The sequence below is a fragment of the Panthera tigris genome, chromosome B1, assembly GCF_018350195.1.
Source record: "Panthera tigris isolate Pti1 chromosome B1, P.tigris_Pti1_mat1.1, whole genome shotgun sequence".
Lineage (NCBI taxonomy): Eukaryota > Metazoa > Chordata > Mammalia > Carnivora > Felidae > Panthera > Panthera tigris.
The window spans coordinates 203,472,033-203,609,883 of record NC_056663.1 but is presented as its reverse complement, the minus strand read 5'-3'; the positions used below and the strand labels follow the sequence as shown (position 1 = coordinate 203,609,883).

At 58.1% G+C, this 137,851-nt stretch overlaps 3 protein-coding genes and 1 long non-coding RNA gene across 10 annotated transcripts; 3 read left to right on the top strand and 1 right to left on the bottom strand.

Moving 5' to 3' along the window:
• The first annotated feature begins 19,961 nt into the window (after positions 1-19,961).
• MAEA (macrophage erythroblast attacher, E3 ubiquitin ligase) lies at positions 19,962-57,329 on the top strand. Of its 6 annotated transcripts, XM_042985171.1 has the most exons (11): positions 20,002-20,087; positions 22,839-22,994; positions 41,103-41,285; positions 43,239-43,442; positions 47,676-47,798; positions 48,403-48,516; positions 51,080-51,156; positions 52,045-52,153; positions 54,909-55,042; positions 55,719-55,914; positions 56,549-57,329. In XM_042985171.1, exons 2-11 carry the CDS (start codon positions 22,989-22,991, stop codon positions 56,642-56,644), a joined length of 1,242 nt encoding a protein of 413 aa, XP_042841105.1. In that variant the 5' UTR covers positions 20,002-20,087; positions 22,839-22,988; the 3' UTR covers positions 56,645-57,329. The 6 variants fall into 6 exon arrangements, with proteins under 6 accessions (XP_042841109.1, XP_042841110.1, XP_042841104.1 ...); XM_042985170.1 differs by lacking the exon at positions 22,839-22,994 and having other exon boundaries at positions 19,971-20,087; XM_042985173.1 differs by lacking the exons at positions 20,002-20,087; positions 22,839-22,994 and adding an exon at positions 38,971-39,124.
• An 8,450-nt stretch (positions 57,330-65,779) lies between these two features.
• Positions 65,780-94,754, top strand: UVSSA (UV stimulated scaffold protein A). 2 transcript variants are annotated; one of them, XM_042985168.1, is made up of 14 exons: positions 65,780-65,979; positions 67,593-67,692; positions 68,672-69,002; positions 69,569-69,689; positions 70,365-70,730; positions 71,549-71,661; positions 71,795-71,923; positions 79,916-80,027; positions 85,855-85,993; positions 86,386-86,511; positions 87,189-87,372; positions 87,782-87,893; positions 90,692-90,866; positions 92,469-94,754. In XM_042985168.1, exons 2-14 carry the CDS (start codon positions 67,595-67,597, stop codon positions 92,560-92,562), a joined length of 2,100 nt encoding a protein of 699 aa, XP_042841102.1. In that variant the 5' UTR covers positions 65,780-65,979; positions 67,593-67,594; the 3' UTR covers positions 92,563-94,754. The 2 variants fall into 2 exon arrangements, with proteins under 2 accessions (XP_042841102.1, XP_042841103.1); XM_042985169.1 differs by lacking the exon at positions 65,780-65,979 and adding an exon at positions 66,279-66,800.
• A 10,979-nt stretch (positions 94,755-105,733) lies between these two features.
• NKX1-1 (NK1 homeobox 1) lies at positions 105,734-109,216 on the bottom strand. The gene is made up of 2 exons (XM_042982767.1): positions 108,748-109,216; positions 105,734-106,617 (listed from the first exon to the last, which is right to left on the bottom strand). The coding sequence occupies exons 1-2, from the start codon at positions 109,214-109,216 to the stop codon at positions 105,734-105,736; spliced, it is 1,353 nt and encodes a 450-aa protein (XP_042838701.1).
• A 4,467-nt stretch (positions 109,217-113,683) lies between these two features.
• Positions 113,684-121,671, top strand: LOC122237800. Its single transcript, XR_006216440.1, has 4 exons — positions 113,684-113,998; positions 116,562-116,632; positions 116,834-117,010; positions 120,997-121,671. It is a non-coding gene; the product is annotated as an uncharacterized LOC122237800 (long non-coding RNA).
• Positions 121,672-137,851: the final 16,180 nt, after the last annotated feature.

Genomic DNA, 137,851 nt, shown 5'->3' with positions numbered 1-137,851 from the left:
AGGAAAATGAAAATCTCTCACGTAAACAAGCCTGGATTCTCCACAAGATTAGGGCTTTGTGTCCCCCTTTCTGCTCCCTGGCCTTCCGGAGGTTTCCATCCTGGAGGTGCCCCGGAGGGATCCGGCCATCACATGTGCCCTCCACATCGGCCAAGGCGCTGCTGCATCACCTCCCGACCCCTTCAGAAATCCCACGAGGCCCTTCTTCCCAGCCCGGAGTCACAGGAACACAGCGGCCGCGGAAGCCAAAAACCGGTCCCCGTGGGACGGGTGCGTGGCTCCACGGGAGGGGAGACTCGGGTGAGATATTTAGGTTGTTCCGAAACGGACCCGCGAGGGTGACTTCGGCTTCCTGTGACGGAATCTCTGCCCGAAGTGGCTTCAGTGCAGGTGCCTCGCCCACAGGGGTCGGAGGTCACAAGGCTGCAGGGGTGCGGAGCGCATCCGGTCACAGGGCAGGCCTTTGCAGCAGCTCCTCTGGGAAGGCATCACGAAATCACCCAGCCGGGGCAAGAGCTTGGACCGCCTCCTACCGGCCGCCTTCCCTGGGTGAAGAAGACTTCCGCGGACACCACCTGCCCCCACCAGCAGGTGTCCTTCAGGTCCCCTTGGCCAGAACTGGGAGGACCTCAGCCCAGCCCCTTCTCACGCACTCCCGAGCTGCCCCGCCTGGGCATTAACTTCAAAAACAAAACTGCCAGCTATTTCCCCAGCAAGACTGGCTTTATTCGGGAACAGCAGAGGCCAACACAGGCCAAGCAACTCTAGGCGGAAAAACCCTAGACGGGCCACGACGATACGGTTCAGGAGGCTCGTTTATAAGGAAGGGAGGGTGGAGTGGGCAGGAGGGCTGTTGTAAACAGAAAGTTCATTGGAGCAAACTCTGAGCTGGAAGTGTGGTGCCTTCTCATTGGCTGGGCTGTGGCAGTCTCTCATTGGCTGAGATGTGATGATCTCTCACTGGCTGGGCTGTGGCAGTCTCTCATTGGCTGGATTGTTGCTGGGGGAGGAGGAAACCTTCCATCCTCCTGCTGAGCTTGTAAAGTGGTAGCTACAATGGAATCCACCCGCAAGGTGCGTCCCTTCCTGTTGGGTCTGCAATTGACCGGGAGCGGTAGGGCTGAGAGCTCCCCCTGCTGGCCACCCGACTCCATTCTAAATGAGGTTTCCTCTCACTAATTTTCACGTGGGCAAGTCCCTGCTACACCCCGTGCCCGGGGGTGGTGCTGCCCGGAGAAAAGGCCAGCGTGGGCGCTGGTCCAGCTGGTAGGGGACCCAGGATGGCGTCCAGGTGATGAGGGAAGGAGGGCCTGGGTGAAAGCTGCCTGGCAATTGGGCCTCCCAGACAAGACCCAGTGAGAGACCCCTGGTGATTGTGGAGGGTGCTGTGGCGACATCGGGAGGAGGCGTTGTGAAACCCTGGCTGTTAGAAAAGCCAGTCACCTGCAAAGCCGCACTGAATAGAGAGATGGCACGTTTCCTGCAGCTTCTCTTAGCTCCTCCTTGCTTCTCTGTTCCTGTCCCTGATGGCGAGGCCCCGCCCACTCGTCCCGCCCCCGGCTTCTCACGGACTCTGTGCTCCACCTCAAGGCTGGTGCCCACCTTCATGCCGCCTTGCAGTCCCACATACCTACACCTGGCACCTCCTGGACCCAAGCCCAACAAGGGGCTGGCCAGATTGCTCAGTTACGTGTTGTCATTCAGCAGTTGGGAGTAGGGCACCGAAAATCAGAGTACAAGGGACCCTCACCCATCCAGGGAGAGCCCTTCTTGATTTCCAAGGCCACAACCTGGCTCAGCACAGGGTGAACGAGTCCCCTAGGGGACTCGACACCTACCACCCAGATCAGCACAGGGTGAAGAGTCCCACTGACGTCCAGCTAATCAGGAATCCTCTGGCTGGGAGCCCTCTGACCCAGCCCAGCCCAAGGAGAACAAGTCTCCAGGAGCCTCCAACACAGCTCAGTTCAGGGAAAATGAGTCTCAAGGACTCCCAGACCAGGCACCCTGCAACCCGGCTCAGCACAGGTAGAATGCATCCACAGGACACCTGGCCAGCCGGAGCCCTCTGACCCGGCTCAGTACAGGTTGAACGAGTGCCCAGGAAACATGGCTGACAGGGAACCCTCCGACCCAACTCAGCACAGGGCGAATGCATGCACAGGACACGTGGCTGTCTGAGAGCCCTCTGAGGCAGCTCAACATGGAGTGGATGTGTCTCCCAGACCCTCTACTGATCAGGAATTTGACCCAGCACAGCGCAGGGCCAAAGATTCTGCTGGACACCTGGCCAACCAGGAGCCCTTCAACACAGCTTAGTGCAGGGCATAGGAGTCCCGTGAACCTCTGTGTTCCCGTGGAGGAGCCAGGTCAGGCGCCGTCTATGAAGGCAGAGGTTCCTTCCTCTGTTGGAGGCTGGCTCCCACGTGTCACTCAGTCATGGCTGGATGCCAAGGCCTGGCTGTTGGAGCCCTTTCAAGCGCAGTCCTGTTGGGTTGCTGTGTGGACTTGCTGGTGGGCACACGGCCAGTAGTCCTCGGCCTGGGACCGACTTCAACCTGGTGTCCCGGTGCCATGCCATTTCGGGAGCCTTTATCTTTTGGGGAGTTGTCTTCAGAGGAACCAAAGGGTACCAGCCATAAACTAAGAGACCGAGCAGAAGTTGGAAGAGCCGTCCACGGGAATGAAACTCATTGATACATCTCTGACCAATTTTGGCAGAAAGCTTGAATTTATGAAAACAGCTTTTTAAAAAATTTTTTTAATGTTCGTTTATTTTGAAAGACAGAGACAGAGACAGAGAGTGAGCCAGGGAGCCAGGGCAGAGAGAGAGGGAGACACAGGATCCGAAGCAGACTCCAGGCTCCGAGCTGTCAGCATGGAGCCAGATGTGGGGCTTGAACTCACGAACCGTGAGATCATGACCTGAGCCAAAGTCGGACGCTTCACCGACTGAGCCACCCAGGTGCCCCAGAAAGCGGCTTTTAATACAAGCAGGGAAAGGAATCGATGTCTCTTTCAGAAGGAGTCTAAGCTAGAGGTTTCACTTCTCACGTGTGAAGAAGAAAATCAAGTTGAGAAATCTGCTTTGTCACTTGGTGTCACAAGGGGGACACAGTTTAAAGGCCTTGCCAGAGACCCAGGCCTCCCCGGACGCAGCACGAGATGAGGAAAGGGACTGGGAGTGAGCTGTGGAGACCCAGGCCCTGAGCTTGGGGGAGGAGTCCTGGCTAAGCTCCTCCTGGAGAAGAGGATGAGGTCTTAGGTCGGGCCGGCAGCACGGGCAGAGGCAGGCCCCGTGCCGGGAGCTGGACGGCTTCCTTGGCAACACACAGGGCTTTCCTGGAAGTCTGCCTTCCAGGGAAAGTCCTCAGAGGGGTGAGACCTGCACACCCCCAACCAGGAGGGCGTAGAGGGGGAGCCGGGGCTGGGTGAGGGCCACCTCTGGGATGTATATGACTTTTAAATAAAGAATTTCACATAATCATTTCAAAATAATTTAAGATAAACGGTCCCGGGGTAGCCCAGGACTGCGGTCACCACCACACCTCATGCGTCCCCGCCTCCTCCAGATGGGGGACAGGGGCCTCCGGGCCAGAGACCCAGGCCTGAGACCTGCTCTGAGAAAGTGTGGGGAGCTGACACTGAGCACGATCTGTCTGTCCTGTCAACCCTTTCACACCCATTGACTCCTGTGGAACACAGGCCACCGCTGAGGTCAGCACCATCCTGATAGGAAAGGAAAGGAAAGCAGGTGTTTCTGCATGAACCATTTCTTGCCCGAGACCTCCCAGCTGGATCGTGGTAAAACTTGGGTTTGGACCCAGACGTTACAGCTCCAAACTCTGGCCACAAGAGTAGGAGCATCTCAGCTGCAGGCCTGGGGCCCTCCCTGCCTCTGGGCCAGGGGTTGTGGGCTCAGGGCAGCAGGCAGACATGGGAGTGAGGGGCTGGAGGGTGGCTCTGCCCTGACAAGGAAGCACTGTGGGATTGGAGGAGACACGTGGGATTTATGCCAGCTGCTCTAGGTGCAGGGGTGGGTGGGCAGAGTAAGGCAGAGCAGGGGACAGGTGGGAATGGGTGCATCTCAGAGACTGTAGGGTGCCTGTGGACGTGGAAGATGTCCTCTTAGCTCCAGGGATGTGCGGTGGGAGCTGAGAGGACGCACGGGTCCCTGAGAGCCAGGGCCGCCTGTGGCTGCAGCCAAGGAGGAGGAGGACAGCCCAGCGCTGGGGACCCTGGGCAGAGCTGGAGGCAGCACGCTCGGGGGACCTGGGCACGAACTGGTGGGAGCCATGAGGAAGCTGGCTTTTTGGGGTGAGGCGAACTCGAGATGGACGTGGGACGAGGGAGGCTTGCCTCCAGGATGGATGGTGTCTGAGCTGATTCGAGGGCGGCTGGTCTCGGGAGCCGGTGGGGAGGCTGGTGGAGTCCAGATCACTCCAGCCTGAGAGGACAGTGGAAAGTTTGTGTGATCCCAGGGCTGGGGGTCTCCTCTGCTCAGCTGATCTGACCCTGCTCACCGTACCCCGGGTCCTGGGGCCGGGGCCGGCACCTCACCTTGGGGGTGTGACCCAGAGCTGTTCACCCCGTGAGTCCCCAGTTCCTTCATCTGTAAAATGCAAACAACTCTGGATGGGGTGGGCGGGAGGCAGGAGATGGCGGAGGTGGGAGGGGATTGGCAGGTGCAGGACACAGATGGAGACCCGAGGAAGGAGGCACGGAGGGAGGGTCCCGGCCCTTCCTTGCTGAAGCCGGAGCAACAGCTCTGGGAGGAGAGCACCCCAGGTGCTGCCTTTGTCTCACACGGCTGGTGTCTCACTCCACCAGCCTCCCCACCGGCTCCCGGGGGCCTCCTCTGCCGTCTTGGTCATGGCTCGCGGGTCACGGGCCACAGCACCAGACCTCTCCTGCTTCCTCCACTGTTGCTTGGCACCAGCAGGTCAGAGTCCTTGGACCCGTGGGGAAGCTTTGAGCTCCAGGGAGCAGCGACGGGACCGCTCGCTTCAGGGAACTCTTCTGGGCTGTGTTGACGGGCATGCAAGTAGTGTGTATATTGTGATGTATTTATAGAGTCACAGGAAGCTGCAGAAAGTACAGGGAGCTCCCTTCAGAAAGGCATCCTTCCTTCATTTTGCCGCAGCGTCACATCTCACATCACTGCAGAACGTCATTAATGCAAGGAAACCAACGCTGGCTCATTGGGCGTGTCCGGCTGTCGGTTTATCGCGTACACTCAGGTAGCCAACGACACGATCCGGGTGTGGACAGTTCCAACAGCACAGAGATCTCCCTCAGGCCACCCACTCCTGCCCCTGTGATCCCTGCCTGTGGCAGTCGCCGATGCGTTCTCCACCTTGGAAGCTTTGCCCTTTGGAGAGTGTCCCCTGAGCGGGGTCCTGTAGCTGGGACCTTGAGGTTGGCTGTTCTTTTCACTCAACACTTGCCCCTGAAATCTATCCAAGTTGTATGTGTTGTATGCTTCAGCAACGTGCAGTGGCTTCTTTATCACTGAGGAGCCCTTGTGTGGATGGGCCACAGTTTGTTCATCCGGTCACCTTTCAAGTTTCCGGTCTTTGCCATTACCAATAGGCCCACAGTGAACATCTGCGCACAGTGTTTTGTGGGATATCGTTTTCATTCTCTGGGCTAAATGTTCATGAGTGTGATTGCTGGGCCGTAGGGTTCGTGTTTAGCTTTTGAAGAGCCTATCAAACTGTCTGACCAGGGGGGCTGTGCCGTGTACTTTCCCACCAGCAGTATACGAGAGAGCTGCATTTTCCCCAACATTTGACATTTTTCCCTTATTTTACCCAGCTGACAGGTGGGTGGTGATATCTCATTCAGGTTTTCGTCTGCATTTTCCTAATGGCTCGTGATGTTGAACACTTTCGTGTGTGTGCTTAATTGCCATCTGGATATCGTCTTTGGTGAAAAGTCTGTCTTTTGAAGATTTTCTATTTGGCCAGTTTGCAGTTTTCCTGTTGACTTTTGAGAGTTCTTTATATATTCTAGATACAAGTCCTCTTTTCAGATATGTGGTTTGCAAACAATGTTTTCCTAGTCTGTAGCTTGTCTTTTCATCCTCCTAACAGGATCTTTACCAGAGCGACACTTTTTAACTTTGGTAAATTCCAGTTTATCAAGTGTTTTCTGTTGTAGGTTGTGCTTTTAGTACCATGTTTAGAAGCCACCGGTCTCCAGGTCCTGAAGATTTTCTCCTGCACTTCCCTTTGAAAGCATTACAGTTGCACATTTTACTTTGAATCTATACTGTGATCAGTTTGAGTTCACGTTTGTATAAGGAACAAAGTTTAGGTCAAGGTATGTTTGTTTATTTGCTTTGATGTTGTTTCTTTGCCAATGGATGTCCAATGGCTCTGGCGCCATTTGTTGAAAAGCTTATCCTTCTCATGAAGTGGATTATTCACCTTTGTCAAAATTCAGTGAGTCACACTGGCAGAGGCCTGCTTCTGGGTCCTCCCTTCTCTTCCGCTCATCTCTATCTTTTCCTCCACCACCAGCACATGGTCTCGAGATGCAGCATACTGATTCCTCCCATTTTATTCCCTTTCAAAACTGTTTTAGCTCTCCTAGTTCCTTTGCATTTCCGTATAGACTTTAGAATAATCTTGTCTATATCTATAAAATAAATACTGCTGGAGTTTCTTTAGGAGATGTGTGAAGCCAGTATATCGATCTAGGGAGACCTGACATCTTTACAGTGTTGTGTCTTCCAACCCACGAGCATGGTGTCTCTCCTTCACTTAGATGTTTGATTTCTTTCATCAGTGCTGTGTAAATTTCAGCAGGTAAGTCTTGTACATGTTTTTTAGATTTGTACCTAAGTGTTTTAATGATTATAAATTTTTAAAGATTGTGATTTTGGTTTCCATGTGTTCATTGCTAGTAGATAGAAATAAGGTTGATGTTTGTATGTTTATCTTGTTTCCTGAAACCTTGCTGAACTCACGTATTCTAAAGAGGATTTTTTCCCCCAGTCTGTATGACTCCCTGACCCCCTTTCCTTGCCTTACTGCACAGGCTGGAACTTCAAGCACTATGTTGAATAAGAGTGGTGAGTTCAGAAGACTTCTGTGCCTTGTTCCTGATCTTAGAGAAAAAGCATCAGTCTCTCATTATTCTGTATAATGGTACCTGGGGGTTTATAGAGGGTTTTCATCAAGGTCGGGAATTCCCCTCTATTCTGATGTGTTCTAAGTTTTTATCCTAAATGACTGCTGAATTTAGAATTGCAAGAAATGCTTTTTCTGCATCAACTGATGTGCATTTGTGATTTTTCCTTTTTAGCCTGTTGATAGAGTGGATTAATATTGATTGATTTTCGAGTATGAAAACTTTCTCACATCTGGAATAAGCCCCATGTGGTCATGGTACCTGATTGTTTTTATACAGTGTTGAGTTCTAGTTGATAACGTTCTGGTGGGGATTTTGGCATCTCTATTAACGAAGGATATTCATCTGAGGTCTCCTTTTCTATACTATCTGACAAGTTGAGTTTCAGGGTGATACCAGCTTCATCAAACAAATTAGGAATTTCTCCCTTGTTTTCCTTCCATTTCCTGGAAAATATTATGTAAAACTAATGGTAACTCTTCCTCAAATGTTTAGAAGAATTCTCCAGTGAAACAACCTAGGCCTGGAGATATCTTTTTGTTTGTTTGTTTGAGCTTAAAAATTATATATTGAATTTCTTTGTTATAGGGGTATTCACAATACCTATTTCAAAAGTAGTTTGTGCTTTTTTTGAGAACTTGGTCCATTTCACCTAAGGTGTAAAATTTGTGTAGGCGGAATATTTCCTCCTCATTCTTTTGATGTTTGCAGAGTCTGAGCCGATACCCCTGGTTCAACCCTGATATCGATCATTTGTTTCTTCTCTTTTTCTGTATCAATTTTGCTAGAGGTTTGTCCACTTTATTGCCTGCTGTTTCATTGATTCTGTTTCTTTTTTCAATTTTATTGATTTCTGCTTATTTTTATTGTTTCCTTCTGCTGGTCTTGGGTTTATTTTGCTCTTCTTTTTCCTATTACTTTAGGTGCAATTTTAGAGGATTGATTTAAGACTTTTCCTCTTTTTTAAAGTAAGCATTTAATGCTGTAACTATCCCTCATAACACCGCTTTAACTGTGTCCCACAAATTTTAATAACATATTTTATTATAATTTAATTCATCAATTTTAATTTCCCTGGAGACTTGATTTTAATGTTCATTCATTTTTGAGAGAGAGACAGACAGAGTGTGAGCAGGGGAGGGACATAGAGAGAGAGGGAGACACAGAATCGGAAGCAGGCTCCAGGCGTTGAGCTGTTAGCACAGAGCCCGATGCGGGGCTTGAATTCATGAACTGTGAGATCGTGGCCTGAGCCTAAGTTGGATGTTTAATCGACTGAGCCACCCAGGAGCCCCTGGGGACTTGCTTTTTGACCCATGTATCATACATAAGTGTGTTGTTCAGTTCCCAAGTTCTTGGAGATTGTTTTGTAATCTTTCTATTATTTCTTAGTATGATTCCATTGTAGATGGAGAACATACTCTGTATGATTTCAATTATTTTAAATTTGTTGAGATTTGTTTTATGACCCAAGATATGTCCCATATTGTTATATGTTCTGTGGGCACTTGAAAACAGTAGGAACTTTGCTGTTGTTGAGTGCAGTGTTCTATAAATATCTATGTCAATAAGCTAAACTTGTACTTTCCACTAATCTACTTGCTGTCTCTCTGGATCTGCCTATGTGGACGTTTCACATCAATGGAACCATACAGTATGTGACCTTTTGTGTCTGGCCCCTTCCACTCGGCATGTTTCCAAGGTGCATCATGCTGTGTGTGTATAGCAGGTGTCAGTACTTGGTTCCTTTGCGCGGCTGAATAATTTTCCGTTGTAGGGATGGGCCACATTTTGTTTACCCATCAGCTGATACTTGGATTGTTTCCACCTTCTGGCTATCGTGGAATTGCTGGATCATGTAATTCTATGTTTGAATCTTTGAGGAACCTCCACAGTTTTCCACAAAACAGCGCACCATTTTACATTTCAGCCAGCATAGTGGGAGAGTCCTGCTTTCCACTCTGTCACTAACACTTGTTGTTTTCTGGCTTGGGATTATTTTGTTATTTGCCCTTTGGGGATTATGGATGTCCTAGTGGGTGTGAAGTGACATTCTATTATGGTTTTGATTTGCATTTCCCCAGTGACTAAGGTATGGGAGGTAGAATGTATGCATCACCCTCTTAGGGTTTGTGACTAGGACTGACCTGAGCCAGAGTAGCAGAAGAAAAGCATATATGTTTGACTTAATTAAAATTTACATGTCCATGGGAGTCCTCACAGGAAAATAAAGATCCAAAGAAGTGATGAGGCCTAGGTGTTTATAAAGCAGGTAAACAAAGAGAAGCGACTGTGGGAACGTAGCTAAAAGGTGTGCAGAGGGTGAAGGCAGAGGAAAGCTTTTAACAAGGTCTATCCACACAGAATCCCCTCACCTTGACTCCTCGTTTCCGGTGACAAGAACGTTTCTTTCCATTTGGTGCGGGGGGGGGGGGGGGGGTGTGGGGGAGGCTGCCTTCCACATGGAGTCCCCACTCCTGCTTTCAGGAGGAAATGTTTGGGGGGAGGTCAGAGTCTTGTTTGGGGGAGGTTAGAGCCTTGTTAGGGGGTGAGAGCCTTGTTGGGGGGTCAGAGTCTTGTTTGGGGGAGGTCAGAGCCTTGTTAGGGAGTCAGAGCCTTGTTGGGGCGGTCAGAGCCTTATTGGGGGGGGTCAGAGCCTTGTTTGGGGGGGTCAGAGCCTTGTTGGGGGGAGGTCAGAGCCTTGTTGGGGGGTCATAGCCTTATTGGGGGGTCACAGCCTTGTTTAGGGGGTCACAGCCTTGTTGGGGGGTCATAGCCTTGTTGGGGGGGTCAGAGCCTTGTTTTGGGGAGGTCAGAGCCTTATTGGGGGCGTCACAGCCTTGTTTGGGGGGTCAGAGGCTTGTTTGGGGTGTCAGAGCCTTATTGGGGGGGGTCACAGCCTTTCTTGCACCTGCTGTTTTTCAAGTGCCTTTGGTGCAAATGACCAATATGCGGAAGTGACATCTTTTGGAGCAGCTGTCCCGAGCAGCTTCACTGATGACGTTGAGCATCTTGTCATGTACTTACCAGCCACCTGTGAATCTTCTTTGGAGAAACATCTGTCCAAGTGCTTTGTCCACTTCTTAATGAGGTTGTCTGTCCTTTTGTCACTGAGTTGTAAGAGTTCCTTATCTATCTGTGTCAGATGTATGATCTGCAAACATTTTCTCCCCTCTGTAGGTTGCCTTCTCTTGATAATGTCCTTTGATGCACAAAAGTTTTTAATTTTAGTGAAGTACAATCTATTTTTTTTTAACTTTGTTACTAGTGCTTTTGGTGTCACAGCTAAGAATCCAACACCAAACTGAGGCCTAGATTTCTTGAGTGCAGTCTTGCCCTGGCATCTCTGTCCTCACCTGTCACTGGTGCTGCTGCACCTTCCGTCTCCACGCGCTCTGCCCGCGTGGTGGCCTCCATAATGACGTCCAGGACCTGTCCATTCTTTCCCGGTTGGCTCTGCTTAACGTGGCCACCCCTGCACTTCTCCAATTCCTTAGCCAGCTCTAAAATTCAGGAGTGGGCCCACTCACTGTGCCATCCACCCTCAGGTGAGCGGTCAGGGTCAGCCCTCATGGGCCCCAGAAGCAGGCTCCAGACTGGTTAAGTGGGGCTCTACAGCCACAGGCGTCTGGAGCAGGTTCTAGCAAAGGAGAGGGCATGTGGATGGGCATGGCCCCTTGGCCTTGAAGACTCCTTTTTCATGGAGACAAGCATAACCCCAGACGGACACCGAGGGAAGTACTGGGTCTGGTGTCCACAGACACATGCACATTGCAAGGCAGTGCCACGCAGCTTTGATCCCCCGTGAGGAAGAGGGCTCCACGCATGAACACGCCAACCGTAAATGTGGGAGTGTCCACAGCTCCACCGGGGAGAGGGTCCTCGGAGGCTGTCTCGTCAACCTGCTCGAAAGGGGCTACGTAACTACTACTCTGCCTGTGAACTGAAGTGAACGAAATAAACCCGTCAAGGTGCATTAGCGGTTTAGCATGGAAATAAAATCAGAATTCAAAGAGCGACCATGTGAAATTGTGGAAAATCTAGAAGGAGTCATTACCCTTAGAATGCAGAAGGGGCTCTCGGCTAGCGACAGTGACACAGCCACTTTTATTGTAGTAAAGAGCCAGTAAATCCCAATGAGCTGAAGGAGTCGGAGTATCATCCCCACTAAATGTGTCGGACGGGATCACAGCACGCAGCAGGTGCGATCACAGGCTTGACCACGTTACCCGTCTCTCCTTGGGCATTGACACTGACCTTCAGAGAGGACTTCCGCCTCCACATAAGGTGTAGACGGTTGCAGGGACCGTTGCTCCAACCCTGCCACTGAGATTTCGCCAGATTTGGCACAACGGTGTCACATCAATGTCCTTTGTTTGTCTGTTTGTTCTGAACTTTGCCAAGAGCTAAGGATGTGATGATAAAGTAGATTCTGGAGAGGAACGTGGCTGTTGTGGGAGAGAAGAGACCCGCGGCTGCTTCTCACTTCCGCAGGGAGGCGGTGAGACCGCCGCGGTCAGGAGCAGGACGGCGCCGGCAGAACTTGGAGCTGACAGGTGAGGACGGTACGTGGCTGGTGTGGGCATTAGCGCGCGGGGAGCCCGCTCACCCAGGTGGGGCCTGCACCCCTCGGGCTCCCCCTCAGGGCCTGCGGAGCTGAGGCCGGAGAGCACCCTCCCGGACAAGGGCTGTGCCGAGCGCTTGCAAAGTTGGGGGCAGCACAAAGGGCGCAGAGGGACATCCTGATGGGAAGAGCTGGGGGCGGGACAAGAGTGCCGCCTGGCAGAGAGAGAGATCCCACGGCTCAGAAAGCTGGCGTCCAGCTGGAAAGCCCAGAGACCCGCACGGTCTCACCGGAGCTCAGACCCCAGGGCCTGCCGCCAGAGCCTGTCCCTTTGCTCTCATTAAAAAGCGAAGTACAGCCGACACCCACGTGGCATTAGGTGCAGGTGCATGACGGTGACCCACCACCCGTCTCGGTCCCGCCGTGCTCACAGGCGTGGCCACCACCCGTCACCACACCACGCCATCACAGCACCGCCGACCGTATCCTCTACGCCGCACCTTTCATCCCCTCCGCCGGTTCCTTCCATACCCAGGAGCCTCCACCTCCCACCCTCCCCCGTTTTGCCTGCCTCCCCTCCCCCTTCAATTTTTTATTATAATACGATATAAATCCCATGAAACTTACCGTCTTAACCATTGTTAACTACATGGTTCAGTAGCATTTAATACATTCCTAGTGTCCCATCCTCCACGTCCAGAGCTCTTTTCCACCTGTAAAACGGACACTCTGTCCCCGTCGAACACTGACTCCAACCCCCTCTCCCAGCCCCTAGTACTCAGCATTCTGCTTTCTGTCCCTACGATCTGACTTCCCTAGTGGCCTCATACCAGTGGAGTCGTGCGTGATTTGTCTTTCTGCGACTGGCTCATTCCATTGAGCATCGCGTCCTCCAGGCTCATCCGTGTTGCAGCAGGTGTCAGAACGTTTCTCATTTGAGGCTGAATGACATGCCATTTGTCGTAACGCGTTCATCTGTCCACGCGCGCTTGGGTTGCGTCTGCTTCTTAGCTATCGTGAATAATGCTGCGGTGAACAGCGGGTGCAGACATCTCCTCAAGACCCTGCCCGGAATTCTTTCAGGCAAATGCCTGGAAGTGGAACTGCTGGAACACGCGACAGACCATCTTTAATTCTTCGAGTAACCCCAACACTGTTTTCCACACGGCTGCACCATTTATATCCCCGCCGACCGTGTGCAGGGTTCCAGTCCCCACACCCGTCAACGATTGCTATTTTCGGGTAGCAGCCACTCCACCACGTGTGAGGTGGGACCTCATTGTGGTTTTGACTTGCGTTTCCCTGACGTTTGTCGCTGTTAAGCATCTTTTCATGGCTTGTTGGCCATTTGCATAACTTCTGTGAGGAAGGTCTGTTCAAGTTCTTTACCCATTTTTGAGTCAAGTTCCTTGTTGTTGGGCTTTAGGGGTTCTCTACATATTCCGCATCTTCACCCCTTATGAGAAATGTGATCTGCCAATATTTTCTCCCATTCTGCGGGGTGCCTTTTTACTCTGTTGAGAGTGTCTTTTGATGCACATAAAGTTTTTCATGAAATGTAATTTGTTTTGTTTTGTTTTTGCCTGTGCCTTTGCTATTCTACCCAAGAAATCATTGTCGGGGTGCGTGGGTGGCTCAGTCGGTGAAGCGTCCACCTTCGGCTCAGGTCATGATCTCGCGGTCCGTGAGTTCGAGCCCCGCGTCGGGCTCGGTGCTGACAGCTCAGAGCCTGGAGCCTGCTTCGGATTCTGTGTCTCGCTCGCTCTCTATCCCTCTCCTGCTCATGCTCTGTCTCTCTCAGAAATAAACATTAAAAAAATTTTTTTAAAAATAGAAATCATTGCCAAATGTTGGGAAGCTTTAGTCCTATGTTTTCCTCTAAGAGTTTTGTGGTATTAGGTCTTACATTTAGGTCTCTGATCCGTATTGAGTTAATTTTTTCATATGAGGTAAGGCTCCAATGTCATTCTTCTGCTTGTGGATGTGCAGTTTCCCTGGAACCTTAGAATCAGTTAGGAAATGTTCCCTCATTTTCAATGTTTTGAGAGTTTGAAAATAATTGGTATTAGTTCTTTCTTCATTTAATTTTTTAAAATATTTTATTGTGTTTCTTTATGACTTTATTTATTATTTAGAGCACATAAGCAGGGGAGAGGCAGAGAGAGACGGAGAGAGAATTCCAAGCAGGCTCCGTGCTGTCAGCTTGGAGCCTGACATGGCCTTGATCCCATGAACCATGAGATCGTGACCTGAGCTGAAATCAACAGTTGGAAGCTTAACTGACTGAGCCACCCGGGTGCTCCTTATGATTTTATTTTCAAATAATCTCGACACCCAATGTGGGACTAAAATTCACAACCCCAAGATCAAGAGTCCCGTGTTCTACTGAGTGAGCCACCCAGGCACCCCAGTGTTAGCTCTTTAGATGTTTGGTAGAATTCACCAGTGAAGCCATCAGTTCTAGGGCTTTTCTTTGTCAAGAGACTTTTTACTATTCATTCAATTTACTTACTAATTATGTCAATCAGACTTTCTGTCTCTTCATGATTTATTCTTGGTGGGTTTTGTATTTCTAAGAATCTGTCCATTTCATTTAGGTTATCCAGTTTCTCAGTGTACAATCATTCATAGTACTGTCTTATGATCCTTTTTATTTCTGTCACATTTGTTTGAATGTTTCCACTTTCATTTCTGATATTAGTAACTTGTCTTTTTTGACTAGTCCATCCAGCTGCAGTTTTGTCAATTATGTTGGTCTTTCCAAAGAACCAAATTTTGTTTTGATTTTCTCTGTTGTTTTTCTATCCTCCATTTCATTTTTCTCTGCTCTCATCCTTACTATTTCCTTTCTTCTGCTAGCTCTGTGCTTAGTCTGTTCTTTCTCTAATTCCTTAAGTTGTGAAGTTAAGGTCATTGACTTGAGATCACTCATCTTTTTAATGTGCTTAGAATTATAAATTTTCCCTAAGCACCACTGTCAATGAATTCATTAGTTTGGGTAAGTTGTGTTTTCTTTTCCATTCATCTTTGATTATTTTCTAATTTTCTTCATGATTTATTCTTTGATTCATTGGTTGTTTAAAAATGTGCTGTTTGGACAACACATTGAGCCTCCGGTGTTTAAAGTCCAAAGTTGTTGACTATATTTATAGCCTCTACAAACTTACAGCTTATAAGCATAAAATGAAGAATTCAGCCATAAGCATTCCTTTTATTCCAGAAATACCTGTGAGAACCAGAATAGCTTCAAGACTTAAACCAGTTGAGTTTTGAGACGAGAGAACATGGAAGAAATCATAAATCCCCTGCAAGTTGCTCAGATGGTGATGGGCATATCTGGTCCTCATCAGTAAATGGAAACATTTTAAGTCGGTACAGTAAAAGGAGATGTTAAATATCAAAACTAATCATAAATATGTGAAATGTTTTTAGCTTTCTTTGTACAATTTCTAAAATCTGAGTTTGTATTTAAGTTTTATATATATATATATATATATATATATATAATATATGTATATGTAAAGATATATAAAAAATAGAAGTGGATTGTTTAGTTTCCATAATTTTGTGAAGTTTCTAGTTTTCCTTCCATTACTGATTTCAATCTTCATTCTGTTATGGTCGGAAAGATACCTTGTATTATATCTATCTTCTAAAAAAATCCACTAAGACTTGGGGCACCTGGGTGGATCAGCCAGTTAAGCATTCGACTTTGGCTCAGGTCATGATCTCATGGTTTGTGGGTTTAAGCCCCTTGTCGGGCTCTGTGCTGACAGCTCTGAGCCTGGAGCCTGCTTTGGATTCTGTGTCTCCCTCTCTGCCCCTCCCAGGCTCGCACTCTCTTTTTCTCTCTCAAAAATAAATATTTAAAAATTAAAAAAAAAAAGAAATTGGGAGCCTTGAATAGCAGTTCAGAGTTTTCTGATACACCTCCATTACCCTGCTTTTTGCCAGCTATTATGACCAGTGCATTTTGGAGGCCATGCTTCACAACTGAGACTTAAAGATCCTTTTATGGAGAGTTCTCCAGTTGAGTAGAAATCCTTCTATAAAAGTTGGCTGTGATTTGAAGCTATACTACAAAGCTATAGTAGTTAAAATAGTGTAGTAGTGGCATAAAAATAGGCGCATAGACCAACGGAACAGAATAGAGACCAGAAATAAACCTCACATATACAGTCAACTAATATTTGATAAGGAGCCAAGAACATACAGGAAGGGAAGGGCAGTCTACTCAGAACATGGGAAAACTGGATGAGCACAGGCAGCAGCATGAAATTGGGTCTCCTCCCTACACCACTCACAAATAGTAACTCAAAATGCCTCAGATTTAAACATAAGACCTGATACTCTAAAATTCCTAAAAGGAAACAGGGAAGAAGTTGCTCAACATGGGTTTGGCAACGATTTTGTTTTATGACACCAAAAGCACAAACAACAAAAGGAAAAAAAATCAACAAGTGGGACAACACCAAACTGAAAAGCTTCTGCACAGCAAAAAACCATCAACGAAATGCAAAGACAATATGCAGAATGGAAGACAATTTTGTAAACCATACATTTGCACTTAATATCCAAAATATGTAATGAAATCATAAACTCAACCACAAAAAGCCCCAAACCATCCAACTTAAAAATGGCCAGAGGAGGGCACCGGGGTGGCTAAGTCACTTGGGCGTCCGACTCTTGGTTTCGGCTCAGGTCACGATCTCACAGTTTTGTGGGTTCGAGCCCCACATGGAGCCCCGCGCTGACAGCACAGAGCCTGCTTGGGATTCCCTCTCTCCCTCCCTCTTTGCTCTTCCCCCACTCGCACTGACTCTATGTCTCTCGAAATAAATAAACTTTTAAAAAAAATGGACAGAGAAACTAAATGGACTATAACTGAATTTTCCAAAGAAGACTTCCAAACAACTGACAGGCACATCACCAGAGAAATGCAAATCAAAAGCATGATGAGATATTTCCTCATACCTGTCAGAATGGCCATCATCAAAAAGACAAGGGATAACAAGCGATGGTGAGGACGTGCACTGTTGTGGGACTGTAAACTGGTTCAGCCACCATTGAGAATAGTATGAGGTGGCTCCAAAAATTAAAAACAGAGCTATTACATGATTCAGCAATCCAACTTATGGGTATACATCCAAAGGAAATGAAAACAGGATACCCAAGAGAAACACACATGCCCTTGTGGAGGGACAGTTGAGTCACAATAGTCAGGATATGAAATAACCTAAGTGTCCGTCAATGGATGATGAGAAGATGTTGTGCGCGCGCGCGCGCACACACACACACACACACACACACACACACACACACACACAGTGGACTACTATTTGGCCATGAGAGAAGAGGAAAGTCTGCCATTGTCAACAATGGATGGACCTTGAGGACATTATGCTAAATGAAAGAAGTCAAATACGTCATGATTCATGTCTTTCATGTGCGGAAACTAAAAAAGCTGAAATCACGAAAGCGGAGAGTAAAATGGTTACCAGGGGTTGCAGGGTGGGGGAATGGGAGAGAGATTGTTTAAAGGTACATACTTGGAGCTTGGAAGTAAGTAAGTCCCAGAGACCTACTGCACAGTGCAGTGATTACAGACAACAAAAATGTATCATGAGCATTAAACCTGCTAGGTGATTGGACCTGAATTGCTCCCAACACTAGAAGAAATGATAGTTATGTGACCCATAGAGGTGTTCCTAATTCTAAAATGGCAGTCGTATTACAATATAAGTGTGTCAAATCAATACATTGTACACCTTAAACTTACACACAATGTTGTTTGTCAAATATCTCTACAAAAAAACGTCGGGGGGTTCTGTTACTCTAGGAAAGACTTCATGTCTCTCTGAATGTTTAAAAGGCGTTTCCTGTTGGGAAAAAGCATAAAGATAATGAGGACTTATTTCACTGACAACTTAGAGTGCAACGTATGAACCTTAAAACCAAAACCACCAGCTATTTTACTAGCAAAACTGGGTTTATTCGGGAATAGCAGAAATCTACAATCCAGGACAAGTGATCCAAGGAAAAACCATAGACAAGTGAGAATAAGGTACGGGAGACTCTTTTCTAGTTTTTTTTTTTTTTTTAATTTTTCTATGTCTATTTATTTTGAGAGAGAAAGAAAGTGTGAGCAGGGAAGGGGCAGAGAGAGAGAGGGAGACACAGAATCAGAAGCAGGCTCCAGGCTCTGAGCTGTAGCACAGAGTCCCATGCGGGGCTCGAACCCACTAGCCTCAAGATCACGACCTGAGCCAAAGTGGGACACTGAACCGACTGAGCTACCCAGATGCCCCCAGGAGGCTCTCTTATAGAGAAAAGGAGGGCTGTTGTAAACAGAAAGTCCACTGGAGGAAACTGGGACCTGGAAGTGTGATGGCTTTTCATTGGCTGATCCACGGCAGTCTCTCACTGGCTGGGCCGTGGCTGGCTCTCATTGCCTGGGTTGTTGCTGGGGGAGGAAGAAACCTTCCCTCCTCCCACTGGGTTAGTAAAGCGGTAGCTGCAGTGGAATCCACCTGCAAGGTGCGTCCCTTCCTGTTGGGGCTGCAACTGACCGGAGTGGTAGGGCTGAGAGCTCCCCCTGCTGGCCACCCGATTCCACTCTAAACCACGTTTCCTTTCAACTTTAACAGTATTTTATTTTTTAAAAATTCTTTTTTTTTAACGTTTATTTATTTTTGAGACAGAGAGAGACAGAGCATGAACGGGGGAGGGTCAGAGAGAGGGAGACACAGAATCCGAAACAGGCTCCAGGCGCTGAGCGGTCAGCGCAGAGCCCGACGCGGGGCTCGAACTCACGGACCGCGAGATCATGACCTGAGCCGAAGTCGGCCGCTTAACCGACTGAGCCACCCAGGCGCCCCTAACAGTATTTTATTTTTAAACTTCTGAAACTTGAGAACAAGACAACCTAGTTAAATAATACAGTTTTCCAAAGCTGCGCACGCTCATTTCAAGCTCAATTTTTTGCCCTGAAATACAGAAACAACTTCCTAAAACTCCTAGACGGGGGCACTACTACTCTGATGATCTGTGATTAGATCTGTGATCAATCACAGTTGGTAACATCCCTGTTTCTCCTTGGTAAGGGTTTTAAAAATTCTAGAATAGTGCATTCTTCTAGTCTTACCCCAATTTCACTCCAAATGTCTCCTAGAGGCATATGCCATGCACAGGAATCTATCTCCCTCCTTCTCACTTTCACAAGCTTCAGAAACCGGCATCAGACACACTCACCGTGCTACATCGATTCACAACGGTGGGAAGGCTTGATTAGTATTGAGCTGTCAGCCCCTTCTGATGATCCTGATGAACTCACCCTCGCAGATGGCCTCGGGTACAAGGAACTTGGTGTGAGCCTGGACAGGAAGCTGCTTCTCCCCGCGGCTCCCACTCCCACAGTATCCGCCTCCCTTGTGTCAAACCTTAGGTGTTTTTTTCAACGCTAAGCTTAAGTTTCAAAAAAATCGTTTCAGGAATAAGTGTGCAACACGAGAAACGGTTTAATTGGGAAGCTTCTAATTAATGAAAACTAATTTCATTTCTATTTAAAAAGGGGAATGAAAGGACTAGTTATTTTGAAAGGATAGAATGTGGAATGGTTGAAAGGGAACTGGAGTACCTTGCTAGGTGCCAGGGCCGTGTGACATTGGTGAGGACACAAAGGCACACAGGCCCTTGTTCTACTTTGGGCGCTTCTTTCCTGAAAATCAGTTAACAAAAATTTCCTTTCCTTTTCCGATAGGAAACGTCAGGACTCCAGCAGCTGCCACTCTGCGGAAATGCAGCCCAATGGAAAGTAGTCGCCTGACACGCACGGTGGCCTGCAGACCTCTCGGCTACTACCGTAAGGGGTCACGACGGCGAGGGTCACTGTCCCATGCAGAGGGTCACTGTTTCGGGGGCCGCCCCCGCGGGAGCCCAGTCGCGCCCACGGCTGCGCCACTCGACGAGCCTCAGCCTCCCGACCCCAGGGAGCGCCCCGGACCGCCCGCGCCCCGAGGCTGGGACCGACGGGAGCGTCCCCGGCCGCGAGTTCAAGGAGGAACCCGCCCAGACAGGCTTCCCGCTGATTGGCCGAACGCGAGGAGGGCCAGAGGTGATTGGTCCGGCCGGACGCCTCTCCGCGCGCACGCCGCGGTCGCGCCTTCTTCCGCCGCCACAGTCTGGTGGGCGGACGCGATTGGAGCAGGCGCGTCGGCCCGCCCGGGCGCGCCCCGCCCCCGCCGGAGAGCGCGACGTCACTACCCGGCGTGCCGCGCGCGGCGCTTCCCCCACCCGCTAATGTTTTGGCCGATTCAAGATGGCGGTGCAGGAGTCAGCTGCTCAGCTTTCCATGACCCTGAAGGTGCAGGAGTACCCGACCCTCAAGGTGGGGTCTGCGGGCCGGGGTAGCGGCCGCGCTTGGCCGGGGCCCGCGGGCCGCAGGGGTTCCGAGGAGAAGGAGGTGGGGCAGGGTGGGGGCCGGGGCGCGGCCTGGGGCACCGGGCGGGGTCTGGGGGTCTGCGCGTCCGGGCTTCCGAGGTCTCGGGGTCTGCGGAGCTGGTCTTCCGGGCTCCCCGGGGCCTGGGGGTCTGCAGGGCCGGCCTCCCCGGGGTCTGGGGGTGGTCTGCGGGGCTGGGCTCCCCCGGGTGTGGGGGTCTGCAGGGCCGGCCTCCCCCGGGTCTGGGGACCCGCGAGACCGGCCTCCCGGGCTCCCTAGGGCCGGTGGGGTCTGGGGTCCTGCAGGCCCGGCGGGTGTGGCGTGTGGCCGCCCATGCCCCTGCCCGGCCTTAGAGGACTTCGTGGCAGGGCGTGGAGCGCGTCTGTCTGGCGCCCCGCTTCGCCCTCTGGAGTCCGATTGTGGCCCCTTCATCCTAAAGAAAAAAACAAACAAACAAAAAAAAAAAAAACCACAAAAAAAGCATGAACTGCCCCAGTGACGTTTCCGGCGGTAGGCAGGCTGGTGACTTTGAGGGCCGGGGTGGAGGCCGGCGTTTCCAGGGTGTGGGGTCGCGGGCGCAAGAGTGCCCGATGTGGCTCGCGGTGGGTGTCCCGGAAGCTTAACGTCAGAGGGTGTTGGTATGTTGGTTTCCAGTCGCTAATTAGGAGCCTACAGGGAGAGACCTAACGACCTAATGGGAACCCATCTTGTGGGGCGTCACCAAACCTGAAAGACAGCCCTTGCCACTCGGTTGCCGGTTGTGTGACCTTGGATGGCCGCTTAGCCAAGTCGCCTTCCTTGAGTCTGAAGCCCGCGGCTCTCATAGGAGGGGCTGCACTGGCTCCTTACCTAGTTCGCAGAGGAGTTGATGAGAACAAAGCATCAGGAAACAAGTCCCTTAGGAGACGAAGGCCGCGACATTCCCAGGAGAACTGTGGCTAGGCATTTGTGATTCCAAATTCCTTTCCTGAGAGGCCGGGTAGCTTTTTCCTCCTCGTGGCAGAGCCCAGAGCCCAGTGTCCCCATCCACCTCAGTGGTGACAGGTGGCGGCGATGGGTGCGGTGAGCGCTGAGCCCGGGGAGGGGGGGGGGGGCCGGGTTTGAATACTGCCCCGCCTTGCCCGTCACTTACTGAGAGACCACCCTGAGATCGTTTACTCCTGTCAGAGGCGTGATGGCAGCAGCGTCACCTTGGGTGAATTGAGGGACCCCGCAATGCTTGCAGTGGTGCCGGCACTCTTTGGAAGGTACATGGGATAGCTGTCGCTGTTCGTCGGAGGGCCCTGCACAGTCCTCACCAGAAAGCAGAAGTGAGGCTTTGTTGCTTTTCTTTAACCGGCTGTGGAGCGGTGGTGTTTCTCGGCGCCTTGTCTGACCCAGGAGGACAGGAGAGCGCTGTTGACACGAACCAGCTGCCTGTTCGCCAGGCCCTTTCGAGATTAGGTGCTGGGCGGTGGTATCTCCAACTCCTTGAAGGCCCCGTGGCTCACATCGTGCCACCTGAGGCCCCGACCAGGCATCATTTGGGTTGATGTTTATCTCCCTCCACCAAAAACAAAAAAAAAAAGGCTTTATTTGGGGAGCTGTTGATTGCTGGCCTGTTGTCTCACTCAGTCCACCACCAGGCCTGTCGTGGGGCTGACAGAATTGTGGCAGAGTTCGTCATTTGTGGTGCTGGCTGGTGAGTGTGGGCAACATCAGGCAGGAAGGGATTTCCCTTTCGAGTTCTTTCTGTTGTTTCACAGCCGTGAATGTGATTTGATTTCTAGAATTATTAAATAGTCTTTGATTAAAAATAGTCCTGCAGGTATTCATACGGGTAAAGAGATATTGTAGTGTCATTTCGAGTGAGCTCGCCAGATTGAAAAGAGTTTTACTTCTGCTTTAGATGGATTTTTTTCTGGTGCGCTTGCGGGGCTCGGTCAATTAAGCCTCTGAATCTCGAGTTAGGCTCGGGCGTGACCTCATGGTTTGTGAGTTTGAGCCCCCATGGGGCTCTGTGCTGGCAGCGCAGAACCTGCTTGGGATTCCCTCTCTCCCTGTCTCTGCCCCACCCATGTTTTTTCTTTCTCTCAAAATAAATAAACTTAAAAAAAAAGGATTTTTCAAATGTTTTTGAGAGCACGCACACGCACGCAAAAGAGAGCATGTGGGCAGGTGAGGGGGGAGGGGCAGAGAGAGAGAGAGAGAGAGAGAGAGAGAGAGAGAATCCCAAGCAGGATTCTGCGCTGACAACACAGAGTCCCACACCGGGTTCGGTCTCACCAGCCAGGAGATCACGACCTGAGCTGAAATCCAGAGTCGGACACGTAACCGACTGAGCCACCCGGGCACCCAGCTTTAGAAAGCTTTGAAATTTTTTTTAACGTTTCTTTATTATTGAGAAACCGAGAGAGACAGAGCACAAGCGGGGGAGGGACAGAGAGAGGAGGAGACACAGAATCCGAAGCGGGCTCCGGGCTCCACGCTGCAGCACAGAGCCTAACGCGGGACTCGAACCCACAAACCGCGAGATCGTGACCTGAGCTGAAGTTGGATGCTTAACCGACTGAGCCGCCCAGGCGCCCCTAGAAAGCTTTTAGATGAATTTTTGCGATCAGAGAAGCTATTTCCACCATATCCTCTCACAGATTTAGATCACCTATGACAAATTTTCTGTTGACACGTGTGTCCCTGTTGAGAGTTAACATTTTTTTCTAGAAGTTTTCGGGAGTGATTCCTAGTGCACGATGAGGAAGTTTCACCGGGAAGCTAGGGACCCTTGCCTTAGGAACGCACGCTAATACAGAATTCCACAGAATTGCACAGAACGCTGGAAGGCCTGACACTTCGGAGCTGTGCCGGTCACAGATGCAGGTGCCGCGGGCGGGAGGGACGCCGAATCCGCGCCAGGGCGGGGGGGACTGAGGGCTGAGGGGCTGGTGTTCTGAGAGGCCGGTGCTCGCTTCTCCGGTTCAAGGGTGCGTTGGGCAGCAGGGTGGGGGGAGCAGGGCCGAGCCCCCCCGTTGCTGTCCCGACGGCCGTTCCTCCTCACACGTGACGGGACAGGGGTCTTCGCGATTCAGAACATCGGCCAGTCGGGCCAGGTTCCTCACAGCCTCGGGGCCGGGAGGGGGCTCGTGGGCCCTGGTGGGCACCGCGCTCATCCGCTGGCGAAGCGGGGCGAGAGTGGCATGGCCGTGAGGCGCTGCTGCCCGCACGTGCCCACCCGGGCACCCGCTCCTTCGGGAGCCCTCCGGTGTGCGGCGGGCGACGTGGCCAGCACAGGCGCGTTCGGGCTGGGCGACGGCGTAGCGGGGGCCCGGCAGCGCCTCTAGCTTCTGCCCACCAGATGCCAGCGGCATGCCCGCAGGATGCCTCCAGGTACTGCCAGACGTCCCGGGGGGGGGGGGGGGGGGGGGGGCAGAAGCGCCCCGGTGCGAGCCACCGGCCGGGAGTTTGCTCTGCGGAACCTGTTTTTATGTTCTGACCACAGCAGGGAGAGGGGGGTCGGTGGGACACGAGCCCTGTGTCCTGGGCCTGGTGGAGGCTTTTCCTGTCAGCGCCCTGAACCAGAGGCCCTGCTGTAATTGCATTTTAAAAAGCGTTCTCTCATAAGAGTACCTTATGTTTATTTTCCAAATCATTCTGATCATCCTGTTAATATTTTGGCGCATTCTGGTTTTTTTTTCCCCTCAGAGAGCTGAACTACGATAATTTTTTAGAGACCTTTACCACTACCCAAGTTGGGCGGGGTTTTCATCACAGCCCAGGAGAAGGGGTCTAGAATCGGTCCTTGGGAGACCTGGCTCCGGACCCTGATTCCTCATCTGGAGTCTCGCCTGGGACCTCGTCCGGGCCCTCCCAGCCAGGGGGTCCCCCACCTGAGCCGGTTCAGTGCCCCCTCCCAGCTGGCCCCTCTCCCTAACTCGTGACAGGCTGGGGCCTGGGACAGTGCTCCCAGCGGGGTCTGTGGGCCTACCTCCCGGGTCCCGGGTCCTCTATGGCAGTGTTTCAGCGTCCCGGGCTTGTGCCAGCGCGAGGCCCAGAGTTCCAGGTTTCGGTGAACTTTCCCAGACTCAGCTGGGGATTTAGGGACTGCGGGTTCTCAAGTTTGAGGAAGGGTGGTCAGCACGAGCGTTTGGTCTTAAGGGACAGATATCCTGATTGTGCTGAGCCCTAGAGAGTGGCAGTCGGCTGGGTCTTTACTTCCTTTCCCTTGAGATCATTTGGTTGACTGAATGAGCCCTTCCCTCCCCCAGAAGGTGGTTGTATTACTTGAATCCGGCCTGGGGCCTGGTTCCCTTCCTCTGGTGGGACCTCCAGAGCCTTCCGGAGTCCCACCTGCTCTTCCCTGCAAGAGCCCCGTGTTGCCTTCGCCTTCCAGAACCCCCCAGAGCTAGAGCGTGGTCGAAATCCTCCCGGCCTTCCGCTCTGGTCTCTGCACCGCTGCTCAGATCCTTGACCACAGACAAGACACTTGGGGGCACAGGTCGACGTGCCCGCTCTGCTCATGATGCTGAGAGCCTCGTGCTGGGAGAGGAAGGGCTGTGGCAGCTGGAGGCATGGGAAGCCCGGCGCCAGGCAGGCAGCAGCCAGAGGTCCTGGGCGTGAGGTCCGAAGGCGGGGCTTGCTGGTACCGCCCCCCTCTCGGAGCCCCCGCGAGGCACCCCAGGGCAGAGGTGCCAGCTCCTTCGGCCCGCACTCCTTGCTGCTCCCGGAGAACTCTGTCCCCATCCTGGTGCCACCGGGCTTGGCGGGAGGGAGCTGTTAAACAAGTAGGTGCCAGCCTTTCAGATCCTGGAACCGCGCGTGGAGTCAGGCGAGCGTGGGGCCGTGGGGGGTGCGATGGCCCTCCGGGGGCGGCCAGGGCACGCGCACTTGGGGGAAAAGCTCCGCGGGCTGTGTTGGAGCCTAGGCGGACCCTGGCACCATTGGCATCCAGTCCCACCGGAGCCGTAGGGCCCAGGATGTCCCCAGAGCCTCACGGAGGTTGTGACAGCGGGGCCCCGAGGGCCCAGACCTCCCCACGGACCGCGTGTGCGGCTCAGCAGGAGTGGGGAGCAAGCCGGGGAGACCCCCGAGCACTAGAGGAAGGAGGAGGCCGGCCGGTGTGTGCGGCGCGGCACCCCCCTTGGGGCTTTGGATGAGTGGGGCCGCTTGGTGCTGACCTAATCAGGGCAGGGCACGGTCTCCAGAGGTAGCTGCTGGTTTTCACGGCTGTGCGTTGTTTTAGTCTTTACACTTGGGGGCCACTCTTGAGAGCTTTCTGAGGAAACCGATGTATTCGCTGTTTGGATAACAACTAAGTAATAGTAACTAAGTGTTGTTAAGTAGTTTAATAACTGAAGTGTGGCCGAATGTGGCTAAGGGAGGAACACACCCAGCTGTGCAGATGGCCTCGCTGACTGTCCCCTCCTCGTTGTGCCCCCCGCTTCCCGCACGTTCCTCCCAGCTCCTCCCACACGACGGTTGCCGCCCTCCCCTCGTGGTCCGCTCGCCCTCCTGGCCCGTGGCTCCCGCACTCTCGTCTCTTCCCTCCTGCCTCTGTTTCCCCTTTTCGCTGGCTCGCTCCACCAGCGTGCACAGGGCTCTGGTCGCCCCGTGCCCTCCAGCGGCTGCTTCCTCTCTCTGCCCCCTCCTCCCGCATGTCTGTTCGGTCTGAGTCAGAAGTGCCCCTAGGTCACAGTCCCCTCGCCTTCGGTATAAGTGCCAGTCGCCAGGCGGTTGCCTCCTCCTCTCGGCCCCCGGGGCGCCATTCTCTCGCTTCCTCTCACGGTTTGTCTTCTGCAGATGCCTTTGCTCTTCCCTTGGCATCCTCCGGCCCGGGGTGACCGTGGCAGCCGCCAGCCCTGGGGAGGTCTCTGTGCCGCGGCCTGCCACTCCCCCCTGGCCTCCCCTGGACTCCCGCCTGCTGGGTCTCTTCGTACATCTGGGCAAGGCCTGGAGGACACGGCCCGCAAAACCATGCCCTGCCCTGCTCCTTGGCCCCCGGCCGGCCCATCCCATGTGGAGCCCGCGCTCTCCTGCCGCTCGTTCAGGGTCCCTTCAAAACCTGGGGGTGTTCCTGACGCCTGTGTTTCCCACGATCCTTGTGATCCCCTGCTGATCTGCCCTGGCTGTGGGACCGCGGCCGCCGTGTCGCGGGCAGCACAGAGAGGGAGAGGAGGGGAGAAGGTGCCAGCTCCCTCCGTGGGGCCTCCCAGAAGTGCTGTTCAGCATTTGTGCTTAAGCTCGGAGGCCAGGGCTTGGGCTTGGCTGTATCTAGCTTCAAAGGGACCTTAAAAAAAACAGCCTGGCTGTGGGCTTGTTGCCGCCCTGGGCCTGAATGAAATTGGGGTTTGTGGCTCCTGCTGTGATCTGTCCCTTCCTCTGTTTTGCTTTCTTTATGGCTTTAATCACAGCCTGACGGAACTACCTCTGTCTGCTTGCTTTTGTCGGAGGCCCCATTAGAAGCCATGCTGCCCGCCGGCGCTCTGGCCGGGCCTCCCGTGATCCTGATGGTGTCTTCCAGGGAGCACCCACTGATGGTCCCTCCTCCCTGCACAGGGTCCTGTTGGGCCCCCAGGACTGCACCCTGGCCAGGTTCCTCCCCAGCTCACAGCTGCCCCCTCCTCCCGGCTGTGACCATGCGCCGTCTTGGTGATCGTGTGTGATCTCGTGCGCTCCGAGGACGCTCCGTGCGTACCAGTCACTGCCAAAAGGTCATCTCCCCCACCCCGGAGCCCAGGGTCCAGGGTCACCTGGATCTCTGTGACGTAGCTCAGCATGAGTAGATCTGAACTTCTTAACTTGTCCGCCTCCTCCCCGTCTTCCCGGTCTCAGGCTAGGGCCGTGACCCCTCTGTCCTCACAGCTTAACATCTGTATGTCGTTCTGTGGCTCCCCAGCGTCTCAGAATCTCCCGCAGCTCACTGCCTTCCTCCTGCCACCGTGGCCGCAGCCCCCATTGTGTCTGTGGGTTGAGGTGGCCTCCTAACCGGTCCCTGCTCTGCCCGAGCCCGGCACAGCTACCACAAGGCCGCCCCAGACAGCACCTTCCCCGTTCTCCGTGGGTCCAGCGTGGGTTTGGGCCCCGACCCCTGCCTCTGCCCCCACCTCCTCTTCCTCACCCTCCTCTGCTCCCCTGGGCATTTGCCACGGTGGCCTCCCTGCTGCTAGAAGATGTGCTGGTGGCTCCTCAGAGCCTCTGTACCCGTTTGCTTTGCCCGGAACCCTCTTCCTCCAGGGGGTCATCTGTCTTACTCCCTCACGGTCTCGGATCTTTGCTTCGGGATCTCCCTCAAGGTGGGATCACCTTATTCCAACTGGGAGCCTCATCATCTCCCTCTCTGTTTTTCTTCTTCGCCATTACTGGCATCTGAGACATTCTGGATTTTGCTTCTGTCTGTTTCTGACCCCTGGGATTGTAAACTTTGTGGAGGGCAGAGAAGAAATAATTCATTTAACAAGTGAACCATTAGGGGCACCTGGGTGGCTCAGTCACTTAAGCATCCAGCTTTGGCTCGGGTCATGGTTTCGTGGTTCATGAGTTTGAGCCCCGTGTCAGGTGGAGCTTGAATCCCTCTTCAGGATTCACTGTCTCTTCCTCTCTCTGCCCCTTGTGGGACGGTCTCTCTCTCCCTCCCTCTCTCTCTCCCTCTGCCTCCCTCTCTCTCTCTCCCTCTGCCTCCCTCCCTCCCTCTCTCTCTCCTTCCCTCCCTCCCCCACCCTCTCTCTGCCCCCATGGGATGCTCTCTCTCTTTCCCCCTCTCTCTGCCCCTCGCTCACTTGCGCTGTCTCAAAAATAAAAACAAACAGGGGCGTCTGGGTGGCTCAGTCGGTTAAGCATCTGACTTCGGCTCAGGTCATGGTATCACGGCTCGTGGGTTCGAGTCCCACGTTGGGCTCTGTGCTCATAGCTCAGAGCCTGGAGCCTGTTTCGGATGCTGTGTGTGACTGTCTGCTCTTCCCCCACTCGTGCTCCTTGTCAAAAATAAATAAACATTATGAACATTTTTGAAAAAGATAAGTAAGACATTAAAAAAATGTTTCTAAATAAAAACAAACAAAAAAGGAAATGAACTATTGAACATTATTTTGGCATTTCTGTCCAAAGAAGTAAAAACTGAAACACGAGTAAATGTAACTCCAAATGGATGAGACGTGTTTATGTACTCAGAAAACACAAGCAAACGAACTGGAAAATTACTACTCCAGTTAATGAGAATGTTTCACACGGTAACGGGCACACGAAAAATACCCCCAAAGCAGTCACTTTTCTGCGTCAGCAATAACCCGTGAAAGCGCCTCGTGGAGAAGCGCCTCGTGGGGAATGTTGTTCACGATAACAAAACGGCAACAGAGATACAGTCTCACAGTGAGCTTTGCCGGTGATGGACACCGAGGAGACACCACGTGGTTTCTCAGGAAAGGCCTAGAGGACGACCTTGGCACCGGCAGGGAACGTCGTGTCTGTCGGAAGGACGCTGACGGCTGAAGATGCCCCCGATCGCATACTTCTTACTTGTGATCGGAGGCGCCCGTCGGGCCGGGCCTGCCCGACGCCGAGGCACGTGCGGGCCTCGTGCAGAGCTGCTTCCGGGTCCCCGTCGCAGCTAACCAGCCGGGAGGCCCGCGCTGCTGGAGCCACCTTCGCGAGCGGATGGCGGGGCCTGCCGGCGGGGGGCGTCGCCTTGGGTGGGCGAGCCCGTCCTGAGGGCCGCGGGCGCTCGACCACGTGGAGCGCGGCCCCGGTGCTCCCACCGCGGTGGTGCTGCTGGGCTGCGCCCTGCGCGCCGGCTGACTCGTCTGACTCGATCTGGAGCTCGCGCCGCTTTCCTCGTACCTCCCTTTCTACAACGGGCCGGCGCGGGAAGAGATCTCTGCGAGTGCCCAGCGGGCGGCAGGTGAGACGGTCGCGCACCCGGAGAAGAGGTCATGGGGGCGCTGGCTGTGCTCTTCCCCCTTCCCCGCGATGGCCCCCGGAAGCTGACGGCAAACGTCTTTTTTCAAGAAACCCACTGGAAACCGGACGAGCCTCCCCCGGGGTGTGTGCTGCGCTCGGGAGGTCAGCCCAGGGAAGCAGGGAGCTGCTGTGATTGGGGAGACGTCTCATGCCACACGCAGGAACGTGAGACAGAGATCTCTGGGATGTAGAGAGATGTCTCCCGCCATCCAGGGCTCAGTCGAACACTTTAGAAGGTGTCACTAGCTTTGGAATAAATACGTCGAGACCCCTCGTGAGGTTTCTTCATTGTGAAAGATAAGTCCTGTGCCGTTGGGGAAATACTTCCTTCCTGTGCTGGTAAAAATGGCTGCAGACGTTATGATGACAAACTAAAGTGCGTTTCTTTGTCAGCAAATACTGTCAGCAATCCCAGAGCAAACACTGGAGAAGGTTTGAACAAACACACACTCGGGCAGATGACATGGTGTAGGAGGATCGCTATAGAGCTGGAGGGAAGTACAGATGTTTTCTACAAAACTTAACTTACGGTGTTTGCCAGATTCTGTTTCAATCATGAAAACAGGAAGGATACTTTTTATGAGTCACTGAAGGGGAAAAAATGTACTGGAGGAAGTGTAATTTAACATCAGCTAACTAAACAGAAATCCTGTGATCTTAGAAGTTGTCGTGCAACATATTAGCAAGGAAAGACTGAGTACATTTGATTAATACAAATTTAAATCCTGGGGATACCCAGATAAAAATAGAACCAGAATTTAAAAGCAAATAACAATTTTATTTGGGTGCTGGGTGGCTCGGTTGGTTGAGCATCCGACTTCGGCTCAGGTCTTGACCTCGCGGTTTGTGGGTTTGAGCCCTGCATTGGGGTCTGTGCTGACAGCTCAGAGCCCGGAGCCTGCTTCCGATTCTGTGTCTCCCTCTCCGCCCCTTCGCCCCCCTCAAAAAATGAATAAACACTAAATAAAAAAGCTTAAAAAAATAAAAGCAAATAACAATTTTTAAAAAATTTACCAAATATGAACCATAAAGAACTGATTCACATTGATGAGAAAGATCCAAAACCTCTTTTTCTTGTTGAATGTTGGGTAAGGAGCACAAAGGGAAAATGGATCGGGTTGAACCATGTAAAATTGCTATTTTGTAGGTTAAAAAACGATGGCTGAACAGGCTATGACCTGAAAAGAGGTTAAAAAAAAAAACAAAAAACTTACCATAAAGAAAAAAGCCCAGGATCATATGGCTTCACTAGTGAATTCTAGTAAATGTTTAAAAAAGAATTAACACTGATCCTTAAACTCTTTCTAAAAAAATAAAAACGAACCTTTCCCAACTCATTCTGTGAGGTCAGTATTACCCTGATAGCAAAATCAGACATAGATATCCAAGAAAACTATAAACCAGTATTTCTTATGAATGAATATAGGTGTTAAAATCCACAACCACATGCTAGCAAACTATATTTGACAACATACAAAAAGGTTTATGTACCATGACTAAATGGGATTTACCCCAGGAATGCAAGGTTGGTTCAACATGCAAAAATCAACGTAACATACCACGTTAACAGATAAAGGGCACAAGCCATGTGATCATCTCCATAGACACAGGGGAAAAAGCACATGACAGAATCCAACACTTTTTCATGATAAAAACCCTCCATTTATAGGAAAAGGAGAGAACTCCCTCAACTTAATGAAGAGCATCTATGCAAAAACCACAGCTAATGTCATGCTTAGTGGTAAAAGACTGAAAACTTTCCCCCTAAGACAGAGGTAAGGATGTCCATTCTGGCCACTTCCCATTCAAATTTGTCCTGGAGGTTGTAAGCAGGGCAGTAGGGCAAGAAAAAGAAATAACAGGCACTCACATTGGAAAGGAAGAAACAAAACTTTATTTGCAGATGAAATGATCTCGTATATGAAAAGTCATGAGGAATACACCTACATACCCACACAACTCATTAGAACTGATAAACTAGAGCTGGAGCCGGGTTGCAGGACACAAGATAAGTATACAAAGACAAGTTATACTTCTACACCCTGGAAACGAGCAATCAAAAAGGGATGGAAAAAATTTTTATAAGAGCATGAAGGACAATAAAGTACTTAGGAATAAGACTTCACCGTTAAGACAGCAGTAGATTCATCTACAGATTCGACCCAATCCGTATCAAATATCAAAATACTAGCTGGCTCTTTTGCAGAAATTGAGAAGCCAATCCAAAAATTCATATGGAAATGCAAGGAATCCAGAATAGCCAGGACAGTTAATTATCTGAGTCCAGTCAAGCTGCTATAACAAGAGATCATAGACTGGAGTGGCTTAAACAACAGACATTTATTTCTTACAGTTCTGGAGGCTGGGAGGTCTCAGATCAAGGTGCCAGTACATTCACGTTCCGGGTGACCCTCTTTGGTTTGCAGATGGTTGTCTTGTCACTGTGTGCTCACATGAGAGAAGATGCATGCTGGTCTTTTCCTTTCATGAGGACATCGATCCCATTATAGAGGCCTCACACTTGTGACCTCGTCTAAAGCTAATTATGTCTAAAGGCCCCAACGCCAAATACCATCACATTGGGGATTAGGGCTTCAACATAGGAATTGGGTGGAGACCCAAACATTCAGCCAATAATGATCTTGAAAAAGAACAAAGTTGTAGGACTCACATTTCCTGGTTTTGAAACTTAGTACAAATTACACTCTTGAAAAAAAATTTTTTTATGTTTATTTCTGAGAGAGAGGGAGCAAGTGTGAGTGGGGGAGGGACAGAGAGAGCGGGAGACACAGGATCCAAAGCAGGCTGCAGGCTCTAAGCTGAACTCACAAACCATGAGACCGTGACCTGAGCTGAAGTTGGACGCTTGACTGACTGAACCACCCAGGTGCCCCCAAATTACACTTCTTGCTTATTGGCTAAATGGCTAAAAATAGATTAGTGGGCTACAACTGAAAGTCCAGACATAAGTCCATACGTAATTCTCAATAAGGGTGCCAAGAGGGTTCCATAGGGAAGGGAGAGGGTTTTCAACAAATGGTTCTAAGACAACTGGAGATCCACTTGCAAAAGAATGAAGTTGAATTCTTCCTTCACACCATATGCAAGCACTAACTCCAAATGGATCAGAAAGCTAAATGTAAGAGTAAGAACATCTAAAGCACAAGAAACCAAAACAGAATTCTTGGTTGTTGAAGGTTGGACTTCAAAAGTGAAAAGCTTGGGGCGTCTGGGTGACTCAGTCGGTTTAGAATCCAACTTCAGCTCAGGTCATAATCTCACAGTCCAGAAGTTTGAGCCCCATGTTGGGCTCTGTGCTGACAGCTCAGAGCCTGGAGCCTGCTTCCGATTCTGTGTCTCCCTCTATCTCTGCCCCTGCCCTACTTGTGCTCTATCTGTCTCTCTCTCTTTCTCTCAAAAATAAACATTAAAAAGATGTTTTTAAGTGAAAAGCTTATGCCTCCAAGGACAGAATGGTGAGAAATGTTTTCATATCACATCTGATAAGAATCTAGTAGTATCCAGAATCTACAAAGAACTCTTATAGTTCAATAACATAAAGACAACCCAGGTTTAAAATGAACAAATGATTTGAATAGACTTCTCCAGAGAAGATATACAAATGGCTAATAAGTATGTGAGAAAATGCTCTATATTATTAGTCATTAATGAAATGCAAATTGAAAACCACAGTGAGATGCCACTTTATGTACACTGAAACGACTGTAATTGGCAAGATGGACGGTACCAAGTGTTGGATGATGATGTGAACGAACCGGAACTCTTCACGGACTTCTGGGGAGCATAAAAGACACTTTGGAAAGCAATCTGGCAGTTCTTTAAAAAGTTAAACATAGAGGGGCGCCTGGGTGGCTCAGTCGGTTAAGCGGCCGACTTCGGCTCAGGTCATGATCTCGCGGTCCGTGAGTTCGAGCCCCGCGTCGGGTTCTGTGCTGACAGCTCGGAGCCTGGAGCCTGTTTCAGATTCTGTGTCTCCCTCTCTCTGACCCTCCCCCATTCATGCTCTGTCTCTCTCTGTCTCAAAAATAAATAAACGTTAAAAAAAAAAATTAAAAAAAAAAAGTTAAACATAGAGTTACCAGCAATTCCACTTCTAGATATTGCCCCCGAAGAAATGAAGAGATGTCCACACAAAAACCTGTATGGGAATCTTTGTAGCCATATTATCCATAATAGCCAAAATGTGGAAGCCATCGAGATGTCCATCAACTTATGAGTGTGTAAATAAATGGTGAATTCGTGTGGTGGAATACTATTCAGCCATAAAAAGGATTGAAATACTTACATCATGGTGTGGAGCCTTGGGAACTTGCTAAATAAAGGGAAAAAAGCCAGGGGTGCCTGGGTGGCACAGTCGGTTAAGCGTCCGACTTCAGCTCAGGTCATAATCTCATGGTCCGTGAGTTCGAGCCCCGTGTCGGGCTCTGCTGACAGCTCAGAGCCTGGAGTCTGCATCGGATTCTGTGTCTCTCCCTCTCTCTGCCCCTACCCTGCTCATGCTCTGTCTCTCTGTCTCAAAAATAAATAAAAACATTAAAAAAAAGAAAAAGCCAGACAAAAGGCCGTAGAATGTATGATTCCATTTATGTGACGTATCTAGGGCGGGCAGATCCGTGTAGGTAGGCAGCTGGCTACTGGTGCTTGGTCGCCTCGCTAAGGGGAGGACTTCAGTAGGTAAGGGATTTCTCTCTGGCTTGAGATGTTCTGGAAGTGTTTGTGGTGATAGTTGTACAACCTTGAGATAACATTAAAAGCTAAGTTGTACACTGTCAGAGGGTGAGTTTTATGATATCTGAGTTGTATTTCAACTAAGAATTGGGAAGTTAATGGCAGCCTGTCAGCATTTTGTACAGCCCATCTCAACAGACGATCAGGGAGCCCTCCTGCACGGCACCACCAGGCTCGGGCTGGTGCCGGTGGCCCGTGGGTCCACATACGTGTGCTGGTCGGCCTTTCGGATGGACCCACAGAATTAGAACGGCCGGGTCAAAGGTTCGGCACGGTTTGGGTGGCGACTGTCAAGTCCCCCCCCCCCCGCCGTCCATCTGCACTCCCCGCCAGCCGCGAATGGGGTCCGAGTTTCCCCAGACCTCACCCCGGGTTTTCCGTGGCGGCACAATCCAGCGCAGCCGCCCTGAGCCCCGCGTGGCAGTGAGTGCTTGCAGGGCTGCTGGTCCAAATACGTGCTCTAAGTGTGAAATAGAACGTACACTCACTCGTAAAGATTTAGCACAAAGAAAAAAAGTAATGCAAAATGTCTGTAAATATTTGGGGGGGTGTTGGATTAAATAAGATCCACTAAAAATCCGTTTCATCCCGCTCTTTTCAGCAGGTGACTGGGTGGGCTCTGTCTAGCAGTCTGGGTGAACTACTAGAAAACTTAAAATTGCACGCATGTGCGACTCAGAGTTGCGTTGGACGGCCCCGCTCTGTGGCTTTCTCCTTTCCATTTGTCTTTTGTCTGTCTACTTACTCTGTTTCTGAGAGGTGTTTTAAAAAGAAAAAAGCCTTGCTCCGGTGTTTCTTCCCACGGCCATCCAATTCAGTGATTACTAATACTGTGGGTGTATCCTCACCCCTTACTCTGTTTTCTGTCTCCTGTGCTTTTGTGTGTCTTCTGTTTCCTTTTTGTAAATTGATAAGGTTTTCTTTGTTCCATTTAATTTCCTCTTGTGGTTTGGCAGGCTCACAACCACACCCCAGTCGTGACAGATCAAAAAAAGTCTCCAGACACTGTTGCCGAGTAGGGGGGGGAGGGGGTAGTCGACCTGGTGGAGAAGCCCCCCTCCCACTGGTCCCGGTGTTAGAACATCACCTTCTGGGTCTCGCTTGTCCCTCACCTGTGTCGGAGCTTCAGCGTGCTGCACCCCACATCAGCGGGCACCAGGTTACCATCCCCGTGGGTGGGCGTTCAAGTTGGTTCCGGCCTCGGGCTTAAGAATAAAACTACTATGAGCATTTGTGCACAGCTGTCTTTGTGAATACCGTGTGTTCATTTCTCTTGGGATTGCAGTTGCTGAGTGACACGCGTGTGTTTAGTCGTGCTAAACAGCCAGACTGTCTTCCCAGGTGTCCTCGGCCTGGCCAGCAGGTGGTGTGAAGTCTTAGGGCTCTCCAGAGAGACAGAGCCAGTAAGGGAGGGAGAAACGGACAGGGGAGGTGAAGAGAGATTGAGACCGACCGGAAGGAATTGGCTCGTGGGATTACGGAGGCTGAGGTCTGCAGTGCGCAAGCTGGAGCCCCTGGAGAGCCGATGGAGCGGCCGGGGTCAAAAAGTCGAAAGCGCTTGGGGGCCCGGAAGAGCTGACGTCCTAGCTCTGCCGTTGAGCGGGGAGAGTCCCTCCTCCCAGCCTCTTGCTCCCTCCAGGTCTGGGTGGATTGGAGGAGGCCCACCCCGCTGGGGAGTCCGCCTGCTCTACTCAGCCCATCACCCAAATGCCGATGTCCATTCGTACCGAGAGCCGTGTCTCCCCCAGTGTCTGCGCACCTCGTAGCCCAGTCAGGTTGGCAACACATAAAATTAACCCTCCCAGGGGCGCCTGGGTGACTCAGTCAGTTGTGCATCCGGTTGAGTGTCTGGTTCTTGACTTCAGCTCGCATCATGATCTCACGGTTGTGAGTTCAAGCCCCGCGTGGAGCTCTGCCCTGGTGGCACAGAGCCTGCTTGGGGTTCACTCTCTCTGCTCCTCCCCTGCATGTGTGCGCGCGCGCTCTCTCTCTTTCTCTCTCTCTCTCTCTCTCTCTCTCTCTCTCTGTCTCAAAATAAATATTTTTAAAAATGGGATTGTCTTGGTCTTGAGTCGTAAGAGTTCTAAGTATGTTCTAGGTACAGGTCCTTTGTCAGATTTCCATATGGTAAATGTTCTCTCCTAGTCTTGCCATAGTTGTCTTTATTCTTAAATTGTCTTTCAAAGAGCAGAATTTTGTTCTGATAAGGTGTAATTGATCAATTTTTCTTTCATTCTATATCCCTTTAGGAAACTTTGCTTGTCTTAGGGTTATGAAGATTTTCTTCTATGTGCCCATCTAGAAGTTCTGTAGTTGTAGCTTTTCTTTCGGTCCCTGAGTCCATGATCTTCTAAGGGGGGGTTTATGGACCACCTGAGGTATAGACTGAAGCCCTCCCCCTCCCATGTCACTGTCTAGATGGTCCTCTCCGCCCTGGATTGCTTGTCTCCTTGGACAGAACACGATGAGGGTCCATTTCGGGGTTCTCCACACTCCGCCGGTCCCTGTGTTGCTGCACGAAGGCCACACTGTCTTGATCGCTATAGCTTCACGGTTAAGTCTTGAAATCAGATAGCATTGTCATGTAGCATCGGTATCGTTTTCATTGTGGTGAAACGTGACGCGAACTAGCCATCTCAGGCCTTTTTAAGTGTGCGGCAGGTGTCCAGACCTTTTTGCCTTGCACAACTGGAACTATGTACCCGTTTGTCTCAGTCAATCCAAAGTGCTGTGGACCGCGTGCTTGTAAGCCACAGGAAGGTATTCTCCAAACTCTGGAGGCTAGGGCATTGGGCCGGTGTGGTTCTGGTGAGAGCCTCCTCCGGGTCGCCGATGGCCACCGTCTGTCTGCATTGCGTGTGGTGAAGAGTGAATGGTCCCTGTTGTAAGGACGCTGATTCCAGTCTTGAGGACCCCACCCGGGTAACCCAGTCACCTCCCAGAGCTCCCGTCTCCATACGCCATCCCAGTGGGGGTGGTATTTCAATGCACAAACTATGGGGGACACATTCAGTCCCGGTTGCACATTAAACAGCTCCCCCTGCCCCCCAGCCCCTGGCAGCCGCTCTTCTGTGTTGTGCTTCTGATCATATGGCTCCTCTGTCTCATGTAGGAAGAATCACACAGCTTAGTCTTTCTGTGCCTGGCTATGCCACTTGGCACAGTGTCCTGCAGGGTCACCCGTGTCACACCAGTTGTCAGGACTTCTCTCGTCGGGTGGACCACGTTTTCTCACCCGCGCGTCTGTCGACGGACTCTGGGTTCTTGCTCGTCTTAGCTGATGTGAACAGTGCTGCTGTGAACGTGGGGTGCACGCACCTCTTGGAGACCCTGCTCTCAGTTCTTCTGGGTGCACACCTGGGCCAGACGTGGGCTTACTGGATGGCAGGGGGAGGCAGGCGTGGGCTTGCTGGATTGCCGGGGGAGGCAGGCGTGGGCTTACTGGATGGCGGGGGAGGCGGGCGTGGGCTTACTGGGTCGCAGGGGGAGGCGGGCATGGGCTTACTGGGTCGCAGGGGGAGGCGGGCGTGGGCTTACTGGATGGCAGGGGGAGGCGGGCGTGGGCTTACTGGATGGCAGGGGGAGGCGGGCGTGGGCTTGCTGGATGGCAGGGGGAGGCGGGCGTGGGCTTACTGGGTCGCAGGGGGAGGCGGGCGTGGGCTTACTGGGTCGCAGGGGGAGGCGGGCGTGGGCTTACTGGGTCGCAGGGGGAGGCGGGCGTGGGCTTACTGGATGGCGGGGGAGGCAGGCGTGGGCTTACTGGATGGCGGGGGAGGCGGGCGTGGGCTTACTGGGTCGCAGGGGGAGGCGGGCATGGGCTTACTGGGTCGCAGGGGGAGGCGGGCGTGGGCTTACTGGATGGCAGGGGGAGGCGGGCGTGGGCTTGCTGGATGGCAGGGGGAGGCGGGCGTGGGCTTACTGGGTCGCAGGGGGAGGCGGGCGTGGGCTTACCGGATCACAGGGGCTCCCTGTTTGATTTTTGGGGGACCCGCCACATTGTTTTTGAAGCGGCGGCACCAGTTTACGTCCCACCGACAGAGCGCGGGCTCCCAGTTTCCCCACACCCTCGCCAAGGCCCGTGGACCCGCTTTTCTGAGGGCCGTCTTCCCCCGGGGTGTGGCGTGGGGTCTCCTGGTTCCGCTCTGCCTTTCCCTGAGGCCCGGTGACGCCGAGCACCTTTCCGTTCATGGGTCGGCCACGGCGTCTTCTTTGGAGAAATGTCTGCTCCAGCCCTTTTCCTTGGGTGCTGTCAGCCTGGTGTGGTCCCCATTTGTCTACTTTTGTTTTGTTGCCTATACATTTAAGAGTACGTTGTTAGTATTTGCCTCTTATTTTGGGATTCTTTCAAAATCTCTGAAACTTATCGTCCCCATATCCACGTTACTTAGGCCATGGATTTTCTTTTTCCTTTTAAACTAACTACCTGTTTTTTTCCCCTCTTGGTTTGATTGTATTTTTTACTCATTTCTTTCCCCTCAGCTCTTTCTTGTATCTTGTTATTTCTTCGCATTCATGTGGTTATTCTTGCTTCGTGGAGGACTCTCAGAGTCGTTTCCCTCCCAGAAAAGGCTGTGGGTGCTCAACTTGGCAGTGTCTCCGTGTTTGAAAGTGTCTTAATTTTGCCCTCCTTCTTGAATGATGGTTGCTTGGTTCAGAATCTTCAGCATTTCTGAAATTCCATTCCTTCGTTTGGCCAAAGGCCTTTTGGAAGGAGCCTGTGAAGGCGCCGTTGGTGACGGAGCGGCAGGGGGCAGCTGGGGAAAGGCAGGGAGCCCAGGCTGCGGGCCCTGCGGGCAGAGGCTGAGGAGCTTTCCGGGGTCAGCTGCCCTGTGTCCTCGGGCCGGAAGTTGGCCCAGGAGGCGGCTCCGTGCTCCGGGAGCTCCTGCTGCGTGTTTGCGGAGGGGCGGTGGCGGGCGCTCACGTCCCTGGCCTTGGTCCCACGCCGACCTCCGGGTGCGGCCCAGGCTGGTGGGGGGTTGGGCAGATGGGGGTGTGGGCAGCAGAAGGGGAGGCCCTCACAGGGGCCGGAGCACGGAGGGCGGGAGGCCCGTCCTCGGGTGGGAGGAGTGGCGCAGGAGGCACGCGGCAGGGCCATCCGGAGGTCGGAGCCGGGAGCGGCGGCTGAGGGGCTGGCTCGGGTCGGGTCACACGGCGGGCAGGAGAGGAGCACGGCCGGGCTCGGCGCCACCAGCAGTGCTGTCACGTGGTTTTGTTAGCGGCACCCAGAAGCGCATCAGGTCGTCGAGAGAGTAATTCGCTTCGTCACCTCACAACACGCGTTGTCGGGTCTGGATGTTGATGACGCACTGAAGGTGAATGTCAGGGCGTTGCCGGCTTCCTTTTTGGATACAAGTTACAAGTGGAGGGCTCAAGCCTGTGGCACCTGCTTGGGACCCTCCTCTTGTGTCCCCTTTGGCCCCGTGGGACGAGCCTCGGGCCGGGTGTCCCGAGCGGAAGGCGGGATGCTGAGACACGTCACCCCTGTGAGTCCCGTGCTGTCACCCGCCGAGCGCGGGTATGTCGACCACGCAGAGTCTTGCTGGCACTTAGGAGCACGACCGTGTCCGGCGTGGGTGACAGAGCACGGTGGTGCTCACCTGCCTTACAGCCGCGTGGAGCGGGGACGCTACCGTCACCTGGCGCGTGCTCGGACTGACCGTGTGTGCGGATGTGTGACTTTTTCTCTTTTCCTTTTGACCGCGTTCATTGAAGTGTAGTTTTAACGTCTGAATCTGAGAGTAAAACTTCGAAGCGTTTGTTACTGTGCGTCACGGGATTTGTCTCAGTACATTTTGCAGTAATCGTGTTTACTGTGTCTCACGAGAGTGCCGGCCGGGTCAGGTTAGACACACACCCGTCCTCACACGGTCGGTCTGCGGGGCCGCTGGGGTGGGTGGAGGCTCTAAGAACAGCCCGGGAATCTGAAAGGGAGTCTGCTCGCGGCAGCATCCCAGCAGCACCCGGCTTCGGCGCCTCCTCTGAGGTTGACCGGAGTCGAGCGAGCGCGAGCACCCAGGTCTCTGTGCTGTGCTTTGTTACTCTCTTGCGAGGTACGCGTGGCAGAACTGAGGCTCGGCGCGGGGTGTCTCTTCCCCTGGGTGCGGGGACGGGTGCGTGTCTGCGGCCGGCCGGCCGCCTGCAGCTTCCCCCTCGTCCACGCCCGTCAGGGACCGTGAGATCAGGACAGACCTGGTTGGCCGTCGACCTCACGCAGCCAAAGAGGCGCAGGTGCCGTGGGCGGTCGTGTGTCACCCCACGTTGGGGGCGGCCCTGCTCTGTTTCCTCTCAGAGACTCTCGCGTCTTGCTCGTGCCGGACCCAGCGTGGAGGCTGCAGGGGACGAGCCCTCCCCGTGTGGCGCCCGTGGCTTGTCTAGTGGTGTTCCGCCTCTTGGGCCGATAAGACCCAAGGTGTGGACAAGAGTGTTTGCCCACTGCCACTGTGTGCCCAAGGGAGGCGAGGTGGGAGTGGCAGCTGGGACAGGACGGCGGTGGCCTCGCCGGGTCCTGGGCAAGAGTCCTGTTGCCGTGGCCCTCCTTGGCCGGGTCCGGGCCCTTCTGGTTTATGCTGTCACCTTGGTGTCTTCGCCCCTGGGAATCCCGGCTCCTCCCCACCGAGTGCGGTGCCCCTTGGGAGCGGATCCTTCCCCGTGGCCGGGCACCACCGAAGGGAAGGTGTGCACTTGGCGCGGCTTGTCACAGACTTCTGCAGTGACTGCTGGCCCTTGGTGGGTGGGAAGTGCTGGGCCTGCAGCCGGGAGGAGGGCTGGGAGGGGTGTTCTCTCTGGAAGGACACGCCATCCTTGGTGGGTATTAGGGGAAGGCGGTTCACGTAGTAGTTAAACGCGCGCTCGCGATTTCCCGTAGGTGCTGGCGCACCCTCCCCCTCGTCCCGCGTGACCCCCCGCTGTTACGTCCCCGCTGCCCCCACCGGGCCCATCGTGGGCCCTCTGCAGCCCCCAGCACTACGCGTTTGCGGTCGTTTCCTTAACTGTTTGTCATTCTGGATGAACTTGGGGATTACTTTGTCACAATGCACCCGTAAACGTTCTCCAGAAAGAGTGCAGCTGCACTACCTCTGTGGATTTGGGGACAGGACACATCCTCACATTGGTGTCCTCGTCCAGGAACACGAATGGTCCTCGGTTCGCACAGGCCCTTTGTGGGTAGTAGACGTGTGTTTAGACCCCTGGAAGCCCAGGACTTCTGCCTGACGAAGTACCAGGAAGGAGGTCTGGGGTCCCGCACGTAGGACGGCGGGTGCTCACATGCCAGCTGCCTCTCTTCCCTAGGTGCCCTATGAAACACTGAATAAACGCTTCCGGGCTGCTCAGAAAAACATTGACCGAGAGACGAGCCACGTCACCATGGTGGTGGCCGAGCTGGAGAAGACGTTGAGCGGCTGCCCCGCCGTGGACTCTGTGGTCAGCCTTCTGGATGGCGTGGTGGAGAAGCTCAGCGTCCTCAAGAGGAAGGTGAGTGTTGCTTCCGGACCGTCCCGTCTGCCCCCCCCGGTGCTCGGGCTGCGGCGTGGGTCCGTGGCCCCGGCCTCACCGTGTGCCCGGGCTGTCCCAAAAAGGGGCCGTCTTCTGTGGGATCGGGGCCACGGCAGAGGCCAGGCAGCCCTGAGGTGGGGAGGTGGGCTTTCAGGGCCAGAGTGCGGGAGGGGCGAGCCACTCCACGCCGTGCGTGCCCCGCGCCCTCTGTGGGAGTGGCAGGCCGGCTTCCAGTTCCACGCTCCCCTTCCTGTGAGGCCGGGTCGTCCTGGCACCAGAGTGTCCCAGGTGCAGATGGGGAGACAGATGACTTCTTACTTCCAGAATCTCACCTCAGAACTTTGTGTCGGGTTTCTCACGAAGCTGGGAGAGCTAGGAAGGGTGTACGCTACGCCCAGCGAGAGCAACCCGGAAAATACCAGAAGCTATTGTAAAACATCTCGCTGAACGTGTCAAAGGGCTCACGAGACAAAGTTTATCGCCAGAATCGGAGGGCAGGGGACAAGAGGAGAGAAGGGCGGGACCCCCTGCCGCCCTGGGGACTGCATCACACAGGTGAGCCCTCTGAGGGCCTTGCTTCCCGGGGCCGGGGCCCGCTAGCACTGCTTGTCAGGTGAGGGTGCCCCAGGGGCAGACATCGCGGCCGGTTTCGGGACAGCCAGGTGAGCCACGACCCCTCCTCTTCAACTTGGTGCCAGCGGGCCCCGCCGGTGGTACCTCCAGGCGCCAGGCGGACCGCAGCGCTTCTCGGGCGGGGGACAGCTTCTGTCAGGGCGTCACATCTGTCGAGTAAGATGACCGGGCACACGAGACGTGTGGCCGAGGCACGGCAGAAACGGTGGACGCCGCGCGGTCTTCGGGGGTACGGTGTGGAGGCTGTCAGGCCCCGCCCGACTCTGCCGCGTCTGAAGAACAGACAGCTGAGACCATCCGCGGGGGACACAGGGGACGGGAAGCGTACAGTGTGAGTGGGTTTAAAGCGAACCAAACAGAACTTCGAGAGATTAAAAGTATAATAACTGAGACGAAAGACGCAAGTGTTTGCTTGTAGCAGACTTTTCAACATTTAACAGTCAGACCAAGCTAAAGAGAGAATTTGTGAACTGGAAGGTAGGTGTGGAGAAATTATCTAGAATGCAGCACAGAGAGCAGGAGAACGCGAAAATGCAGAAGAGGGTAGGAGGCCTGGGAGAATAGAGCAAAGACTTTGACCAGAGCCAAGGGACGGTGCAGGGGGAATGGCTGAGATTTTCAGAACTGCGGGAGTCGCCAGGTCAGAGTCCTAAATGGGACAAATAAAAATAGACCTACCTAGGATTTCACATTGTGAAAGTGAAAAGAGAGACAGAAAAATCTGAAAAGCAGCAGGAGGAAGAAAACCACTTCCAAAGGGTTAGCAGCTACCCTGGCAGCAGGCGGGAGCCGCAGAGGAGCGGACCGTGCCCGAGGAGAACGCGGGCCCGACGAGCGCCAGCCGGCTGTGACACCGGCGCCCCGCACGTCAGGTGCTCGAGAGCCGGCTGCCGTCGCGGACGGCGCCGGCACGTAACACTTCCGGGGAGCCGCACAAAGTGTCACGAGAGGTAGTCGTGACATAACAGGTGGTTTACTTAACCGGGAAGCGAGTTCAAAACTACGCGTCTGGCAGCACAGCAGCAGAGCACGTTGAGCAGAAAGTCGCGTCGCGGAAGAGCAGGTGGGGGCCGCAGAGCCGTGGGTGTTGACTTGCCTCCTCGGGATGACGGATGCAGCCGCACCTGCCTCCGGGGCGTGTGTGGGACCCTCCCTTTGGCCCCGTCACCGGGCCCGGGGCCGTCCCCTGCCGTCCTCGGATTTGTTCTTGTTCTTGCCTCCCGTCTGCGGGTGTTGGGGGCGGGGCAGGCTGGCCGCCGCCCCGTCCCGAGCGCCTCTGCGTTGCGTGTCGTGTCGCAGGCGGTGGAGTCCATCCAGGCGGAGGACGAGAGCGCCAAGCTGTGCAAGCGCAGGATCGAGCACCTCAAGGAGCACAGCAGCGACCAGCCCGCGGCGGCCAGCATGTGGAAGAGGAAGCGCATGGACCGCATGATGGTGGAGCACCTGCTGCGCTGCGGCTACTACAACACGGCCGTGAAGCTGGCCCGCCAGAGCGGCATCGAGGTGGGCCTGGGCGCGGGGCGGGGCTGCGGGGCCGCGGGGCCAGCTCCCTGGGGCAGGTCCTCCGGGTAGAGAGGCCGCCACCCGCACGCACACGCGCTCCCCCTCCGGTGGCTCCTGAAGTGACAGGCGGCTCCGGGGGAGGCCTGCCGAGGACCCCGGGACGTGCGTGCAGCCATCTAGGTTGGCACGCAGGGCCCTCGCTCCCTTTCCGGGGCCTCACGGAGCCGTGTGCACGTTTCTCTGGCCTCCGGGCCGGTTCAGCTGGGGGCTGCCCCTCTGCCGTTGGGCGGCGGTCCCTCTGGTCTCCTGAGGGCAGCGTCTACCGTGGCGGGGGGTCCATAGCACACCCGCCTCCCCACCCACCAGTCTCTGCGCGGCACTCAGTGGTGCCTCAAGCCTGTTCCTCCCACGCTTTTCTTTCCCTGACCTTCCCTGCCCGGTACAGCCGGCTCGTGCCTGACTGTCGGGGCGTCCTGTCCTCCTGTTTGCCTGGCACGGCCTGTGCATCCGCGGTGGTCGTTGGGCTTCTCACAGACACCCCGCCCTCCGTCTTCCTGCCCCGCGAGGGAGTGGCCGAACGCTCCTGGCCCCGAACGTGTGCTTTGACGGGGAGAGAGGCATGAGTCAAACAGGATGTGTACGGGGCGCACAGGGCACAGGGGCAGGAGGACTGGTGATTTTCAGAAGGTTGGTTTCGGGGGGCACCTGAGTGGCTCAGTCCAGCTCCTGATTTCTGCCCGGGTGAGGCTCTCACGGTGGTGGGTTTGAGCCTTGTGTGCGGCTCTGTGCTGACAGGGTGGAGCCTGCTTGGTATTCTCTCTGCTCCTCCCCTGCTCCCCCTCAAAATAAGTAAACATTAAGTAAAAAAAAAAAAAAAAAAAGTTGGTCGGGGTGGGCTTGCAGAGATGAGGGGAGGGTCCCAGGCCCGGGAGCTGCCATATATTTGGGGCGGGTGTCTGAGCATATGCGGAACTCATCGATTGGGGTTTCCCCTCAACTGAAATGTGTGCATGGTGGGGGGGTGGGAGTTGAGTTGGAGGCATTGCTTTTTTTTTTTAACGTTTGCTTATTTTTGAGACAGAGACAGAGCGTGAGTGGGGGAGGGGCAGAGAGAGAGGGAGACACAGAATGAGAAGCGGGCTCCAAGCTCCGAGCCATCAGCACAGAGCCCAATGCAGGGCTTGAACTCACAGACTGTGAGATCATGACCTGAGCCGAAGCCGGACGCTCAACCGACTGAGCCACCCAGGCGCCCCTGGAGGCATTGCTTTAATAGGCTCACCCTGGTTGCTCTGTGAGAACAGACTGTGGGCGGCAGAGGGGGACCGTACTGTGATTCACGGTGATGGCGGTGGTCAGACCGTGGACATCCTATGAAGGGGGCCCTGCAGCATTTCCAGGTGGAACCCAGGCTCGCAGCTGTTTGCAGCGGGAAGTGTAGGAGGACCCTCATGCCCTTGGGTGGGGGGAGGGCTCCCAGCAGAGTGGGGTGCCGTCACCGGCGAAGACGCTGGTGTATCAAGGTTCCTTAACGTTTAACTTCCGTCCATCCCAAGACGCCGTGGAGAGAGAGCTCCGGGGCCGCCCGGATGGGGCCGCGCGCCCCATGCGGAGCCTCGGTTTTGGAGGAGAGGCACAGCCCCAGGGCTGTCTTTGTGCGCCGTCTGGCTTCTCACGCGGGGCCAGCACCTGATCGTCTGGGACGGTTTCCAGCTTCCACGCGTGTTGCGCATGCTGGCCCACCTCCACCGTCTGGCGTGGCGCCTCTGGTGTGACTCCCCCAACCCAGGGGCCACGCGTGGACCTCGGAGACCCCGTGGGCAGGAAGGAGAAATATGCGAAGGATCCAGACTCAGAGGCTGCACCGGTCAAACACACAGGTGGACCCTGACACGCGAGCAGAGAGACCGCCTCTGAATTCAGAGCGAAGCTCGCAACCAGAGACAGAAGTAGACAAAGACGATCCTTGTGTAGGAGACCCAGCGTTTGCCCGTTAGGGAGGTCCTAGAAAAGAGAGAAGAAAATGCCAGAGAAACGGCGGAAGGAGTGGCTCAAGAAGACAGCCAACCTCTGAGACGCTGTGCTGGCCCTCGCCCCGCTTAATAAGTAGGAACACCGGCGTGCGAGGCGTGTGTGTGCGCGGCGCTTACCCGTCAGCTCGCGTCGGGAGGGCGAGGTGTGGGCGGGGCGGGAACCCGGGAGCACTGCGGGAGTCTTAGCTGCCCCCCACCGCCCCTGCGTGAGGACGGAGCCCTCTCTCACTGGGCCGGCCCCCCTCCGAGCTTGCTGTCCTGCTGCTTGCTCCTGCCCTCGCCCCAAACTTGGCAGTCAGGACGTGGGGCAGGGGAGCCACGGTTGGGTCTCCGGCCGTGTGAGCTTGGGGATCCGTCCGGTGGCTCCTGACGACTTGGGTGAAGCGGCCCTGGGGTGACCCACCCCAGACTGCCCTCCGTTAAGCTGCCGTTCGGAAACCCGCAGAGCTCACGGGCCGTGTCCAGGGCGCCGACCCTGGCAGTGGCACAACCCCTGCCCTTAGGTCAGCTACTCTTCTGCCCGAGCCTAGCTATTGCCTTCCACGGCGACACGCCCCAGCAGTCCCTGTGCTGGCCTCGGCCCTGGTGTGGCTGAGCCCAAGGGTCGCTGTGTGGTGGCACTCTGATTAGTATGTTTTCTGGTTACTTTTGCGATAAACATCCGGTGTTAACGATACTGCAGCATCGTTAGCTGTAACGTACTGTTTTTTTTTTTTTAAGTTTATCTGTTTTTGAGAGAGAGTGCCCACGCATGAGCAGGGGAGGAGCAGAGAGGAGGAACAGGAGAATCCCAAGCAGGCTCTGCACTGTCAGAATCCCGAGGCGGGGCTCAAATTCACACACTGTGAGATCATGACCTGAGCCAAAACCGAGTCGGACGCTTAACCACCGACTGAGCCACCCGGGCCCCTGTCCAGGATGTACTTCTTAACGTGCAGAAAGAAAGGAAAGTTTCTGGCTTTCGCTTTGGTCACATTTACTTGAAAGTTCCCGTCTTCTGCCACAGTCCTCCCTTCTCCAGACACCGCTTGTGTGAGAAGCAGGCCGCGGCCCTGGCTGCCGAGGCTGGGAAGCTCGGTGGTGAGCTCCTGACTTGGTTGGCCCCAGGGCAGACCTTACGTGGAGACAGCATGGCAAGAAAGCGGACTTGTCCCACACTTTGCCGTGCCAAGTGGCTCCGTGTGAGGCCTGCCTGAGGACACCGGGATGTGTGTGCAGCCAACGCTCGCCTGCTGGCCACAGGACACTGGCATGCAGAGCAGCACGGTTCCCCCGAGAGTTCAAGGGGGTTCGTGCTGGACGCTTCCCCTCCGCTTAGCGAGACACTGATCTTCAGTAACGGCGTTTGCTCCGGTCGTTCCAGAAGGGGGAGAAACTTCCCGCTTGACATTCGTTTTCCTCACGCTTGTCCCTTTGGTGATGTGCAAGCATCCACTGTCCCTTCCCAGCCTGCATGGCCACATCCTTGTTGTTGGCGGTGCTCCAGCCCCTTGCTGGGGACGTGCAGGCCCCAGGCACCCCGTGGGCTCCTTCACTCTGGCAGACATGTGACGGGGCTAGTGGCTGTCCTTACCCCGAGTCCCTAGGCCTGCCTAGATCCGCCAGAGCGCAGCAGATGCGGCTGTGTAGGCTGCTTCCCCAATTGCACAGGCACCGGAGAAGGGGAAAGAGCAAACGTGACACAGAGACCGCCCTACTCATCCACCCTCACTGCCCCTTCTTTAAAATCTCATTCAAATAAATCTTCAGAGGGAAAAAAAAAAAGCCCAGAAAATGAGGGTATGGATTCCCGGATCTAATTGTGAAGGGGTGAAATGGGGTCAGGCCTATGTTCCCGCCGGGAGGGGGAAGGTTCTAAACTGGGGCTTTGGTTTGGGGCCCACAGCTGCTCTTGGGAGACCGTATGTGGGCGCAGAACAGGCCTTGGGCGGTGTGTTCGGGCCGCTGTGCTCGGCCCAGTCCTGGGGTTGGCGTGCTGGGGCCGCTGTGCTCTGGCCGCTGTGCTCAGCCGAGGCTGGGGCTGGTGTGCTCGGCCCGGTGTGCTGGGGCCGCTGGGCTCAGACGGCCCACAGCAGCCTCGGGCCGAGCCCTTCTGCCAGGCTGGGCCCCGCCGAACCGGAGGGAGCACAGAGCACATGGGCCTGGGTGCGGGGGTCCCAGAGCCCAGTGCACTGAGCTCACGCCGCTACCCTCCCCTAAGGACTTAGTGAACATCGAGATGTTCCTGACTGCCAAAGAAGTGGAGGAGTCCCTGGAGAGGCGCGAGACCGCCACCTGCCTGGCCTGGTGCCACGACAACAAGTCCCGGCTGCGCAAGATGAAGGTGTGCGGGCGCGGGGCGGGGTTTGCGGGCACGGGGCGGGGCTTGCGGGCGAGCACCGGCGGGAACCAGCGCTTCTTCACCTGTTGGTTCAGAGTTCTGTGCTTCCGGTTGGTAGGGTGGGGGTGTGGGGTTTGGGTTTTGGTCACGGTGTTTGGGTTTTGGGTAAAATCCCTGAAAAGTGCGCCCTCTCTGCATTACGGTTTGACAAATGGCCTGAGCATGAGGTTCTGAAGGGGCGAGGTGCCGACTGCCTGCGTGTGCCGGGTCCCTCCGGCTCGCCCAGCCCCTCAGTCACCGGTACAGGAGAGCCCCGCCGGGAAGCGTTGTCCACCTGCCAAGGTGCTAAGTGCTAGGTTTTCTTGAGAGCTACAATACAAGCAGCTTAAAAAAGGGACACTTAAATTGCAGAATTTAAACGTGCTTACTGAAAGGTGTTGTCACCATGGGGCTTGCAGAAATGTTTAACTTCTATTAACCTCCCCTGCCTCCGTTAGAAAAACTGTTTGTTTTCTGTTTTCTAAACCGAGCGCCTTTAACCTCTCCCCGGTTGAGCTTGTCGTGTGCATATAGTCACCAGCCAAGGGTGACGCTCTCTGCCACTCAGGGCCGCCAAAGCGAGCACGACGCGAAGACGGGACGGAAAAGTAGAGTGGCCAGTGGCTCCCCTAAAGAGAGTGAGGATCTTGGTATGGAAACCATAAAAGGAAAGCCAGAATTGGTATGTAACACTTACCCTGCGCTCCTGCTCCAGCCCCCACAGCTGTGCCACACGGTGGGAACCAGGCCAGAAGGAACGTAGGCTTCCCGTCCTGACAGCCAGTTTCTGCAAGCCCCGATGCCTCCAGACAACACTGCTGCTTGGCCAGGGCACGTCCCCCTGGGCCGGGTCTCAGGCGGGGCCTCACAGCCACTGTGGGGGAGGGCGGGTGGGCAGGCGGCCGAGTCCGCGGCTGGCAGCTTCTTGTCACCGGCCCGTGCGCTGGAAAGCACGTGGACAGCCACCCCGAAGTGCGTGGGGCGTGAAGATAGGCTTGTTACGAAGTGCCGGCCGAACAGGGTAGAACAGCGAAGTACCCGCAGCGCCCCTATGTGTGGGTACACGCGTACGCGCACGCACAGGCCGGGGAGGGGCCGTGCTGGACCACAGCAAAGCCCTCGGAGCAGTCAGAGACCCTAGGCGAGAAAACAGATCTGAGACCCGAGTTTCCCGATGGGTGTGCCGAGTGGGCGTCTGTTGACTCTGGTGTCCAGACGCTTCAGGGCGATCGGAGCGGCCGCGCACGGGCTGCGTGTCCGGAAAGACAGTGGAGTCACAACCGTGAAGGCACCAGGCCCCCCCCCCCCCCCCCCAGGTAGCACACGAGGGACGTTATTCAGCCGTGGGTGCTCGGCACGATCGCCTAGAATTGTGCTGGACTCTGGGCACCCGACTTCCAGTTCGTTTGTATTTGCCGATGAGACTGGAAGGTGAGCTGCGAGAGCAGAGCCGTTAAAAATCCTCGAACGCGTCCGCAGTGCAGTCATAGGAGCTGTCGTGGAACGCGCCGTGGCACTCTCACCTGGGACATCCGCCTGGTGGCTCCCCCCTGTTGTTAGAGCTCCTGGCGTCCCCTGAGCCCAGAGCGACGATCGTCGGCCGCCCTGGGGAGGCAGGCAGGGCATCTCCCCACCCCCCGGGCTTCCCCCCCTTGGCTTCTGCTGGTCTGACCTTGGAAGGGAGCGCGTCATTGCGGGTGGGACCTCCTTTCCGTTTACAGTTGGTGCCGGGCCCGCCACTCAGCACGTGGCATCTGCTCCATCCATTTGGGGGCCAGGACAGACCGCTGCCTTGGTGCAGAGGGCAGGGGAGGTGGGGTGAGGGCGGGGAAACCGCTTGCCCTGAGCACCTGTGTTGTGGACGTGTCGGGCACCAGGTAGGTGGTTCTCGGCACCTTTGCCTCCGACGGCCTGGCGACGTGCTCTGCCCTCGTGTCCCTGGAGGCGCCCTCGCAGGGGTCCGGCTGAGACCCTTCGTCAGAATGTCCGTGTGCACGTTCGGAGGCCCGGGTGGGAAAAGTCCACGTGATTGGTAGACTCGAGTTACAGTTGAGACACTTGGGGCTGGCTGACTGACTCACCACGTAGAATTCTGTCCACACCACCCTGCGATCCAGGTACTACAGAAGACGCAGTGACAAATCGTGGAAAACCCAGAGATTTTCCTATTCCGTTAACTCCACTTACTCTGTTTCTGGTTGGAAATACTGAGTGTTTTCTGAAACCACAAAGATACTATAGTTTAAATTACTACTTTTGTAGAATAATCCAGCTTTTCATCTTAGGTCACAGAAGTTAATTTTGCCTGCCTTCACCCATCCCAGTCATAGAGTTTGAACCCAAATTGGACCGGCATTGTTGAGATTTCAGAGTTAGCGTTTGGGCTTCCACACAAATGACCGTGCTGGTGCCGCACCCTGTCGGCTGCCCCTCACTGCCCCACGAGGCCCACCGGCCACTGCTGCCCCAGACCTCGCGCCCCCTGTGCCCTCTGCAAATCCCGGCACCCCCGCCCTCCCCAGGGCCTTTGAACTGGCTCTTTCTCTGCCTGGAACACGTGTCCCCGGCGTCCCTGTGCACTGTCCCCACCCCCACCCCACCCCAAGGGTCCTCACCCGTGTCCCTGCTCGGGGACCTGGGTTCTCTCCCCTGCTCCCCGCTTGGCGCTCCTGCTTCTGCTCCCCTGCGAGACACCACCTCCCAGCCTCTCCCAACCGGGTGTCGGGGCCTCACGTGGGGAGCAGGTTGAGGTGGACAGTGCCACACGGGATCCTGAGGCCAGGTCCCCGGGGCCGAGGCCGGGAAGTGCAGCTGGGCTAGGAGAAGGCTGTGACAGCGTGCCCACACGCTGACGCCTTTGTGCGGATGAAGCAGCCGGGATCGTGAAGGGGCTGGAAACTTGTCTTCGTGGGGTCGCTTCACACACACGGGAAGTCGTGCCACGGGCCCTCCGAACCCTCAGCCTCTGGCATCCTCGCCCTCAGGGGGTGCCTGTCCCGCCATCCCCGAGCCTGGCCCACGGGTGCACACGCAAGGCCCCGGCCCCCTGGGTGCAGGGCTGCTCCCGCCGTGCTGGGGAGGCATGGGGTGCAGCTGAAACTACAGCTTTGGCATCCGTCCCACCTCCCTGCTGGCTCGAAGCTCCCTCGGCAGGGCGTGCGGTGTGCGGCCCGTGTGGCGGGGCCGGCCCGTGGGCCTGGCTGTGTGGGGACGCTACCCAGGCCTTGTCTCGTCTTTGCCCCCAGAGCTGCCTGGAATTCAGCCTCAGGATTCAGGAGTTCATTGAACTCATCCGGCAGAACAAGAGACTGGACGCCGTGAGGTACGTGGCGGTGGTCTCCCGGTTCTCCGCAGAGGGCGGACTCCCTCCCTGACTTCATGGGGCAGGCCTTCTGGGCTCTGGGGGGTGAGGCGTGGAGTGTCCAGCAGGCCTGCCCTGACTGGCTGGGCCCTGCCTGTGACTAGAGGCCTCTCTCCCCGTCCCCAAGCAGGACGCTGGGGCCGGGCACCCAGGCTCCTTCTGTCTGGTGCACACGACCGTTCTGACGCCACGAGGCCGACTTACCGCGTGGGCGCAGGGCCGCGGGTTCTGCTGTGTCCACCTGTCCTGGGACGCTGCCGGCCCTGGGCTGGAGGACACTCCAGGCACAGCGATGTGCCGTTTAGGGGGGGGACTGAGGGCATGCGTGAGGGCAGAGGGGGGGCCTCTGGGAAGGAGGCTGGCACGCGGGCACGGGGACGTGGGGTCCCCAGGTGCGGCCTGTGCGGGAAGGCACTGCCCTGGGGCCCGACCCGTGGGCTCTGTGTCTCCCGAGAGTCAGGACCCGGGGGGGACGGACTGTCTTCGGGGCCTCCCGGGGCCGTGCCGGGGGCGGGGGGGACCGGTGGGCGTTCTGGCGCAGTTAGTGTTGCTGGGCTTTGGGTCCGTGTATGCCAGGTCACTTGCAAGAGCTTGGGCAGGTGCCCTTCTCAGCTGGGTCGCTGCCTCTGGGTGTTCCCTGAGTGGGATTCTACGCTCGGTGCCTCGAACCTCACCTCCGACCCTGTGTCCGTGAGGAGGGGGCCCTGCTGAGCCGCGCTCCCAGCAGACCCTGGCCCAGGGCACACGAGGAGGGGGCTTCTTCGGCACTGAGGCTCCGGCATACGCTGTGAGCGCAGACTCTTAAAGGTAAAGCTGCAAACTTAGACGGCCCCAAATGTTGTTTTCTAGACACGCGAGAAAGCATTTCAGTCAGGCCGAGGGGAGCCAGCTGGACGAGGTCCGCCAGGTCATGGGCATGCTGGCCTTCCCACCAGACACGCACATCTCGCCCTACAAGGTAACACGTGCCCGTGGGCCCTCAGGGCTTGGGAGGACTTCGTCTGTGGTCACTTCCACGTTCGGAGTGTGGCCAGCACCCCAAACAGGCCCCTTCCCATCTTGTTCCTGTTTGGCCGGGGAGAAGTTTGGATCGGAACGACTCACGGGGGTCTCAGCCTAGAAGGCCCTTCGGCTCTGAGTGCGTCACCTGCGCCCCTCACCTTTCTCCCTCACTGCCAGTGTCCTTCCTGACCTCCGTCCTCTCTTCGGGGTCTCTGTGGGTCCACGTGGGGTCCAGGCGGGGCGTGGTCATGCAGCATCGCTAACCAGTCCCCTTGGCTTTGCTGGGTGCTGGGGCAGGGTGTCTGGCCTCTTGAAATCAGGCAGTGCCCCCCCACCCCCACCCCCCAAAGCCTAGGAGCAGCCCTGGCGATCTTTGATCCACCTTTGGGTTCCTCCTTCTCTTGTCTCGAAAAACATCAACGTGTTCACAGCTGAGTCGCTCACGGTCCCGTCTTGGAAGATCTGGGGATTCCAGCAACTTTCCCCCGTTCCTGTGGCTGCTCCCCGTCGGGGTCCCTTGGCCATCAGTCCGGTCACGCCCACACGAGTGTCCTTATAAAGGCCGCTTGGCTGGACCCTTAGTGCTCTTTCTGAGCAGCCTTCTCGTGTTTTGCAACACGGACAGAAGTTTCCAGATCATAAAGTTCTGCTTTCTTTTGGTGGGCAGTTCCGCCCTTAAGTCATTTTTGTCTTCACGTGTGTTACTGTAAATGGGACTTTGCTTAGAGACCACCTCGGTCGGACTCTCAGTGTCCTCGCACATCTCCGTCCTCCGGGGTCTCCGGGGTCTCCGGGACAGCAGCACAAAGCCGCCGCACTCTCTGCCGCCTCTGACAGGGCTGGCCTTTCCTCGGCCTCCCTGCCGCCGTCCCGCTCCTGACCCCCTAGCCGCTCGCCCTCCATGAAGACTGGGGCTCTCCGTGTGGGACCAGTCCCATCGCCGCAGCATGGACTCTGTGTGGTCACGCGTCCACACTGTCCCAGCTGTGGCCCCAGTTCTGGGTGTTCGTTGCACGGCTCCTCCCTCGGTTTTCCGTCGTCATCTGTCTGGGCTCTGTGACAATCCCACAGGCTTGGCGGCTTAGTCCTCACAGTCTCGAGCCTGGGAGCCCTGGATCGTGGCACCAGCAGGGTCCGGTGAGGCTCCCTGCCTCCACCCCCTTCCTGAGCCTATGGCTCCTGGAGGTCCACCTGCCGACACTGTCACGGCGAGGGACACGGCACTCGACCCTGGTGTTCCTCTCGCTGTTGTCAGCCTGTCCCCAGGAGGGAGGGAAGTGAACTGCCTTCCCCGTGGGCTGAACCCGCCTTGTTCTCTGAGCCTGGACGTTGGGCTCTGAGGTCCCACGTGCCCCATGTGGTTTTGTGGGCCGCCAGCGCCTGTCCCGGGCACAGCAGAGCAGACCTCGCCCCCACTTACTGAAGTGCTTGGCCGCAGGCCTTCTCCGGGCTGCTGGAAGCTGCTTCTTTGTCCCGACTGGGTGCACACAGTCCCGAGGTGTCAGGCATGTCCTGTGATACAGCCTCTGTTCACAGAGATCTTGGGTGTGATCGCATGTCTCTTCCCTGCTCTGGAGAAGGTTTGCGAGAAGTGCAGAAGGGGCCTGCCCTTAGTGCGTGAGAAGGCCTGCTCGGGATGGCATCCGTGGGGCCCATGCCCACTCTCCTCCCTGGAGAGGCCTCACGGCGGCAGGAAGGAGCAGGGCCAGTGCTGCCATCGCAGCCGGAGGACCGGAGGGCTGACCGTCTGGGAGACATCCTGGCGGCGTGGAAGAGAAACCACGGCAGCCAGTGCACAGCCAAGGCCGGCTGGGGGTCAGGGAGGCTGGGCGGCACAAGAGAGGAAGGCCGGGACCTGCACAGTCTCGGCGGAGGGGCACGGGCCGTCAAGGGAAGTGCCGAGGCGGTGGCGTGCCCTGGGGTCCCTGTCGAGGGGGCACAGCCCTGACCCCTTGTGGCAGGAAGTCACAGGTCTAAGTGGGTCACGTGAGAGGCAGGATGAAGTGCTCTGGTCTCGGAGAGGTGGCCACACCAGTGGCCCGAGGCCAAGGGTCTGTTGAGAGAGGGGTTTGCAGAGCCTCTGGACTGTGGGCTTGGTCCCCTGTGGGCTTTGCTGTGGTAAAAATAACATTAAAGACACGTGTTTTTAACATTGGAGTGAAGTGTGCTATTTGCCCCGGACTTGGGCTCCCCGTGGGGCTCCCACCCAGCGGTTGCCTGTGCCTCTGCCTTGACGCGGGGCCCCTGACCCTTGTGCTTGACGTCCAGGGTTTCCCTCCTGTTGGTGTGTGCCCTCCCCTCCCGGCTCTTGTAGGCTCTGAACTTGGAAAGCTCTGGAGACGGGCTCATCAGGCCCGGTGTTCTGTTCTGCGGTTCTCCACCCTGAGCTGGGCTGCTGGGTCCCATGCCAGCAAGTCCCTTTCTGGAACGAGACTTTTCCTCTGGAACCTCAGTGCCTTTATCCGTGCCCAGCTGTCTTTAGACCCACTGAGTCCCCTTCTTGCCGCGAGGCCACAGGACCCGCACCCTCTACCATCCGTCCGCACAGAACACACTGGCGGTCCCGTGGGCAGACGTGGGGTCCGGGCTTCGGGCGCGCTGTGCCGCTCTCCGGCTGGCGGCCGTGGGCTCGTGGGGACCCGCCTTCTGTTGCCAGGGACTGCAGTGGGCCCCGGGGTGCCCCCAGCACCGCTCTGCCCTGTCTCTTCCAGGACCTGCTGGACCCTGCCCGGTGGCGAATGCTGATCCAGCAGTTCCGGTACGACAACTACCGGCTGCACCAGCTGGGGAACAACTCTGTGTTCACCCTGACGCTGCAGGCTGGCCTCTCGGCGATAAAGACACCGTATCCTTCTGGCAGGCAGGGGGCCCCGCGCCAGCTCCGCCCTTCCGAGCCTGGGGTTCCCGTGCCCTTGCCTCCCCCCGGGGAAAAGCCGGGGGGCTGTGGCCCTCCCAACCCGAGCCCCGTGCTCTTGGCTTGTGTTGTGGGGGCCCCGCTTAGGTAGTCGGGTGGTGGTGCGGGCGTGCCCGGGGCCCCGCTTGGTCTGTGGGGACCCGGTCACGGAGCCACACTTTGTGTTCTCTCGCCCCCAAACGCTGCCTGGCACGCCGCACGCCGACCGGACGGCCGCCAGTGTGCGCAGCCTTCTGGCGGCTGGGACCCTCGCCACGCGGAACCGTCGTTGCCCCGTGTGATTCCTGAGCATCCCCTCCCAACTTCTGCGGGTCTGGGCCCAGGCTGCGGCCGAGCGCTTCGTCTTTCTTCACGCGGTTCCCACCCCAAGGCCGGAGGGCCCCTCTCGAGTGCAGCACGTGGGCCTCCTGGGACCCCGGGCTGTTTGCTTTAGCGTGTGAGGGGACCTGCCCTGAGGGCCGTGAGTGGGAACGTGCTGGGGTGGCCGGGACGTGCTCCGGCCGCCTCCGTGGGGCCATTTCCCCGCCAGATGCCGTGTTTCCTCTGGCGTGAGAGAGAGCTCTGGGCTTGTTTCCTGCCCGGCGCCCCTTCCTTAACCCGAGCACAGACAGTGCTACAAGGAGGACGGCAGCTCCAAGAGCCCCGACTGCCCCGTGTGCAGCCGCTCCCTGAACAAGCTGGCGCAGCCGCTGCCCATGGCGCACTGCGCCAACTCCCGCCTGGTCTGCAAGATCTCGGGCGACGTGATGAACGAGAACAACCCGCCCATGATGCTGCCCAACGGCTACGTCTACGGCTACAACGTGAGGGGCGGGGCCGAGGGGCGGGGCTGGGGTGGGGCGTGGAGGGGAGGGCCGGAGAGGAGGGGGGCGGGGGGGGGGGTCGGGGAGTGGGGGGAGGGCCCTGGAAGCTGGGGAGGCAAGAGGTCCAGGGGAGGGCCTGGAAGGGGGTGGGAAGGGGAAGGGCCCTGGAAGGGGAAGGGCCCCGGAGGAGGGGGAGCCTGGGAAGGGGAGTGGGTAAGGGGCAGGGAGGGGGTGGGGGGCGGGAAGGGGGGAGGGCCCTGGAAGGGGGCTCGGGAAGTGGAGGAGCGGGGCCTGGAGGGGCCGCGGGAGGGTCGAGGTGGCGCCGGAAGTGGGAGGCATGGGGCCTGGAAGGGGCTAGGGGCGGTGGCGCGCCTGGCCTTCCGCCTGCTCTGCGCCAGGTGCTCTGCGCCAGGTGCTCTGCGCCAGGTGCTCTGCGCCAGGTGCTCTGCGCCAGGTGCTCTGCGCCAGGTGCTCTGCGCCAGGTGCGGACGTCTCGGCCCCGCGCTGCCCCCGGAGAAAGCTGCAGGGTCAGGGGTTCGCGGGCAGGGCTCAAGGGGAGCGGAGCTCTCCCGCAGCCGGCGGCGGTGGTGGGCGCGCCCGTCTACATGCTCGCGTGCGGCCCGTTGTCTTTCAGTCTCTGCTGTCTATCCGTCAAGATGACAAAGTCGTGTGTCCGAGGACCAAAGAAGTGTTCCACTTCTCACAAGCCGAGAAAGTGTACATCATGTAGGCCGGGCCGCCCCGCGCCCCGGGCCCCCGCGCCCCCGCGCCCCTGCCCGCCTGCGTTTCTGTTTCTTGCGACCAAAGATCAGTGAGCGACGATGGGCCCCCTAAGAGGAGAGGAGTCGGATCAGCACGCGTGTGCTTGGGGACAGCCTCTCCGCTGGTAGCGCGCGCGAGCTCCTGGCCGCCTTCCCCTTACAAAGAGAGAGACCTTCTCGGCCGCTTCGGAAACAGGAGTCGGTTGTTTTTCCGCGCCCCGGACCCTGTCTCCGCCCGCCGAGCCCCGGGGCCTGAGCCTGGGCCGGGAGAGGTGCCCGGAGGCGCCAGGACCGCACTGCGGCCCCAGGACCGCGCGCCGGGGCGGGGTTAGGGTGTGCTAGGTTCAATGTCACGTCATTCGTGCCGCCTTATTTCCTGCTTGAGAATGTATTCACGTGGAGATCCACTGGACCGAGTTCTGCAGAGGCCTTGCCGATGGCTCCGTAACTGTAGACGTAACGCTGTTCGTTACAGAAGCTAGTAGTTCAGTTGAAGTAACCGCCGGTGACTTTCCAAATCCAATGAACCATTGTAGTTTACACGAAACCATACCGTAGAGGTTTGTACTTAGCGCTTATTTTTGCATGTTGATGTTGATTAGCTAATAAACTGTAAATGTAAAACATGTTAATAAAAGGGTTTTCTATTTCTTACGTCTGTGTGAGGTGGAAGCCGCTGTGCACCCCAGTACCCTCACTCCTGTCTGCTCACCCCGGGCCGCCCCCGGTCCAGGACCTTTGCTCGTTTCTGCTCACCCCAGGCCCCCCCCCCCCGCCCCCCAGTCTGCGGCCGCACTGCCGGTGGGGCCGGGGTCCCGGGAGCAGCCCCCGCGGCTCTGGCCCGCTTGTGCCCACATCCCAGAGTCCCGCTCCAGCACGCAGGTGGTCGCCCTGCTCTGCTCAGGGAGGCAAGGGTGGCAGGGCCATCCGAGTGGGGTCTCCTGAGTCGCCAGCACACGTTGGCGGCATGCTGCCAGTGAGCGCCAGGCACACACGTGTGGCCGTGGGCGGCCTCTTCCAGAGCCCCTGCTCGGAGCTCAGGGTCGAAGTAGTGGGGTGGAGGCTCCTCCCTGCCGCGCCCTCCAGTCCTCCAGCCGCACTCTGACCACCACCTGTGCCGCCTCCCCTTTTCCTTCTTCCCAAAGGCGTGTGTACGCACGCGTGTGGCCACGCACCCCGGGAGCCCCTTCCGGTCCACTCCAGCGACCGCATCCACGGCGAGAGCGGCTCAGCCATGGGGCAGCCACAGGGTGGGTGGAGCAGGGTGGCTGGTCCTCGCTATGCTGGGACGTACAGGCTGTGATGGGTGATGCCACACAAACACGCTCAGGTGCTCTGTGGAGCTGCCGGCCTGCTCATTAATGCAGGAGGCGCCGGTGCCAGCCCGCACCCACCCGCCTCGAGGCCGCCCTACCTGCTCCTCGTCCTCCCCAGAGTCCTAGCCTTGCGGCCTTGTGCTCACAGGAGTTTTAACTGAGGTACGAATCGCATCCGTTGAAACACGGCGATCTTCAGGAAGCGGTGTGAGCAGGTTTGATAACCGTGTGTGCAGGTGTAACCCCCGGGCCCAGGCGGCCAACATTCACCCCCAGACCCCAGGAAGCCGCACCTCCGCCTTCTTCCAGGCTATCCACACCGTTTGCCTGCGTGCAACGAGCACTTGGGCTTTGACCACCAAGGATTAGTTTTGCCTTCGGGTTATATGGAGACAGACGATGTGCTCCTTTGTGCCGTGCTCGTTTCAGCAGGTGCCTGAGGTGCGTCCACATGCCTGCGTGTATCGGCGCTCCTCCCGGGCGGTGGGGTTGCTCCCGGGCATCTGCGGTCATCCTGGCATCGGCGCCCCTCCTGGTGTCCGCGATGCTCCCGGCATCAGCGATGTTCCTGGGCATCTGAGCTCCTCCTGGCGTCTGCGCTCCTCCAGCCGTCGGCAGTGCTCCGGGCATCCGTGGTCCTCCCCGCATTGGCAGTCCTCTAGCATTGGTGCTCCTCCCGGTGTCGGTGGTGCTCCAGCATTGGTGTTCCTCCCGGGCATCTGCACTCCTCCCGGCGTCGGCAGTGCTCCCGGGCATCCATGGTCCTCCGGCGTCGGCAGTCCTCCCGGTGTCCACGGTGCTCCCACATTGGTGCTCCTCCCGGGTGTTGGTGGTCCTCTGAGCATCGCTGAGGAGTTAACCAGTCCACAGACCCCATAGGTTGTCCATTCTCTTGATAGACCTTTGCGTTTGCATCATTCTTACTCTGAATAAAGCTGCCACGAACATTGCTGGACAGTTCTTCGTGGACATTATTTTCATTTCTCGTGGGTAAACATCTGGACATACGGTACCTGCGCCATGGTGTTGTGTACTTAACTTGACAACTGCCAAGACTTTTCCCAAAGTGGTGATAACAGCATTCATGCCCGTTGGCAGTGCGTGAGGGTTCCAGTTTGTCCACATCTTTGCTGGCATCTGCTGGGGTCATTCTTCCCGTGAGCCGCTCGGATGGGTGTGTACTCGCACCTCCCCCTGGGTTTCATTTGCATTTCCCTGATGCCTAAGGATGCTGAGCCCCTTCTCAGGTGCCGAGTGGTCGGTCATGTGCCTGTTCAAGTCTTCTCCCCATTTTGTATTGGATGGCCTCTCTTGATTTGCAGGAATGCAGTACATATTGCGACACAGCCCCTCTGACACACCTGAGTGCACTTGGTTGCCTGTCATCTGACGAGCAGGGTTTTTTTTTTTTTTAATTTTTTTTTTTTTTAAATGTTTATTCTTGAGAGAGAGAGACAGAGCATGAGCAGGGAAGGGGCAGAGAGAGAAAGGGAGACACAGAATCTGAGGCAGGCTCCAGGCTCAGAGCTGTCAGCACAGAGCCTGATGCGGGGCTTGAACTCACAAACTGTGAGATCATGAAGGCGGACGCTCAACCGACCGAGCCACCCAGGCGCCCCTGACCAGCAGGTAACATTCAATTAATTTTTTCTTTTATGGTTTGTGGCTTTTTGTGTTCTTTGAAACATTTGCCCACCCCAAGGTCCCAATGATCTTCTCTTCTGTCTTCTGGAAGATTCAGTCTTACCTTTTGTTTGGCTCTGTAACCCGTCACAATGAGCTTCTGTCTGCGGTGTGAGGAAGAGGCTGACGGCCATCCCCCCCATGTGTTCATCCTGTTCTTCAGACACCATTTGTTGAAGGCTTTTTTCTGTCCATCAGATGATAAATCCCCTGGCTGTGTCTCTCTGGGTCTGTTTCTTGGGGTGGCCCTCAATCTATCACCCCAGCATCCTGTCATTTCACTGTGGCTTAAAGTACAATACAAACAAGTCCCTTTTGTTCTACATATTTTCTACTTTTTCAAAATAAAATTGTTTTGACTGTTCGCTTTAGTTTTAGAGTCAGCTTGTAAAAGTCTACCCCTAAAAAAGTCTGCTGAGATTTTAACTAGAATTGCATTGAATCTATTGATCAACCTGGGGATTTTCAAGCTGCCACAACACCACCACAGACTGGGTGCTTCAACAACAGAAAATCATTTCCTCACAGTTCCAGAAGCCAGAAGTCAGATCTGGTTGCCAGCCTCTTCCTGGCTCGTGGACGGCAAGAAGCCGCCTCTCGTGGGCTCCATGGCCTTCCCTCTGTGTGTACATGGACAGAGACCCCTGCCTACTAGGGGGACACCAATCCTGCCGGACCAGGGTCCGTCTCATGATGTCACGTGACCTTAGTCACCTCCAAATACAGTCACTATGGGGGGGGGGTGGTCAGGGCTTCAACATGAGTTTAGGTAAGGGGGACAGTTCAGTCCACAATGGAGACTTTAAAATCTCGACAATGCTGAGGCCACCGGCCTGTGAACACGGGCTGTCTGTGTCCAGACCTCACCACGTTACAGTTCTCAGTTCTCTTGCTTATCCTAAGTGTTTCATGACTTTACTGCTGTTGTCACTGTCATCTTTAGATTTAACTTCCCATGTGTTCCAGTGTGGTTAACGTATATGTAGCACTGAGTTTGTTTATCGATCTCGTATCCTGTGACCTTTCTAAGCTCATTTGTTCTAGGCGCTCTTTGGTAGGTTATAAAGCATTTTCTATGTGCGCGATTGTATCACCGGCAAATAAAGGCCATTTTGCCTTTTCCTTTCTCATCTCTACGGTCTTTAGATCTCTTTCTCCCCTTCCTGTGTGGGTAAAGCCTCCAGCACAGTGTGAACTAGGAAGGGAAGAAGGAAGTCCTGGACTTGTTTCAGATCTCAGGGGGAAGTGTGGTCTCCTGCCGGGAAGGACGCGAAAGACGATGTCTGCTGTACGTTTTCATGGGTGCGGTTATCAGGTAAGGAAGTTCACTCCTTGTTCCCCGAGTTATCATCATGAGGGCATTTTGAATTTTACCAAATGTTATTTTCTTCATCTAATGAAACTCCTACAGGATTCTTCTCCTTTGCTTTGACAATAAAGGAGACAGGGAGGACTACACGACGGACCTTGAGTGGTGGACCAAGCCTCCCCTTCCTGAGACAAGCATCACTGGGTCATGGTGTAGTTTTATATATTGCTGGATCTGACTTGCTGGTACTTTGCTGAACAAAGTGTCCATAACGTGCACTCTATTATTCTTTTAACGTCTGTAAGATAAGTAGTGATGCTTCCTCTCATTCCCGATACTGGTCATTTGTTTCTTCTTTGTTCTTGATGTCTACCCAGAGGCTTATCAATTTTGCAGATCATTTCAAACAAACACCTGTTTGATTTTTTTTCCCTCTATTGTTTCCCTGTTTTCCATTTAATTGATTGCTCTTCTTTACTGTTTTCTTCTTCCTGCTTATTTTGGGTTTAATGGCTTCTTTAAAAAATTTTTTTAACATTTATTTGTTTTTGAGTGACAGAGACAGAGTGTGAGTGGGGGAGAGACAGAGAGAGAGGGAGACACAGAATCTGAAGCAGGCTCCAGGCTCCGAGCTGTCAGCACAGAACCCAGTGTGGGGCTCGAACTCATGAACCGTGAGATCATGACCTGAGCCAAACCCAGCTGCTCAACCAACTGAGCCACCCAGGTGCCCCTCTTTTTCTGGCTTAAGGGGAAGATTAGAGAACTGCTTTGGGCCTTTCATTTCTACTATAAACCTCCCGTACATTCTTATGTTGTTTTCATTTTCGTGCATTTCAAAATATTTTATAATTTCATTGTGATTTTTTTTTCCTTTGACCCATGGATTACACAAGTCTGTTAGCTAATTTTCAAATACTTGGAGACTTTCCAAATCTTTTTGTTATTAAGTTCTAATGTAATTCTGTTAGAAAATCTACTGTGTATGGTTTCGACCCTCTTAAATTTGTAGCGATTTGTTTTATGTCTGCCCTGGTAAATGTTCTGTGTGCACTTCTAAACAATATCGTCTGCCATCGGGTGGAGCGTCCTGCCAAGTGCAAACCAGGTCAAGTCCACGATGGGCGGTTAGTGTCTCCTACCCTTCCTGATCTCCTCCCTGCTGGTTCTTAAAGCTTACAGATGAATTTGTCTACATCCCCTTTACGTCTGCAAGCCTTTGCTTCATTTATTTGTAACTTGTTATTAGGAGCACCACTTTGTCTGATGAGGGTCCAGCCACTCTGGCCCTCATCTACTTAGTGTTAGTATGTTACATCTTTCTTGATTCTTTTGCCTCCAATCCAAGTCAAATTTGAAGTGAGTTTCTTGTAGACATTATACACTCGAGTCTTTTTTAATTCAGTTGGACAACCACTGCCTTTCAATTGAGGTGTCTAGACCATTGACATTTAATGTAATTATTATTATTGCTGGATTTAAATCTGTGGCCTTTCTATTTGTCCAGTCTGTTTTCTGTTCCCTTTTTTGTCTTTATTTGACACCTCTAGACTATTTAAACATTATTCCTTTTTTAAAAAAAATATTGTTTTAATGTTTATTTTTGAGAGAGTGAGACAGAGCTTGAGTCGGGGAGGGGCAGAGACAGAGGGAGACACAGAATCCAAAGCAGGCTCCAGGCTCCGAGCTGTCAGCACAGAGCCCGACGCGGGGCTCGAACTCACGGACCGCGAGATCATGGCCTGAGCCGAAGTCGGACGCTCAACTGACCCAGCCACCCAGGTGCCCCCACGTTGTTCCTTTTAATCTTTGACTTTTTAGCTACACCTCTGTAGTTCAGTGTACATCTTGAACTTCCCACAAGGGCCTTCAAATACTGTAGAACTTCATGTAAACACAAGGATCTGAGAAACTGACTGCCTTTCTCCCTCCTCTGTCCTTTGCCCCAACTATGGCATATTTTCCCTCTACGGACATTCTGCACCCTACGATACACTGTTACGCTTTCAACGAGCAGCCACTGATTTAGAAAAGAAATTTAGAACAAGACAGATCTTCTATTTACCCATATTTGCCGATCCCAGTGCTCCCCCCAGCTTTTGTACATGTAGGTCGGCGTCTGCGTTTGCCTTTCATCTGAAGAGCTTACTGTACCAACGCTCCCTCAGTCGATCTGCGGACGAGGAATTCACGCGGCCTTTGTCTGAAAGTGCTCTATTTCAGCTTAGTTCACGTTTGGAGGGGTATTTCGTGGCATACGCAGTTCTGGGGCGACAGTGTTTCTTTTCACTCTAGGTTTCATGCCATTCTCTTTATGCCTGTGGTGTTCTGGCCAAGAACCGCTGCTTGCTGTTTGTACCTTCGTACGAGGCCCCTTCTCTTCCACTGCTGTTCGTCGCTGCCTTCCCACACTTTGATCGTGACGGCCTTGGGTGGGCTCGCGTTCCTTCTGCTGGGGTTCGTCTCTGAAAGTCCCAGTTGGTTCTACAATATCTTCCAGGCCTCAACATATTCACCTGAGCTAATTCTATGTATTAGGCCTTCAATACTGGCGCCTGTTGGGTGCCTGATATCGTGAAACAAAACAAAGATGCCTGTTCTCGTGGAGCATGTTTTCAGAGCAGAGAAGGTACTAAGATTACAAACCTCGTGTGACAGGAAGTCTCAGTGCTTTGAGTGCTGCTAAAGCAGAGTTGCCTGAGGAAACGGCAGGAGGCTTGTTACACAGCCAGCGAGGGCCCCGGCTGGGAGCGGCCTTCCAGGCAGAGGGGCTGGCCCCCCAGAAGCCGGCCCCCTGGAGCAAAGCAGCCAGCTGGGGGCAGCACTGAGCTACACCCTGGCTGGGCGAGGTGAGTGGACTCGAGGGGTGTGAGGACAGAAGTGGGGGGACAGGAGGCGGCTGCCGGGCCGCGGAAGCAGAAGGACTGACATCCCATCAGCTAAGACGAGGGCGGTGGGCAGGAGACGGGACCGGGCCTTGCAAACATCACAGGGCACTGGGGTGGACGCGGGTGTCGCAGGAAGAGGATGGGGCGCGGGGCAAAGCACAGATAGCTGTCTCCAGGAGTCCTGCTGCAAGAGAGCCCCAAACCCGGAACGGCTGGGGGAGGGGCGGCATGCACACAAGGCTTTGGTTAGTTAGGACAGGAGAAACTGCTCTCCTGCCGCTGAGAACAGTCTAGTGGTGCAGGAACACCAAACCACAGCAGACACGGAGGGAGGCTTGCTCGGAGTGGACCGCGGGCCGGGGTCAGGCGCCCCGGGAGGGCCGGCGTGCTTTCCGCTTTCCTTTTCTCTTCCGACGGCCGCTTTTTTGAGAGAGAATTCATGTACCATAAATGCCACCGTTTGAAAACATACAACTCAGTGTTTTGTAACAGTCACGCGCCCCCGTCTCCACGCATCTGCCCTTTCTGGACGTTTTACGTAGGTGGCATCACAATATTTGGCCCTTTTGTCTGGCTTCTTTCAGTGCCCTGCTTTTAAGGTTCATCCACGTTGTGGTGTGAAGGACAGACCCTACCGTCTACTGATGGACATCTGAGCCGTTCCCACCTTTGCCACTGAGAGCCCCACTGCTGTGGGCCTTCAGGTCCAGACGGTCCTGTTCCAGTGGGCCCTGTCTTTGGTGCTTTCCTCCTGTTCTGCAACCACCGGAGAGCCTACAAACATCCAACCAGCTCGCTGTGCACCGGTGGAGACCCCCTCAAAGAGCCCAAAGCACGGGGGTGGGGGCCCAGTACCTGGGGTGAGGCAGGCCTTCCTGAAGAAAGGGCGAGACAGGAGCCAAAAGGGGTGATGGCCCCTCAGCCCTGGGGTGGGGGACACACAGCGCGCAGGCTCTAAGCAGGGGCGAGTGAGGCCACCAGCCTGGCCCCTAGAGGACCCTGGGGTGCAGCAGGCCGCACAGGTGAGGAGGAAGCAGCTCACCAGGGCCGGGAACGTGTCAGGAGCAGACCCCCAGGGCCCTGGTCGGCCCGCTGGCCCCCGAGCCCACAGCCGCGGAGCCCGCGGAACCCCAGGTGCGCACAGGCCCGGCGGCTCCGGGCTCGGGCCGCGCGAGGAGCGAGTCGCAAACCCGAGGTGTCCCCAGACTGAGTGAGGGGCCCCGGCGAGGCCAGCCGCAGCCTGCACTGCTCAGGGACAGGGGCGAGGGGTGTCCTGGGGAAGAACGGAGCCCGGCAGGGGCCCAGGCCAGCGCCTCCACTAGGGGTGCGGGCACCTGCGCGGCGTCCGACCACAGGGCGGGGGACTAGGGACCCGTGCGCCGGCAGGTTCCCGGGGCCGGGTCGTGCCGCCCCTCCCGCGGCTGCACACGCTCCTCCGGGGACCGCCCCTTTCCACGCCGCCGACCCCCCACCTCAGCACCAGGAAAAGCCCGGGCCGGACCCCGGCCCCGGGGGACCCCCCGCCCCTCGACCCCTCTGGGCAGCACGTGGGAAACGGGGGAGGGGGGGGTAGTCTCCGGCGCCCCCGGGAGAAACGTGCACCGGCTCCCACCCGGGCCATCTCGTCGCGATGGCAAGGACTGGTTATCGCAAACCCCTAGGCTACCGCGGCATGGAGACCGAGCTCGCACCCCTCGGGCCCGCTCCGCGTCGCCCTGGCAGCCGGGCACACGGCCCCTTTAAGGACTTGCTGCGCCCGCCCGCTTCCTTTTTCTCTCTCTCCTAAGCCGTCCCGACCTGCCGGGAGCGCGCCTGCGTCACCGCGCAGGCCTCGGCCCCTCCCTGGCGCTCGCGCCTCCAGGGTCAGGGAGAGCCATTGGCTGCCGAGCTCGGGGGCACGTGACAGGAGGCGGGTTGGGCCTCCGCCGGAAGGGGCGGGCTAAGGTGACTGGTCCGCTGGCGCTGTAGGTGCGGTCGTCGCGGCGCTGACCTTCGTCCCCGCGCTGCCTGTGCCAGGGCGAGCCAATGACTGTGGTGATCTGCGGCACGTGACAGGGGCGGGTTCTCCGCCGGAAGGGGAGGAGCGAGGCGAGCGGCCTGGTTTCGCGGTACGTGTCGCGGTCGTCGCAATGCCGGCGAGGGGCTGCGGCCCAGCCGGGGTTCGGAGGGCAGGCCCATTTCCCCCCCCGCCACAAACCTCCACGCCCCGCCGGGCGTTTTCCCTCCTTCTCCCCGGGACATGCCCTTCCACCCCGGGACTCCCCGTCCCCCTGCTTTCTTCCTGGGACACCGTCCTCTCCTCCTTCTCTTCTTCCTCCCTGGGACGCCCTTCCCTCTCCCTCCTCCCCTGGACCTCCTCCGGCCTCCCCGTCTGCGTCCTCTCCCGCCTCCCCGCCCCGCCCGCCTTCTCCCTGGGACACCGTCCTTTCCTCTTTCTCTCCTTCCTCTCTGGGACGCCCTTCCCAACCCGTCCTCGTGATGCCATCTCCTCCTCCTCTCCCCTCCCTCCTCCTCCCGGGGACACCACTCCCTCCTCCCCGCACACCGTCCTCTTCTCTTCCTCCCTCCCAGGGTCGCCCTTTTCTCCTCCCCGCACACCAATCCCTCCTCTTCCCCTTCCTTCTCCACGGACACCCTTCCCTCCTCTTCCTCGTCGGGATGGGGATGCCATGCCTTCCTCCTCCCCGCACACCATTTCCTCCTCCTCTTCCCCTCCCCTGGAACACCTTCCCGTGGTCCTCCTCCTCCCTGGGACTCCATTCCCCCCCCCCTTTTCCTTCCAGGACATTCCCTCTTCCTCCCTGAACACTGCTCTCTTCTGGGATGCCCCCTCTTCTGTCCCTGGCTGTGGTGCGCTGGGCTTAGAAACACTGGCAAAGTCTCCCCGGAGGGATCCATGATCAGTGGGAGGTGCTGGGAGGGCGCTCAGGTGAGCGACTCCTTGCTCCTGCCAAGTGTGCATTGAGTGGAGTCAGTGTCCCTGACAAACGTTACTTTTCGAGAGCTCCTCCTGGCTCCCTGTACACCTGCTGGCCTCCCCCCTCTGAATTAAACAGCCTGGGGCAAGCCTGGCATCCGTGCTGCCCCCAGTCTCTGTCCACGCTTAGTGGCTGCCTTCCCCGGGCCTTCCTCCTCCCAGCCCGCATTCTCCCCTCACCCCCACCCTTCCCTCTTCTTTGTGCACACCTGCTAGGTGCTTAGCATTGGAGTGCTAGGTAGGTGCACCTCTGCTGGCTTGCTCCTAGCCATTAGGCTGGCCCCTGAGTGGGTCTTTCGTTACTGAAGTCTGTAGCGAGAGGCTGCCTCGTGGCTTGGGAGTGAATAGTTGGAAAGGGAAAAAACGCCTGTCACGTTTGGGAAAAGCTAATCTAAATTTTATTTGCACGGTTATGTTCTGTCGCTAACACGTGTTGCTGAGCATCCATCGCTGAGCTCTGATCTGTGTGACTGTAGAGTTCCAGAATTAGTATTTTGTTGTTGCGCTTTTCCTAATTTACCATCGAAGAGGTCTCGTCGGCCGTGCCCGGAATATCACCTCGAATTGTTACGTTTCAGCATCGAGGCCATGTACCAGAGGCAAGGGCGTGGGGAGCCCAGCCTTGCAGCCCCCCCCCCCACCCGGAATGCCCAGGAACCGGTGGAGCCCAGTAAGCGTTTAATGACCTAGAGAACCGTGAAGTGCTAGGGGGTCATTTCTCGCCTCTCCCATACGTATTTCTAGACATGGATCAAACACTTTCAAAGTTGGTAGAAGAGCTCACGACTTCAGGAGAACCCCAACTGAGTCCTGAGAAAATGAAGGAACTGAAGAAAATTTGCAAGTATGTCTTCAGACTCAGGATGTCGTGCCGATCGATTGCTGGCTCCTCCAGCCTGTGGTACCCGGGGGATCGTGGGGCTTCCCCTGGGTCGGTCAGGCCTCCCGCCACCCGCACGTCTCAGCCCTTCCCTGCCCCCCACCATCACCTCTCCGGAGGCTGTGTCCCCAGGACCCTGCAGCGTCCAGGTCTGGCAGGCGGTCACTTTGTGGGGCAGCGGCCCCAGGGTGGGGGAGTGCGGCACGAACGCTTTCTAAAGACTGCCGGTTGGGATCCGTTGAGAGCTTAAGTCAAAACTCGCCGATCGTCCTTATCTTGTATTTACAAAACAGGAAAGTTTAAGTGGCTTTAAGTAGCGAAGTCTTTGCACGTTGACAAGATTTTCGGCTCAGGTCTCGCTGTACGTCCCACAAAACTCCAAAACGGCCGTGGGTTTTTCTGCAGGGGAACTAACTGGGAAGAGCGACAGGAGGGCGGGCCCCAGAAGCCCCGTGACCTTTCCCTTTTGTTCCAGTCACGTGGCTGCACCTGCAGGGGAGGCTGGGGGCTGTGGTGTCCCCTGGAGATGTCAGCTCGGACTTTGTGTAACGGGCCAGGTGGTGAATACGGTAGGCTCTGCGGCCCATAAAGTCTCTGCCGTGACCACTCAGCTGTGGGCGGTAGCGGCGAATGAGGTGAAGGTGCGGCCGCGGTCGTGTCCCAGTAAAACTTTATGGGCACTGACGCTGGATCTTGTGATTTTCACATGTCATCAAGTATTATTCTTTTGATTTGTTTCAGCCGTTAAGTAGCGTAAAAACCGTTCTTGGCTCGTGGGGCCCGCAGAAAGAGGCAGAGGCCCGAGGCAGCATCCGTCCGCCCTGCTGTGGACGGAGGGTGGGGGGGGGGGGGGTCGGGAGAGGGTGTGTCCCCACGCAGAGCACTTAGCGAAGCGTCCCCGGGGAGTGGGCGCCCGGCAGGCCAGCACGGCTGCTCTCCCCAGGTCTTCGGAGGAGCAGCTCCGCCGCGCCTACCACCTGCTCATGGCCCAGCTGAGCCGAGAGCACGCCGAGGTCCGCCTCTCCGCCTTCCAGGTCATAGATCAGCTCTTCGCCCGGTCTCATCAGTTCCGGGTGCTGGTCGTCTCCGACTTCCAGGAGTTTCTGGAGCTCACGCTGGGCACCGACCACGAGCAGCCCCTGCCGCCCCCCAGGGAGGCGGCCCAGAGGCTGAGGCAGGCGGCCGCCGGGGCTGTCCAAGGATGGAACGGGAAGTACGGCGCGGCCTACAAGAAGCTCGCCTTGGGCTACCACTTCCTGAGACACAGCAAACAGGTGGGGCGGCCTGCCTGGCGTCTCCTGCCGGCCAGCGTGGTGGAGGGGCTCCCGGGAGGGGACGGCAGCTCTAAGAGGGGGACGTGTGGATGGAGCGGAGCCTCCGGTCCTGACTTCCACAGGAAGCGGAAACGAGGGAAACGGGTCGGCTTCTCGGACGCGGCCCTGTCCTGTGGCCCCGAGCTTGAGTCCCGCCTGGGTCTGCTGTGGGCTCTGGCGGTCCTGGCTGCGTGAAACCCGCCGGGCCGGGCCCTCCTCCCCCGCAGCTCCCGCCTCGGCCAGGGCCGCTGGCCAGTCCCCCTGCAGCCTGAACGTGCTGCTGCTCGTCCGGGGCCCCGGGGGCCATGCTGCTTTCCCACGTGGCATGTGCTTCGCCGGAAGTGCTGCTGGCCCTGATCCCGTCGGGGGCCAGTCGTTGCTGATGAGCGCTGAAGTGCTGAGACACGGGGCCCCAGGGGCACGGAGGGTCGTGTGCCGGTGCCGACACGCCTCCTTCTGGGTTTCTGTCTGACTTACTGTGTTTTCCACGTGTCTCGTGTAGTCCAGTCTAACCTCTAATTCCTCAGGTGGATTTTGAGGACGTGAGCGTTCGGACTCTGGCAGAAAGAAAGCGGGAGGAGGAGAAGCAGAAACGCTTGGACAGAATCTACAGGGAGAGGTGTGAGCGGGCCGTCAGGGACATGGAGGGTGAGTTCTCCCCACCCCGTGGGGCTGCAGGTGGGTAGACCGCTGGCCTGACCTTGGCAGCAGCCCCCGGCCCCTCCCCAGGAAGCTCCGGGTGGGCCCGCCTCTCCTGCGCCCCCTGGTGGTGTTGTCTGAGAACGATGCTCCCCATAAAGGTCCCTTAGGTGGGGCAGGGGACAGCTCTTGCTGGCACCCCTACTTCTGAAACCTGACCCTTTTCTGTGCAGCTGGCCCTTTCCACGAGGGGCAGCCAGGGTGAGAGGAGCTCGAGAGGAAGGCCCCAGCTGGAGGCACTTCTGGGCCCCAAAGCAGGTGCTGGCTGGAGTGCGGTCCGGCTGGAGGGCTGGGAAGGGTGTGCGTCCCCACGGCTCTCAGCTGGCCGCTCTCTTCCGGAAGTTCCGCCCACGGTGGTCTACCCCGCTTGGTACTCACGGGGCGCCCGTGAGCCTCCCGGAAGTCCAGGCGTGAGGGTGTTACTGAGGACGTCACGGGGCGGGTGGTGGGGTGCTGCACAGTCGTGTGGTTTCTAAGAGACGACAGAGCCTCCGTACGCCCAGGGCTGGCCTCTGGGGCAGGAAGGAGGGGTGGGCGGCCCTCCCTCTGACCCTGGGCTCTGCCTGAGGGGAGGTGCTGCTGCTTGTCATCGCGACCCAACAGGCAGTTCCCGCATCTTTGCAGAAACGTCTGAGGAGATCCGGTGCTGCCTCACGGAGGTGGAGAGCTGCTTCAGGCTGCTGGTGCCGCTGGACTTGGCCGAGGGCCCGGGAGCCACCTTGCCCACCGTGGCCTTCGGTGTGTCTGAAGGGGGCGCCCCTTGCCTGGCCGGTGCCGTGAGGCCTGGGGACGAGGAGCCCTGTTGCAGCAAGAGCCTGCTCGCCTGTGCCCGCCCTCCGTCTCCCCCTCCCTCTACCGCAGGGGACTCAGGGGAGGACGACGAGGACGACGAGGACCGGCATGAGGACAGCGACGGTGACGAGGAAGGGTTTGTGCGGCGCCACGGACTGGGCTCCCACAAGTACACGCTAGACGTGGACCTCTCCTCAGGTAACCACCGGCTCCCCTGGGCTGGCCGTGGGCCCTAGGGGTGCTGGCAAGAGCTCAGACTTCTCGGGACGTGGCAGGGCCGGTCCTCCAAGGTTGGGGTCCCGGGTGACTTGAGGCTCTGGGTCCCACGCTCCACCCGGGGTGCTCCTCGAGAGGGGCTGATGCGGCGGCAAGGGCGGGGCTGCTGCCACAAGTGGCCTGGAGCCCTGCGGGTGGCTGTCCGCCCTGGTCTGGAGGAAACGTGTTTGCAGAGCGGCTTCTCGCCACGTTGGCGACGACACAGGTGTGCTGCACGGGACCCGCTGTGGCCTGGCCCCCTGTGCGGGGTGTTGGGCGGGTTGAGAGCCCCTCGGGGGTGTTTACAGAGGAAGGGCAGTCAGGGCACGGAGCTGTGTGAACACCCCACACGCCCAGGCATCTTGAGCCCCACCAGCCCCAAGGAGCTGCCTGCTGTCTGGCCGGGCCTGGGGGAGCACGAGGAGGGTACCCGGCCGCAGAAGGGCTAGGGGGCAGGACACGGAGGGAGGACCCTGGGGCCGAGCTGAGGCTGGGGCCTCCGTCCTGAGAGCTGTCAGGGGAGGGGCTTCAGGGCCGCCACGGGCCGGGCGCATGGGCTGGGGCGCGTGTGTCTATGAGGACACCGGGCCGGGCGTTGGGGTCGGGCTGAAATGATTTCCGCCAAAATCTTAAAGTGGTGAACGTCTTTCTGTGGCATCAGGCGTGGGGTCCTGGACGACGCACAGAAGTGCGGGTGGTCCCTCCGTGGTGCTGGGTGACCTGCCCTGCTTCCTCCGGTGACCCCGTGTGCTTTGATCCAGACGGCCTGAGGGTGCGCGAGGACGAGGACAACCACGCCGTCATCCAGTCTGCCCGGGACGCGCTCAAGCTTATCCGAAACAAGTTCCTGCCGGCCGTGCGCTCCTGGGTACAGGTGAGGCCCGTCTCCACCGCGCACACGTGCTCAGGTGCAGGCCAGGGTCAGGGTTGACCTGCAGCGGCTGACCCCCGGGGTGGAAGGGGAGGGCGCCCTGGCCTGCCCCAGTGATGTGCCTCCTTGTCGGCAGCTGTTCACCCGCGCGGGGATTCGTGGCAGCCACTTGGAAGCCGCCATCAACCTGAAGGCGGAACTGGAAACTGCCCTGAGGAGATCTGGGGAGCTGGACATCGGACCTGAGGAGGGGCGCAGGGGGGAGGTGAGTGCTGCCCGCGGGCTGGGGCAGAGGCGACAGCAAGGAGATCTCCTCTTTGGCCTGTGCTCGGTTATCTGAGCGGGAATGACTGGGGCTCAGAGATGTTCTGGTTCTCGCCTCATCGGGTGCTCAGTTCCCGAAATGGAAACTTTGGTTTGGAAGGTCAGAGGGTGCAGCTGAGGCCCCCTGGCCGCTGGAGGGCTGGGCCGGGGTCTGGGGCAGGAGGGCGTGGCAGGTGAGCTCGGGGAACAGTCAGAAGGTTCTGGTCGGGAGGGAGGTCCCAGGGCCCCGGAAGAAGAGGAGGAGGAGGCCAAGGGCTGAGCTGAGACCTAGGCCAGCCCTGCTGTCCCCTGAACCTCCCCGAGCGCCCCAGCGGAGCCTCCCGTGAGCTGGTAACAACCTTCCAGGCTTCGGGGTCTCATCCTGTCGCCTGCGTCGTAGCCAAGAACACACAGAGTTAGGATGCCTGCGGCAGACAGAAAATCAGGACTTTTGCTCCAGGCTTGTGCAGAGGGCGGTGTTCCTGGTAGTGCCCCACGGAGGAGCTCCCTGGCCGCAGGGCGGGCTGCACGTGCGGCTGGTGCCTAATTTGGGGAGGGTGGTCGAGGCCGGGTGTGGCTGGTCGTGGCGCCTCACAGATACTGTGTGGTTTGGGCGGGGGAAGCTGGTGCTCTTGAGCGCCGTGTCCCCAGGCAGCAGGGACAGGCCCACACTTGGTGATGGTGCCCGAGTGAAGGCCGCCAGCCCCTGAGACAGCAGGCATCATGCAGCAACCCTGAGCCTTAAAGACCGTGACTTCCGGGCCCCCCTCCGGTGGGTCTGGGCCAGGACCTGGGACTTAACATCCGAGAGGGATTTGAGAGCCGTGTCCTCTGCGGGTGTCCTCAGAGACTGGCCGCGGGCCAGCAGGGAGAGGCAGCCGTAGCCAGACCACGGTGGGGCGAGCACAGCACCGCTATCTCAGAACCGAGAAGGCAGGCCCCAGAGTGTCCTTCTCCGCCGGGTGCCGGGTGCCGGGACCCTGGACCTGGGCTCCAGCCTGGGAGCCGGACACCAGCTTCACCTGCAACCCCAGGACCCCGGAGGGAGGAGGGCGGGGCTGCGCTCCAGGGAGACACAGCTGTTGCTGGAGGAAGCTCTAGGGTGGGAAGAATGGCGTTGCCGGGCTGGGAACAGCAAGTCCAGAGCCACCGAGACCTAGGACAGACAGTGGCCGACACCCCCGGTCTCGGCACCTAGTGACCTTGCCCCCTCCAGGGCCACTAGACGCCCTCCAGGCCGCCGCCCTTCGTGTGGGAGGGGCCCGGGAGAGGGGTGACTGCGCAGCGGCCCCCAGGGACCGGCAGAGGGCGATCTTGCCTTTCTCCCGCAAGGCCTCAAGAGGGTGAGGAAAGTTCCTGACCTGGCGCTGAGATCCCAGCCCGGCTTCTGTGGGTACAGCATTTCACGGAGGACCCTACTCGGGTGTGTGCCCTAAGAAGTTAGTTTTGTGAAAAAAGATACTCTTCTTGCAACGAAAGAAGGTGGTTTTCTGTTGTCGGGAAGGAGGTGATGTGGTCAGCTCGTTCCCACACGTGCAGAGGGATTTCTTTTTGAACGTGAGGTGACCCGGGGTCACGGTGCCAGAGCGCAGGCTGGCCTGAGAGCAGGGAGGGGTGCGGGGGCCGTGGGGCTTCCCCGCGTGCCCCCTTCGCGGTGCTCTGGGGCCCGCCTCTTTCCTGCCGGAGGCCCAGCTGGGCTGGCTCCCGCTTTCCCTGTAGCAGGTGCCCTCGCCCGCCCTCGGGGGCAGCGGAGCCTGGCGGGGCGGGCAGAGCCACCCAGGTGCCTGAAGCTGGCAGGCACCACCCTCGCCTCGAGGCTCTAGGGCCCCCAGGGGAGGAGAGGCCGGCTGCTCTGTCCGCGGCTGCTGCAGCCCCGCGGCCTGGGGGCCCACAGGGCTCAAATCTGAGGGCAGGCTGCGGACAGCAGCCAGGACGGGTCCTTTCTCCAGCAGTGGCCCCAGGCCGGTGGAGACTGAAGGGCTCAGGCTCCCCGTGTGGAAGGAGCCCTGCCCTGGGTGCCCTGTGGGTGCTGGGCTGGGGCTGTGCCCCCTCCCCCCCACCCGCGATCCAGTCAGAGCCTTGATGGTTCCCTCGCTCAGGCAGGACTCACACCCTCGCTGATGTAGCCCCCCCATCCCGGGCACTGTCCCCAGGCAATCCGAGGGAGTGTCTGGTGGGGGCAGGTACGCCGCTTGTGGCCCAGCAGGTTGGGGGATGGGAGGCCCTCAGAGGCGCCGGCTTCCGTTCTGAAGGCTGGGGGGCCGGCGAGGTGGGGGACCCGCCGGAGGAGGGGCTGTGGGTGTCCTCCGAGCAGGACACTGTTCCTCCGGCGGGAGGACAGCAGGGCGCCGAGGCTCAGGATGGCCCCGGAGGGTGGAGCTGAGTGTGGGAAGGTGACTTCGGAGGCAAGGGAGCTTCACCGCCTCTGTCAGCCGGAAGGACACTTGGCAGACGCTTCTCCACGAACTGATGTAAAAAAGGCACCGCTCCGGGAATCCTCGGGGACGGTCGTCCGCGCCGGCTGGTGGGCCGTGGCGCCCGGACGCTGAAGCGCTCGGGGCTGGGGGGGGTGGGGGCTGAGTGGCAGCGCCCCGCTCAGGTGAGCGCCGCTTCCCGGAGTAGCCGCGGCCTCCGGGGAATTAGGAGCCAGGCGCGCTCCGCCCGGTCCCAAGTAAAACGTCTGAGACTTTGAGTCACTGGCCTGGGCCGTCCCCCACGTCCCCCACTCAGCCGGGGCTCGCCCTGGCGACCGCCTGCACAGTGGCCGAGCCGGGGACGCCGATTCGGTGACAGGGATCCGAGTGTCTCCGAACTAACGACCGGTGTGTGGGAGGCCAGAATGGATGCTAGAGAGAGAGAGCGAGTGAGCGAGCGAGCCGGCCAGGAGCCTGTGACTGCGGAAGCCCGACCGGGAAGCCCGGCGGAGGTTCTGCATGTCAGAAGCCATCCTCCGGTTGTTTTTTGTGTTGCTGTTGGTTCTACAGACTGTTTTCCTTTTGACGTAGTTCCGCCTTTAATACGTGTAAGTGTTTGTTCTATAGAGCGTATTTCCGTCCTGCGGGAAGCAGGCCGGGGATAAATCCTGAACGGATCAATGTGGAGCGTCGTCGGGTAGATTTAGTCTCTGGCTCTGCTGTCGTAGGAGAGGTGTAATAATCCGTGGCTGCTACATTTGTTAAACTGATAAAAATCCTTTATAAACTTTTAAATTGCCTGCGGTTTAATTATGTGGCCGAGATCACCAATTATTCTGTTGTGTAATTAACAAAATATTAGTTTCCCACCAACCGATATGTCTGAAAAAATGAATTTCAAGCACCCGTTTATACAGACTATCCGCGGTATGGTTTTTAAGAATGCCTGGGTTATGTTTTCTCACCGCGCATCAGTGGCAGCCACGTGGTCTGAGCGGCGGGCGCATCGTCACTCGTTCTAAAAGCAGATGCGGCCCTGTGGCTCTGTGCCAGCGTCCCCAGCAGACCTGTCTGAGGGAGGAGGCCCCTCGGCCTGGGGCTCCTGCTGCTCTGGTGTCGGACAGGTTTTCTCTGCTGCTGGAGGCACGTGAGTGCTGGCTTCCTGTAGGTGAAAAGGACAGAGCAGGGAACCCAGGGAATGAAATGTTGAACGAGTCAGGCACCCCAGGGAGGCAGGGAAACTAAATCAGCCGGCGGTGGGGACCTTGTGCTCTGCAGGGCCAGTAAACAGCCTTCCTGGTGACGCGGTCCCCTCCATCACGCTGAAGGCCGAGCCGCCGCAGCAAGGGGCTGCAGGCCGGGGGAGGGGTCTGGACGCCTCCTGCCTTTCTCACGAGGACTGGAGCTCCCGCTCAAGCGCCCCCCTGCTCAGGGCCAGCCGTCTCCTGGGGGCCTTGGGGCCCAGCCCCGCGGTGCCTGGCCCCTCCTGTGTGTCTACACCGCACACCCCTTCCTCCGGAACACCTTCAGGTACCAGCCCTTGAGTCCCCGAGCACGCTCTGAGGTAGATGATGGTACCGCCCCATTTCACAGATGAGAAGACGGAGTCTGGGGGGAGTTGCGTGAGCCTCGGCCTTTGAGGGTGCCGGCCGCCTGCCGTTTTGCCTGCGAAGTTTGGGCTGAGGGAGGAGGGCGCGCACTGAAGGTTCTCCTCTTCCCGTGTGGACACGGCTCCTTCGGGCGGTGGGAACTGCCCGGTCTAACCAGCAAGCTACGCCCTCCGCCAGATGTGCTGTCAGGTAGCCCAGGGGAGCGCGTCTCCTGCTCCCCCTGCTCGCTGCTGAGTCCAGCGGCGAGCCCCAGCGTGGCGGCCGAGGGGAGGGTGCCCACGTGGACCGTGGCACAGACCCGAGTTACCCACCCGGGTCTCCTGGTGACCCTGCAGGGCCTCGCGCCCCAGCCTCGCCCTGGCAGCGGGCCTGCCCGTGTCCTGTGGACCCACGGCGCGGTTTCTTGCACTGCCAGCAGGCTGGACGCAGGGCTGGATCAGACCAGACGGGGGGGCGGGCCCGTGGCCGTCCTAGAACCTGGTGACGCACTTCACCAGCTCTGCTCTCGCTGAGCGGGGACCGTGCGCTCTGCGGCCCGAGTGGTGTCGCCAAGGGTCCCTGTGTCCTCACTCTTGCCCTGGCCAGTCCCACGCCCCGCTGTCCTCTGCCCTGTGAGCGTGCGTCCCCAGCAGCTGGAGATGTGCATGAGATATTGGCCTGGCTGGGCAATTTGCACGGCCTTCCAGGGAGGGCATTAGCATATAAATAGCAGATGCGATGACGGCCATCACAGCTGAGCACGTTTAATTTTTAGTTTATAAGATAGAATGGGGTTTTAAATGCATGGCCATCAAGCCGCCGAAAGACAAATGCAGGTTGGAGCTCACTTGTCTGACGAGGCCTTACATCATTTTTTTTTTAAAAAGGGAAACAGACACACATAAAACTGAACAAAAGTGATTTCTTGGGTGAAAAGTAATTGAGATTGCGCACCAAGTTAATTAGATCGTACAAAATTTATTTAACGGTCCCAGCTGCATCTCGGGCGCGCGTTTGGCGGGCAGACCCGCTCCCGGAGCCAGGTCGCTCGTTCTGTTCCTCCTCAAATAATCAGTAACCCCGATACCCCCACTGCTGTAAGCTGATTGCGTTGTATATTTTAGCCGTTTTATTGCTTGTTTAATTACGATCCCAGAGGCTCATTTTTCTAAATCCTTTTAACCGTGGGTGCGAATCCATTTGTATAAGACCCGCGGAAGGCCCGAGGCCCTCCTCTGCGCCTCCCCGTGGCTGCGGACAGGCTGTGCCCGGGAGGTGTCTATCCCCCATCCCTCGTCCCTCGGGTCTGGCCTCTCCCCAAAAGGGCGACGCGGTGCGGGAGGGGGCGTCCCAGGGGCCGCAGGGCTCTGTCCACCTGCCCAGGGGCTCTCCGTTAGGGAAGGTGGGGGGGACGCAGGGGCTGGTTTCTCGAGAGTGTTCGTGGGGTTTATTGCGACAGGGAAACTCAGCTTCTGGCAAACACAGAACAGCTTATGAGCCCACTCGGTTTTGAGGACCACCCACTTTCAACCGGATGCCTCCTTACAGGACGATCCCAGCGGGCTCCCCTCCTCTGCCTCCTGCCCCCAGTGCCTCCCCTTGCCTCATCCAGTGCTGGTTTCTTACCAGCCTGTGACCTTTGACTTTGAGGGGAAGTCCTGCCCCGGGACTGGCTCCCATGGGCTCCTGCCTGCCGGCCTCAGTTTCCCCAAGCCATGCTGCTTCGCCAACGTCTCGTGGAGAGGGTTTTCTGGCCTGCCTGGTGGTGGTGCTCCTGCTCTCTGAACAGGCGTTTGTGTGAGGCCCCTGGGCAGGTCACACAGGTGTCACAGCCGCAGTGACTGTCCTGGACGTGGCGCCCCCTCCACCTCTGGACACCAGATGTCACTGCCCTTTGCTGATGTGCTCAAGGCCCGACATCCAGGGTCACTCTGAGCTCCGGGGGGTTCAGACAGCCGAGCGAACACCGCGAATCAAAAGGAAGTGGAAGCTTTCAAGCGTGGCTTCGATATTGGCGGCAAAGTCCGTGTCTGACTCTGCGTCGCTGTGGTTTGAGTGGGCCACCCGCCACCAGTGGACCGGAGGTGAGCACCCTGCGGTCGAGTCAGCCGCGTTCTTCCGGGGGACCTGGCTGCACAGACCCAGGGGGCGGCGTTCTGGAGGTGGTGTGTGTGCTGCCTGGTGCAGCCTGATCAGTGCTAATTTAAGAACAAAGAGCAGCTCAGGGCTCCGTGTTTCTTCACAGGAATAAACAATTTTAGTTGGGGAGAAAGAGGGCATAATTCCTAATAGTTAGCTAAGCAGCCGAATATTTTTTAAGAAATGAAAATTTAATAAAAGTCCCTGGTGAAATTCAAGGGTGTGAACAATAAGCATAATATTTTATGAAAATGACCCCGTATTTAAAACCCAGCACTATATGTTATGCATTGTAGCACCCAGTGCACATCTACCTTTTAGAAAATTAAAACACATAAATTCTGTTTAGTGTTTGATACGCGCTGCACTAGCCGAGAACCGTAATGCCCTAAAACCTTGGGCTGCTTTCCACCTTTCATAAATTCCTGGGTAGATTCTATACAAAAATAATTTTCAGGTCCGCGGCTCATTGTTATTCAAACGTGATTGATCGTCGTCATTTGCCCAGCTCGGGAGTTAAGTGCCCCTGTCATTTCCAAAGAGCATAATTGGGACGTTTCACAGGTCAGTGGTGGAGACAGGCTTCCCTTTTGATCAGTGTTAGACTGATAACAAAAATTACAGTTTCCAGTGATTAATGTCTCCCGTGCTTCCCAGATGCACAGCCGTGGGTTGTACCTAAACAAAGTGCATTTGCATCTGATTATGCCTCTCCGGGCGGGCGGTGGCTCCTGCATGGGCGTCCCGGGCCCGCAGGTACGGCCGGGTCACCGGGTCGCTGCCGGGGCCGCCACCAGGCCCAGCTGTGCGGGCAGGCGGGCGCTGCCGGCGTCTGTGACTTGGCCGGGCCTGGTGTGGGGCCAGCCCGAGGCCTCCTGTCCCCTGGGTCACTCAGGCTCTCCGTCCCCTGCTCAGGCCTCCTCTGTGCCTCTGAGGTGTGCTATTGAGAGAGGTTTTGGTGGTGCAGGCGTGTGCCACAGGGCCGTTCTTCCAAGGCTGCTGCTTTGTACCTTCAGAGGCCTGGCAGTCTGCATTCGCGCGACGGGGGCCTCCGTTCTGGAAGTCTCCTCCACTTGGTCTGAAATCGGCTGCGGCCGTGGTGCGGAGTAGGCCGGGCTCCTGCTGGGATCCTCTCCCTCGCGTCCTGTCCTAGGGCCACAGGGGTCACTGAGGAGGGGGGCGAGGAGGGGGCTGCACAGGACCAGCCTCAGAAGCCCGATTCCTGGGTGTGCGGCAGCCTCCGCCTCTGCTCTGCCACGGACTGGGTGCTGCAGAGGGTCCCGGTGCCCCAGGAGCGAAGCAGGCCCTCCGGGCGGGCTAGGGAGCAGGTGGCCCCGCCCAAAGGGAATGGGCTCTTCGGTGGCTCTGTCACGAGTGACTCTTAAGGGCAGGTTATTCCAGCAGCACAGGCACACCACTGTCCCCGGGGGGCCTGGCTTGAGCTGGACGCCACCCTCAGCTCGGCCCGGAACCGGGGGCATCTTGCCTCTCGCTGGGGGAGACGTGTCTCACGGGGCCCTGGGAGCACGTCTGCTCCGTGAGACCTTGAAGCCGGGTTTCTTGCATGAGTTTCAAAGGGAACGAGGTAGTGGGGCAGGTTTACGTGTGGCTGGACGTGGACCCCAGGTGGCTGGCCGGTGGAGGAGCCACGGGGCTGGCCTGAGCTGAGGCGCAGGGCCTGGAGGCCATCTTTGGTGTTTGGTGCTGCCTCGAGCCCGTCGCCGAAACCCAGCCCGGAGCGAGGTCTCCCCCGGCAGGATCGGGAGCCTCCGGGCCTCTGGGCTGTTCTCACACACAGGTGTGTTTCCACAGACGGGCCCAGCGGTCAGGGACGAGGACGAGGACGAGGACGACGACTTCATAGAGGTCCCAGAGAAGGAGGGCTATGAGGCTTGCGTCCCCGAGCACCTGCAGCCCGAGTGTGGTGAGTGCGGCCGGCGGTGGGGTGGCAGGAGCCGAGGATGCTGGGCCTCGGGCATGACCTCTCGTCTGGGGTCTGGGGCCCCCTGAGCAGGGGAGCCAGCCCTGGCGTGCGCCCTGCCTGGTGACGCTGCAGATCTGTCACCAAAAATCACGCCATCTTCCCCCTCGTGCCCAGGGCCCCTCTCCCAGGCCGGCCCTGTGCTGGGCTCCCGCCGTCCCCGAGTCGGGCAGGCGCCACCGCCCCTTCTGGGGGCACAGTCAGGCCGGCTCCGCACGAGGGGCAGCCCTGCTGGGGACACACGAATCCGGGGTGGGGTGGGGGGGGCGGCTCCCACGTCCAGGGGCTCGATTCCCGCTTGCGGCAGGGGCACCGGGCGACAGAGACTGCTGCCTCCTCCCTGGTCCCCGGGCCCCGCGTGGCGGAGCACCCTTCCCTCTTTCCTGACTGTGGAGCCGCGGACGGTGGCGGCACGTCAGGCCCAGGACGCCTGTTTGCCGTGGGGCAGAGCAAGGTTGCTCCTGGGCAGTGTCGCCCTGTGGTTTCCTTGCCAGCGGCCCAGGGTGGTGGCGCACGGGGCCGACCCCTCACGTTCAGAGGAGCCAAATAACCACAAAACAGGTGGATGTCTGCCCGAGGCTGTGAGGCAAAGCGCAGGTGTGTGAAGAGTGTGGGTGGTTGGCAGCCGCTCAGGGGTGGTGCTGTGGCCCGTTAGGGGCCTCACGACCCGAGCAGCACAGCCAGACCCGACACCTGCCGTCTGCCAGCCAGGTGACCTCTCCCCAGGCGCCGGCCTGCACGTGCGTCCCGCCCTCTGCTCTGGCCGTGCTGACCTTCCGTTCGTGGCTTTTTGGCCCCCCCCCCCCCCACCGACCACTGGGGGGCCCTCCTGCCCTTTGGTCTTGTGTGTTCTTCTGCCGTCCCTGGGTTCTGCTGTCCTCCCACCGGAGCGGGGGCTCCCCGTGGCCAAAGGCCTCACCCGTGGCCAGGCCAGAGCCCAGCAGAGGCCCGGCCGCACTGGAGGCCGCTCGTGCCCGGGCTGGGACGGTGGGCGGTAGCGACGGGACCCCCGGGGAACGGCCCCCCCCCCCCCCCAGTCCGGTCACTTCTCCGGGCCTCTGCAGCCCGTGCCCGAGCGCCTCCTGGGGCGTGCCCGCCACCCTGTTCTTGCTTCCCATGCCTGGGCAGGGTGCCCGGCAGTGGTCGGGCCGCGAGCCCCTTGGCCCTGCCTCTGGGGCCTGGGAGCCCACGCTGACCCTCGGCTCGTCCTCCGCTGAGCTCTTAGTGCCGCAGCTGCTTGTCCTGGGCCCTCTGCAGTCTCGCTTTGAGGGCCCTGAGCCCTTCCCGCAGGAGGGAGAGCTTCCCTCTGGCCTGTGGCTTGTGCTTGGTGGCCGGTTGTGAGGAGAGCAGTGACCACAGCCGTGGCCCGTGGATCTGCCTGACCACCGAGGGGCTGGCACGTGGTCTGGCCTTGCCAGCCTCCGGCGGGGGTGGGGGAGCTCCCGCCACTCCCACTGGCCGGGTGGTGAGCCTCCCTGTTATCCCGCTAATCAAGAGTGGCCGAGGGGGGGACTGGGTGTCACAGTGCCGCTCACAGGACACTCGATGGGATCCTGCCCTGCCGCTGCGTGACAAGAAAGCCCCAGCCCCACCGGCAAGAGCAGTTGAGCACCGAGCCCAGCTGAGTCCTGCTCCCGGGTCCCCCAGGTGACCACAGAGGGCGAGCGCACCTCCAGGGGTTCTGTCCGCTCGTCTCCCCGGCCGAGGCCCCGGCAAGACAGGTCAGCTGTTCCCACTGAGGTATTTCTGGCCCAGAGAAACCCACAGGCCTACAGCGTGCCCCGTCCCTCCGCTGAGCCCCGGAGCGTTTGCCCTGCAGGAGGAGCAGGTTAGCAGAATGCCGCCTCCTGTCACCTGCACCTGACGCCCGCTTCCTCGTGAGGCCCGCGGGGCCCGTGTTGGGAGAGACCCCGCCGGTCTTGCCGCCACTGGCTCAGCCCTTTTCTGTGGAAGGCTCACGACATGCTGTCTGTGACCCGGAAGGGAATGCTAATGGCCGACGCGGGTCAGGGCCCGGTGCTGTCCGTCCGTCTGTGTTTGCTGAACTGAGTCCCTTCCCGGACAGGCGGGCTGCCGAGGGCCTGGCCGGCGATGGAGCAGGGGCCCCGGGGACGAGGCCAGCCCCATACAGCCCAGCGGGGGGGGGGGGGGGGGCGCGGGCACAGGGTCCCAGGGGCGGTGAGAGTCCCAGTGAGCTTGGGGCTGGGCCGGGGGCGCTCGTGACCTGGGACGGGCTGCCGAGACGGCTGTGCGCCCGGGCGACCCCACCCTCAAGCACGCGGCGAGCCCTTGCGGGCCTCCAGGGCCCTGGGGGTTTCCAGACAGAAGTGTGCCAGGGCGCGGCAGTTCATAACGCTGCTTTATATTCTGTCACTGTTTTTTCAATTAAACGCAGGCGAACCCTGCAGTAGATTCGTCTAAATCCACACGGCTGAGGACGCTGGCGCTCTTTCTTTCTCAGTCCTCTCTCTGAATTTTCACCAAGGGGCTTTTATCTTCCCCTTAATCCTACCATTTCTGTCAGGACATAATCTCTTTCTCAAATTTACATTTTAATTACAAGGCCAGCTGAACCAGGTAAAATCAATAGTGTCAAGCTCGGCGGCCTAACTCCGCGCGAAGCCGCAGCCTCTCCATTTCCTGCTATCGATTCATCTCTCCCGCCCTGTCTGCCTTCGCGCTCCAGGCAAATGGGTGCCACTTGGTCAATTTAAACAAAAACGGGGATTTGGGCGTTTTTCTGACGCTTTCTGAAGGCGACCGTGGGAGTACCTTTGAGCCACGCTCCCGCTCCCGTACTCGAGTCGCACGCCCCTGGGACGGGCGGGCGCAGCTGGCGGGGCGGGGCGGCCGCGGCCTCGCTCTCCTGGCAGATGCGCGCTCCCGGGCCTGAGGAATGCCGTCTGCTTTTTGGGGTTTTCCTTTGAAAGTGTGTCAGCAAGATTGATTTTCTACAACGACGTGAAAGTGGTAGTGTTTTTTTTCGTGCCTAGAGTATTTACTCTGCCTTAACACGCTTACCCATCTTTTTAATGGTTTAAAACAACAAATCAATGAAAAATATATTTCATTCTTGTAACTCTTAGGAATTCTCGTATCGATCCTTGGGCTGTGATTGTATCCATCTAAATGCCACAGTGCCCACTTACCGGTCTTGCCCACCGCCACCCCCCTGCACCAGGCGTGCGCGTGTGTCGCGGGCACGCTCGCCGGGCCACCGCGACGGGCCCTGCGGCGGTTAGCGATCCACCTCGTCCACGTCCCGAGTGGGGGCGCTGGGGGGGTTTGGGGAGCTGGAGCTAGGGTGTCGTGGTGATGAGGGAGCCTGCTTGGGGTCCCCAGCCTCGGGGGACCCAGCACGCCCGAACGGCTCTGCCCTTTGCTCTCAGCCACGGGAGCCTGAGAAAGGGCAGCGGGCGGGCTCGCTGGTCTTCTGGAGCGAGCGCGGGCAGATGTTTCCCGCGAAGGGCCTGCGGCCTCCGGGGGCCCCCGAGAAACCAGCCGTGCGACGGCCAAAGCTGTCTGCCGCCGCCCACCAAGCTGCAGAGGGCGGGCAGCCGCCTCTGGGCCGAGTCCGTCGGATCCTGCCGCAGAGAGCCCGAGGCCACCTGAGGCGGGCGCGGCCCCTCCTGGTGGTGCTGGCCCAGCGAGGCCCTTCCTGGCGCCCTCCCCAGGGGCCCTGGCTCCCTAGCAGAGTGGCTGGGCTGAGTCGGTAGTCGTGAGTTCGTGGGGGAGGGGGCGGTGTGGAGTGGAGTGTTCAGTGGGACTGTCTACACCACCAGTCTGTGCGCTCGGGAAGTGCGCACGCCTGTGCGCTAAATACCTCGTGTCCGTGTCCGTTTCTGACGTCTGGGGTCTCCACTGCCCGTTGCTGTGCACCCTCTGACCGCTCCGTGGCCCCGGGATGTGGTCTGGGGACGCTGCTCCTGTCCGGGGCCCGTGTGCCCGGAAGGGCCCCTGGGATACAGCGTCCCGCCGGCCCGCCGCATGGGCCCTTTTGGTCTGCCCTGCGAGGGTCCGCAGAGCCCCCATGCCGACTGTCAGCGGTCCGCGCTCCTTGCCGCCTGCAGAGTGAGTCCTCCCTCACGTCCTCGTTCCCGCTTTCTGCTGACCGGTGGTTTTAGGTGGGTCTGGTGTAGACAGCAGGTCGCTCCGTGTTTTAAGGCCGATCGGTCTGCCTCTCGGCTGATGGTGATCCATTTAGCGAGTTGTTACTACTTTGCTGCCTGTGCCCAGTTTCTGTTGTTTTCTTTCTTCCACCTTTTATGCAGTAGGATGACGTGTCTTCTGGTTTTGGAAGTATTCGTTAAATGTTAGTGAAATGGTAAGGATGTTAATTTTTCTGAGGGCCGTTTTGAAAGATTCATCCTCTGTCCTATGCACTGCCCTCGTCACCACGCTCGAACGTCTGTCCTGGGCCTTGGTCTGCTGGCCAGCCCCGTGGTCCCCTGACTTTTACAGAGCCAGTCACATCCCCCCCCCCCCCCCCCCCACCCCGCCGGCTGGCCCAGCCCAGAGCTCCCTCCCCTCCCTCCCGGCCGATTGGCTGCTGCTTCCGGAGTGTTTTCAAGGCAGACCTTCCTGTGTGCTCCCCCCCACCCCCACCCTGCCAAGGGGTCTTGGTGGGAGGCTGCCCCTCAGGCTGGCTGCAAAAGCTAATAGGAGAAAACGCTGGAAGTGTGATTGGCTTTTCCTTCAGTCTCCTGAGGCCTCGCCCCTGCCTGCTCGCTGTCACGTCACAGGGAGCATGGGTCTTCGAGTAGGTCTTTCCGAGCACCCGCCTCTTCTGTTCAGAAGCTTTGTGGGTCTCCTGCAGTCCCTGTAACTCTAACAGCTGGGTTTCCCCCACTCTCTCCTTCCTGACACCCGGCAGGCCCTTCCGATCTTTCCCACGTTTTCCAGCAAAATAGCGCTGCCTCCTTCTTGGGTCTCTCACCCTCCAGTTGTCTTTCTGTCCTCCTGGGTCCAGGAGCGAGGGTGCTGGTGTCCGTGCGTCTGCTCTCCCCACCTGGGAGAGCCCCCCCCGCCCCGCCACCCCGGCTTCATGCCCGCGTGCCGCCTGGGGGTGCCCGCCGCTCACGTGTGCCCCTCCAAGTCCCGAGCTCCTTGGCCCCGGAGGACTGTGCAGCCTGCTCGACCTCTCGTCCTCTGCCTGGGACACATCACTCAGCTCGTTTCCTTCCTTTCCTGGCAGCTCACGGTCCTCACGGTGTGAGCCATGCTCGGCCCGCGGGCCCTCAGCCCCTCGGCGGGGAGAGTGCTCAGTCCAGGCCCCTGGCTCCCACAGCGAGTTAGGGGGGGTGCGATGTGCTTGGGGTGGAGCGCCCCTGGTGTCCGAATCCACACTCCGCCCCGTGCGCCCTGGGGCGCCGGCCCGCACGGCGACTGGGAAGGGTGGCCTCTGCACCCAGCGGAGAGGGGCAGCAGGGGTCAAGGCAGGGCTCGGTAGCGTTGAGGAATCTCTCACCCTGCCCTGGGGACTTGGGGGATCTGGGGATGGATGCCGGCCCGCAGAGGTCGGTGGCCTATTAGCCTCTCTTCTGCCCGCGTCCCGTTGAGGTGTCGGGAGACCCCAGCGCGGTGGCCTCATCCTGCTGGCGGCAGACCAGGCTGTCTGTGGAACGTGGCCGAGGGTTTGGCAGTTGGAGGGTTTGGCACTAACACGTGCGGTCACTAGCGTGTTGTCACCGTGAGATGGGGGCGTGGTGGCCCCAGGGGTCTGTCCGGGGTCGTGGGAAGGGTGGTGGGGAACAACACCTCTCTGTTCCAGGGCTGGAGAGGGACCCGGCGGCACGGGACTCACAGGCCCGGAAGAGGATGAGGAGGGATGAGGAGGCGCAGGACCCCACCTGTGCTGCCGCCCAGCTGCACGCGCTGCACGGACGCTTGCCCCCGCCCCCGAGCCCCAGGTGACCCCCGGGTGCCCCGCCTCCCCGCAGAGCGCGGGCCGTTGTCCTCGAGCTGTTGAGGCCCCTTTGGCCCCTGGGAGGCGGTCCCCGGCGTGCGCCCGGGCCAGGGGTCATGAGGTGTACAGGGGCTCGCGGAGGGCCGTACCATAGCCACCTTGTGGCCGTGGGGCGTTCAGCTCCCTGCACAGCTCCCCGGGGACGGCTGGGGCCCGATGCTGGGCTTCCCGCAGGCCCAGGTGTCCGCCCGGAAGCCCGGGCCCGAGTGTGCTGACGTGGGGGCCCGTGTCTGTGCCCGGGGGGGGGGGGGGTGGAGGACACGAGGGAGAGGCGGGTGGCTGTGGCCGGCTCCAGGCGTGCACCGTCGGTGTGTCCTGTTCTCGGGGCCTCTCCAGGGCACCTGTGGGACCAGAGGAGGCTGGGAAGCTGGCCGCAGAGAGGGCCCGGGCGCCTGTCGTGCCCTTTGGGGTGGATCTGTGCTACTGGGGCCAGGAGCAGCCGCCGGCCGGGAAGATCTTCAAGTGAGTGAGTGTGTGTGTGTCGGGCACCCACCCCACCGCCCTCGCCCGGCCGCGACTCTCGCTCCCTTGCCCCGCAGTCCCTGTGGATGCCAGGAGGGCGTGGGGACGCCCACCACATGGCACGGGTGTGTGGCGGCCGTGGAACCATGTGCAGTGTGCGTCTGCACTCTGTCTGAGGTGCCCTGTCGCTCGTCGTGCTGCGTGGTCTGGCATCACCCCGGGAACGAAGGATGGGCTGCCGGGACCTTTGTGACCCCTCGCGCTCCTTCAGTGCTTCTGCACCCCAGCCCCTTGTCACGGCCACCCCACCCACCCCTTGCCCGGTGCTCTCAGACGCCCCCCCCCCCCCCCCACGGGCCAGGCCTGGGGTTCTGCCAGGAATTTCTGGGAAGCTGCCCCCTGGCCGTGCTGGCCTTCACTTTCCGTCTGGGGGCCGCCGACGGGAAGGGGCACGATTTCCATCTGCGTGTTTCCCGGGCTAGTCCCACTCCTGCCGGGCCGGGATCGCCCCTGAGGTCTCTGCTCTGCCTCAGGGCTGCTGGCCTTCAGCTTGTGGCACCTGTGGTCGGGTCCCAGGGTCTCTGCGGCGTGCCCTCCCCAGCCTGCCCGGCCCAGGCCTCGCCGGCTGGGCCGTCCGACGGCCTCCCTGCGGCAGCGCTGAGAGTCTGGTGTTGCAGGTGTCCCTCTGAGCACCGCTTCTGGAAGCCCAGTGAATCGCACGTGGAAGTGGACAACGCCAACGTCTCAGAGATGCTCCGGAGCCGCTACATCACCTTCGCGGGGAAGTTTGAGCCCGTGCGGCACCGCTGCCGCGCCCCGAGGCCCGACGGCCGGCTCTGCGAGCGCCAGGACCGGCTGAAGGTGAGGCGGGGCCGAGGCCGGGAGGGGCAAGGCAGGGCGGGGGGCGGGGGAGGGGGTGCGGTGCCCGGCTCCAGCCTCCCACTGCCGCGCTGGCCGCTGCCGCCCCAGGGAGGGCTTGCCTGTGGCTGTCACGCGTCGCTCAGGTGGGGACTTGTGCCGGGGTTGGGAGCTGGGGCGCTCCGCACTTTTTCCGGCGCCCTCGCTTGCTTAACACCGCACCTCCTGAGCCCAGTCCATACGGAACACGCCGGGCGGGCGGCGGGTGCCGGACTGCCGTGGGCCCCAGCCTCCCCACTCCCTCGGCCCACCCGCCTTCACAGACGTACCCCAAGAGCCCCTCCTTTTCGGGGTGTGCGAAGGAAGGGGCATTCCTGTCCCGCCATCCGAACTGCTCTGTTCTCTGCCACAGTGTCCTTTCCACGGGAAGATCGTCCCGAGAGATGACGCGGGGCGGCCCCTCCGCCCGGAGGACAGGGCCTGGGAGCAGAGGCGGCTGCAGCAGCAGCAGGCAGGGCGCCCGGGTAGGTCTGGGGGCTGCGTGGGGACGGCCGGGACCCTCCCCATGGGGTCTTTGTGGCCACCTGCCACCAGCGTGGTCCCGGCTCACGGCGGCGCAGCTGGGACACAGCGGGGTGGTGCTTTCGCACAGCTGCCACCTGGAGACGTGAATGTGCTCACGGCCGGAGAAGGCCGCGTTGTTGGCTGGTCGGTTGTTTGGCTTCTGGGCTCTGAATCAGTTTTTTTGTTTTGTTTTTTTAAAATATTTTTTAACGTTTATTTATTTTTGAGACAATGCGAGAGAGAGTGCAGGCAGTGGAGGGGCAGACAGAGGGAGACACAGAATCCGAAGCAGGCTCCAGGCTCCGAGCCGTCAGCCCAGAGCTGGACGCGGGGCTCGAACTCACGAACCGTGAGATGGTGACCTGAGCCGAAGTCGGGCGCTTGACCGACTGAGCCACCCAGGCGCCCCTGAATCAGTTTTAAGGAGGTGAAGAAATGGAGGCAAGAAGAGTTAATTGGCTGAAGCCCGGGCTCCAGGGAGGAGAGCAGTTTGCTTCCCGCCAGGCAGACGCACTTGCCCACGTCCCCTTGCCCACGTGTCCCCCGTGCGGACCTTGTGCCCCCTGCCACCCCGCACGACCGGCTCGCTCTCTGCATCGGGGCGAGCTGCGGGCACGTGCAGGTGCGTGCGTCTGTGCCCGTCTGGGCAGGAGCGAGTGGGTCCCGGGCGGGTCCTGAGGCCTCAGGCCTCGGGAGGCTAGGTCTCCACAGAGGCCGTCTCAGGGTCCCGTCCCGTAGGCTAGATTCAGACAGGACGGTGGACTTGAGCCACGTAAGCACCGTTTTCAGGACAACCCAGGGAACTTGTCTCATCCCAGTACGGGTGTCCATGCCCTGTGCTGGGCACGTGCCATGTGCTGGCTGCCTCCCGGCTTCCCAGGACCCCTGAGGAGCAGGGCCAGGGGGCGTCACCAGAAGTGGCCGTCACGGGGCAGCGCACGGGCACACTCCCCAGGCCCCTGATCTGTCTCCGTGTCTCCGTGGTTTGTCCAGCCCGGGCCAGTGTCTGGAGGCCCCGGGACTGCCTGGGGCTCTCGCTCACCTGAGAAAGCCCTGTCGCAGACCCAGAGCCCCGACGAAGGGAAGGCGGCCGCGTGCGTGGGGGGCAGCGCTGGCCTGCACGTGAGGGTCCCAGCCAGGCTGTGTTTGTCGTCATTAGTGGGGTTTCTCCCTTTGACAGATGTTAGATTTCAGGCTGACACCCGGGGCAGTGGATGGCGGCGGGGAGGGGCCCCTGACCTGCTAATCCGCAGGGTGAGGCCTTCCCTGGTGGCTCACACTCAGGAGCAAATTAAGTGCCTATTTTTTGTGTCAGCCCCGAAGAGCGGGTGGTTCTCCAGCCCTCGGCGACTTGTTAACAACAGGTATCGGGGCTGCGGCCGCGGGCCGGCGCTGGCCAGTCAGATGTGAAATAGCATCTCTTTACTAACTACAGTATCGATCCCCGCCTCCCTCGCACGCGGGGCAATTTTCTTTTCCCTGGCGCTAACCTTGGTGACAATGCGCGCCGAGCTCCAGGGCCCGTCAGCGCACAGGAAGGCCGCGCGGCCCCGGCTTCTATTGATTTTCTTCAAAGGCTTTTAAATTGGTCCTTCATTTTACTGAGATGCTCATTCCATCTCCACCGGGCGCCGGCATTTTCTGTTGTGTTTAAACAATTGCTCCATTCACCGGGCTCCTAAACTGTGGCGCCTTCTTATTACGGGAGATAAACTGTTTAGACACTTTTCCTTAATCTCGGATTAATCGTTCCTGGGCCTGAATTGTGCGGCCCTGTATTCCTTCACTTCAAAAAATCAACTTGGGGAGGCCTGGCCATCTGTCTGTCTGGGGCACACAGCCCAGCCCTCTGACCCTGGGCCCTGGGGTTCCCGTCGGCTCTGTGGGCAGGGCGTCCGGCACCCTCCTGCGGGCCAGGGTCGGCGGCCACAGGTCTGGGCACAGGAGGGACATCGTGCCGTCCCGCTCCTGCCCGGGATGGCCTTCCTGGGACGGCCAGCATGGGCAGAGCAGCCCCCACTGGGACCGGGAAGCCGAGACTGAGGTGGGCGGTAGCCGGGCCTTTGGAAGCCGAGGCCGGGAGCCCCCACCATCGGACAGCAAAAGCTCCCCTCGGTTCTGGCAGGTGAGCGCGCCGACCTGGCCTCGGTGCAGCTCGGGGCTGGTGAGGCTGGGCTCTGGGACCGGGTGACGCGTGTTTCCCCTCGGAGCGCTGTCCCCCACCTCATTGTGTGGCTGGGCCGTGCCAGAAGGCACGTGGCAGGAAACTCAGAGCTGTCTGGGTGAACTGACCCCCGCGTTGCTGAAGCCCGCGTCCGGTTCTTTTTGGACCGATAAGAAAGAAGGCTGTGCCCGCGCTGACCCCTTGGCTGTGGCCACCACTGCCGCACGCCCCCACCAGCCAGCAGACGGGCCTGGCAGCCATATTTGGGGGCCTGGCGGGGCACAGTCCAGCTGGAGGCTGGGAAGCAGCCTGCAGATGGCACTGTCCCCCAGCCACCAGCCTCAGCTGCCTTCCTGCCTGAGGGGTCAGTGGATGCACCCGGAGAGGTGCTGGGTCCTGTCCCAGCCCCCTCCTGGCCTCTGTGGGCACAGGGGCCTGCGGGGCACAGGACGGTGGCGGGGGGAGGGTCTGCCTTGCCCCCCGCCCCGCTATCCCCAGCCGAGCCGGCCCCTGCAGCAGGGAGGGATCGGGACTTGAGTAGGGACGCTCTGGTTAGTGTCGGGAGTTCTCCTAAATCTCGAGGCCTCTTTGCAGAGTGGCAGGACCCCGAGTTTATGAGAGACGTGGAGGCCGCCACGGGAGTAGACCTTGGCTCGTCTGGGTCCAGCGGGAGAGGCAGAGGAAAGAGGAGGAGACGCTGTGGCCTCACCGACCTGAAGCAGCAGGCCGACACTGCCCGTGCGCGCATCGCGAAGAAGGTGTTTGCTAAGTAAGAGCTTCTGGCGGCTTCCTTGCCCCCACCCCCTGCGTCTGGGGGTGCCGGAGGGGGGTGACTGGACTCCAAGACACTGGCAAGCCTGGGGCCCCGACTCCGCTCTACCACGCGTTTCTCCCGCTGACCACCACGCCCCTGGGTGGGACAGGTGCTCCTAGCCAGCAGGGGCAGGGCCTGGAGCCGGTCACCCCGAGGGTCACTGGTCAGCCGTTCCCCTAGGGGTGGGGCTTCGCGGACCGGCCGGCCAGCACATCCTCATTTCCCAGTGAGGGGCTGAGGCCTCAGCGGGGGCTGCTGGCACAGAGCCGGCCCTGTGTCTCCTTGCCCAGCTGACCTAGAAGGGCCGGGCGCTGGCCGGGCTGGGCTCTCTCGAGGTCAGTGCCCGGGGACGTCCACCTAGTGACCGTGGGCAGGGGAGTCGCTCCCAAGGCCGGTGGGACCTGCCACGCAGGTCTCCGCCCCAGCACTTGGCCGGTGCCACGGGGAAGCGGGTCAGGGCCTCGAGCCAGCGCTGTCATTGCCTGCTCGCCACTGTGGCTCACCGGAGCCACCTTGCTTATACAAGGTGCCGCCAGAAGGAATTGGGGGGCTTGTTCAGGAAGCCTGTGAGGCCGTCACTTCCTGGGTCAGATTTAGGCACAGGTCTTAACAGGCACCTCAGACCGTGCCTGTGGGGCAGCCTCCTCCAGTAGACCCTGGAGGGCATTTGGCTCAGTGTCCTGGGCAAGGGAGGCCCTTCTTGCTCTCCTGGCCAGCGTCGCCGTGTACTTGGCCTGAGGGGACGGGAGCACGGCTTCCTCGGCGCCCGCACGGAGCCCCGAGGGGCAGGGGGGGTGCAGCACCTCCTCACTGCTGGCGCGTCGTAGGAGTCGGCGTCCTGAGGAGGGCTTGGCCCCCAGCCTCCGGGCACGAAGCTGGCTTCTGGTGGATCAGCCGCGGGCAAAGGGCACCCTGGGTGCTGATGCCCAGAGGAGTGCCGGCCAAGGGGCCTCTGTGCCCGGCACCCTCCCACCACGCTCAGAAGAGCCTTCGGGCTGGCTCCTTGCAGCAGCTTGGTGGCCTAGGGCTCGTCTTGCTGGAGGGCCGGGGTGGCAGCGCCCCTGGGGCCGCGCCCAAAAGTCACGTGGGCACCGGGCACAGGCCCTCGGCCTCACAGCAGCCGGGCTGGGCAGCGAGACACGCCCGATCCGCCACTCTGCGTCTTCCTGCCGCACGTTTGCGGTGTTCTCCTGCGGCCCCACCTGAGGTGGGGGCTGGCTGGGCGGGGAGGGGGCTCGGGGCGGGGGGGAAGCAGGCCGGGCGGGGGCTGGGTCTGGCACTTGGTCCTGGCGCTTGGTTCCGGGGTGCAGCCTGGCTCTGGCGAGATTCGGGATCCCGGGAGGTGCTTTGGGGGTTCAGGGAGCCCACAGGGGTGGTGCCAAGGTCGTCGTTAGGCTCTACACGGGTAGGGCCCAGCTGCTTCGAGCTGCAGGGAGCCTGGGTGGCCGGAGTGTGGCAGCCACCTGGGACCGGTGCCTCAGCCCAGCCAGACCGCAGTCGGAGCCCAGAGCCCTAGCCGGGGCTCCCTGATCACGCCCCGCTTTGCTTTCCCCACAGGGCAGCCGTGCAGAGGGTCGTCACGGCCATGAACCAGATGGACCGCAAGAAACACGAGAAGTTTGCAAACCAGTTTAACTACGCGCTGAATTAGGGGGCCAGACTGGGCGTGTGTGGTCCCCTCTGGCCGCAGCTCCTCTTCGCCCTGTGCCAGCGCTCGAGGACGGGCGAGCGGGCACGGGACCGGGTCGCCACCACAGCCACCGTTCCTGTGTGTGCTTCGTGTGAGGAGTTAGCGCGTATTCTAATTCAAGTGCCCCAGAGCTATGGACTGTCCCTCCCGCGGGGGTGCCACTGTCCTCTGGGCTCCGTCTGGCCCGAGAGCCTGGAGGACACACGGGCAGCTGTGTCTCAGTGGGGCCTCTTACAAAGCCTGTACGTCTTACGACGTGGCTCAGAGTCGATGGGCCACGTGTGACCCCCGGCCCCCGCTTCCCGGCCTCTTCCCTGGGCGGTGATCGCTCGGAGGGGCTCCAGGAAACCCACACTTCTACGCGCACACCGTTTCTAAGACGAACACGCCGGAAGTGAAGCGCTCACGGCGCTGTGCCTTGTGCCTCCGACGCACACGTGTGGGGTGGTGGCTCTGCGTTAGAATGCCCACAGCTACCTCACTGCGCTTGTTCTTCCAAGGACCGCGTCACTGAGACAGAACCCACATACCATAGCATTCACCCTTTCAGGACGTACAACTTAGTGTCACTAAGTGCGTTGACAGTGTTGTGCGACCCACACCACCTGATTCCAGAACTTTGCGTCACCGCAGAAGCAGCCCTGTCCCCGTGGGCAGGCGCGTGCAGCACCTCTGGATTTGTCTGCGGGTTTGCGCCCTTTCTGGACGTTTCACGTGAATGCCCCTCGCGTCCGGCTTCGTCCGCTTAGCCCCGTGTCTCCAGGGTTGTTCTGTGTGATAGAATATGCCAGAACTCCAGCCCCTTTTGTGGCCTAGTGATGATACCCCATTGAGTGGATGCCACACCCTGTTTATCTGTTCATCACGGACATGTGGGTCGTTCCACATCGCTCGTCTATTACAAATAATGCTTCCGTGAACGTTTGTGTACAGGTTTTTGTGTGGACATGTATTTTCATTTCTTTTGGGTTTACACCTAGAAACGGAATTGCCGGGTCATATGGCGACTCTGTCTGACTTTTGGATGAACTGCTGAACTGTTCCAACTCAGAGTTGGACCATTTTAACTCAGCCGGACCATTTTACTTACATTCCCACCGCAGCGCGTGAAGGTTCCAATTTCTTGTCTGCGCTTGTCCATACTTGTTATTATCTGTAATTGGCGTAAAGTGGTGTCTTGATTTGTATTTTAGTCTGTATTCTCCTAATGACCAGTGGTATCATTTTTTCGTGTGTTTGTTGGCCATGGAAATACCCGTGCAGATCCTTTGACCATTTTCAGTCGGATTGTCTGTTTTGAGTTGTAAAAATTCTTTATCTATTCTGGATGCCGGATCCTTATATCGTGTGCCAATATCTTCTCCCATTCTGTCTCACTTCCTCAATAGTGCCCTTGGAAGCACTAAGTTGTTACTTTTGATAACATCCAGGATCTGTTTTTTCTTTTGTTTCTTGTGCTTCTGGTGTGCTAAGCAGTATGGTCTGATCCAAGGTCATGATATACCCCTATGTTTTCTTCTAAGTGTCCTTATCGGGTTAGCTCTTAAATTCAGGTCAGTTTTGTTTTGAGTTAGTTTTGTATATGGCGTGAGGTAGGGGCCCAACTTTGTCCTTTTGTGTGTGGAGAAGATTATTCTTTCCGACCCACTGAATTATCTTAACACCTTTGCTGATTGTCGGTTGGCCATAAATGTATGAATTTATTTCCGGATTCTCAGTTCTGTTCCACTGACCTATACGTCCTTATGCCAGTGCTGCAGTGTGTTGATTAATGTAGCTTGGTGGTAAGTTTTGAAACCTGAAAGTGAGTCCTCCCTCCAGCTTTGTTCTTTTTCAAGACTGTTTGGCTGGCCTGGGTCCCTTGCATTTCCAAATGCGTTTTAGGGTCAGCTTGTTAGTTTCTGCCAAAAAAAAAGGCAGCTGAGATTTTGATAGAGGTTTTGTTGGATGTAGGGGTCACTATACTTAATACTTAATACCTAGCTGTGTGGCTTATGCACTCGGGGTCTCATGATCGTCAGACTCTTCCCCAGCTTCTTTTAGCAACGTTTTGTCGGTGTCCACATTTTGCACTCATTTTGTTAAATGTGTTCTCAAGTATTTTATTCTTTTTTTTTTTTTTTTTTAACATTTATTTATTTTTGAGACAGAGACAGAGTGTGAACAGGGGAGGGTCAGAGAAAGAGGGAGACACAGAGTCTGAAACAGGCTCCAGGCTCTGAGCTGTCAGCACAGAGCCCGACGCGGGGCTCGAACCCACGAACCATGAGATCATGACCTGAGCTGAAGTCGGACGCTTAACCGACTGAGCCACCCAGGTGCCCTATTTTATTCTTTTTAATGCTGTTGCAAATGTAACTTTTTCTGAATTTCATTTTAGATTGTTCTCAATTTATAGAAACTCAACTGATTTTTGTATGGTTTAGTAGCCTGAAACTTTGCTTAACTCGGTTAATTCCAATACATTAGCACGTGCGTGCAAACTTCTTAGGATTTTCTCAACACGCAGTCACATCATCTGCAAACAATGCTTCCTTTTCAGTTCGGATGCCTTCGTTTTTTTCTTTTGCCTAACTGCTTTGGCAAAGTAGAAGCCTCGAGTACAGTGTCGACAGTGGACATCCTCACCTTGTTCCTGGGCTTGGGGAGAAAGTTTTCAGAGTCTCACCCCATGGTACGGTGTGGGCTATGGGCTTTTGAAGATGGTTTTCGCCAGGCTGAGAAAGTGACCTTCTAATTCTACTCTGTTGAGTGTTTTTGTCTTGAAAAAACGTTGCATCTGTCAGATGTCCATCCATCTGTCTCTACTGAAACGATCATGTGGTTTTTGTCCTTTATTCTGATGATATGGTTTATTATGTTAATTGGTTTTTGTACGTTGAACCACTCTTGGCTTTCATGGGATAAATCCCACTTGGTCGTGATAATTCTTTTTATGTATTGCTGCATTTGGTTTGCTAGTGTTCTGTGATTCCATTGACCTGGTGTGTAGTACTTTGTTAAGGACTTTTGTGTCTGTATTCATAAGAGATATCAGTGTGTATTTCTTCTTGTGCTGTCTTTGTCTGGCTTTCGTACCAGAGTACTACTCGCCTCATAGGTTGAATTGGGAAGTGTTCCTTCCTCTCTTGCTTTTTTTGGGAACAATTTATGGAAGATTTGTGTTAATTCGTTAAGCATTTGGTAGAATTCGCCAGTAAAGTCATTTGGTCCTGGACTTTTCCTTGTGAGAAGTTGTTTTTTCTTAATTAACTGATTATCTTCATTTATTATAGATCTGTTTAGATTTTCTGTTCTTCCTTGAGTCAGTTTCAGTAGCTTTTTTTTTTTTTTTTCCTTAACGTTTATTTTTGAGAGACAGCGAGAGACAGCATGAGCAGGGGAGGGGCAGAGAGAGGGAGAGACAGAATCTGAAGCAAGTCCAGGCTCTGAGCTTTCAGCACAGAGCCCGACGCGGGGCTCGAACCCGGGAACCGTGAGATCGTGACCTGAACCAGAGTCAGACGCTTAACCGACTGAGCCACCCAGGCTCCCCAGTTTTAGTAGCTTCTGTATTCGTAGGAATGTGTCCATTTCATATAGGTTTTTTATTGTAATTTGTTGATCTCAGTGGTTCATACTATTCCTTTACAGCCCTTTTTATTTCTGTAAGTTTGGTGGTAACATCTATTCTTTCATTCCTGATTTTAGAAAATTGTCCTCTCTCTCTCTAAAATTTTCTTGGCCAGTCTAGCTAAAGGCTTACCAATTTTACTATCTGTTCAAAACCCAGCTTTTGGTTTTGTTGATTTTTTTTCTTATTTTTCCATTGTTTCATTATTTTCTACTCTATTATTTATTTCGGGTTGCTTTGGGCTTAGTTTTCTCTCTAGTTACTTGAGATAGGTGATTAGCTTACTGATTTGAGGTCTAGCTTCTTTTTCATTAGGTGTCTACATCTGGAAGTTTCCATCTAAGTGCTGCTTTAGCTTCATCGTGTAAGTTGTGTGTGCTCTGCCTCATTTTTATCTCCAAGTATTTTCTCATTTTTCTTGTGATTTAAGAGTTGGCTTAATTTCCACATACTTGTTAATTTCCCAGTGTTTTTCTGTTACTTAATTTCTGATTTCATTCCACGTAGCCAAAGAACACATCATGTATGGTTTCAGTCCTCTAAGACTTATTTTGTGTATGTGCTATCCTGGAGAATGTTCCACATGCACTTGAGAAACTATTCTGTTGTTGGGTGTCGTGTAGACACACGTTAGGTTGAGTTGGTTCGTAGCGTTGCTTACCTCCTCTCTCTCCTTGTTGGCCTTCAGCCCAGTTGTTCTACCCATATTGAGAGTGGGGGATTGCGGGCTCCGGCCATTCCTGTCCAGTCGTTTCTCCTTTCATTTCTGTTGGTTCTGCTTCATGTGTTTTGGGGCTGTGTTGTTAAGTGCACATATGCTTATACTATTATTTCTTCCTGATATACCGACCCTTTTGTAACACAGCCTTCTCTGTCTCTAACAGCTTTTGTCTCTAAGTCTCTTTTTGCGTGATACCGTACGCCTTCTGGTGGTTGTTTGCGTAGTACATCTTTATCTGATTCTCACGTGCTCCTTATAGGTGGCATGTAGCTGATTGTGGCTTTTCATCTGTTCTGCCGATCTCTGCACTTACAGTGCAGTTTACTCCATTTACCTTTAATGTAATTACGAAAAGAAAGATTTACATGTGTCACCTTTCAGCTTTTCTACACATCTTTTTATCTCTCTTTTCCCCATTGTCCTTTTCTTGTATGTTGGATGGACGTTCACTTAATCCCCCTGTGCCTTTCACTGGGTGTTTGTTTTTGTTTTGGGGGCAATTTTTTAGTGGTTGCTCTGGAACCTGCAGAGTGAACGACTGAATATGGTCTAGTTTGGATTCGCACCAACTTAATTTCAGGAGCATTTGCTCTAACATAAGTCTGTTCCCTCCCAGCTTCTTTGTGACGTTTTTTGTCATACAGATTACGTGTTAATAGATTGTGAGCCCGTCAACATAGTTTTGTGATTGTCGCTTTATGCAGCCCTTTTGACTCAGATGGGAAAAGAAAACGTTTACAATCAAAAATACATTTATTCTGTCTGCTCTTTGGCTGCGTGGTTGCCTTTACCAGCACTCTGTGTTTCTTCTTGTGGATTTGACTAGTGTCTCTCACTTTAGCCTGAAGGGCTCCCTGCAGTTATTTCCTGTAGGAGAAGTCTGCTAGCAGTGAATTCTCCCCATTTTTGTTTATCTGGAATGTTTTCTTCTTCGCTTCTGAAGAATGGCTTTGCCGGATTTTGAAATCTTGGTAATAGTCTTTCTCTTCTAACACTTTGACTGTGTCATCTCACTGCCTTCTGGCACCCATGGTTTCTCACAAGAAGCCAGTGTTCACCTTCTAGAAGATGCCATGTACACAACAGGTTGGGGCTTCTCCCTGTTGTTTCCAAGGTACTCCTTGTCGTTGACTTTTGACAGTTTGATTGTCTTTGCTTGTGTCGTCTTTGAGATTTGTTGAGCTTCTTGGATTTAGAGGTAGTTTTTCATCAAATGTGGGAGGTGTGGGGCCATTTTTTCTTCCCCTGCCTCTTTCTCTCTCGCCTGTCATTGGACTCCCATTATGTGTATGTCAGCTGGTTGATGATGTCTCTCTGGTCCCTGAGGCCCTGTTCATTTTTCTTCATTCTTTTTTCTGCTCCTCAGAATGAACCTACTGATCTGTTTTCAAGATCACAGATTCTTTTTCCAACAAAAATCTAATGTTTAGTTGCTCTAATGAATTTTTCATTTCACCTATATTTTCTGAGCCCAGAATTTCCATTTGGTTTTTCTATAATGTCTTTCTTTTTACCAATATTCTCTATTTGGTGAAACACCATTCTCATTTTCATTCTTTATACGTGTCTTCCTTTAATTCTTTGAACATATTTATCATAACCGATTTACAACATTTGTCTAGTAAGTTCCACATCTGGGCTTATTCAGGGACAGTTTCCATTGAGTGCTTCTGTCCCTGTGTATGGGCCACACTTTCCCGATGCCTTATGTGTCATAATTTTTCTGTTGAAAATTAGACAGATAATACAACATGACAACTCTGCAAATCGGATCCTCCCCCCTCCCCCCAAATTTGTTGTCGCTGTTTGTTTAATGTCCTTTCTGGACTAATTATGTAAATCTGTATTCTTTGTTACGCTTGGTCACTGGAGTCTCTGTGGTTAGCTTAGTGATCAGCTAATGATGGAACAGAGACTTCCTTAAATGCTTTGACCCAAGAAGTCTTGTGGTTTTGCAGACAAGCTGTGTGTGCATGTGGGGCTCACTTTGCTCAGCCAGTGAGTTCTCACCGAGAACTCACACTTCCTGCTTGCACAGGGCCTCGAGTTCAGCCGGAGGTGAGAGCTAGGTACTCCTCAGGTCTTCTGAGGTTTTTGACCAGCCTCTCGTTTGCCCAAGCGCATGTTGCCTCTGTGGGTGGCTGCATCATTAAACAGTGCCACTGATTGTTTGCAACAAACCCACACTCGGCCGCTTGAGTCAGGCCAGAAAAAGACCAGCCTGGCGAATGGATTTTTTCCAGGCAGCAGCCAGACAGGTCAAATGGTGCCAGTTCTCTGAGGGGAGGGCTTCGGGGGGCTCCACACCTCGTCTTCACCTCCCAGTGACTGCCGGACGGATTTCCACAGCCGCTGTGGCTGTGAGGCTGCTGGGTTTCAAGGTCACACTGCAAAGCAGGAGAGGGACTGGGAATCGCCAACCTCCCACCATGACTCAGCCTATCGGTCCAGGTCTCTGGTTAATTTCCAGAGTCTTGAAAATGTTAGTTTTGGCCGTTTCCCTCGGGTTCTGTGGCATTTTGGGCAGGAAGGCCCTTCCTAGCCCTTGACCGTTCCCCGAGGTCCAGCACACGGCTTGCACGCACGCATCCACGACAGCCACGGGTGTCCGTCTGGGTCCCCGGGATCGCAAGCGCGGAGCCCCAGTGGTTGTGCAGCTGCCACTGTGCTAGTTGCCGCGGGACCGCTCCCTTCGCTTTCCCAGTGGCAGCAGCCTGCGAGGACGCGGGCTCCCGGAGCCCTGGGCGCTCAGCGGTGGCGGGGCCGGGTGCTTGCCCCGTGGAGCAGTGGCACCTTGGAGTTCTGGTTGATGTGCCTCTTAGGGGGGTGAGCTACTGGGCATTTCTCCTGTGGCAAAGTCCTGGTCGTTTCTCCTTTTCTGGGAGCCGGATGTCCATATCCTTTGCTCGTTTTCCTGTTGACTTACTAACTTGTGTGAGTTGTGGGAGCTCTTTATTGGTTAAGACAAGTAGCTCAGGGGCGCCTGGGTGGCTCGGTCGGTTAAGCGTCCGACTTCGGCTCAGGTCATGATCTCACGGTCCGTGAGTTCGAGCCCCGCGTCGGGCTCTGTGCTGACAGCTCGGAGCCTGGACCCTGCTTTGGGTTCTGTGTCTCGCTCTCTCTCTTCTCTTCCTCCACTCATGCTCTGTCTCTCTCTCTCTCTCTCTCAAAAATAAATAAACATTTAAAAAAATTTAAAACGAAAACATGACTGCTGGGGCACCTGGAGGGCTCAGTCAGTTGAACGTCCGACTTCAGCCCAGGTCATGATCTCACGGTTTGTGGGTTCAAGCCATTCATTGCTTCGGGCTCTGTACTGACAGCTCGGAGCCTGGAGCCTGCTGTGGATTCTGTGCCTCCCTCTCTCTCTGGCCCTCCCCCGTTCATGCTCTGTCTCTCTCTGTCTCAAAAATAAATAAACATTTTTAAACAAAAGTAGCTCAGTGTGATGAGCCTCGAGTATTTGCCGTCTGCCGATTCTGCGATCGCCATTCGGCGAGGTGGATTTTGTGTGCCTTGCATCTTCCCGACCTCTCCTGCCTCTTGTGTTTTGTGTCCCTTCCCCACTCAAGGATTACGTTAAAAAATGTTCCCACATTTCCCGGTACTTTTTTGGGCTTCATTTTCACATTTTGCTCACTGATCTATCATTGGTTTTGATACAAAATATGAGCCCGGAAACCCAGTTTTCATTCCCGATAGGTGGCTGCTTGTGTCATCCATTTCTAACAAGCTGTCTCTTCTGCAGACGTGGAACACCGCCTTTCTCTTAGGTCGACACCCAGGGAAGACAGAACTTTCTTCTGTCCCGTCAGCCCGCCCGTCTATGTAGTACATGCTGTTTTGATTACTGTAGCTTGGTCCTGCGTTTTTACGTCAGAGATGTCTTTCTGTCCGCTCTGAGGCAGTTAGAAAACGAGGGGTGCGCTGAGGGAGGAGGAGGGATTTTGTGAGACTTAACTCAGGCCTGAGTGCCTCTGTGTCTCATCTGGTGCTGCCTCTGCCGGAGTTTCCTGAAGGACAGGCCTGCGCGCTCGTGTGTTTCTAGCTGGTGGGAGAGCAGGCCCGCTGGCCTGGTGCAGCGCGGACGCCCATGGCCGGCTTGGAGCCGGCCTGTGGTGACAGGCCCCGCGAAGGGGCTCCCAGCCCAGAGGAGCGAGGGTGGGGCCATGGCACCTGCATACCTCAGCCCAGGAACGTGGTCCTGAAGGGCACTGCTGCCCCCGCCCGGGCAGGCTGGCGGAACAGCAGAGGGATGGCAGGAGGGACGACCGGCAGGGCCCAGGGAGCATCGTTGCAGGGTCGCAGCCTCAGGACTGGGGTTGGACGGAGCTTACAGAAATGGTGTGTCACAGAACCGGCTGCGCAGAATGGGAAACCCCCGAGTGGCCCTGGCTTGTATGTGTGCCTCTCAGGTGAGCGCCCCAAGCTGGTGAGAAGCCACCCATGGTGCCATTGGAGCCTCGTCTCTTCCCAGCACCAGTGCGTAGGACTTCCATTCCCCAGGCTACCTCTTGGCCCAAGATGGCCGCTGGGGCTCCAGCCATCACAGGGTCTGGAGAAGGAAGGAGGCACGGTGGGGTGTGCCTCCATTTTCTGTGAAGGGCCTTTCCGGGAACCCCTCTTGGGAAGGGAAGACACACACTGCTTGCATGGCCTTGGCCAGACTTGATCATATGGCAGCACCTAGCTGCCCAGAAAGCAAGAAATGGGGATAAGCCTCCAGCTACCATTGGCCCGTGTCCGGGCAAGGGGGAGAATCTGCCCCCAGTAGGGCTGCTCTGAAGGGGCCATCAACAGGTGTGGGTGGGACGTGCCATCCTGTGGTTGTTACCTGCCTGTGGGGGGTGGGGCCCTGGAATGGACCTGTGTCCCTCCACGTGACAGTGCCTACGTCCCCGAGAGTGACCTGCTTGACCCTCCCCTCCCTCCCCCCTCCCCCAGCTGGTGCCCCTGGTGCCCAGGCTGTCTGTCAGCCTTCCCTCCCGGAAGGAAGCCCCCCCCCCCCATCCCTCGAATAGCCTAGGGAGGCCCCTCTGAGCTGAGTGACACTTCACAGAGCCCTGTGAACCTCACGTGACCCAGGGCAGAGACCTGGGGACTCCACATTGGGCCCTCAGGGGGCCACTTTGGGACGGGCCATGTGACAGATGAGGCTGGCTGATTGGGAGCGGGGGCGTGTGGTCACACGTGACTAACCGCGGGCAAGGGAGGAAGGGCAGGAGGGGCACTGCGACTGGTCCGGTGACAGCGCTAGACACACCGGGGAGGCCTGTGAGGCTGAAGACATGGCCCCTCTGCTGCGGGGCTGCGGTGTGGGGAGGGGACCACGTGGACGAGGGCACCACGGCCCCACGGCCGGGCCGGCAGGGTGGGGAGTGAGGTGGGTCAGGGTGCAGGGCCACCAGGGTTTGCTGGAAGACGGTGGGGGGGGGGGGAGGCGGGGCGGGCACGGTCCCAGAGCGGGGGCGGAGCTGCGCTCAGGGTCGCCTCTGTGGGACTGCAGGTGGGGCACCAGGGGTGCGTGGGGCCCGGGGTCCAGCAGAAGAACTGGCAGGCAGTGGGGCCAGGGCCGCGCGGGGCTGAAGGGGAGACGCGGACGGAGACACCGAATCGGACAGCGAGTGGAGACAGCTCTTTGGGTAACTCTGGCTTTGGGAGGGCAGCTGGACGCAATACAGGGTCGGCTCGAAGGAGGGTGCGGACCCTAGAGCAGGTTTGGACGCCGCCTAGCAGAAAGAGTGGGTGAGGAGGGAGGGTGCAGGGGTCAGTCCGAGGTGGGCGGGGAGGGCACATGGCGGGATGGGTGGGTGGCCCGAGCCGGCAGTGGGGGTGAGGGGGCGGTGGGGGGTCACGGACAGAGGGAAGTGAACACACTGGGGTGTGCCCGCTGGAGGGTGTGGCCAACAGCTGGGTGAGCCCATGGCCCCCGCGTGCCCAGCTGCCGGCGGGGGGGTGGGGGGGGGTGGGGGGGACGGAACAAAGCTGGGCAAAGGAGCTGGGCAGGCAGGCAAGGAATCGAGCAACGCTGGAGGGTGCTATGCGGCGGTGGCGGGTCGGCTAGCGGCCCCCTATCCACTCTCCCCTTTTCACTAGGAGTTGCCACCGGCTCTAAAAAACTACATTTCCCAGTCTCCCGTGGCAAGGAGCGGTCATGTGACCAAGCTCTGACCAATGAGTTGTGAGCAGCCGTGTTACATAGGCTTCTGGGAAAGCACCTTAAAAGGAAAAGGGGTGTGCCCCTCTGCTCCTTTCCTTCCTGTTTGCTGCCTGGAATGGGGATGTGATGGCTGGAGCGTCACCCTCCATATGGATCTCTGAGGATGAGGACCCAGCCCAGGGAAGCTGTAGCAGATAGTGGGATGGAATAGGGTTTCCAAGGGCTCTTTGTAGGTGTCATGGCTGCCTGGGGCTGCCAGCGGCCAGATTTTCCTCACACAAAACAAAATAATCTTTCGACTTGTGTTCTTTGGATTTTCTCTTTCATGCAGCCAAAGCCAATCCCACTAGCAGGGGACCACAGAGCGCCAGCTGTGGGCTGGGCACGGAGGGAGACGAGGAGGGCTGGGTGGGTGGGGAGCGGCCTCATGGGGAGGGAGCTCTGTGTCTGCCTGGGCTCGGCAGTTCCTGGGCCGGAGCCTGGGGGTCAGTGTGGTGAGCAGAGCCTCCCCAGCAAGGCCCTCAGGGAGGCCTGTATTCGTCTGGGCTCATACTTGCAGGGCCTGTGCCTTGCTGGACAGGAGACTCCTCCCAGGTGATGGAAACCACGTGGGTGTGTTCTGGGATTACAGACGGATGCGACTGCAGCCAGGACTGGCCCTCGGAGCTCGAGGAGGGGCCATCCCTCGGTGCACTCGGATCCCAGGACTGAGACAGCCCTTCCTGGCACTAACAGCGAGGTCGGCCCCCCGTGGGGCAGGGGCAGTGCTGAGGAATCCGGAAGACCACCACTCCCCTCTGCCTCTAGCTCAGTCTGGGCGCGCTGGAGACGGGGCACCTGGGAGTCTGCCTCGTCCTCTCCCTCTGAGGGCGGTGGAGCGGCAGACTCCCCTGGGCTCAGCAGGTGGGCTTAGGGGACGCGGGGGGCTCCCTGGAGCACAGACCCCACACCCGCTCGGTTGATAGGCTTGCCTCCTCTGGCCTGTCCTCCCGGCTCGGGAGAAGCGGGGGCTGTGGCTTCCTGCTTTGGCAGCCCCTGAGCCCACTTGGGCTAAGTTCACCGCAATGCTGTGAGTTGATTTTAGGCCAAGAGCCTTCTGGAACTTTCTGGAGCTCTGGGTCTCCTCTGTCAGCTGCCTACACTCTGGGTACCCAGGCCTCAGTGGTGAGACCAGGGGTGTCCCCACCTCCTCTCCCCTCTCCCGTTAGATTCAGCAGATTTGAGCCCCACTCCTGGGGCATGCTGAGCTCCGCCAGTGGGAGAGCCCCCCTCTCGGGGCTGACGGAGTCAGTCAGCAGGGTTACTTAGCAGAAAATCTCCTGGTGCCGGCGCTGTGCGGGTGGGGAGCAGGGGCGGGGGGTGGCAGGTGGGGTGGAGCCTGGGGCGTGGTGGGCAGGGTGGTCCCAGCTGCCCCTCGGCCGCCCTTTACCCACTAGTGACGGTGAAGCCCGTGGGGGGGGGGGGCGCTCTCCTCACTCCTACCCAGGCAGGTGGGGGATCGCTGCCGCCCACCCCCACAGCGCCTTCCGGCTCGCATCTCCAGCCTCAGCCCCCAGCCCTACCCAAAGTGGACGGCGGCGGGCTGCCTGGCGCAGGGAAAAGTTGCGAGAGCTCAGCCGACTCCTCGCACGCGCAGGGGGGTGCTCGCCTAGACACGCGGCCGCGGCGCCCCGGCTCCCTCTGCGGCGCTGGGCTCCGCGCGGACCAGCCCCACGGGCCCCACGGCGCCCCGGGTCCTGCCGCCCCTGCGAGCTCTTTCGGAGTCCAGGCGGGCCGGCGGCCTGCGGCCCCGTAGCCTCGGCTCTCGCGTCGGGCGGCCACCCGCCCCGGGGGCCGCCGCCTCTAGCCTCCCCGCGTCTCCGGGGCTCCAGGAACCCGCGTGGGGACCGCGACTGGAGGGGAACCCGCCAGGCGGTGGAGGAGAGGTGGCCGCGCCGGGCTGGAGCGCTGGACTCGTGCGGGCGGGGCTTGCGGTCCAGCTCGGCGCGCCCCAGCTTTCCTCCGCTGGGAAGCGACGGGAGCTCGTCCCTGCGGAGCCGGGGGAGGATGCGCCCAACACCCGCGGCCCCCGCCCCGCCCGGCTCCGTGGCGCCGGGCTTCCCGCACCCCTAAGGGCCCCCCAAGGCTCCACGGAGGTGGAAGGGGGGCGTCCCTGAAGCTAGAGGATCCGGGGTGGGGGAAGGGGAGACGCGGGGACGCGGGACTCTTGGACAGTAGCCTCAGTCGGCCAGCACCAAGCGCGCGCGTGTGGCGGAACCCAGACGCCATCCGACCGCAGACTTTGGCCACGGGACACCACGCCCGCGGGGAAACCGAGGCCTGAACCCAGCGCCTGGTGCAACAGCCCCCGAGGCGCCTCGGTCGCGCCAAGTACGCACCGACGGGACCGGACGGGACCGGACGGGACCGGCGCAAGGCAGCGCGGGAGCCTGAGGGACGCGGGTTCGGCCTCCTGCGGTTTATTGATTGAGTCAAGTTCAGCAAAGTGCTTCCGAGCGGGCCGAGCCCGGCCCCGACGCGAACAGTCGTTTATAAATTTAAAACTCTCCTGTAGCAACGGGCTATGTACAGAGTCCACGACCGAGGCCTTGCACGAGCGCGGCGGCGGGCGCCTCCGGGTCCCCGTCCGCCGCCGCGCTCACAGGTGCGGCGCGTAGAAGGCGGGCGCGCCGTAGGTCTGCGAGCCCAGCACGAAGGGCGACAGCACCGCCGGGCTCGACAGGAAGGGCAGCTGCGCGGCGCACACCAGGCCGCCGGGGCCGTGCGCCGGGTACCCGGCCGGGCCGTGCATGGCGAGCGGCGCGCCCATGGGCGGCGACGGGCTGAGCGGGCTGAGGCCACCCGGCAGCCCCGCGCCCGGCCCCGCGCCCGGCCCCGCGGCCCCGCCGCCGCCGGTCGGCGCGCTCGTGTCGGCGCCGGGGTTCTGCTTCTTCCACTTGGTGCGGCGGTTCTGGAACCAGATCTTCACCTGCGTCTCGGTGAGGCTCAGCGACAGCGCCAGGTTGAGGCGCTCGCACACCGACAGGTAGCGCGTCGCCTTGAATTTGTTCTCCAGAGCCACGAGCTGCTCGTAGGTGAAGGCGGTGCGCGCGCGCCGCGGCTTCCCGGACTTGGAGTCCGAGCCCGTGCGCTTCCGCTTGGGCTTGGCCGCGGCCGCGCCCTGCGGGGTCGTCCCCGCGCCCCCCGCCGCCGCCGCCGCCGCCGCCGCGACCCCCGGCGGGCCCGGGGCTCCGGGCGAGGTCCCGCGGGGGCCGGGGGCTGCAGCCTCGTCCACCGCGCCGGGGGGCGCCTCGGCCTCGGCCGCGCCCGGGCAGCCCGACCCGCGGGCCGCGAGGCCGCCGCCGCCGCCTCCCCGCGCCTCCTCCGCGCCGCGCGCAGTCCCGGCCTCGGGCGCCCCGTCGTCGTCGTCGTCGTCGTCGTCGGGCGCCTCGTCCCCGCTGTCCGCGCTCGGGCTGCGGCCGCCGCCGCCGCTGCTGTAGCCGCTGGCCTCGGCCTCGTCCGCCTTGTAGGGGTCGCCGGCGTCTGCGGGCGGGCGGGGAGCACAGCACAGTCAGGACGCGGCGCCCTCCCTCCCGCTCCCGCCCCGGGGAGGGTCCCCTTCTCTCCGCTCCCCCCCCCCTCCTCTTCCCCTGGGCGCTTTCGTTCTCCCCCCTCTCCCCTCCCGCGCGCCCGGGGCGCCTCGCTATCCCTTCCTCGCTTGCTTCTCTCGAAGCTTCCCCTGCGCCGAACCTCCCGGGCCGGGCCCGGCCGGGCCCGCCGGGCCGGTGCCGCGCGCGGGGTTTACAGCGGAGTGAAGGCTCCGATCGATCCGCGGGGCAGATACAAACTTAATTAAACTCATTTTGTGTAATGTACAAACTAGTTAACGGCCATTTAATTTATTTCGGCGTAGATTACCCTCCAATTACGGAGAGGCGAGGGCCAGCCAATTACCCAGCATTTTAGAGCCAGCGGGCCAGAGGCGGCGGTGGGGTTGGGGCCGCCTGCAAGGAGTGGGGGGGGGGGGGGGCTCCTGGGGACCAGAACCGGCCGCCCTGGCCCCGATTCCACCTCAAGCCTCCCGGGCCTGGAACTTGGCAGCAGTCCTCCCCCCGCCGAAACCCGGGGGGGTCTGGGTCCTGACCAGGAGGTCCGGTCCTGGGCGGTGGGGGTCCGGAGCGGGTGCTAAGTCGGGGGTGTGTCCCCGCTAGGCCCAGTCTGCGCAGCAGCACGGCTCCTCCCAGCAGAGGCCCCTGAGGTGGCTGCATTTTGAGTCGGGGAAATTTGCAAGAAAGGGTCTGTCCTGGGCAGGCCCTGGGAGGGCATCGCGCAGACTCCACCCCCACAGGTGGTGGTACCACCGACCGGCCGACCGTGAGAAAAGCCAGGCAGGTGCCCTACACAGTGCGGCCCAGTCGGCACCGAGGCCCCTGCTGTTGAGTCAGGTTGACGTGGAGAACCTGGGAGACAAACGTCAAATTCGGTACCAGCAGACTCCTCCAGGGCAACTGCAGAGGTTAGGTGGAAGTCGGCAGGGCAGGTGGCCTGACCCCCCAGCCACACCCCTTGGCGGGAGCAGGGGCTATCCCCTAGGGGACCCTGAGAGCACCTGGCCATACAGCCCTGCCTTGTCCCGGGGAGATCTGAGGAGGGGGAGGGCCTGGCCTGGCTCCCTCCCTGAAGCTGCGAGAGCCAGGGCCTTCCGCTGGGATGGGCTCCCGATGCGGGTGCAGGCTCGGGGTGGAGACTCCCAGAACCCAGGCTAGGCCCAAAGCCCAGAGGGTTTCCCTCCGGCCGGCCTGGGCTTGCTCTCCCTCCATCTAGACCCCACCTGGAACCGGCAAAGCCAAGTACCTGAGGCCCCCATGCCCCAAGGCTGCGGCCCCAGCCCCGGCTGCCCTGCGCCCGCTCCCGTCCCTGCTCGGCGAGGGGCTGGGAAGTTGGAGGGAGAAAGGGCCGAGGAGGGGGAACCAAAAGCAATCAGGAGCCGGTCGAATGCAGTTCTCGATCAATAGCGGCCCCTAATAAGTGTAATAGGTTTTAATCGAGTAATTATCCGAATTTTGACCCTATAATTTAGATGTTCGGGGGGAGTTTGCAAGGTGCTTGAAAGAGATATGCATGCTGCCGTAATGGGATATCGACCGGGCCGGGGGCGCGGGCCGCCCCATTACCGGCCGCTTTCCGCCGCTAAGCACATTTCCCCTTAACTGTAATCGAAGGGATTTAATTGTTTTTCCAGAGATAACCAGCGTTTTGTCACAATTAGTCTGATTTGTCCCAAAAAAAAAAAAAAAAAAAAAAGGAGGAGGAGGAGGAAAGGGGGAGGAAGGGAGGCCTCCGGGCGGCCGTGGTGGGGGCGGGGAGGTCACGGGCCCGCAGCGTCGCAGGCGCCCTCCTCCTCCGGCACCAACTACCTTCCGAGGCCGGCCCCGCGGCCCCGCGGCCCCGCAGCCCCGGGACCCGCTGGCGGAGCCATCCCGGGAGGCGCGGGGCGGCGCGGGCCCCGGAGTCCGGGTCGGACGGAGCCCCGCGCGCTGCGAACTTCGCACACCGCCCCGGCACCCGGCCGGCCAGGCGCGCCGAGGGGCCCAGGAGCGTGAACGCGTAGATGCGGCCCGTCCCCCCGCCCCCCCCCCTCCCCGCACCCGGAGCGGGCCGCGTCCTACTCACGCGGCGGCTCAGCTCCGGTGGCGGCCCCAGCTCCTCCGGCGGCGGCGAGGGCGCGGCGCTCCAGGTCCTCTGAGCGCGGCGGGCGCCCCGGGGCGGAGGGGGCCGGGGCGGAGGGGGCCGGGGCGCACGGGGCGCACGCGGCGGGGCCCAGAAGCACACAGCGGCGTCTCCTGCTGTTGAACTTGTTGGGGTCCAGAATGTCCAGCACCGAGAAGGACGTGGGGCGCGGCGGCGGGCCGGGCCGGGCCGCCCCAGCCCCTTCGGGCGCCGCGGGCACCGTGTCGCTGGCGGCGAGCGGCGGGGGTCCCGCGCGGGCGAAGGCGGGCAGCTCGGCGCGCCCGTCCATGGCGTCCCGGGCGGTGGCGGCGGCGGCGGTGGCGGCGGGCGGTGCGGGCCCCGGGCCGGGCCCGGGCGGCGGCGGCGGCGGCGCCGGGCCGTCCCCGGGAGCCGCCGGGCCGCTCGCGCTCATGCCGGCCTCCCGCCGCTCCGGCCGCTCGGGCCCCGCCGGCTACTGGGCTCCCATCCCCGGCGGCCCCGGGCGCCGCCGCACGGCCCGGCGCAGGCGGCCTCGGCTCGGCTGGCTCTCGGCCGCTGCCGCCCGGCGCTGCCTCCGCCGCCGCCTCAGGCGCCCGCCGCGCCCGGCCCGCGCATTTATGGCGACCCCGCCGGCGGCGCCCACGCGCCCACACGCCGCACACACGTGCGCCCGCAGGCGGCCGCGGGGCGCCGCCGCCCTCGTTAGCGCGCGCGCCTAATTGGCTGCGAACGGCCCCGGGCGGAGGAGGCGGGCCCCGCGCGGGACACACGGACGGAGCCCCGGGCCCGACCGACAGACGCGCAGCCCGGAGCCCGAGTGCGGGCCGCGAGCGGCTGTCGCGGTCAGCGGCGCGTCGCCGCGCCTCCGCTCGTCCAGAAACGGTGCGCCTGCCTCCTGGGCGAAGGGGGAGGAGCCGCCCTGGCTTTTAAATAATTGCGGGATCGGTCGGCGGAGGGGCCGCGGAGGCCCCGGGGCGCGCGGGCGGGCGAGCGCGAAGACTCGGCCGGGACATCCCGGCGCGGGACGCGGCGGGCAGGCGGCCTCTCGTCCGGCTCCGGGGCGCGCAGTCCCGGCGCAACCGCGGTCCCCGAGGCCCCGGCGTCCCTCCGCGGCTGGGGCAGGGGGTGGGGTCGTGGCGGGGGGGTGGGGGGTGTCCCCGGAGGGAGACTCTCGGCGTCTTCCGCGCGTCTCCAGCCCCCTCCCTCTCCTTCGGTCCCGAAGGTCTCCCGGCCGCTCGTCTCGGGGTCGCCTCTCGAGTCTCTGGGTCTCCCTGGCTCAGGGTCTCTGTCCCTCCGGCCCCTCCCGCTCCCGCCCCCTTCGCGTCGTCAAACTAGGGCCCGGCCTCGTGTCCCCGCGAGGGGCGGGGCCGGCGGCCCCTGGGTCGCTCATTAGAAGTGGGATCGAAAATGAGGGAGGCCGGACGGCTCTCCCGCCCCCGCCCCCGCCAAATGGGGACGGAAGAATCGTACAAACGGCAGGCGGCCTACATAAGAATCGATACCCTTCAAGTAAGGGGGCATCGTGCGGCAAACTCCGCCACCCCCGCGCCCGGAGAAACCAGAAGCCCCGCGGGCCGGGGCTGTATTTGCGCGTATTCACCCACAGCTGCCACGTGTGCACCACCGGGCCCTGCGGCCCTCGGAAGGACCGGCCAGCGTCGGCGTCCGAGGGTAAGACCGCTGCTGCCCCTCGGCGGCGCCCTCCCCCCTCCTCCCGCCGCAGAGCCCGCGAGCTCCTCGGCCGTCGCGTCGCCGGTGGGACCCAGGTGGGAGCGGGCGGTGGGAGCGCGCGTGCGAGGGTCTGCAGGGTGTGAGGCTGTGTGTGACGGGCGTGAGTGTGCGCGCGGGCGTGTGCACGAGCGGTGTGCGCGCCACCTCACACTGCGGTCCCCGGAGCCTGCTCCGCGCACAAGGACGGGTCCTTTGCAATTACCGCGGGCAATGATCCTTTGGAAGCAGAAATTAAAAGTTGGGAGAAATAATGGGGGACCGATCGGCTGTAATTTGGGCCCAGCTCGGACATGCTGAGCCTCAGGGAGGCTGGGACTGGGGGGGAGGCAAGGGCTCCCCCCTCCCCTCCCTCCCCTCCCCTCCCCCGCGTGCTGGTCCATCCCGAGATTCTAATCAGACCCACAACACTGTGTCCTTCCTTGCCAGGACTTGATTATTCTTTATCTTTAAATTATAAATCACCTCTGGGGGAAGGAGGGTGGATAATCTCTCATCACAGGGAGGTAATTATTTCCTTCCCGCCCCCACCTTCCTGGTGGGACTCTTAGGCTCTCTCTACCCCTCCCCCAGCTAAGTTTGAATATAGATGTGCACACCCCATTCACACACACACACACACACACACACACACACACACACTCATTCAGCAGCAGGCACCGTATACAGTCGCAGATTCATTCATGAGCACCTGGGCACACCATCTCAGGCGCATGACCCACTAATGCACTCGCGTCCCTGCAGCCAGCCTCACCAGTGCCCACCAGCTCTCTCTGCACTGGTCTCGGTCCCCTCTTTGACGCTTTCCGTGAGGAGGGCACACAGGGCCTCTGCCTGGCCAGTCCCTGAGCTGCCACTGCTCCCGCCACGCCCCCCCCCACCCTGGCACAGCATGAGGTGCCCTAGGGGCGGGTCCCAACTACAGACCTCTGACCTGGCTCTACCCCTCATGTGCATGCTCACACTCCATGCCACACAGCACCTGTCCCCTAGCTACTGCAGGTCACCAGGGAGGCACAAACATGGCTGTCACAACCCCCACACCCTGCCGGGTGGGCAGGGTGTGGACGTGGGTCCGCTCTCACCCCCGTTATACACACTGCACACCTGCAGGTGAGGAAGAGAGATGTGAGGCGTCTCGCTACAACGTTCATTCAACACAAACACACGTAAGATGACGTTTTATGTCATGGAGATGCAGTACGATGTATGGTGAGTATCACTAAAGCATAGTAGAGGGAACACAGTATATGAAATATGCTATGTAATAGGCATAATCAAATAACATATCGTAATATACAACCAAGCACATCCACACACTCAGCACAGCAGGAAGTGCTCCCTGCCCAGAGGCGAGGGCTGGCTCAGGGCTGAGTGTTACTGGGACAAAAGTGCTGTGAGTGTCCTGGAGTCTGGAGGTGCCGGGACTCCCTCCTTGGTCCTCCTCTCCCTCTCTCTTCCGTGCTGTCAACAGTCTAATGGGAGCTGCAGTGGTCTGAGTAATGAACTGCAAAGTCTGGCCCAGGGGAGCAGGGGGAGGGCAATGGGGTGTGAGGGGAGGCCTCCAGAGCTCCGTAGGCAACCTCGGGTCACGTTCCCATGCGAAGGGGGCTGCTGTGTGAGGACAAGGCTCAGGGAGATCCTAGCATCCTCTCTTGCCCTCCCCCTCCCCCATCTCTTAAGAAATAACCCCGTTCACGGGGATGCACAGCACCCACCCACCCTACTCTCTCAGATACCCGGAACAACCCTCCCCTCCCCCCAACTTCAACTCGGAGCGTCTAGGGCTAGCTATAAAGACGTCCTTTTGCTCCTAATCACAATTGATTGTCAATTAGACCCTCATTTGTGCAATCTTTGCCCATCTGCCATATCGGGTTATCTCCAAGCCACCAGCTTCCCTTGCAGGGCCCCAGGTGGGCACTGACAGGTGAAATCAGTGCCTGAGATAGGGATGCCTCTGCCTACCCGGTGGACAGGAGACACCCCTTCGTTGCTAAGCCTCCACTCACCGCACATCAGTCAGGACCAGATGGGGTCATTGGCAGGCTGGGGTGGGGGGTGTGCACCAAGACAGTGACCGACACGGAACAAGTGTAGAAATCTGGGGGAGGGACTGGGGCTGAAAGGTTTTAGAAGTGGCCCAGGGAACGGTAGTGGGTGGGGACTGAGGTTATGCAGAAGAGGAAGGGGAGGTGTTGGAGGGAGAGGTACAGGGAGGGCTGAGCTTCCAGCCGTACCCTCTCCCAACACCGGAGTTTTTGGGACTTTGGGGTGCACAAGAGCAGGTGGGACACCCCACCACTAACATATGTGCCTATGAACCCCCTACTCAGTGTCTCCACCTGTCATTTGTTGGATTCTATGTGATTTGTATACCTTCCCCTTGGGAGTCGAGTAACAACACAATCACAGCCTTCGTGTACATGGGGGTGGGGGGTCCTCCCTTCTCTTGCTGGAGAAGCTTTATCGGGCAGGATGGAGGGGCAGCAACATTCAGGGGTCTACAGGGGCACATGGATGGATAACCCCCGCTTTGTACAATGTTTCATGCAAAGCGTACCCCCACCCCAGACTGCCCAGGGCCCTCCCAACATCGCTGTGAAATATGCAGGGAAGGCATTATCACCTCCATCTACACATTAGTGTTCTGACTCCTCGAGTCCATGCCGAGTCCCGCTGATGAGCTGGTGTCTCTGAATAGGCCAACCTCCTGTGCGCCTGTGGGGAGGATGCAGGAGGCAGAGGAGGAGGATGAGAACAGGAGGCTTTTAACCTCCCTCCTCGTGGAGAGGCGAGAGGTAAGAGGATTCTCCACCCCCTCTGCTCCTCGGGGAACAATTTTGCTCACCCCGAGTTTGAAAAACGAGAGGGGAACTTTCTAGTTATTGATTTCTTTATTCATCTTCTTTAAGATATACCTCTCCTGGGGTCTCCTGACTTCTCGAGCAAGGGTACGCCACACTCAACAGCAGAGAAGAGATGGAAACACGGGCGTTTGCCTGCGCCCTACGGACCGCGCAGCCGCGGCACCAAGGGCGTCTTCAGACCCACAGACAGAGCCAAAGCACGTCAGCACCACGGACAGCGCACCGCCGCCGGGCGGCCGCCCCCCCCCCCCCGCCGCGCGCTCGAGCGTTCAGCACCGCGGACAGCGCAAACTGCCACCCACCGCTAAACTCTCCTCGGTTGTCCACCTGCTGTAACATCTGTGCCCCGAGCTTGGCTCGCTTCCCTGGACTCTAGGATATCCCACCGGAGGACGAGGGCGGCAGGCTGTGTGTGTGGTGTGGCGTCCGGGCACAGTGCGTGCTACCCCCCAGCCCATTCACATTGGCCAAGCCAGGGCCAACCAAAGGGTAGGGATTTTTACAAGGTTTTCACTGTCCAGGTTTGAATGCTTCTATTTCTAAGCTGCATGAGTTCAAAGATGAAAAGCACGTAGCACTGGGCCTGGATCATGGCAAGGAGTCAGTCAAACGCAAAGGTGAGGTTTAAACCCTTTAAAACAAAGACAAAATCCTGAATCATCAAAACTGAAAGTGGCTCTCGGGCTGTGCAGTCAAGGGTGCTGTGGGGGGGGGGGCGGGGGGGCAGGGCACCCAACTCCCACATCAGCACTGAGGAGGTGGTGGCCAGCTTCCTCCCTTGGCCACGGAGGACATCCTAGCTCCGGAGAGTTTTCCGACCAGAAGGTAGGGCAGCAGTGGGGATTACCACCTCACACATGGGCAAACTGAGGATGAAGACAACTGATCACATGCTCCAATGTCACCCAGCCGGTACGTGGTGGAACTTTGATGTGGATGCGAGTCCTACTGATGCAAAGTGACATAATCAGCTACCAGATGCCAAAGGGAAGGTAGTCCAGGTGGGGCGCCCCGAGGGGTCCTTGCCACTGCAGGCTCTCTCTAGAATGGCCCTTTTTGCCCTCGGTCTTTCCAGCTGCTTTGCTTGCCTGCCACTGGTCCACCTCACAAGGGCGACAAGGATGTCCAGGTTCAGTCCTGCCCAGAACAGCCACCTTGTGTCCCTGACCTACAGAGTTCTGTTAGTACCCAGGGCTCCAAGCACAGCCATTCTCGCCATCAGTAATCACCACAGCAGTTTGGGCTTTCTATAGATTTTTTACCCGGGGGAATGCTCTAAGCCTCCCTGTTTGAGGTGGGTGGTCAGAAGACCCCTTGTGAGCAGGGGGTCTGGGGATGCCTTGGGCGTGTGGTGTCAGAGTCTCCCGCTGATGAATACCCTCACCCCTCACTGCCCTTGCCACAGCCTAGCCCTCCGGTCTGTTCTCCATCATCCTGAAGCACAAATCAAATCACATGCCTCTTCCAGAAATACCTGAAGGCTGCCAGGGTCTAGGGCTGGCCTCTGGGCTCTGCAGCCCGGCATTAAGGACTTCCTCCCTGGACCCTGTAGGCTGTCCTGCACAGTCCCTAAACCTGTGCCCTGTGCCCAGAGCTCCTGAGCCCAGTGGTCAACCTGGCACGTGCCTACATCTGCAGTTCCCTCTTTGAGCAGTGCCCTTGGCCACTTGGCCACGTGCATCATTCCCACTTACCTTAGTGGCAGCACCCCTGGGAGCTGTCTGATTTCCCTGTGTGGAGGCAGACACCTTCCTGAGTGTCCTTCCAAAACCCGAGCTCCACTCTGTCGTGTTTTAACACATCACGGGGTCTTTATCTGTTCACATGTGGCTCTGGCTCCAGACTGTGGGCTCCCGGACACTGTGTGTGTCTCACTCAGCTCTGTGTCCCCCATCAAAGTAAAGGCGGAATGCAAAATGCAAAAAGTGACGAGGAAAATCAGAAGGCACGGTGCTGAGGGGGTGGGGCAAGCACTTCAGCCCACACACTCTACTTTCAGCCCCGCCGTGGTCTGACTTCCCGGTCTATCTCTGGCCCCTGTGAGTAGGGAGATGGCCCTGGCTGGGGAGTCAGGGCCCTGGCCGCCTTGGCTCTGTCCTCCACCAACAGACGGGTCTGGTGCTGATTAACTTTCTCCTTGGTGTAGTGGATGAAGGTGGTGTCCCCCGCCAGACCCCTGACCAGATCCCCACTCAGATCCCTGCTTAGATCTTTTTCCAGATCCTTGTCCAGATCTCTGCCCAGATTCCCACCTGGATCCCTGCCCCTGCTGCTGGGAGTGTAAGGAGTTCCAGCTCAGACCCATGAGCTACTCAGAACTGTCCTTCGCTGATAAGAGACTCATTCCTAGAGACACCTGGGGGGACACTGTCCCTCCTTCAAGGCTAGACAGCTGTCGGGATTTACACTCCAGGGCTCCCTGCAGATCAGGCCAAGACGAGGCTTCTCCAGAAGGCATCCTTGCTGTGTTCTGTCCCTGCCTTTCCTACGCTGCCTCCTGGATTTCTCCTGCCTCAGTAAATCCCAGGTGCCCGAATCCATGCTTCCCGGGCTCTGCTTGGGTCTCACCAGGGGTGACAGGTTGGGATGGCATGGAGACCGACATGGGAAGTCCCTGCCCAGGGAAGGAATTGTTACCCCTGCTGTGCTGTGTGTCTCAGTGCACAGCTTACTTCTGGACCCAAGATGCGTCTGTGCACATGGGCGCCTCACAGTAATCGTTCTTGCCCCTCCCCCCTGCCCCCAGCCCCATCCAATGGGAAAAACTCTAATTAAATCAGAAATATCACAGACTGGATAATTTTTAAAAGTTCATTTTTTTTTTATTTTGAGAGAGAGAGAGAGAGAGAGAGAGAGAGAGAGAGAGAATCCCAAGCAGGCTCTGCACTGTCAGCACAGAGCCTGACATGGGGCTCGAAATCACAAACCGTGAGATCATGACCTGAGCCAAAATCGAGAGTCAGACACTTAAGCGACTGAGCCACCCAGGTGCCCCTGGATAATTTAACCAGTTTTTCTTTCCCTTCATCCCCTTACTCGGTCACGGCCTTTCAATGGGGAAAGTATACCTCCCACCCACTGAAATTATACTTTGGCCACATGACCCGCAGTGGGCAGAAGGGACCAGGAGCCTGCTCTGAGCTCAGGCTTTAAGAGCATCTGTGCTTCTGCCCCTTGCAGCATCCACTGTCCTCTGTGAAGAGATCATGCTCTGGACACTGTTGTTCCCTCAGCTGGGACCAGGAATCAAGGTCTGGAGCCCGCCCAAACCCCACCTGATGAGCCCAGTTGGGGGGGGGCACCCAATGGCAGCTGATCATGGTCCACGGGCAGGAAATGGGGATAACGGCTGTGGGCCACCGAGAGCTTTGGGGCTGTTTGTTACACGGCGGTGTTGTAGCAGAAACCGGACTGATACAAGTGGGACCCTTAACCCACCCATGGCACCCTAGAGTGGAGAAGATGTGGCCTGAGGAGTACCCGCCCACTTGTCTGCTCAGTTCCCATCTCGCCTGGCTTACCTGCCTCAGTTTCTGTGACCAGACCTCCATATGTCCACCAGCTGACCTATCCACTGCTCGCCTATCCCACGAGCACGGGGCGACATCTCTCCAGTCACCCAGACCCAGGTACCAGTGTTTCTCCCCCCTCCCCACATCCTATGGGGGGCTCATTCCTTCACCCACCATGCATTGGGCTACTCTCCATGCCACACCTCTGACAGGGTGAGTCCGGGGGTGGGCATGGGGGCGGAAATGGGCAAGGTAGGCAGGTCCGCCTCAAGGAGGGTAGGCAGTTATCCAGTTACCGTGGAGAGCGGGCTGCCACCAGCGGTCCTTCAATTTCCACCTGATAGGCCTTGAGAGGGGGCGGGAGGTCGTGAGGGTGGGTGGGAAGGTCAGGCACTTCCCTGGTCAGGAAGGGTGGACAGTGTCCTGGGAGCCGGGTCGTCCAGGGAGGAAGAAGGGAGAGGGCACCGGGAACTGGGGTGCGAGGAGAGGGCCAGGCAAGGTAAACAGAAAGAGTTCAATAAATGCATGCAGTGAAACTTCCTGCCCAGCACGTATATGCCACAGTCACCCCCGCAGGACGCACTGGGGTCGGGAGGGCATGTGGTGGGGGCAGTCACGCCGCGTAATGAGCTTAATTGAGGTTAATGCCTCTTGCACGGCTCCCTGATTATTAAATTATTATCACATGCGTGAATCCTAATTAGAAGTTTGAGTAACACTCCAAGGGAAGCCTCCGAGGAGCGATTCTGGAGCTCCGCTGCCCCGGCGCCCTCCCCGCTCCAGGGGGTGCTCTCCCCCCCCCCCCCGCAGGGGGAGTGGGGGAGGGGCGAGTAGGGTGAGGGCGGGGTGAGCACGCCCCGAGGTGGGGTGTTGAGCGCGCTCCCGGTGCCGGTGAGCCGCTGAACTGCGTGGGACCCGGATGGGGAGGATTGGGGGGAGACTCAGGCACGCCCCAACTGCTCCCCCCCACCGAACCCCGCCCCTTGGGGGTCTTTTGCGTGTGAGAGGGTCCCTGCGGCCTGCCTGCTGGCAGTTGCCCTCCTTCCCCAAGCGAAGTTGGTGATGGGTTTGCAGCGGTGGGGGGGGGGGGGGGGGCGATGGGCGGGAGGGGCTCGCGGTTCCACTTTCCCTCTTCTCCGGAGGCCCCCCTCGCCGACGCCGTTTGGCAGTGGGCACCCCAGGCCCCCTCTCCAAGGTCACTCCACGGGGTCCTGGCTCCCCGTGGGCACCCCCGCGCATTCCGAGCCCCCGGACCTAACCCGGCCCCCGGGAGGCCCTCAGTGAGTGCACGCGCCGGTGGACGGTGTGCGCGCTCCACACGCATGTGCCCGTGTGTTCATGCGCACGTGTGGCCCTGCATGAGTCTGCTCCGTGGGGGTGTGTGGGGGGGTGTCCACGTGACTCCGCGTGCGTGTGCCCGCTCGTGTGTGGGTCTGTGCGCCGCGTGTGCCCGGCGAGGGGCTGACTCTGTGGCCTGAGCGCCCTGTGCCCGCGGGTGGGTCTCGGGGGTCGCCGGGGCGCAGCCCGGGGTGGGGGCCACGCTGCCGGCAAAGTCAGGGCTTTGGGATCCGGGCCGAGCTGCAGCGCGCGTGGATCTTCTCCGCAGCCTCCCCGGCGCTGGACGGTCTCCGGGAAAGAGGGGTGGGGGTGGGGGGCTGCGGTGCGAGTGCAGGGTCCCCAGGGAGAGAGACAAATCAGTCGTTCCTCCCCTCCCCTTGAGAGCGGACTCGCCCCCTCCCCCCGCCTTTCCCCCTCCACTTCTCTATTTATTTTCCTCTCTGTTGCTGAAACATATTGAAGGGGAGAAAAAGGAACATTAAGATCCACTGTGAGCCGTGCGGCGGTTTAACGATTTCAAATGAGCCCCGGCTTGGGTGAGGCCCTGACAATTCCCCGTCAGGATGGCAGATGACGGCTAAAATTACCCGGAATCAATATTCTCACCGGGTGTCCCGGGCTGATAAGCGCGGCCAAGACAATGTTGACTATTAAAGTCGACAGCTTGAGATATTACACTATTAGTTATGCTATTTTTAATAATCTATAATATTTGGGCTATAATTAATTAATTATACGGGTCAGATAATATCTAGGGCTGGAATGAGGTCTGAAGGACCTATTACCGCGGTAATGAGAAAAGAGAAATCTAATCTGGGGACAGGTGCTAGGAGGGCCGGGCGGGCCTGGGACGCGTGCCTGTCCTGCTGGCCTTGCCCCCCGCCAGCCGGCTCCCTCAGAACCAGGGGTCCTCGGGGTCACGCGCAGTGGGGCTGTTGGAGGATGGGGTCTCTGACCCCAGGGCCCAGCAGCTGAGGGGTGTTTGCCCGTCCTGCTGGAGGCGGGCACCCTGGTCCCCGCCCCCCCACCTGCCTTCCCATCTTTCTCTGCAGTGAGGGCCCCCCGCTTCCCGACACCCAGGGCGTGCATGCCAAGGCTCACCTCACCCGCTCCAGCGTCTTCCAGACGACGCACAGAGAACAAAACCCAAACCCGTGGCCTCGGTCACAGAGGCTCGGCCCGCGTCCCCCTCCTCGCTGGGCTCGGCACACCCCCGTCAGGCCGCCGGCCGCTGCTGGGCCCCGAGCCGAGCTCGCCACGGCCTCCGCACCGGAGGTCGCCTGGTTCCGACCGCCCGGCTTCGCACTCCTTTCTGCTCCGGCAGCACCCCCTAAAGGCCCCGGCTCAGCTCTTCCCCGAGACCGCCCAAAGGGCTTGATGTATTTGTTTGCTGGCGGAACGGAGGTATGACAGACACCGGTTCTGCTGCTCCGGAGGGGAGTGACCTTCGGGGAAAAGCCAAGACAGAGGCAGTCGCCTGGAGTGAGCTCCAGCAGGGTGACGGCAGGCCCCGTGCCTGGGTGCGTCCCCCACAGCAGCTGCTGGCCGATGTGCTGCTTCTCCTTGGCCTTCTGGTGCTGCGGGGAGCCTTGCTCTGGGCGGTCAGCCCTGGGGGACACGGCCCTCCCCCACCGGGCTGCTCCACTAAAACCACAGAGTGAGCCGGTTCTCGGGCGTCGGGCCCTGAGAGGGTGGCCCCGGGAGGCGTGCGGCTGGGTGCCCACACGTGTCCCAGAAACAGGGTCAGGCTGTGGCTCGGAGCCCGGTGTTCTCTGTCCAGCGGCCTCGGACCCACAAGGAGTCTGGGTACCTTGGCCCTCCGTGAACTTCCTGACCTCTGCAGGGCTGTTGCCTTTGCAAGTCGGTGTCTCCCCTTTGCGGTCAGTTGGCCCCTCGGCTCTGCCCAGATGGCCCCGCTCCTGTCCCCCACCGGCCGCCCACTTTACTGGGCACGGGCGGAGGCCGCACCGTTTGCGGGACATTCAAAGGTCCCGCCTCCCCAGAGCCACACAGCCCCAGGGCCTGGGGAGCACGGGAGCTCAGGCGGCACTTGGCATAGGCCAGCCGGGGTGGCAGGGGGCAGGAGCCCTGGCGTGGGGGCTGTGGCCCCGGCCGTGGGAGGGATGCCACGTGGGCTCCCTGCGGACCCAGACCCGCCCCGCCTGGGGGCCCGGGAAGGATCCTGCTGCCCCCGTGTTCTTTTCTGCTGACAAAAGTAAGCCGCGCTCCTGGAGAAGGCGCAGGGAGCCAGAGCATGTTCCGGAACCCGCAGCACAGCAGGACCTCGGCGTGCATCCCGCCGCTTCCCTTTTACCGTGTTTCCTGCTCTTTGAAGACGTGCTCGTGGGCGCTGCGCGTGCAGCTTTGGTCTCGGCTGCCCGCCCCCACTTCACACACCGTCCCTACTTGCCGTGGCTGCTCACCTCGAGGGGCCCGGGCTGGCCACCCCTCAGTTAGCTTCCTGCTACTCTAAACACGTGGCTGCGTGGACCCGTGTTTGGACTTTCCTCCCCTCTTTAGGGGAAAACAGACGTGAGTCCCTGCGTTCACGGGCAGGAGCGACTCAACGAGCCGGGACACACATCGTTTCGAGCCAACCCTTCCACACACACAGGGGGCAAACCCGCTCGCCGGAATGTGCTGGTGAGGATGCCAGTTTTCCTTGATGAAATGCTGGTCGTGTGTGTGTTTAATGGCCTTTGTCCCTTTCCCATTCGTCCAAGTGTTGGGGTTGTTGTAATAGATTAAAAAACCCTTTATTATAGACTATGCCGAGTCTACACAGAAGCGCAGAGAAGAGCCGGAGGCCCCCAGCGCTCGCGCCCAGCAGGCGTCACGAGACCCCACTTCTCTCTCTGGGACGTTTTAAAGCGCATCTCCGCACACCAAGTGTCTTCGCCTGTAACCATTTCAGTCGATGAAAGGAGATGAAGCGCGTACAGGTTGGAAAGGAAAAACTCAAACCGCCCCTGCCCTGTGCAGACCTAGGAGCCGTTCCCAGGGCCACCTGGGGAGGTCAGATGACCTACAAAACGTTGAATTCCTATGTACCAGCAATCGATCACTTGAGGCTAATATGAATTAATTTTTTTTTTTTTTTTTTTTACAATATCTCCAGGTTCAGGAAGTTCCTTCCTAATCCCGGTTTTCTGAGAGTTTTTATCACGAACAGATGATTTTATCAAGTGTTTTCTCTGCATCTCCTGAGTGTCCTGTGGTTTCCTTTCATCTGTTAGTGTGGCGGGCAGGGCGGGCAGTGACGCAATGCCAGGCCCCTCTTGCATTGTGGGAAGGAATGGTGCTCGGTCGTGATGTTTTCATTCTTTCTGTATGTTGCCGGATTCGATCTGCTAACGTTTTATTGAAGATTTTGCATAGATGTTCATGGTTCGATAGCTTCTTATCTTGTCCTATCTTTGTCTCTTGTTGGAGTTAGAGAACGCTGGCCTCATAAAATGGGAAAATATTATCTCCTCTGTTTTATTAAAACATTTTAAAAACCTTTTTTTAAGTTTATTTTTGAGAGACAGAGAGCGCGAGTGGGGGAGGGGTAGGGAGGGAGAGAGAGAGAGAATCCCAAGCAGGCTCTGCACTGTCAGCACAGAGCCTGATGTGGGACTCGAATTCACAAACCAAATCACGACCCGAGCCGAAATCAAGAGTCGGAGGCTTAACCTACTGAGCCACCAAGGTGTCCCCCCTGCCGATTTTTTAAATGTTTATTTATTTATTTATTAAAAAAATTTTTTTTAACGTTTATTTATTTTTGAGACAGAGAGAGACAGAGTATGAACGGGGTAGGGTCAGACAGAGAGTCAGAATCTGAAACAGGCGCCAGGCTCTGAGCGGTCAGCACAGACCCCAACGCGGGGCTCGAACTCACAGACCACGAGATCATGACCTGAGCCGAAGTCGGCCGCTTAACCGACGGAGCCACCCAGGCGCCCCAATGTTTATTTATTTTTCAGAGAGAGAGAGAGAGTGCAAGCAGGGGAGGGGCAGACAGGGAGACACAGAATCTGAAGCAGGCTCCAGGCTCGAGCTGTCAGCACAGAGCCCGACGTGGGGCTCAAGCCCGTGCATCGTGAGATAGTGACCTGAGGCGAAGTTGGACGCTTAACTGACTGAACCACCAAGGGGCCCCTCTTCTACTTTCTTGGAAAGATTATGTAGAGTTGTTGTTGTTGTTGTTGTCTAATTATTAGCTATTTTTTACAATTTGCCAGTGAAACGCTCTGGGTTTGGAGTTTTCTTCCTTGAAAGGTTATTTACCGTGAACTCAATTGCTTTTGTAGATAGAGGGTTGTCGGGTTGTTAGTTCTTCTTGGGCAAGTTTTGATAGCTTGTGGATTTCAGGGACTTGGCCGATCCGTTGAGATTGTGGAATCTGAATCTGTGTAGATCCTACTCTTCCTTTTAATGTCCATGGGCTCTGTCGTGATAACCTTGTCTTTACTCCTGTTGTTGGTAATTTGCGTCTTCTCTTTTTTCTTCATCAGCCTGGCTGCAGGTTTATCTTTGTAATAGACTTTTCCAAAAAGCCATCTCTTACTTCATTGATTTTGTGTAAATTTTTTCTGTTTTTAATTTTACTGATTTGGGCTTCATCCTTATGATTTACTTTTTTTCTGGTTGTTTTGGGTTTCTTCTTTTTCTAGTTCACTCAGGAGGAAGCTTGGATTATTCTCTTCCCGTATAAACATTTAATGCTATGAATTTCCCTCTAAGCCCTGCTTTAACTGCATTCCACAAATAATTTTGATACTGAAACTTTTCATTTACTTCAAATGTTTTCTAATTTCCCCGGAGGCAATTTCTTTGATCCCTGTGTGATTTACAAGGGCATTAACGTCTGAGCCTCTGGGGTTTTCAAGACACCCTTCTGTATTGATTTCTACTTTAAGTCCACTGTGGTCAGGCACATACTTTGTGTACATTTAATTCTTTTAAGTTTGTTAGGTTGGTTTTATAACCTGGGATCTGATCTTTCTGGAGAATGTTCCATGCACATGTGTAAAGGATAATGTCATTTAGGACCAGTCCATTATTGGCGCGCAGTTCTACCTCCCGAGCTGATCTGCTTGTGCTTGTTCTGTTGACACAGAGGGAGAACGGTTGAGGTCACAACCATCATTGTGAATTTATCTCAACTTTCGGTTCTATCCATTTTTGCTTCATGTATTGTGAAAGTCTGTTGTTTGGTGAATGCACATTTACGTGTGTTTTTCTTAAGTTTATTTATGTATTTTGAGAGAGAGAGAGAGAGAGCCGAAGCAGGGGAGGGGCAAAGAGAGAGGGAAGGAGAATCCCAAGCAGGCTCCACACTGTCAACACAAAACCTAAGGTGGGGCTTGAACTCACAAATGGTGAGATCATGACCTGAGCCGAAATCCAGAGTCAGGCGCTTAACCAACTGAGCCACCCAGACAGCCCACATTTAGGTTTCTGTCTACTTGGTGAATTGATCCTTTTATCATTATGTACTGTCCACTTACCCCTGGTCATTTTCCTTCATCTGATGGTAGTGTAGCCACTTCAGCTCTCTTCTGATTAGTGTTTCCACAGTCTATCCTTTTACACCCTTTAACTTTTAATTTACCTATACAGTTATATTTAAAGCAGATTTGTATAGACAGCATGTTGGATTTTTCTCAGTCCGGTGTAATGATCTCTGTCTTTTAATTGGTGGTTTAGATTATTGATATTTAATATAATTATTTATATGTTTGGATTTGGGTCTAACACTGTACTATCTTTGCCTGTTCATCTCATCTCTCTCTTTTTTATTATTTTAGAGAGACAGAATGCAAACGGGCACAGGGAGAGAGAGAGAGAATCTTAAGCAGGCTCCACACTCAGTTTGGAGCCCAATGACGGGCTCGATCTTATGACCCTTACGACCCTTATGACTAAGAAACTACCACCAAATCCGAGATCATGAAAGTTTACCCCTATGTTTTTTCCTAAGAGTTTTATAGTTTTGGTTCTCGCGTGGTCCTTGATCCATCTGGAGTTAATTTTTGTATATGGTCTGAAGGGAGGGTCAAGCTTCATTCTTTTGCATGTGGACACTGGTTTTCCCAGCAGCACTCGTTAAAAAGACCATCTTTTGCCCATCGAATGGTCTTGGGAACGCTTGTCAAAACTCAGTTGACCATAGACACGTGTTCTATTTCTGGACTCTGTCCTAGTCCATTGATCTCCGTCAACCCTCACGCCAGTTCTGTACTGTCTTGATCACCATCGCTTTGTAGTGAGTTCTGAAATTTTACTCTTCTTTTTTCAGGATTGTTTTGGCCACTCTGGGTCTCTTGCAATTCCATGAGAATTTTAGAGTCAGCTTGTCAATTTGTGCAAAGAAGCCAGCTTGGCTTCTGAAAGGGGTTGACTGAATCTGAGGATTAGTCTCGGGAGTATTATCATCTTAAAACAATATTTAGTCTTTGACTCCATAAACACAAGATATCTTTCCATTTATTTAGGTCTTTAATTTCAGTAAGTTTTTTGTGGTGCTCAGTGTACCAGTGTTTCACCTCTTTGGTTAAATTTATTCCTAAGTATTGTATTCTCTTTGATGCTACTGTAAATGGAATTGTCTTCTTAACTTTATTTTTAGATGGTTTATTCAGATTACAGTTTTAAACCTTATTCCTTTGATTTGCAATTTCACCTCATTTTTCCTCTCATGCTAAAAATCTTGTTTCCTAAGGACCGTAACTTAATTACTCACATGCTTCCTACTATGATGTGTCTGCAATCATTTCAAAATAATAATGCCGGTGTTTCTGTTAGCAATAGGATCCCCAAGTGCCGTTCAAGATTTCTTTATGCAAGATTTCTTTATGCAAGATTTCTTTATGCAAGATTTCTTTATTCTTTTTTGTTTGTCCTTAGAATAAGTCTTGCTTGGCATATCAATACAAATACTGTACATTAACTGTCACTAGAGGTAACTCTTTTTTCTGTGTGGTAAGTTCATTAGTTCCAATTTGCTTTCAATTTTTGTGGACTGGTTCTCTCCTTTTTTACATAAACTTTCTTCTTATTATTTAAAAAAATTTTCTTTACATGTATTTATTTTTGAGAGACAGAGAGACAGAGCACAAGTGGGGAGGGGCAGAGAGAGAGGGAGACACAGAATCCGAAGCCGGCTCCAGGCTCCGAGCTGTCAGCCCAGAGCCTGACGCGGGGCTCGAACTCACCAACTGTGAGATTGTGACCTGAGCCAAAGTTGGACGCTCAACCGAATGAGCAACCCAGGCGCTCCTAAACTTTCTTAGTATTAAAGGCCTTGCAGGGCTCCGGCGCCACAATTACGTGACAGATTATACGACTTCACGGGTGTCGTCGTCCTACCCTCCTCCCTGTCCCGCACGGACCCGCGTCACATGGAGTGGCTCACCCTCACACCCTCTCCCTTCCCACAGCGAGGCCCCTGCTCAGCGGGGTCCCCCAGGGTCAGTGGGACAGCGCCCTTGTGTTTGGCTTTTATATGATGCCCCAGGCCCACTCACCCTGACCACAGGCCCACGCTTGAAGGCTACTGCCTCCCTCGGTCCTTGAAGTCGGTGATGGAAGCCACCAGGAAATCACAGAAAGGATGCCGATGTTACTACCATAGTAGCAGCCGCCACCCCTTGGCACGCGGGGGCCGCCCCGTGGTGCCGTCCCGACTCCCTCTGTTCACACGATCGTACGGTTTCCTGGTCAGAAGTCTGTCCTCAAGGCAGTGCTTTCAGGCCGTTCGCTCATCCCCTTGACGAACGTTCTGGACCCTGCTGGGCCTGGGCGCAGAGATGACTAGACCCCTGAGGGGCTCGGCCGAGGCCCGTGGCCTGTGCCCAACTCCTGCTGTCCTTCGTCCTCTGTCTGTGGGTTGGGGTCCAGCTGGAAAGCAGACCGTGGGGGACTCAAAGGGAGCGGAGGGGTCACCGCAGGGGGGCCTGGGACGGGTGGTCTGACATCCCAGGCCCGTCACCTCTCCCTCCTCCGGCGTCTTCTCCCTTGGCAGAGAGGCCCTGAGGCTGTGCCGGATTTCCGGGCGAGGCCTGGAAAGGAAGGGGCTTCCGCCCTGACCCAGCCACCTGGCCACCCACAGGGCGAGTGAGGGTTCTGGATCCACTTGAATGTTTCCGCCTCGTCTTTGAGGTGTTTCTGCTTGTAGAGCTGGCTGGGACCGGCAGCCCTTTAATGAGTGGGACCCGTGGTAATCAGTTTGCCAATCTAAAAGTCAGCGTGGGGCAACCTGTGTGCCGGGCGGTTGCAGAATGGGAAGCTTGGCTCTGGTGGGTTTTCCGGAAGCATTTGTGACATCACCTTGGACCTGCCTTCGGCTCCCTTCAATCCTGACGACCTTCGCTTCTAATGGGCCCGGTGGCCTCTTCTCAGCTCCGTCAGGCTAACCATGTGCTTCAGAGGGCCCGGAGCGGCTGGTGCGTGTGGGCACATTCCCAGTAAGGGCAAGACCAGGGTGCCCGCCCCTCATTGAGCAGCACTGGGCCAGAGGCCCAGCAGACCCTCCCGGAGGAGGGTGTGAATGGCTGTGATGTTGGCCTTGCTGTCCTTCTGGGTAGCCAGGGGCCTGGCAAGTCCTGGAGTGTCCATCTGTGGGGCCGCCCTGGTCACGTGTGCACACATGGTGCGGAACCTCTGGCCAAAGGCAGTCCCCAGTGTCCATCTACTGGCCTTGGAGCGGGGACCCGAGCCTGGCCTGTGTGGACCAGGGGGAGATGCTTGGGGAGGCTGCCAGTGAGTGGCCATGAGGGGAGGAGGGGCGCTGGTGCGGCTCATGGCCTGGGGGGCGGGGTGGGCCTGCTGGGTAGAAGCGGGGGGGGGGGGGGGGGTGTCTGGCCACTCCCCCAGTCTCCCTTTCAGTAGGAAGCAGAGCCTCCTGCAGGGCCCAGCCCAGGGGAAGGGCCCTGTCTGAACTTGGGCGAGAGCCCGTGGAGGCCCCGGCCTTTTCCTGGGATAGGGAGGGGAGGAGGACACGAGGGGGTCTGTTGACAGTTGGATTTTGTCACATGCGCTGCTTTGCTCAGCCAGAGGACTCGCTGAGCAGGCAGCTGGATTCAGGGGCCCGGGTCGGGAGAGGACACGGGCTGAGACAGAAACGGGGTGTCGCAGTGCCGCGTCCCGAGGGGGCGGGTAGAGGGGCCACGGCACTAGAGGCCACGCCGTCCTGCCAGCTGCTGCGGCGAGGCCCTGACTCCCCCGGTGGCATGCTCGCCACGTGTGCATGGCATCCGGGGGCCCCCCTCTGAGCGCACACCCCGTGCTCCCTCACCGGCTTCACGGCCAGGCCCAGATTTAAGGTGGTGGCTGCTGAGCTTGGAGGGCTCCCGGGAGGTGACCGTTCTGGAACCCAGGGAAGGTGACTCAGGCCGGAGCTGGTGTCTGGCCGCGAGGTGACGTAAGTGACACCTGCAGTCTGACCCCGGGGTCTGGGGAGGAGAGTCACTGATGACCTTGGACAATCCTGGGGTTGCGGGGGAAGACACCAAAGCCTGCCTTGCTGGCGCAGAAGGGAAGGAGAGGGTGGGCTGACGGCCTGGGGGTCTGCTGAGAAGGGGGCCCGGCGGCCTGGAGCACCGCCTGGTCGCTGCCCTGGGCCCTTGCGGCCCCCCGTTGGGGGCTGTTGTTTACAGCCTGTATCGGCCCCAGGCAAGTCCCCATGGGTCCTGTTCTCCCCTGCAACAACCCCTGTGCGCCCCCGCCCCCCCACCCCCAGGGAGCTCTGTCTGTGACGGCGGCTGGACGAGGAGGCACCTCAAGAACACACCTGCCCAGGTCCTGTCCTGCTGGTGTCACACACCCGCCCGGGTCCTGCTGGCATGTCCTTAGCGGGTGTTGTCACATCTGTCATCAGGGGACCTCAAGTAAAGGAGGTGGCCCCAGTATCATAGGGCTTCACGTCAGCAGTAAAAGGCCTGCAGAGCAAAACTGAGGCCCCCAGGGGGAAGGGGCCCCACCTGGAGACACCAGCCGGCCACCCGCCCTGTGGATCCCCAGCTTGTCCAGCTGACCCCACAGCACGCAAGCCAATTCCGTGAAACGAACCTCATGATGCACAGATATATCCTGCTGGCCTGTTTCTTTGGAAGCCCTCTGACACGTGGTCCAGGGCATGTGGCAGCGGAACCCGTGGGTGCCGGAGGGTCTGCCCCTGACAGTATGGGGCCCTCGGGTCGGAGGCCGCATGGCCTCAGGGTCCTCCCGGGCCAACTCCGTCCCCGGCAGGAGCCTACCGCCCCGAGAGCCTGTCTCTGGTGTTTGGGCGAGCACCGGGCCCTTGCCCCGGGCGCTGGTGAAGGATGCGTGACGGACGAGGGGCGACCCGGGGGCCTGTGTCCACATCGACGCTGAATGCCGCCTCGATGTTGCCGTCGCAGGAAGGACGATAAGTGGGCGGGACAGTCAGCGCAAAGCCTCCGATTGATGGATGAGCTACCAGAGTCAGTTCTGATTCGTCGACTCTCTGCGGGGAGTGGACCGCGGTCCGCGGGCAGTTGGCGTGTACTTCCTTTCGTAGCAAAGTGTGGCTCCATTTCAGAGCCGAGGTCGTTGGGCCCTAACCTGCTGTCCGGCGACAGGCCGGGCCTGAGTGTGCACTCAGATGGGCTTGCACAATCGATGCGCTCACACTCAGACTGGCACAAGATGGGCAGGCACGGGGGGTGCTGGTGCTCAGGGGCATCTGTGCTGGTGTGACAGTGGGTCAGTTTGGCTCCAGATCCGGGACTGGGTCCTAGGAGGGACAGGGCCTGGGGCGAGAAGCCGTTTCTCTTCTGTGGGCTGTCGGGGCCCTGGCCAGTGCCTGCCCCCTGCGCACAGACTGCCGCCTGGGTTCGGCTCTTCTCCTCTTGCCCCAGAGTCCCCGGGCCCCACACCCCTTGCCTGTCTCCAGTCTCCACGTCGCATCCTTTCCGGGACAGGCCATTTTCCTGGGCTCAGTCCTGCCCACCGACTGCCCGCTGGACAGGCCCCTCTGGGTATCCTTTCAGCGGCTCAGATCCCTTTGTCCAATCACATGTCCCCAGAATCTCCTGGGTCTCCCACGTCCCCTGTCTGCCCCCGGGTGGCATCACCTCCTCACCTCCACATCTGACCAGCGCTGGTCTTCACGCCCTGGGTGTCCCCCACCATGCTCCCCAGCCCCTTTCACCTTGTGCGTAAGTGCATGTAAATCGGGTCGTGCCCCTTCCAGCATCCCCGCTGCCCCGCTGTGGCCTCCGTGCCTGGCGTAGCCCCCAACCTGCCCCTGTGGCCACCTGCCTCCCCCACCGAGGGAGAGCCTGAGGTCCCGCAGCCCCTGCCCCTGCCTCCTGCTAGAGGGCACCTTTTCTCCATGGCCTTTGCTGACCCCCACCCAGAGGGGGTGGCACCTCACTAGCAAGGACACTCAGGACCAGGATCCGTGTCCCAGCACCTGGGCCAGTACCGTGCAGGACGGACGAGTTGATGAATGATGGCACAGCTTGGCCATTCTGCGTCCAGTTCAGATGGAGGCAGCCCGCTGGCCCCCCGTCCTGCCCAACTGAGCATGTGGCCACGTGGGGTCCAGTGAGATGGCCGGTGGGCCCCCACACCGTCCATGATGGCTGGGGTGGGACATAGGTGATCCCAGCTCGCTGGAGTGGCTGAGGTGCCCTGGGATGCCCTGGCCAGCAGGGTGGCTTCTGGCACCGTGAGCCACCACCCTCGTGTTGCTTGGGGTCCTAAGGATCTGCTCTGCCCACCATGGTTGGGGTGGAGACGGCCCCCGTGTGGGCACCCCCACCCCGCTGGAGCCTAATAAGCGGGTTAGTTCACGTCCTTGTAAGTGATGTCTTTGTGCAGTTGGGGAGCCAGAAACAGGAGATCCCATAAAAGGCACTTTTATTTCTGTTGCCATGAATAAAATAAGGCCTGGGAGCCAGGGCCGCTGCTTTATAGGGGCCGTGAGTCCCCTTCTCTGCTTTAAGTGTCTGTCACATTAAGGGAAAAATACGGCACGCTGTCGCCTCCTGTAGCAGGGTGGGCCCAGCTCCCAGACCTCCAAGCCTGCCTCCCTCCTGGGGTCTGGGTCTGGCCCTGAGGCTGTGCCCCGGCTTCCAGCCCAGAGGGGGTGCTGGGGTTGGCCAGGAGCATCCAGGCCCAGAGCAACCCCCCCCCCCCCACCTGCCCGCTCCCAGGCTGAGTGCCTTTGCTGTGCATTGCAGAGTCAGAACCGGTCACTCAGAAGGTGACAGGCCCCTGAGCTCACCCCTGAGAGCAGGGAGTGGGGGTCTGTGGAGAAGTAGCCTCAGTGCCCCCAGGACGGGAGGACGCATGGCCACACACTTTGTGGGCTGTGCTGGGGTCTCCAGACTGAAAGTACACCCTCCCCGAAACCTGCCTCTTGGGATGGGGCCACAGCATCTTGGCGTGGTGGGGGGGGGGGGGCAAGTGAGAGACCTGGTCCCAACCCCAGGACAGCAGGGACTTCGAGCATGACCAGGGCAGGCCACCCGTGCACAAAGCTGCTATAGTATGGTGCCGGCGACCCTGTGAGGCGGGAGCAGCCCCACCATCATCCCCAAGGCTGGGCGCCACCCTGTGCAAGTCCTTGGGGGGCCCTGATAATACGTGAGTCAACAGACACCAGGGCAAAGCCAGGGAGGGGGCTCCGGAGTCTGGGTGGTCAGGGCTCGAGTCTTTGCTAGATGTGCCCAGTGGCACCGGTGGGAGAGGTCATTTCTTACAGAGGAAGATTCTCTGATTGACCGGGAGCATTCGCTGGCTGGGCGGGCAACAGTTGGAGACACAGCCAGACTGCAGAGAGAGAGGCGACGATGGGAGGGGAGAGACAGAGACGGAAGAGCAGGGGAGACAGGGGGCTGAGACAGCAGAGAGCAGGGTGTCTGATCTTCCCAAGCCCGGCCTCACCCTGACCTTCCTGTCGGTCTGACCTGAGTTGCATTTCTGTGCCAGGGATCCAGAGAATTCCAGCCTTATTCTGGCAAGACCAGAATAATTGCTGCTGGCAGACAGCAATTCCCATTGATGTAGCAGGTGTGAACGCTGGTTGAACACAGGGTGAGTGTGAATGCAGGGAGCGTAAATGCAGGTGTGAGCACAGGGTGAGTGTGAACGCAGAGTGGGTGTGAATGCAGGTGTGAACACGGGGTGAGTGTGAACGCAGGGTGAGTGTGAACACAGGTGTGGATGCAGCTGTGAACACAGGGCGAGTGTGAACACAGGGTGGGTGTGAGTGCAGGGCGAGTGTGAATGCAGGTGTGAACACAGGGTGTGAACGCAGGGTGGGTGTGAATGGAGGTGTGAACACGGGATTAGTGTGAACACATGGTGGGTGTGAACACAGGGCAGGTGAGAACACAGGGCGGGTGAGAACACAGGGTGGGTGTGAATGCCGGGCGGGTTGAATGCAGGTGTGAACGCTGGTGGGAACACAGGGCAGGTGAGAACACAGGGTGGGTGAGAACACAGGGTGGGTGTGAATGCAGGGCGGGTTGAATGCAGGTGTGAATGCTGGTGAGAACACAGGGCAGGTGAGAACACAGGGCAGGTGAGAACACAGGGTGGGTGAGAACACTGGGTGGGTGTGAATGCAGGGCGGGTTGAATGCAGGTGTGAATGCTGGTGAGAACACAGGGCAGGTGAGAACACAGGGCAGGTGAGAACACAGGGTGGGTGAGAACACTGGGTGGGTGTGAATGCAGGGCGGGTTGAATGCAGGTGTGAACGCTGGTGAGAACACAGGGCAAGTGAGAACACAGGGTGGGTGAGAACACAGGGTGGGTGAGAACACTAGGTGGGTGTGAATGCAGGGCGGGGTGAATCAGGTGTGAACGCTGGTGAGAACACAGGGCAGGTGAGAACACAGGGTGGGTGAGAACACAGGGTGGGTGTGAATGCAGGGTGGGTGAGAACACTGGGTGGGTGTGAATGCAGGGCGGGGTGAATCAGGTGTGAACGCTGGTGAGAACACAGGGCAGGTGAGAACACAGGGCGGGTGAGAACACTGGGTGGGTGAGAACACAGGGTGGGTGTGAATGCAGGGCGGGGTGAATCAGGTGTGAACGCTGGTGAGAACACAGGGCAGGTGAGAACACAGGGCGGGTGAGAACACTGGGTGGGTGAGAACACAGGGTGGGTGTGAATGCAGGGCGGGGTGAATCAGGTGTGAACGCTGGTGAGAACACAGGGCGGGTGAGAACACAGGGCAGGTGAGAACACAGGGTGGGTGAGAACACTGGGTGGGTGTGAATGCAGGGCGGGGTGAATGCAGGTGTGAACGCTGGTGAGAACACAGGGCGGGTGAGAACACAGGGCGGGTGAGAACACTGGGTGGGTGTGAATGCAGGGCGGGGTGAATGCAGGTGTGAACGCTGGTGAGAACACAGGGCGGGTGAGAACACGGGGCAAGTGTTGAAGTGCAGCAGTGCTCCAGAAAGCATGCCTGCTTTGCTTCCTCGGTGGCTTTGGGGCTGCGTCTTGCCTCCACTGCTGAGGGGGTGACAGGGGGGGTGCCGGCCCAGCAGACACGCGTGCCAAATGGATGCGCCTTCGCCGAATGGATGGATTTAAAAGGACGGTTCCGGCGTAAGTGGTGTGAAGCCAGACGTCACCGTGTTGGCTCTGGGCCTCGCCGCTCATCGTTCCACACTTTCCTTTCTACGTCTGCCCACACTTGACTGCGGCTTGTCCGGCACCGGTTTCCTCAGAGCTCAGAATTGTGTGTCCGACGGCATGCCCTTGGTGGTGTTTCTCCCACCGTCCCATTGGCTCCACCGTCACTTTCCGTGTCTGTGTTATGCCAGATGCTTTGCACATTTTATTCGTCGGCCTAAAACAACCCAGCCAAAGAGGTGTTATTATTCCCACTTGAAACCAATGATCCCCACGGTCTTGAGGTAGATTAAAAAAAAGCTGCTGAAGGTCACAGAGTTTTTAAGGGGAGGAATTAGGGTTTGCACTCACATCTATCTGACTCTGGAGCCTTTTCTCATGACCACAGGGCACAGCTCCTTTGGGCCTCGGGCCCGGTCTGGGGCAGGTGTCCCGGCACCCCTCCCCTCCCTTCTACCCTGTGGTCATCCCAGGTGCCGTGGCCACTCCAGGTCACCCTCGCCGGATTATGGAGAGGCTGGAGTGGGGGCTGCCAGTTGGAGGAAAGCGGTGGGAGATGCAGAGGGAGGGGCCCCTTTGAGCGCTCCAGTAGGGGCGAGTGACTCCCTGGGGACGGACAGAAGGGGAGAGAGACCTTGGATCTCTCACCCTTCCCCACGGGAGAAGCACGGGTAACCGGACCGGTCACACTGCGAAATGGAAGGTGTCAGGGGGGCCCTGTTTACCGGAGGGTCGGGTGGGGCCTCTCTCTGCTCCTTCCCTCCCCGTGCGGCAGTGGTCTGGGTAAGGGGACTTCGGGCCCGTGGGAACCGGAGTCCCGCCTCCCCCGTCCCCTGCCGCAGGTGATGGCAAGGTGCCCACCTGCTCGAGCCCGTCCTGTCTTCCGGGCCCTTGGGCGTGCCGCTCACGGCGCTCAGCGCGGTCACGGTTTGTACCGTCACTCTGTTCTGTCGGCACCATTCCGTGGCGGTGTTCCTGTTTTCTGTTTACGATGAACTGACACCGTGCCTGCTTCCCCTCCTTCCCCCACAGTCTGTCCACCCCCTCTTTCCTCAAGGTTGGTGTCTCGTGGTTCCTTCCAGAAGGACTCCGGGGACCGTGCGCCAGGGGTCACCGCGTATCTGAAAGTGGCCTGGTGCTGGAGAGACAGTCATCTCTGGTTTGCTTTTTTCCCGGAAGAATTTGGAGACCGCTCCTCCGTCGTCTGTAACACTGAATTGTTTCTCTGGTGCCAGCCTGTTTCTTTCGAGGTGACTCTATCACGCTTTCTTTTCCTTTCTGGCTTGGCTGTCCCAAGCGCGCCTGGATCCTCGAGTCTCGGTGTTGATCGATCCGGGTCAGTTTTCCCCAGGGAACAGTGCGTCCTTCCAAATCTTTCTTTGTTCAGTGACATTTTCTCTGATTTAAAAAATATACTGGAATTCACACTTCGTCCTGTGTTTTCGTGCGTGCTCTCAGCGGGTCGCAGGTAAGGGTCAGTGGCCCCGCCCCAGCCCCGCCCCCGGCGTCTCTTCTTTCCCTTCCCCTCGTTTGTGTGGTTCCTGCCAGGGCCCGACCCTCCCCGCTCCCTCCGATGTGCCCGCGTGTGAACCCACAGGTCAGGGGTGGCACGCGAGAAAGTTGCGTTTTGGTCTTTCTCCTCCTTCCCGAGATCTGCCTGCTCACTTTTCGTTTCCTTCCGTTGTCCTGTTTCGGGGGCTTGGCATTTCCGTCCCAAACTTGATTCATCTCACGAAGGCCACTCGGTCTGCAAGTCGGCTGGCTTTCACAGAGAAGCGTTCGCTCGAATTTTCTCTCTTCGGGGCAACATTTGGCGGGTAAGTGTTGTGGCGCTTGTCTTTCTTCTCTCCCCTCTCCGCCTCTGCCCCAGGCCGGCCTGCAGCGTCTCGGGCTAGAGTCTGTCCCGGTCCCCACTTGGTCCCCACTCGTCTGAGCGGGGGACACCCGGTGTCTGGAGGCAGAGGCCGGACGCAAAGCGGCTGCCAAGGTCTGGGCCGTGGCCACCACCGAGCGCTCGAGCTGAGGACCCGGACCCGGGAGGCTCCAAGGAGGGGGTGCCCACCACGGCCGCGGGTGCCCACTGAGACCCCTCGCCCAACAAGACCCAGACCTGTGGACGCTCCTCCCTGTGGGACAGGGGCGGGGAGGGCCCCTAAGTCCAGTTTGGTCCCGGTTCTGAGGCGGCCGGAGCCGGTGGCCTGAGCCGCAGCGAGAAGGGCCTGGGGTCACAGGGAGACGACTGGGTCCAAAGGGACCTCGTGGTCGGACCCGGTAGCGACGACCGCCCGCCCCGGGGCCACCGTGGCGGACATGAGCCGAGACCCCGGCCCGCCCACGTCTGAGCACCCCCCCCCCCCAGTGAAGACCGGGCACGGGGGATGCGTAAACTACAGGCCACCAGGGGTCACCGGGCGGGGGTCATCGAACAGGCACTGGCTGGCCCAGTCCCGCTCACCCTCGCGCGGGCCACCGGCGTCCCCGTCCCTGGTCACTCCCGGTGCAGCAGTTAGCCCAGAGTCTCCCCAGAGTGGACACTGCCCCAGACACCCGGGGCGGGGGGTGGCAGCTCTCCTCCGGCCACTGAAGCCCCTGCCTGCGGACCGTCGGACTGTCGCTGAGCCGGCTTTTCCGTTGGGAGGGGGACAAGGATTGCTCCTAGTGTTCCCTGCTCTCACTGTCTCCGTGCCTGCCCTCTCCGCCCCTACCCTCCCCACACCTGCCCTCTCCACCCCCCACCTGCCCTCTCTACTCTTGCCCCTCCTCAACCCCCACCTGACCTCTCCGCCCCCTACCCTCCCCCCACCTGCCCTCTCCACCCCCTACCCTCCCCCTGCCCTCACCCCCCACCTGCCCTCTCTACCCCCTACCCTCCCCCTGCCCTCACCCCCCACCTGCCCACTCTGCCCCTACCCTCCCCCTGCCCCCCCACCTGCCCTCTCTGCCCCCTCCCCTCCTCCCTCACCACCCCCCACTTGCCCTCTCCTACCCTCCAACCCCCCATTGTCCCTCCCCATCCCCAGATGTCTGCCCTCCTGTCCTCACCCCCACCCTCACCACCCCCCCTTCATCCCCACACCCCCCCCACTGCCCTCTGCACCTGCCCTCTCTGCCCCCTCTCACTGTCCCCCTCACTGCCCCTGCATTGTCACCTGACACTCTCTCCATTTCCCCACTCCCGAGCTCACCGCAGCCAACCCCCTTCCCCTCCCTGCCTTCTCTGCCCCCTCACTACCCTTGCTTTGTCCCCCCTCTGCCCTTGCCATCCCTACCCCCTCCCTCACTGCACTCCATTGTCTCCACACACATACACCTGCTCTCACCCCCCTCACTGCCCCCCTGCCCCTGCATTGTCCCCCCCTCTTTCTTCACCCCACCCTCACTGCCCCCTCCTGCTCTCTCCACCTATCCCCCCCCACCTCCCCTCACTGCCCTCCCATTATACCCACCACTCTGCCCTGGCTGTCCCCCCACACCTGTCCTCTCCACCCCCCTTTTGTACCCCCTCCCCAGCTGCCGTCTCCGCCCTCCCACCGATATCCCCCACTGTCCACCCTCCCTCTGCCCTGCAGTCCCTCATTGTCCCCTCTCCCACAGCCCCCTCTAAACCCCCCACCTCCCCCTGGGCCCTGGCCCCCATAGAGTACATCCTGCCAGTCCTGAAGGCTCAGGCTCCCTCCCACCAGACCCTTAGCCCCTGTCTCAGGTCAGGTCTGACCTGACTCAGTCCCTCCAGGAGCGTCCCTGGACTGTTCTCTCCACATCCCTGGCCTGGGCCCCATGTCCCCTGCACTTGGGACAGCCCTGCCCATTGGGCAGCCCAGGGCCCTGTTCCTGCCTCTTGGAGGGGTTCCCCGAGACTAACAGACTGGGTGGTAGAATGCCTTTCCCGAGCCCAGGGCGTGTGGAGAAAAGGGGGTGCCCTGGGGCAGGACCTCCTGTCAAGGCTGCCCCCGCCTGGGGCCTCCTTGTCCTCAGGCCTCTGCAGGTGGAGGGCGCTGGGCTGGGTGCGGGTCCACCCCCCCTTACTCCCAGACGGGGGGAGGGGGGGAACTCCTGCAGGACCCTTGGCGACCCGGCACTCCACGCTGCCACGTGTGACCCTTGGGCTCCATTAGTGCCCTGGATGTGGTGGCTCAGGAGGGTGGGGGCGTGGGGAGGGCAGGAGGGACACCTGGCCATTCTCGGTGGACACACGGGGGTGGGTGGTGCCAGACTGAGCGGGCAGGTGGCAGAGTCAGCCCGCGGGGACCTTCCCGCAGCTGCAGCCGCAGGAAGCGGGGTGGGCTCGCACTCCCGGGCTGGCTGGCGGGACCCCTGCCCTGGGCCCGGGGGACACGCGGCTGCAGCCAGAGGCGGCTGACAGTTGAGTCTCTGCAGAGCGGGACTGTGGCCAGTGTCGCCCACAGCAGGCCCACCGCCCACACTCATAACTATTGTTAATTAAGACTGTCTCCATTATAGGGCTAATTAACAATTAGCATAAACATAATTAGCCAGCTCTGACATTTAACTCATTACATTGTTTAAATAATTTTCGGAAATTGCCCTGAGCGGCATTCTGTCAGCTTGCCATAATGGTGCCACTTTGTCATGTAAATTAAGCGACTTTGTGTTGCAGCCGTCCTGGCTCTGTGGGAGATAGTTGGGCCCACGTGGCAGGTCCCGTCCTGAGCCTGGCGGTGGCCGGCCCAGTGGGAGCCGCAGGGGGGAGGGGAGGAGAGCCCTAAGCCTGATCCCCTGACCCACGACCTCCCTGGGCTGGGCCCCGCCGGCCTGTGAGCGACCCAGGACAGCTGGTGTGGAAGGGCGGTGGGACCCCTGGCACCCCTGGGTGTCCAAGCCCAGAGCTGAGGGAGACCCCTAGGCGTCCTGGGCACAGTTCCAGGGCCTGTGGAGGTGGCCTTGGCCCAGCTCTCAGCTTCCAGCAAGTTCCCCGGGATCAGTAGACTCTGGGGAAGCCCTGGCAAATGCTGGTCCCCCACCCCCACCCCACTGCCAGAGCCCCCTTCCAGC

Excerpts from the sequence above, each read along its gene's own strand:
- UVSSA (XM_042985168.1), top strand. The coding sequence starts at position 67,595 with ATGGATCAAACACTTTCAAAGTTGGTAGAAGAGCTCACGACTTCAGGA. Across the intron at positions 71,662-71,794 it reads CCGTGCGCTCCTGGGTACAG|CTGTTCACCCGCGCGGGGAT; the intron begins GTGAGGCCCGTC and ends CCTTGTCGGCAG. Across the intron at positions 80,028-85,854 it reads GCACCTGCAGCCCGAGTGTG|GGCTGGAGAGGGACCCGGCG; the intron begins GTGAGTGCGGCC and ends TCTCTGTTCCAG.
- MAEA (XM_042985170.1), top strand. The coding sequence starts at position 20,019 with ATGGCGGTGCAGGAGTCAGCTGCTCAGCTTTCCATGACCCTGAAGGTG. Across the intron at positions 43,443-47,675 it reads CCCGCCAGAGCGGCATCGAG|GACTTAGTGAACATCGAGAT; the intron begins GTGGGCCTGGGC and ends CCCTCCCCTAAG. Across the intron at positions 48,517-51,079 it reads TAAAAGGAAAGCCAGAATTG|AGCTGCCTGGAATTCAGCCT; the intron begins GTATGTAACACT and ends CTTTGCCCCCAG.
- NKX1-1 (XM_042982767.1), bottom strand. The coding sequence starts at position 109,216 with ATGAGCGCGAGCGGCCCGGCGGCTCCCGGGGACGGCCCGGCGCCGCCG. Across the intron at positions 106,618-108,747 it reads CACCGGAGCTGAGCCGCCGC|ACGCCGGCGACCCCTACAAG; the intron begins GTGAGTAGGACG and ends GCCCGCCCGCAG.